The sequence below is a fragment of the Cetorhinus maximus genome, chromosome 13, assembly GCF_964194155.1.
Source record: "Cetorhinus maximus chromosome 13, sCetMax3.hap1.1, whole genome shotgun sequence".
Classification (NCBI taxonomy): Eukaryota; Metazoa; Chordata; class Chondrichthyes; order Lamniformes; family Cetorhinidae; genus Cetorhinus; species Cetorhinus maximus.
In genome coordinates, this window is record NC_135891.1 from 11,419,181 (window position 1) to 11,534,593 (window position 115,413).

The window sequence follows — 115,413 nt, forward strand, 5'->3', positions numbered from 1 at the left end:
TTCCCCCCAAGTGTTTATCCAGTTGTCTAATCCCCCCAAGTGTTTATCCAGTTGTCTTTTCCCCCAAGTGTTTATCCAGTTGTCTATTCCCCCCAAGTGTTTATCCAGTTGTCTATTCCCCCCAAGTGTTTATCCAGTTGTCTATTCCCCCAAGTGTTTATCCAGTTGTCTATTCCCCTCCCCAAGTGTTTATCCAGTTGTCTATCTCCCCCCCAAGTGTTTATCCAGTTCTCTGTCCCCCCACCCTCAGTGTTTATACAGTTCTCTGTCCCTCCCCCTCCCAAGCGTTGTCCCCCCCCACTCCAGTTGTCTATTCCACCCCCAAGTGTTTATCCAGTTCTCTATTCCCCCCAAATGTTTATCCAATTCCGAATCCCCTCCCAAGCGTTTTTCCAGTTCTCTATCTCCCCCACAAGCGTTTATTTAGTTCTCTATTCCCCCAAGTGTTTATCCAGTTGTCTATTCCCCCCCAAGTGTTTATCCAGTTGTCTATTCCCCCCCAAGTGTTTGTCCAGTTGTCTATTCCCCCCAAGTGTTTATCCAGTTGTCTATTCCCCCCAAGTGTTTATCCAGTTGTCTATTCCCCCCAAGTGTTTATCCAGTTGTCTATTCCCCCCAAGTGTTTATCCAGTTGTCTATTCCCCCCAAGTGTTTATCCAGTTGTCTATTCCCCCCAAGTGTTTATCCAGTTGTCTATTCCCCCCAAGTGTTTATCCAGTTGTCTATTCCCCCCAAGTGTTTATCCAGTTGTCTATTCCCCCCAAGTGTTTATCCAGTTGTCTATTCCCCCCCCAAGTGTTTATCCAGTTGTCTATTCCCCCCCAAGTGTTTATCCAGTTGTCTATTGCCCCCAAGTGTTTATCCAGTTGTCTATTGCCCCCAAGTGTTTATCCAGTTGTCTATTGCCCCCAAGTGTTTATCCAGTTGTCTGTTGCCCCCAAGTGTTTATCCAGTTGTCTGTTGCCCCCAAGTGTTAATGCAGTTGTCTATTGCCCCCAAGTGTTTATCCAGTTGTCTGTTGCCCCCAAGTGTTAATGCAGTTGTCTATTCCCCCCAAGTGTTTATCCAGTTCTCTGTCCCCCCACCCTCAGTGTTTATACAGTTCTCTGTCCCTCCCCCTCCCAAGCGTTGTCCCCCCCCACTCCAGTTGTCTATTCCACCCCCAAGTGTTTATCCAGTTCTCTATTCCCCCCAAATGTTTATCCAATTCCGAATCCCCTCCCAAGCGTTTTTCCAGTTCTCTATCTCCCCCACAAGCTTTTATTTAGTTCTCTATTCCCCCAAGTGTTTATCCAGTTGTCTATTCCCCCCCAAGTGTTTATCCAGTTGTCTATCCCCCCCCAAGTGTTTATCCAGTTGTCTATTCCCCCCAAGTGTTTTTCCAGTTGTTTATTCCCCTCAAGTGTTTATCCAGTTGTCTATTCCCCCCAAGTGTTTATCCAGTTGTCTATTCCCCCCAAGTGTTTATCCAGTTGTCTATTCCCCCCAAGTGTTTATCCAGTTGTCTATTCCCCCCAAGTGTTTATCCAGTTGTCTATTCCCCCCAAGTGTTTATCCAGTTGTCTATTCCCCCCAAGTGTTTATCCAGTTGTCTATTCCCCCCAAGTGTTTATCCAGTTGTCTATTCCCCCCAAGTGTTTATCCAGTTGTCTATTCCCCCCAAGTGTTTATCCAGTTGTCTATTCCCCCCAAGTGTTTATCCAGTTGTCTATTCCCCCCAAGTGTTTATCCAGTTGTCTATTCCCCCCAAGTGTTTATCCAGTTGTCTATTCCCCCCAAGTGTTTATCCAGTTGTCTATTCCCCCCCCAAGTGTTTATCCAGTTGTCTATTCCCCCCAAGTGTTTATCCAGTTGTCTATTCCCCCCCAAGTGTTTATCCAGTTGTCTATTCCCCCCAAGTGTTTATCCAGTTGTCTATTCCCCCCAAGTGTTTATCCAGTTGTCTATTCCCCTCCCCAAGTGTTTATCCAGTTGTCTATTGCCCCCAAATGTTTATCCAGTTGTCTATTGCCCCCAAGTGTTTATCCAGTTGTCTATTGCCCCCAAATGTTTATCCAGTTGTCTATTGCCCCCAAGTGTTTATCCAGTTGTCTATTGCCCCCAAGTGTTTATCCAGTTGTCTATTGCCCCCAAGTGTTTATCCAGTTGTCTATTGCCCCCAAGTGTTTATCCAGTTGTCTATTGCCCCCAAGTGTTTATCCAGTTGTCTATTGCCCCCAAGTGTTTATCCAGTTGTCTATTGCCCCCAAGTGTTTATCCAGTTGTCTATTGCCCCCAAGTGTTTATCCAGTTGTCTATTGCCCCCAAGTGTTTATCCAGTTGTCTATTGCCCCCAAGTGTTTATCCAGTTGTCTATTGCCCCCAAGTGTTTATCCAGTTGTCTATTGCCCCCAAGTGTTTATCCAGTTGTCTATTGCCCCCAAGTGTTTATCCAGTTGTCTATTGCCCCCAAGTGTTTATCCAGTTGTCTGTTGCCCCCAAGTGTTTATCCAGTTGTCTGTTGCCCCCAAGTGTTTATCCAGTTGTCTGTTGCCCCCAAGTGTTTATCCAGTTGTCTGTTGCCCCCAAGTGTTTATCCAGTTGTCTGTTGCCCCCAAGCGTTTGTCCAGTTGTCTGTTGCCCCCAAGCGTTTGTCCAGTTGTCTGTTGCCCCCAAGCGTTTATCCAGTTGTCTATTGCCCCCAAGCGTTTATCCAGTTGTCTATTGCCCCCAAGCGTTTATCCAGTTGTCTATTGCCCCCAAGCGTTTATCCAGTTGTCTATTGCCCCCAAGTGTTTATCCAGTTGTCTATTGCCCCCAAGTGTTTATCCAGTTGTCTATCTCCCCCTCAGTGTTTATACAGTTCTCTGTCCCTCCCCCTCCCAAGCGTTGTCCCCCCCACTCCAATTGTCTGTTCCTGCCCTCCCCGAAGTGTTTATCCCAGTTCTCTATTCCCCCCAAATGTTTATCCAATTCCCAATCCCCTCCCAAGCGTTTTTCCAGTTCTCTATCTCCCCCACAAGCTTTTATTTAGTTCTCTATTCCCCCAAGTATTTATCCAGTTGTCTATTCCCTCCCAAGTGTTTATCCAGTTGTCTATTCCCCCCCCAAGTGTTTATCCAGTTTGTCTATTCCCCCCAAGTGTTTATCCAGTTGTCTATTCCCCCCCACCAAGTGTTTTTCCAGTTGTCTATTCCCCCCAAGTGTTTTTCCAGTTGTTTATTCCCCTCAAGTGTTTATCCAGTTGTCTATTCCCCCCAAGTGTTTATCCAGTTGTCTATTCCCCCCAAGTGTTTATCCAGTTGTCTATTCCCCTCAAGTGTTTATCCAGTTGTCTATTCCCCCCAAGTGTTTATCCAGTTGTCTATTCCCCCCAAGTGTTTATCCAGTTGTCTATTCCCCCCCAAGTGTTTATCCAGTTGTCTATTCCCCCCAAGTGTTTTTCCAGTTGTTTATTCCCCTCAAGTGTTTATCCAGTTGTCTATTCCCCCCAAGTGTTTATCCAGTTGTCTATTCCCCCCAAGTGTTTATCCAGTTGTCTATTCCCCTCAAGTGTTTATCCAGTTGTCTATTCCCCCCAAGTGTTTATCCAGTTGTCTATTCCCCCCAAGTGTTTATCCAGTTGTCTATTCCCCCCAAGTGTTTATCCAGTTGTCTATTCCCCCCAAGTGTTTATCCAGTTGTCTATTCCCCCCAAGTGTTTATCCAGTTGTCTATTCCCCCCAAGTGTTTATCCAGTTGTCTATTCCCCCCAAGTGTTTATCCAGTTGTCTGTCTCCCCCCCAAGTGTTTATCCAGTTCTTTGTCCCCCCCACCCTCAGTGTTTATATAGTTCTCTGTCCCTCCCCCTCCCAAGCGTTGTCCCCCCCACTCCAATTGTCTATTCCTGCCCCCCCGAAGTGTTTATCCAGTTGTCTATTCCCGCCAAGTGCTTATCCAGTTGTCTATTCCCCCCAAGTGTTTATCCAGTTGTCTATTCCCCTCCCCAAGTGTTTATCCAGTTGTCTATTCCCCCCAAGTGTTTATCCAGTTGTCTATTCCCCCCAAGTGTTTATCCAGTTGTCTACTCCCCCCAAGTGTTTATCCAGTTGTCTATTCCCCCCCAAGTGTTTATCCAGTTGTCTATTCCTCCCCAAGTGTTTATCCAGTTGTCTATTCCCCCCAAGTGTTTATCCAGTTGTCTATTCCCCCCAAGTGTTTATCCAGTTGTCTATTCCCCCCAAGTGTTTATCCAGTTGTCTATTCCCCCCAAGTGTTTATCCAGTTGTCTATTCCCCCCAAGTGTTTATCCAGTTGTCTATTCCCCCCAAGTGTTTATCCAGTTGTCTATTCCCCCCAAGTGTTTATCCAGTTGTCTATCTCCCCCCCAAGTGTTTATCCATTTCTCTATTCCCCCCCAAATGTTTATCCAGTTGTCTATCTCCCCCCCAAGTGTCTATACAGTTCTCTGTTCCCCCCACCTCCCAAGTGTTGTACCCCTGACTCCAGTTGTCCATTCCCAACCCCCCCCCTCCCCAAGTTTTTATCCAGTTCACTGTTTCCCCCCCCCCCGCCCCAAGTGTTGTTCCCCCCCACTCCAGTTGTCTATTCCTGCCCCCCCAAGTGTATATCCAGTTGTCTAATCCCCCCCAAGTGTCTGTCCAGTTGTCTATTCCGCCCCCCCAAGTGTTTATCCAGTTTTCTTTTCCCAATCCCCCTCCCAAAGTGTTTATCCAGTTCTCTGTCCCCCCTGCAGTGTTTAGCCAGTTCCCTATTCTGCCCCACCCCCAGCCACTCTCTCTTTCCCTTTAACGCTCCAATTCTTTTTCCCTTCAAGTATTTATTTTCCTTTCAAGTATTTATCCAATTCCCTTTTGAATAATATGAGTCATTCAGCCTCCACCATCCTTTCAGGCAGTGTTATCGTCATCCATAACTCACTGTGTGTGTTTAAAGAGAAACCTTCCCTCAAGTCACTTCCTCTGGTTCTATTGCCTTATATCAGTGTCCTCTCGTTACTGACTCTTCTGCCACTGTTTCTCCTTGCTTTATCAAAACTATTCATGATTTTGAATATATCTATTAAAGCTGCAGCTAACCTTCCCTCCTCCTTGGACAACAACCTCCGCTTCTCCAGTTTCCAGTCTGTACAAGGCATTGGTGAGACTGCACCTGGAGTACTGTGCACAGTTTTGGTCCCCTTACTTGAGGAAGGATGTAGTTGCACTGGAGGTGGTTCAGAGGAGGTTCACTAGATTGATTCCAGAAATGCGGGGCTTGTCTTATGAGGAGAGATTGAGCAGTTTAGGCCTATACTCGCTAGAGTTCAGAAGGATGAGAGGAGATCTAATTGAGGTATATAAGATGCTAAAGGGGACAGACAAAGTAGACGTGGAGGGAATGCTTCTCCTTCTGGGGCATCCTAGATCGAGAGGCCATAGTTTTAGGCTAAGGGGTGGTAGATTTAAATCAGAGATGAGGAGGAATTACTTTTCTCAAAGGGTCGTGAATCTGTGGAATTCACTACCTCACAGTGCAGTGGATGCCGGGACGCTGAATAAATTTGAGGAGATAGATTTTTAATTAGTAACAGGTTGAAAGGTATGGGGAGAGGGCGGGAAATTGGAGTTGAGGCCAAAATGAGATCAGCCATGGTCGTATTGAATGGCGGGGCAGGCTCGAGGGGCTGAATTGCCTACTCCTGCCCCTAGTTCTTAGTTCTTATGTTCTTTCCCATAACTTTGATAGTATTCTCGTAAATCCCTACTGCACCCTCACCAGGGCCTTCGACATCTTTTCTCAAGTGTGTAAACAGTGTTCCTTATCATAAATGTGTTTCTTTTGGTTTTATTTACAGTGGGAACAAAATGTTTTCTCTCATGACTTTGAAAAGGGAATTGGATAAATAACTAAAAGGGAGATATTTGGAAGGGAGTGAAGCCAATTGGATAGTTCTCCGAAACAGCTGACACCGGCATAATGGACCGATCTGTGCTGTGTCGTTCTATGATTCTCTTCAAACAAACGTCTTCTGTCGACAGAAATGTCAGGTTTTGAGCAATCCCCTCCCCTCCTGTTTTAGACTGTATTCTGCTGTCTTTTGGATTGTGGAGTTTTTAAATATTTGTTCATGGGATGGGACCAGCATTTACTGCCCATCCCTAATTGCCCTTGTGCACATTTTTAAGAGTCAACCGCATTACTGTAGGTCTGGAGTGATGTGTAGGCCAGATTTCCTTTAGTGAATCAGAGTGGTTTCAGATTTTTATTGAATTGCCGTGGTGGGATTTGAACCCAGGTTCCCCAGAGCATTACCCTGGGCCTCTGGAATACTAGTCCAGTGACAATGCCACTATGCCACCGCCTTTCCCTATATTGGCAGACAGCTTCCTCCAGGGGCTCTATCCCTCTAACTGAAGGTAAGAGGTGTGAGAAAGCAGCCTTGAGTTAACTTGCTCTGTCCCCCCTCTTCAATGTATGGGATTCACTCCTGATTTTTTTTATTCCTTGCTGAGACATGAGCATTTCTGGCTAGGCCGACATTTGTTGCCCATCCCTAATTGCCCTTGTGAAGGTGGTGGTGATCTGCCTCCTTGAACCGCTGCAGTCCGTCTGGTGTCTTCTCCTCTTAGGCAGTCCTTGGGGACCGAGGATGACTTGCTTCCACTCCGGCTTGATGGGTTCTGAGACGGCTGATCAATCCAATGTGTGATCCGCAGACTCTGCCACTTGTGGGGCAAGTGGTACCTGGAGGATGGGGCAGATGAGGTGTTTGAACTCTGACGTTCGACTTCACCTTTGCATTGGCTCCCAGTGAAGTCTCTGGATGTGTCCTGTGCCTTCCCGAATAAATCTTCACCATTGTGGTCGGTTACAAGCCGGGGAGGATGTTGTGAGGGCTCCTTTGGCGGTACTTCTCCCGTGCTTTGAGGTGCCTGCTGTAGGTGGTCCAAATCGCTGACAATCTTGTTAATCCTGATTGGGGCCTTGAATTCTAATCCTACCACTCTCTATGTCAGTATGTCACCATAACCTGTTTTTAGAGAGTGTCACCGAATTTCTCAGGGTTAACAGTTGAGCTATGTTGTATAACCATCGTTTCCTCTCAGTTGCTAGGCTGGGAGTGAGCTAGTGCTGTTTGGACATGTGTTAAACAGGATGAACATGGAAGAGTAGTATGGCTGATTAAGTGTCCAGCTGCAGTCTTTACTTAGGCAGAGATCAGGAATCCACTCTAATACATTCCTTCAGGGAATATAGCCAGCCCAAAACAAACTTCTCCGTTTACTCTTTTCGGCTTTGAAGATGCCTCACGGTCCAAAGAGACCTCAAGAAGGCAGAATGCCGCCCAGGTGCTCAGTGGTAAAATACACCACATGGTACGATCTGGAGCCAGATTGCCTGTTCTCTGTGTAGCGCGAGCTGGAGAGCTATATTTCTTGGCCCAAGGCAACGATAATGAAAATCCACCAGGGTTCCTGTTCCCCAACCCCCTTGGTTGAATTGCATACATAGTGTATCAACTAATAGGTGAATAACAACCACTTCCAGACATACTAGAGGCAAGGGCCCCAGCAGGGAGCGTCAGCATACTGGTATATATGCTACACTGGGGACCGAGGCCATTTGGCCCTTTGTGCCTCTCTGGTAGAGCTATCCAATTAGTCCCACTCCCCTGCTCTTTTTCCGTAACCCTGTAAACCCTTTCAAGTATTTGCCAATTCCTTCTTCAGGAAAGGGAGTAAATTGGAGAGAGGACAGGAATTTCTGCCCTCTCAGAAGACGTTTGCTTGTATAACGTTGGTTTTATAGTATTGTAGCAACTGGATGTGATGATGCAGTGCGTGTAGTGGCTTAGTACTTGGTGTCATCCCTGTGGGCTAGTGCTTTGAGGCATTTTACAGGTGTGATAAGACATTATAAGGCTGAAGGTCATTTTCCTTTGTTTAAACCATGCCACCTGCGGCAAGCAGTTAGGAAGGCAAATGGTATGCTGGCCTTCATTGCGAAAGGACTTGAGTACAGGGGCAAGGATGTCTTATTGCAGCTGTACAGGGCCTTGGTGAGACCACGCCTGGAGTATTGTGTGCAGTTTTGGTGTCCTTACTTAAGGAAGGATATACTTGCCATAGAGGGAGTGCAGCGAAGGTTCACCAGACTGATTCCTGGGATGGCAGGATTGTCATATGAGGAGAGATTGGGCCAAATAGGCCTGCATTCACTGGAGTTTAGAAGAATGAGAGGAGATCTCATTGAAACATATAAAATTCTGACAGGGATGGACAGACTGGATGCAGGGATGGTATTTCCTCTGGCTGGAGGTCTGGAACAAGGGGCCACAGTCTCAGGATACGGAGCAGGCCATTTAGGACTGAGATGAGGAGAAACTTCTTCACTCAGAGGGTGGTGAACCTGTGGAATTCTCTACCAAAGAAGGCTGTGGAGGCCAAGTCACTGAATATATTTAAGAAGAAGCTAGATCAATTTCTGGACTCTATAGGCGTCAAGGAGTGTGAAGAGAGCGGGAGTATGACGTTGAGATAGAGGATCAGCCATGATCATATTGAATGGTGAAGCAGGCTCAAAGGGCCGAATAAACTACTACTCCTATTTTCTATGTTTCTATCTGATTCCACCCTAGTTGTGATGTCAGACCTGATCAGTGTGAAGTTTCTGTGTTGCCTGAAGGCATTTTGTTACACAGTTACATACGAATATGTGAACGTACGAATTAGGAGTAGGCCATGCGGCCCTTTGAGCCTGCTCTGCCATTCAATAAGATCCTGGCTGATCTGATTGTGGCCTCAACTCCACATTTCCATCCACCCCAATAACCTTTGACTCCCTTGTTAATGAAGAGTCTATCTACCTCTGCCTTAAAAATATTCAGTGACCCTGCCTCCACCATTCTCTGGAGAAGAGAGCTCCAGAGAATCAAGACGCTCTGAGAGCCAAAAAAATTCCCCTCATCCACATCTTAAATGGAAGACCCCTTATTTTCAAACTGTGTCCCCTAATTCCAGTCTCTCCCGCAAGGGGAAACATCCTTTCAGCATCCACCCTGTTGTCCCCTCAGGACCTTATATGTTTCAATAAGACTCTAAACTTCAATGGATACAGGTCCAGCCTTTGTTCAGAAGACAACCCCCCCATCCTAGGTATCAGTCGAGTGAAGCGTCTCTGAACTGCGAACGCATTTATATCCTTTCTTAAATAAGGAGACCAAAACTGTACACAGTTCTCCAGATGAGATCTCGCCAATGTCCTATACAATTGTAGCAAAACAGTCTTACTTCTATATTCCATTCCCCTTGCCTATCACTGCCAACGTTCCATTTGCCTTCCTAATCACTTGCTGTATCTGCATATTAACTTTTTGTGATTCGTGTATCAGGACACCTAGATCCCAAGTACCTCAAAGTTCTGCAATCTCTCTCCATGTAAATAGTATACTGATTTTCTATTCTTCCTGACAACGTGGACAAGTTCACGTTTTCCCACATTACACGCCATCTGCCAATTTTTTGCCCACTCACTTAACCTGGTTATATCCCTTTGTAGACTCTTTACCTCCTCTTGACAACTTACTTTCCTATCTATCTTGGTGTCATCGGCAAATTTAGCTACCATACATTTGGTCCTCTCAACCAAGTCATCGATATAGATTGTAAATTGTTGAGGCCGCGGCATTGATCCCTGTAACATTGCACTCGTCACATCTTGCCAACCCGAAAATGACCCATTTATCCCTACTGCCTGTTTCCTGTTAGCTAACCAATCCTCTGTCTATGCTAATATGTTACCCCCTGCACCATGAGCTCTTATTTTGTTGCAGTAACCTTTAATGTGGCACCTTATCAAATGCCTTCTGGAAATCTAAGTACCGTACACCCACAGGTTCCCCTTTATCCACATTGCTTGGTTACTTCCTCAAAGAACTCCAATAAATTAGTCAAACATGATTTCCCTTCCATAAAACCATGTTGGCTCTGCCCGATTGCATTGAGATTTTTTAAGTGCCCTGCTATCACCACCTTTACAATAGATTGCAACATTTTTCTAATGATATATGTTAAGCCAATTGGCCTGTAGTTTCCTGCTTTCTGTCTCCCTGCTTTTTTTTGAATAGAGGAGTTTCATTTGTTATTTTCCAATCTGATGGGACTGCTCCAGAATCTAGGGAATTTTGGAAGATCCAATGCGTCGAATATCTCAGCAGCCACTTCTCTTAAGATCCTGGGATGAAGCCCAACAGTTGATTCTGGAATGCCTAAAATTGCTCATTGGATCTCGGCTGTCTTGGATGGGCTTGCTTAGCAACAATAACTTGTGCTGTATAGCGCCTTTAACATAGTAAACGATCACATGGCACTTCACAGGAGCACTTCAGACAAAATATGACATTGAGTCAAAGAAGGAAATATTAGGAAATAACCTGGGTTAAAGAGGTAGGTTTTAAAGTTCTTACTGCAGGAGAGACGGAGAGGAGGGAATTCCAGAACTTGGGGCCTAGACATCCAAAGACATTTGGCGATGGAAGTGGGGGATGGACAAAAGACCAAAATTGGAGGGAGGCAGAGCCCTCGGGAGGTGGTTGGGAGGGCGGAGGAGATTGTAGAGATAGGGAGGGATGATGCAAAGGAACAATTTGAACACGAGGGTGAAAATCTTAGAATCAGTTGACTGGGAGTCGATGTAGGTCATTGAGCGCAGCGGTGATAAGTAAACGAGACTTGGCATGAGTTAGCTCACAGCGGAGCTTAGGATGAGCTCAAGTTTACAGAGGGCAGAAGACTGGAAGTCAGCCAGGAGACCACTGGAGGAGTAGAGTGTGGAAGTAACAAAAGAAGGGATGAGGGCATTTGATGTAAGTGTAACATTTCAGTGGACCATATTTCTAGTCCCTTGCTTTATTCCTCAGTGCTGAAATGTGCAATTGTGATCTGCATTTCTTAGTTCCCTAAGCAGTTGGCATGAACGTTGACAGCTCAGTGCATGGTCATTATCATTTTGCAGGCAAGCTGAATAGATAACCAGGAGTGAGTTTGCTTCTGAGGGGGCATGGCCTACAGGATTACTGAAGCGAGGAATATGGTTTATGAAATTGACACTTGTAGTTGTTTCCCGCAGAATGACTTGCGGATATGGGATAGAGATTCCAGGACACTTATCTAATCAAGGGAATCCAATGACATAAGCTGAGAGAGCAAACCTTGAACATTTGGTAACCGCCAGAGATTTGATTCTCTTCTGGTCTCCTCAGTAATAAAACAGAACCTGGATGTTAATACAGGCATAATGGTGCTCTTGTGAAATTTTTATACTTTGTCAGGGCCTTGAAATATATCCAGCAATCACACTCTTTAGTATGTCCTTCCAAGATGATGGTTGTCTACAGAGATTGTTTTGAGCTGTGTGAGACTAGATACAGGTGTGTCACCAGAACCAATTTGGAAAGGATTAAACTGTGTTGGCTTCAGAGGAATTAATACTGAGATTTGAGCTTTTGAGCCCATATCCTCTCCACCACCAGGACGCCTACTCCCTTTTCCTAACATCACTCCTCTCTGCCTCGACCCGTTTGCTGCTGAAGTCTTCATCCCTGCTTTTGTTACTTCCACACTACACTTGCCCAGTGCTCTGCTGGCTGGCATCCCATCTGTAAACTTGAGCTCATCCTAAACTCTGCTGCCCATGTCCTAATTCACACCAAGTCTCGCCCCTGTGCTCACTGATTTACATCGACTCCCAGTCTACTGATGTTAAAATTCTCAACCTTGTGTTCAAATTGCTCCATTGCATCAACCCTCTCTATCTCTGTAATCTCCTTGTCCCTCCTTACCGCCTCCTGAGTGCTCTGCATTCCTCCAATTCTGGCCTCTTGTGCATTCCCTACTTCTGTCGTCAAATGCCTTTGGGTGTCCTAGGCCCTAAGCTCTGGAATTCCCTCCTCTCCACCTCTCTACATCACTGCCTTGCCTCATTTAAGACTTTTGAATATCTACCTCTTTGACCCAGGTTGCATCTCCCTCCTTGGCTCCGTGTCAAACCTTGAAAGCGCTCCCGAAGCACCTTGCAACGTTTTACCATGTTAAAGGTGCCATATAGATGCAAGTTATTATTGCTCATGCTAAGGACTGAAAGGTCTACTCTAAGACATCTAGTTTTGGGTTTTTCAACCCTCATCTATCCTGGATATTGTAGTCACGTTCTGTTTTCATCTCAAACACACACTGCAGAATAATGTTGCTAACATTACTGCGTGCCTGATGAGAAGTAATATGCAGTTGACCACCAGTAAACTCTGTGGCTGCTGCTCTTATCCCTTATCTACGTCAGTAATGGTCCAGTTGGCCAAGTTTGAGTCTCGTGCAGTATTTCACAGGCTTGGTACATAGAATTTACAGCACAGAAACAGACCATTCAACCCAACTGGTCTATGCTAGTCTTTATGCTGTACATTACCCTCCTCCCACTCTACTACACCTAAAGCTAATGGCATTTGCACTATTTTCTCCTTCATGTACTTATCCAGCTTCCTCTTAAATGTATCTATACTATTCGCCTCCACTACTCCATGTGGTAGCAAGTTCCATTTTCTAACCACTCTTTCTGTAAAGAAGTTCCTTGCGAATTCTTTGTTACCTTTATTCGTGACTTCCTTCTATTGGTGAGCCCTACCCCTACTCCCACACCTTGGCCACAAGTGAGAAACACCTTCTACCTTACTGATTCCCTTTATAATTGTAAAGGCTGCTATTCGGTTGCTTCTTGGCTTTTCACTTTTATAGGAGCAAGAACCCCTGGCTAATCAGTTGTTTGTGAAAGTTACAACCTCTCTGTTCTAGCATCGTCCTTGTAAATCATCTCTGCACCTTCTTCAGTGCCTTTAATACCCTCTTTTGTACTCTGGAGACCAAAGCTGCGGACAGACTATGCACAATGCTCCCATTGGAATCAACTAAACAGCCGGCTGCACTGTAACATGCTGGGATCCATGTCGGAGACCTCTTCCCTCCCTTTATTTTCCATTTACGGTCAACCGTGTGCCTGCCTAACTTCAGTTGCGTAGGTAGATTGGAGAAGTTGGCACTGCTTTCCTTGGAGAAGAGAAGGTTGAGAGGAGATTTGATAGAGGTGTTCAAAATCACGAGGGGCCTGGACAGAGTAGATAGGGAGAAACTGCTCCCACTAGTGGAAGGATCGAGAATGAGAGGGCACAGTGAAGGCAATTGGCAAAAGAAGCAATGGTGACATGAGGCAAAAACTTTTTCACGCAGCGAGTGGTTAAGGTCTGGAGTGCGCTGCCCGAGATCATGGTGGAAGCAGATTCAATCAAGAGGAAATTGGACTATTATCTGAAAAGGAAGAATGTGCAGGGTTACAGGGAGAAGGTGGGGGGGTGGGATGAGTGGCACGAGATGCATTGCTCTTTCGGAGAGCCAGCGCAGACATGATGGGCCGAATGGCTGCCTCCTGTGCTGTAACAGTTCTGTGATTCCGAGTCACGCGCCCTCAGAAGAGGGGAGGTTAGATCAAGGATATACGATCGGAGCGAGGCATTTTTAGTCCGGAGTGGGTGGTGGTTGTTGATCGAGGATGACAAGTTTTTTTTTGATCTGTCAGTAATTTTTCACTGCAGGGCAATGTCAGTAGATTTCCTTCATTCCGTGCACTCTGATCAGAGCAGCATTGCTGTAGCTTGCTCGTGCTTTGGAGATTCGCTTCCGAGAATGCAGCTGATAAATCGTCCTGTTCAGTTGATAAGGGGAAAGTCTCTTAGGCTTTGGAGGGCAACAAACTGGCCATTAATGCATATCTTTTCAGTCTCGTACTTGGTGCCTGGCAAATTACTTGCCTGCTGACTGCTATTTGTCTGTCTCTTTCTGCACCTCCATTCGCTGTAACTGGCAGGACGGGTATACGACTCGCTGCTGGTTACCCACTCAAAAGTTACGGGAACGGTACGTGAAAGCTGGCCAGAGAGTGAGTTTGCGCACTTAGTTATTTATATTTAGTCAAATTTTCACATCGATTGGAAATTGCCTCTGTCCTCTGCATGGTTTCCTTCCGGTAGTGTGGTGCAGGGATGTCTGGAAACGGGCACCTGGATAAACTCCAATGCTACTTTGGTTGAATGCCTTTTTTCTAGAACGTGGACAAAGCTGTGCTGAAGAATGTTGCAGCGATGGGCGTCGATTTATAAAGTACCTTTGAGCGCTACAAGCTGCTGTATCCCACATTGTGGAATGCTTCAGCAGTGGGTGTTGATGGACTATTTGACTAGGGAGGACTTCATGAGCAAGTTCAATGCCCCCTTATATATCCATCCCTATTGTTCTGCAACTCCACTGAGACCAGCTAACTTAAAGCTGAAGGGCCCAAGATTGACCTTATGTGGCTTCGTTAAGAAAGACTGACAATATAGCGCCTTTCACATCCTCAGGATATCCCGAAATGCTCTGTCGTCAATGTTAAACTGTTGTTCCTCTTGATTTCCATCTGTTTATCTCTGCCATGTCATGTGCGCTCTGCCTGAAGGCAGGTCCTTGGCTCATTATCTGATGCTTCATCCTGAGCCACTTTCTAGGCAGCTTTGTCCATGGTGGTTTGCCATTGCCTTCGAATCTCAGGTGCAGGTCGCAAGTCTACCTCAGCCAGAGTGGGAATCGAACCCGCGCTGTTGGCATTATTCTGAGCCACGGGCTAGCCAACCAGCCTTCTGTCTAGCTCTGTAGTGTATATAGATTTGTTCTGTGGGTCGTGCACTTTGTATTTGGGCATCACCATTCTGTCATGGTGTATACAGCAACACTGCTGTTTGTGGTCAAAATGGAATGATTGGATAATTCCCCTGCCAGTCACACCCTGCATTGCTGTAAGTGGCTGGGATCAAGTTAATGCACATAATTTGCATTAACTATCCTTCATTCACTTCATTTTGCTGGTGAAATCCCCTTGCTTTTATTGAGAGGCTCTGCTGTGGTTTCGGCTGTGAGTTTAATTTGTAGAGACTCTTACTGCATGTAGTGACTACATATTCCCAGTGTGAATGTAGATGATTGGATAATTGGGAGATGCTGGCATAGTGATATTGTCACTGGACTAGTAACCCAGAGACCCTGGGGACCTGGGTTCTAATCCCACCACGGCAGATGGTGAAATTTGAATTCAATAAAAATCTGGTCTGGCCTCCATGTGACTCCAGACCCACAGCCTTCTGAAATGGCCAAGTTGTATAAAACCGCTTAAGAGTCTCAAAGGAATGAAACCGGAAATGACGACGGCAAAGTCCTCCTTACTAACATCGGGGGGGGGGCTAGGGCCAAAATTGGGAGAGCTGTCTCACAGACTGGTCAAGCACCAGCCTGACATAGTCATCCTCACGGAATCATATCTTACAGATAATGTCTCAAATACCACCATCACCACTGGCAGGACAGCAGAGATGGCGGCACAGCGGTGTACAATCAGGAGGGAGTTGCTCTGGGAGTCCTTAACATCGACTCCGGATACCACGGTGAAACATAGGCAAAGAAATGTCTTGTTGCTTACCATGTACTGGCCCCCCCTCAGCTGATGAATCAGTGCTCCTCCATGTTGAACATCACTTGGAAGAAGCACTGAGGGTGACAAGGGCGCAGAATGTACTCTGTTCAGACGTGCCTCCAGGGTTTCTACAAAATCTTTGCACATCCAACCACTAGGTGGTGAGCTTAAGCCCCAGAAGTTGCAGATGGCTTTCATCACTAATGCAAACATGAGGGAAATTCACTTTGCTCTGTCAGGAAGCCCAGGAGAGATTCACTCATAACCTTGAAATGACTCGTGGGTCGTGGTTCATATGTTAATACAGACTATTACGGAAGGTGTTTTTGATTTTCTCAGCACTTCACAAGTGTTAAGCTTCCGACTCTTTCTGTTTGCCCTGATAAGGAAGGGAGACAGAGCAAGAGTGAACCACTAATGGTTCTCCCCAATAACTAGGGAGCTCTGCTCCACCTCCCGCGTCCAAAAATTAAAGAGGTTTCACACGTGATGAGTACATGAAGCACAAGTGAACAAGCAAACTGTGCTGACCAGCTCGTTGAACCGCTGGTTGAATTACATTTAGCCTGTTGGTAATTGATTGTTGGTATGCAGGATTATAAGTTGCTTAGGGCGTTTTATTGAAAGAAGAGAGAGACTTGCATTTATATAGCGCCTTTCATGACCATAGGAGGTCCCAAAACGTTTTCCAGCCATTCCAGGGTTTTTTCCCAATGTGTAGTCACTGTTGTAATGTATGCAAGAGCACAACAAATAGGAGCAGGAGTAGACCATGAGGCCCATTGAGCCTGCTCCGCCTTTCAATACGATCATGGCTAATCTTGGACTCCAATCCATTTTCCCACCCGCTCCCCATTATCCTTTTAATTCCCTGAGAGGCCAAAAATCTCTCTATCTCAGCCTTAAATGTATTCAACCTTGGAGCATTCTTAGGCCTCTGGGGTAGAGAATTCCAGAGATTCACAACCCTTTGAGTGAAGTAATTTCTCCTCATCTCAGCCCTAAATGATTGGCCCCTTAACCTGAGACTGTGGCCCCCGTGTTTTAGACTCCCCAACCAGCAGAAACAATCTCTCAGCGTCTGCCTATCAAGCCCCTTCAGAATTTTGTAGGTTTCACTGAGATTGGGTTTATATTCAGTGAGAATATAAGCCCAATTTACTTAGCCTCTCAGCGTAAGACAACCCTCTCATCCCAGGGACCAGTCTAGTGAACATTTTAGGGTCCGTGCACAGCAAGCTCCCACGTACAGCAATGTGATAACCCGATAATTAGTGATGTTGGTTGAGGAATATAATTGGGCAGTACACCGGGGATAACTCTCCTGCTCTTCTTTGAAATAATTCCATGGGATCTTTTATGTCCAGCCGAGAGGGCAGTTGGAGCCTCACCTGACCGCCTATAGTGCAGCACTCCCTCAGTACTGCAGTAGAGTGTCAGCCTGCTTTTTTTTTTGTCCTCGGGTCTCTGGAGTGGGACTTGAACCTGCAGTCTTCTGACTCGGAGGTGAGAGTGCTACCCAGTGAGCCACAGTTAATGACGTGTTTATGATCCACACAAGCCTCCTCCCACCCCTCATAACCCTTCACCCTATTCCATTCTCCCTCCTGCTCCTAATTGAGTCTCCCTTTAAATATTCGCCGAACTGCTTCCTGTGGTATGTACGCTGGTGCATTCTGTTTTCCTGGGACACAGCATTCGATGCATTTTACTGCCTCTGTCGGGAATTTATGTAATCTTATTTCTACCATTCTGTGCACAGAGACTAAAGCCTGTTGAAGATGTCCAGGAGACCTCCGAGCAGACGCGGTATTACGTTCGAGGTGGGGGCTAGGCTTGAAGCACGTGACAGGCTGAAAAAGTGGTAAGTCCTGCAGAGTGCGACACCTGTCCTGCTGGTTTGTTTAAAACGTGACTAATTTCACAGAATGAAGGAGAGCAGGGAGGAGGCCACTCGGCCCATTGGGCTCTGCTGGCTTTTCCCTTTCCGTAATTTTTAAAACAATGAGAAAATGTAGTTGACGGGCCAAAGACCCAGGGTTGTGGGAGACAAAGAGCTGTAGGGATGGACCCAGCAGTAATGGAACAACATTGACTGAAATCCACAGGAGAATTCCAAACATTCACAAATGTCTGAGGAAATTTCTTCTTCAGACTCAGTCCCTAATGGTCAACCCCTTTTTTGAGACTGCGACCATTAGTTTGAGACTCTGTGGATCTGAGCAGCAGAAACCAGGAACGCACCTGGCTCCATTCTGTGGGCCTGTGTTGCCTGATAATTTTGCCCTCGATAGCAGAGGAGATGGAACAGGAAAGGGTGAGGGGTGGAATGGGACCCACTAGGAGCTGTGAGTGAGACTAACCCACTGGAAGGTGTACGTTTGTGTGTGTCTCACCCACTGGGAGGTGTATGTGTGTGTGTGTGTGTATCTGAGAGATTCAGCTGCTGGAGGTGTGTGTGTTTGTGAGACTTACCCACTGGGAGGTGTGTGGGTGTGTGTGTGTGTTTGCTGCGGCACTGGTTCTGGTTAGAAAGGTGCTCAGCTATGATGCTTTCTGGTGAACACTTGCTGTTCAGTCCACAAGTGAAAAATGGGGAAGAGAGGAGATGGGGATAAAAGGCCTGAGTGGAGAGGAGTTTTTTTTTTAAATGCTCAGTGAGTATAACATTGGGTAAAGCAACCTGACCTTGAGCCCAGTGCCAGTTTGGAGTATATTTACAGGATATAGAAGCTAAGGGTTCTCTTTTGAGAAGAGAAGGTTGAGGGGAGATTCATTAGAGGCGTTCAAAATTTCTAATGGTTTTGATAGAGTAAATATAAAGAAACTGTCCACTGGCAGAAGAGTCAGTAACCGAAGGGGACAAAAAAAAACAGGCAGGATGAGGAGGAATTATTTTACACAGCGAGTTATGGTCTGGACTGCACTGCCTGAAAGGGCAGTGGAAGCAGATTCAGTAATAACATTCAAAAGAGGATTTGGACAAATATGCAGGGCTTTGGGGAAAGGGTAGGGGAGTGATTGGATAGATCTTTGAAAGGGCTGGCACGAGCACAATGGGATGAATGGCCTATTCCTGTGCTGTAAGATTCTGTGGTCCTACATCTTAAGCCGAGATGAATTTTTCTCGTGACGTGTTTCGAATAATGTGCACCGGCTCTGTCCGCGTTTTCTCTTAAGAGTGTTGTTATTTTTAAGGGGAGGTGGTGGCATAGTGGTGTTATCACTCAACCAGTATTCCAGAGATCCGGGGATGCAGGTTCGAATCCCACCATGCCATATGGTGAAATTTGAATTCAATAAAAATCCGGAATTAAAAGTCTGAGGATGACCATGAAACCATTGCCGATTGTCGTAAAAACCCACGTGGTTCACTAATGCCCATTAATGGAAGGAAATCTGCCGTCCTTATCTGGTCTGACCTACGTGTGACTCCAGACCCACAGCAATGTGGCTGACTCTTAGATGCTCACTGAACAAGGGCAATTGGGGGTATGGGCAATAAATGCTGGCCACATTTTTTATTAAAAAGTGATCATCTTCAAATGACATATTTAAAAAAGTGATGTTCGTTATCTATTTGGCATTGTTTTGACTGGTGCTGAGTTATTTCGTTCCAGCTGATCACCTTCGCTGATTTAAAATTTTATTTGCTCTGTAATCAATTACAGACAAAATCTATATTCCAAGCCAGCTATTTGAAGAGGGAAGGACTATTTGAATTGGTCGTTCCTTTCGGTTTCTGATTTGATTTTTAATTTGACAAGACCCTGCCCTCTTATTGGTGTGGTTAGAAGTTAGAACGCACGGGGGTTTAGTTTGAAAGAGTCGGCGTGTCTTTCACAACCTCAGGGTGTCCCAAAACGCTTACAGCCGATAGGGTACATATTGAGGTGTAATCACCGTTGTGAAGCAGGGCACGCAGCAATTTGCGCCCAGTAACTTCCCACAAAAGGCACTGTGATAATGACCAGAATCTCTGGGTTTTTTAAAAAATTAAGTGATTTTAAGTGAGGGGTAAATATTGGCCAAGACGCTATGGAAAACTCCCCTGCTGCTCTTTGAAAGAGGGTGAAGCAGCCCGCTTGATTGGCACCCGATCCTCCATCATTCCCCCAACCACCGACGCACAGTAGCAGCAGGGTGTGTACCATCTACAGGATGCACTGCAGCAACTCACCAAGGCCCCTTTGACAGCTCCTTCCCAACCTGTAACCTCTGCCATCTAGAAGGACAAGGGGCAGAAGATGCATGGGGACACCACCACCTGGAAGTTCCCCTCCAAGCCACTCACCATCCTGACTTGGGAAATATATCGCCGTTCCTTCACTGTCGCTAGGTCAGAATCCTGGAACTCCCTCCCTAACAGCTCTGTGGGTGTACCTACACCACAGGGACTGCAGCGGTTCGAGAAGGCAGCTCACCACCACCTTCTCAAGGGCGGTTGGGAATGGGCAATAAATGCTGGCCCGGCCAGCGGACCCCACATTGCGTGAATGAATTTAAAAAAGGAGTGCCATGGGTCCACTGGGAGAATATGTATGTTGGCCTGAGTGGATCGTTCACGGTGCTCAGTCCAGCCCCACACCTGGTCTAGCTTTCTAGTTGTACCTTTTTACTGCCTGGTTTCTGACACTGATTTGAATTATGGAATGTTGCCCTGTCACAGTACTGAGAGAGAGAGAGAGAGAGGGCTGGCATTGAACTCGGGGCCCCTTAGCATGTCTGTGTTTCCTACAGGTACACGGCACACATAGAGAAGATCGATTATGAGGAGGGAAAGGTGCTGATTCATTTCAAACGCTGGAATCATCGATACGACGAATGGTTCAGCTGGGACAGCGTCTACTTACGGCCTTTAGAGAGGCCACTTCTGCGGAAGGAAGGGGCGAAGCTGGACGAGCCAACTGTGGTGAGGAGGTTACTCGGAGCACATTCAAACCTTCAAAACGTTTTAACGGGGAAGTCATGATTTTCGCCAAACGCGGAGGAAATTCTCAGCCTCCCTTTAGCTGGGCTACGGTTCCAGCGCAGGGCAGGAACTGAACGCACAATGGCTCAGCCCATAGGGAGGCCGTTCAGCCCCTCTTGCCTATGCTGGGTCTTTGACAGAGCTGTCCGTCTAATCCCACTCCCCTGCTCTCTTGCAATAGCTGTGCATTTTTTTTTTAACGTTAAGCACTTATTGAATTCCTTTTTGCGAGTTATTATTAAATCTGCTTCCGGTACACTTAGTCAGTGCATTTCAGATCATGGCAACTCACTGTGTTTTTTAAAAAAAAAAGGAATAGCTTTGCTGATTTTTCCCTGGACTTAGAGACACTGATTCATGTTTAATTAGTGATGGCAAGGCGCTGAATAATGTATTGTTCCTTTTTTTTAAAAAAAAAATAGTGTTTTCCCCAAACTTAAAATTAAAATTTATCGTTGAAGTATGGGAGGGCTGCTTGGTGGGTTTATTTTTAAGAGCCTTCAGCGAGACAGCTTATATAGAATAATTCAAATTGAAATATGAAAGCACAAATGGGCACAAAAGATGGTGTTTTGGGGGCTAGAATTCTGTTGCCTTTCTCTCTTGTACTATTGTAAGCACTTTGAAGATTTCCTTTCTTTCATGCGTGCAGAAATATGGAACATTTAATTTCTTTCTGTTGGAAGAGCTATAATTGATGAGGTTTCAAATTCCCAACATCTCAAGGTTAACCTTGTGTTTAAGTTGCCTCATAGCCCCATTTGTGCCTGTCTCTGCAGCCTCTGTCAGCCTCGGGACTCCCCCCCTCTCATCACGATCCCCGAAATGTCTGTTTCTCTGACCCTGCTCTTTTGTACAATACCCTAACCCCTCCCCACTGCCGCATCCCCCACACTCTCCCTCACCTGGCCGCTGATGACCGTGCCTCCAACCACCTGGACCCCACGCTCTGAAATCCTTGTCCTGCCCTTTCATCCTCAACTCCTGAAGCCCCCCCATCGGAGCCCATGTCTCTGAACAAGCTTTGGGGCACCCATGGGCTGCACATGACGGCTGCACCAGGCCCCCCCGCAACCCCCAGAAACAAAAGTCAGTGGGAAGCTAACTCACTCCACGCCAGCCCGCCCCGCAGCCATAGTGTGCTGTGGACAGACAAAATTGTCTGTCAGATGGGGACTGCTGCCCCCTCAGCTCCAGCAGTGCCAAGATCTCATTAGTGGGGCTCAGCCGGGACTGCAACCAGCCCCATGAAGAAGGCCCAATGGATCCCAGAGTGAGGTAAGTCTGGGGTATAGGGCGGGGGGAGGATTTGGCCAGTTTAGGTAAGGGTTGGGGGTGGTGGGTTTTGGTGAGCGCGGGCGGGGGGGGGGAGGAAGAAAGTGGGGCGGAACTGTCTTAGGGGGCTGCCCACGATGCCCAAATGGCATCCCCTGAAAATAGTACAACCACCCACCTCCAGCCCTTTTAAAAACTTGTTTAAAAATTTGGCTTGCCCACTCCTGCCCGATTGCCCACGCCAACCATGTTATGGCATGGGCAGTGTATTATCGGAGTCGATGGGCTTGTTAACAAGCTGAATTGACCCTTGATTATTTATATATTGGGGGGGGGCAGACTGCTGATTTCAGCGCCCGCCCACCTACCGTGTTATGGAGGGTGAGCTTGGGAGTGGGTGGAAAGGTGGTGGGGTGGGGACCTGCCCCATTTTACATGCCCACCCCCCCCCCCAACCTGCCGAAAACATGCCTAATAATCTACGCATTTGCCACAGTATCCCTTTTTCATGATTACGCCTCCAAATTTTTTGGGGGGCAGTTTTGCACCTTTTGAGTTATGTTGAACTCTAGGCACAGAAATGGTCCATTCAACCCATCTGGCCTTTGCGGGCAATCATGCTCCTCCACCAGTTTCCTCTCATTCTATCAGCACACCCCTGAACTTTTACTCCCTTTCTGAAAGACGCAGCACCTGGAGGAATACCTACCGCTTTAAAGAATTCTGAAACCAGCTGCGCAAAACCCATTTTGACACCTGTCACAGAAGCCCTTTCTTAGTGGTTTGACTGCTCAGCGAGTAACTGTTGACCAGTGTGGGTCAGAAGTTCCGAGGAGTGGTGATCACAGTCGGACTGCCTCCCCTCCCCTGTTTGCTCACTCTGGAATGCGGCTGCACCTTTTGCGCCCGATTCCGACTCGGGCCTCCTTGGGAAAAGCTCAGTCCAGCTGTTCAGGAATTCTCTCGGCGCAGCGTAGCAGAGTCGGGGGAAAGGAAGCCGCACCCCAGGTGGGTGTTGTGGGGAATGGGGGGGGCGGTGTCAGCACTATCGTTATCCAAGAGTTAGAAGCGGTTTTAGTTCTTCTGACTTTTCCTGGGTAACTATTCTGCTAAGAGAGTTGGAACCATCCAAAGTTTCCGATTTAAATTGGATGGTCCACCGTGCAGGGTAATTGCCTATCAGAAGTTTGAACTTCCCAGGCAATTCCTGTGCAGACGTTGCATGGGGACTTCTGGGGCGGGGGGGTCACCCAGTGCATCTTCTGGGGCAGCTCCTGGCTACGAACCCCTGGAGATTGGAAGATATGGGCCTATTTCACACTGTACAGTGGTGATCGACTTCTTTGCTGGCTCCCATTGAAGGGTAATGTAACATATATGAAATTCTTGCATTGGTTATGCTGCCAAATGTCATACAATCCCGTAGAAATAGATGGACAATGTTTTAATGGTCATTCCTGCTTTTATTTCTCTACAAGATGGAGGTGTTGGCTATATCAACAATACCGCAACTCTGGCTGTTCTTGCTTGTGCCATAGATGGCGCTATATCCTCTCTCAACCTTTCAGAACCAACACTGCTGTGCCAACCAATGAATTAGACCGGTGGTGGTTTAGGGGCGGGACCTATGGCAGGACTTGGTCTATTTTACAGCAAACAAAATCTATTGATCAACAAGCAGCTTCTATTTAAACAGTGCACTACAGCGACATCTGATTAAAAGCAGGATTATTTCTCCAGTAAAATGCAGTGAGTGGAGGATAGTTGCATGCAAATTGCGTGTGTGTAATATCAATCCCAGTCACTTATGGCAGTGCGGTCTGCAGTAGTGATTGGCAGGAGAATTAACCCAATCATTTTCATTCTGGCTGGAACTAGTAGTGTCATTGTATGTAACCAACAAACACAGGTCTCGCGGGCAAGCAGTGCCTTAGCAAAATTTCTATTTAAAAGCAGTGAACCAGTCAGGTGTGTATTAGTGTAGGACTATAGACATGAAAACCTGCATGAAAGTGCATCCCATATGCTAGTTTTTTTTTACATAGAATTTAGTACACAAGCTACTGATTGTACATTGCAGAAGAGAAACATTTTGTTGAAGCTTTTCATCTTTTGCACTCATCAGGACTATTGCAAGAATACCAATGTCAGGGGAATCAACAACTTTATACTGTATGAAAAGAAAGTGCTGATTGGTTGGCCCTGTTCTTTGCAGACAGAGAGAACATGTACACACGTTGCACCTGTTTCAGCTAAACAAAACAAGTGATAGCCATTCGTTGGTTCATTCCTCGGGGCAATGCCTTGATCAATCAGAGTCAAGCCGCCTGGTTGAAAATGCCAAACAATGCTTGGCCGTTAACTGTCAGTCACTATTAACTGGTGCATTCTCCATGGCACTGCCTCTACCAATCAGAGTCCACTTGCCAACCAGCCAGCACTCTCTTCTCATACCGTATAATGTTGTTGCTTCCCCTGACGTTGGTATTCTTGCGATTGTCCTGTGAGGGTGAGACAAAAAGCTTCAGCAGCACTGACGTTCTGTACTGCCAAACGGCTACTCATTGTAGGTACGTTGGCATCAAATGGAAACTCTTGATAACCTTTTCTTACACCTTGCTGCCTTTGATATTTAGGAGTTCCGTCCCGGTGAGCAAGTGTTGGCCTGCTGGTCTGACTGTCGCTTCTACCCAGCCAAGGTTATTTCGGTCAACAAGGATGGTAAGTGAGTTGAGTGTGGTCACTCAGTCGTGGGTTTGCAACTTACCAAGACCAGACTTGAGATTTTTTATATTTTTTTTTGGAGGTGTGCACTGCTTTGAAAATGCAATCTCTGCTTTTTGAAAGCAACCTGTCGGGGTGAGGAGGATAAGGGGTGAGAGAGAGGGGAGAATATAAAGTGAGGGGGAGGGAGAGAGAGTAGAGGAGGTAGAGAGTGGGAAAAGTGAGAGAGAAGGGAGGAAACATGAGAGACAGGGTGTACATGTGTATAAAATCATTAATTTTAACCCAGCATTCAGTCGCTGCAAATTGTGCTGTGCTTTTCGGACGAAGTGCAAAAATATTCATTAATAATTAAACCATGTTGGATCTCTATAGATCATTTTGAGCTTTGGATGCTATTCTCCTGTTTGGAGTAAACTTAGTATGGTATTTCCATGAAGCAGTAAGACGTTGGCCACAGAGAGATGTCCTGGACGTCAGGCAGGCGGCCTCTACTTACACTCAGCCTGAGAAAGTCCTCGGAGCTGAATGCTACACTGTAGGGTGAGCATTGCTGCATTCTGCACTGAGTTGCTGCACATATCAAACACACGGTGCAAGCTGTTCTACAGGAGAGAAAACTTTGTTAAGTCCAAGATGGGAGATAGTGGTAATATCACTGGACTAGTAACCTAGAGGCCCAGACTAAGGCTCTGGGCACACAGATTCAAATCCCACTGTAGCAGCTAGTTAATTAATAAAATCTGGAATTTGAAAACTAGCCTTAGTCATGGTGACCGGGATTGTTGTTAAAAACCCATCTGGTTCACTAATGGTCGGTGAGGGGAGGAAATCGGCCATCCTTACCTGGCCTGGCCTACATGTGACTCTAGACCAACAGCAATGTGGTTGACTCTTAAGTGCCCTCTGAAATGGCCTAGCAAGCCACTCAGTTCAAGGGCAATTACTTGCAAAGAGACTGATGCGCCATGATTGGCCAACAGCTCCATGCATCATGCAGTTACCAGGATGGCAAGAAGGTGAAAAATACAGACTACTGTTTTCTTCATCCAGCAATTCCTCTGTTCTCAAGCTGCACAATGGATTGCCCAAGATTGAGAAGTCAATGTGTTGAAGAATCCTAAGAATCAAGCTTGTACCTCCATAATACAGTGCAACGTGTCAATGCACCAACATGCTGTGTCTGCTTTTTTTCTTTCTTTCATGGGGTGTGGGCATCGCTGGCAAGGCCAGCAATTAGTCTCTTTTCAAGTAGCCGACAACTGGAGATGAGGAAGCACCAAAGTCACCTGCCTCCCAACTGCCAGCACAATACACTTACCACATCTTGTGTTTCCCAATTAGTCATGTACTGCATCCCACAAGCATTTTCTGAAGTTTGCCCAAATGCCAATGAAATCCCTAAGGAATTGGACTTGGGATCTTCCCATTCAGTTGCGCAGAGGGAGGTCCACTTTCCAACTAAGCCATTGGAAAGTCAACAAGTGAGCAGATGCAAAGAGCTTTACCAGAATAATCAGAAGGAAGACATTTGGGCTGTCCTTGTAACCGTCTTATAGTGCTGAGGTATTGGGCTTTTCACCCCCCCCCCCCCCCCCCCCCTCCCCCCATGACCTCAAGGCAGATGGCTTTTGGAGGGCAATTAGAGGTGGGCAACAAATCCTGGCCTTGCCAGCGATGCCCAAATCCCATGAAAGAATAAGGGAAGAAAGCAGACACAGAGTGGGAGCTGACTGGCTCAGCATGTTGGTGTATTGACACGCTGCACTGCGATATGGAGGCACAAGCACGTTCCTTAGGATTCCTCAACACGTTGACTTCTCAATCTCGGGCAGACGCAGAAACAAACCTGACGTGTGATATGCAGAGCCGGATCTCACCCATTCTTACTGCAGCGGCGATGCCTTTAGCAGGATAAAATCACAGCCTTCGACTCTCTGCCAACTCCTTACTAGTCTGCCTGACAGCCACCGCTCTTCACTTTGCTTTTTTTTCTCCTTTGCGATCTCAAATTTTCTCCCTTCCCCCTTGGTGAAGTTGCACCCCACCCACTCGCCCAAATTGCCCTTTTCCCACGGGAGCCTCGATGGTGCTCATCATCCTGCTGCCTAGTCATGGAACACATTCCAATGGAGGCAGAACCTGCTCTTGCCTGATGGACTTGACCCACGCACACGCTACTAGTATAGGGTTATTATGTAGTGAGTGGGGAATACTAGTTGCTTTTTGCTGTTGCCTTCCTTATCGCAGGAAGGCTGTGACCAGTTCTAGTATTCGTTATTCCTGTTTCCTTGGAGGGGAATCTGCTGACTTGGCAACAGAAGTCAGTGATTAAACTTGGGACTTTCTCGGCCCGTGTGGCCCAGATCGAGGGTTTACCTCGGAACCATTGGGTCAGGGTAGACTTCAACTTCTCACTGCTCACTGAACACTGGTGCCTGTTGGAACAACGCAGGCGAAAGGGTAACAAAGGTTATTGGTTCAACCGAAGTACATGGTATTGGAGGAGAAGACTTCAAACAACTCAGGGTGTGGTGTACATTTACACTGAGTTGCTAATAGAACAACAGGTTTATTATCTCCAGAAGATACATGCACTGTGCTATTCCCTTCACAGGGTGAAGAGATTCCTCCTCTCTTATCTATGGCTAAGCATTTTTATGTATGCAACCTGCTTCTAGTTTGCAAGTCTTTGGTTGTTTCCATTGAAATATTGAGGGTCCTAGATAAGCCATGCCTCTGATCTGCACCCCTATCTTTCAGGCTCTGTGGATTTGTAATTTTTTTCCAGCTGTGAGGATTTTTTAATCTCCTCAGCCTAGGTTAGTAAAGGGCAAAGGCTCCTTTCTCCCTCCTCCGCACCCCCTGTGTAAAGTACGTGTAATCTTTCATAGGATCTAGGTCAAATTATTGAAGCGTGTGGAACTTGTTCCCCATGTAAAGCTGATGGCTGCACGAGTAATTCTCCGTAGAGTTCAGTGAGCCTCTGTTTAATGAGACCAGACAGGGGAGGCGGTGGTATTGTCACTGGACTAGTAACCCAGAGACCCAGGGTTCGAATCCCACCAAGGCAGATGGTGAAATTTAAATTCAATTTTTAAAAAAAAATCTAGAATTAAAAGCCTAATGAAACCATTGTCGATTGTTATAAAAACCCATCTGGTTTAGGGAAGGAAATTTGTCATCTTTACCCGGTCTGGTCTATATGTGACTAAATGGCCAAGCAGGTCAGTCAGGGATGGACAATAAATGCTGGCCTAGCCCCCCATCCCATGAACGGATAAAAAACACATGCTCCATTAACATCAAGGAAGGAAACTCATGCAGTGAGTACCTCACATATCCCTCAATTGTTGAGGTGTGCAGCGTGCATGGTCATTATTCATTCACGACATGTGGGCAACCTTTGAGAAGATAGTGGTGAGGTACTTTCTTAAACCACTGCAGTCTGTCTGGTGCAGGTAGGCAGTTCGGCATTTTGGATCCAACGACAGTGAAGGATGCTTTGAATATTGAAATCCCTTCCTCCTCTGAAATTAGCTGCTAGTTTTTTATATATATATATATATATATTTTATATATATATATATATATATATATATATATAGTTATAAAAAAACAACACAGCCACACTCGGTCTGTAGTTTTAATGATAGTATTCCGTGGGCCTTCCTTTCCCTTTGCTCCCCACCCCGCAGCCTATCACCTCCCGCACAGCCACAGTCTGAAGCCAGTGTATGCTTTCAAATGATACCTCGTCATCACTGCAGAGGTATGATGGTGAATTGACCAGCAGTTTGAAGGCACGCGCTAACAGAACGTGAGTTCAAAACCTGCCCTGCTAGTGTAAGAATTTAAATTCAATTTTTTTAACCAAATCTGGAAATTTAAAAAAAAAAACTGGTGTCGATCAAAGGTGATTTTGAAGCTGTTGGATTGTTGTGGCTCACCATTTCCCCACAGGGAAGCAGACTTCCCAATCTTACCTGGTCTCTCCTGTATGTGACTCCAATCCCACACCAACCAAGCGGTTGACTCTTAGCTTCACTAAGCCACTTCAAAGGGTAGTTAAGTGGTAGCCATAGTGGTAATGTTACTGGACTAGTAATCCAGAAGCCCAGACCTTGAGTTTAAATCCCACCTTAGTAGACGGGGCAATTTAAATTAAATCAATTGATAAACCTGGAATAAAAAGCTAGTCTCAGCAATAACCATCATAAAACCAGATTGTTGTAAAAGCCCATCTCATCTGGTTCACTAATGCTCTTCAATGGAGGAAATCCTTACCCTGCCACCCTTCCCCTTTCTGGCCTAAATCTGATTCCTTACCCACAGCAATGTGGTTGACTCTCAATTGCCCTCTGAAATGGCCAAGCAAGTCACTCAGCAAGGGAAGTTATGGATGGGCAACAAATATTGACCTTGCCAGCAACACTCACATCCCAATTGTTTTGACACAGCAGTTGGTAAAGGCTGAGTTATTTAAAAATCCCAGAGAGAAACTTTAAACAACTGTCATAACCAATATTTTCATTTGGTTATGCTTGAGATGCAACTCTGATTTCAGGCATAAAACCTCCAGCTCTGGAGAGGTTCTTATATCAAATTACATGAGACATTTATTAATTTACACAAGTTAAACATATACACATGGCTACAAATTACTACTATCATAACTTTTAACAAATTCCCAAACTAATCTCTCCGAAGGCAACACCAACCTATAGAAGCAGACACCAGGCAAAGCATTTTCACCTTACAAATTCAAAATGAGGTTTCTTTCACTTTGGTCCCTGTGCAGACAGCTGTAGGCTTACAGCTGCTTTGATGCCTATGCTATGCACACACAAAGCTGCTGTCTGTTAGGCCCAGCACATCTCTTTGAATAAAAAAAAATGTATCAAATTCAGGGAAAATAGGGATGGACAGTAAATACTGGGTTTGCCAGTGACACCCACAACCTGAGAATGTTTGTTTTTTTTAAATTCTACGAAAATGAGTGAGATTTAGGCAGATGACACAGAGGGAATGGTCTTTGATGGTCGCCTTGAACGTTTTGAAGCCTTGTGACATTGCGATACTGAGACTGGCTGTGTGCCTTCTGTATTTTAGCTTCTTACACAGTGGAATTCTATGATGGAGTCGTTCAAACTGTGAAGAAAATCCACGTCAAATCTGTTCCAAAGAGCTCCAGGGAGAAGGTAAGACTCAAAATCTTCTGCCTACCTAAAAACAGTCACCACAGCCCAATAAAATTCACTGCGCGAATCACATTACAGAGGAACATAAGGAGCAGGAATAGGCCATTCAGTAAGGTCACAGCTGATCGACTGCATCAACTGCACACTCCCACACCATCCCGATATCCATCGATTCTCTTATTGCCAAGAATCTGTTGATGTCGGCCTTGAATATGCTCATCAGCTGAGCACCCACAGTCTTCTGGGGTCAAGAATTACAGATTCTCAAAACCTCAGTGAAGAAATTCCTCCTCAGCTCAGCCCTAAATGGCTGACACCGTGAGATTACGATCCCTAGTTTTAGACACTGCAACCAGGGGAAACAGCCTCTCAGCACCTACCTTAGCAAACCCTCTCAGGAGCTTGTGTTTCAATGAGATCACCTCTCATTCTTCTAAACTGCAGAGATTATAGGCCCATTCTACTCAAGTATCTCCTTGTAGGACGGCCCTTTTTACCCCAAGAATCAATTTAGTGAACCTTCATTGCACCCCCTCCAAGGCAAGTATATCCTTCCTTCGGTAAGGAGACCAAAACAGAACTTTGAGATATTCTGACAATATATAAACATAGCTGTGTTATTATTAACGAAACCCATCACAAACCCTTTGTGCAGTCTGTTTGGGGAATTAACTGGTGTGGTGCTGCACGTGGCCAAGGATACCTCAATTTTTCTGTCCTTTTGATGAGGAAGAAGCAATAGACCAGAGTTCTAATCATCATTGTCTAAATTGATTGATTAAAGGCTTCGGTGGGGGGTGGATAGAGGAAAACTATTTCCTCTGGTCGGAGAGTCCAGAGCTTAAAAGTAGAGTGAAATTGGGAAGCACTTCCTCACACAAAATGTAGTGAAAACCTGGGACTCTTTTTTCTCCCCGCTAATGACTGGATGTTGGGTGGATTGAAATTTTCCAGACTTGAGGCCGATGGTTTTTTTATTAGAAAGTATATGTGGGTGTGGAACATAGGAGGGTAAATGGAGTTGAGGAACAGATTAGCAATGATCTAATAGAATGGCGGAACAGGTTGGAGGACTGAATGGTTGTTCCTATATTCGTACAGATCCATGGCCATCAAATTTTCCCAACTGACTGTTCTCATTAATAAATGATGTACAAATACTTTGCCATTATGGCACTGACAGTATGACAACTAATAATTTTAGAAGGCTGTATATTTAGATAGCACATCAAAAAGTGATTGGCAGTCACAGTAATCAGTTCTTTAGAATTTTTTTGTGAAAAATCTGTATTTTGAAGTTGATCAGTGCAAGTTTTACCTGTGCGTAGGTGCTTTGAGGAATTATTTGATTTGTTTGTCGAACAGGGTAGTGCAAATGCTCGGACAGCATCATCAGGGAGAGGTGGTAAACTGACATCAGGCACACAGGAACTAGGAGCAGGAATAGGCCATTCGGCCCCTCGAGCCTACTCGGCCGTTCAATAAGATCATGGCCGACCTGATTGTGGCCTCAACTCCACTTGTCTGCCCCCTCGTAACCCCTAAGCCCCTTGTTGATCAAAGATCTATCTAACTCAGCCTTCAATATATTCAATGACCCAGCTTCCACTGGGGAAGAGAATTCCACAGACTAACAACCCTCTTGAGAGAATAAATTTATCCTTCTATTTGTCTTAAATGGAAGACCCCTAGTTTTTAAAATGTGCCCCCTAATCCTAGACCCTGCTACAAGGGGAAACATCCTCTGCATCCACCCTCTCAAGTCCCCTCAGGATCACCAATAAGATCACCTCTCCTTCTTCTAAACTCCAGTGGCTATAAGCCCAACCTGCTGAACCTTTCCTCATAAGATAACCCGTTCATCCCAGGAATCAGTTGAATGAAGCATCTCTAATCTGCTTCTAATGCCATTTAACTTTCCTAAGTAAGGAGACCGAGACTGTACACGGTATTCCTGATGTGGTCTCACTAAGACCCTGCACAGCTGCAGTGAAACTTCCTTACTATTATACTCAATTTCCCTTGCAATAAATACCAACATTCCATTTGCTTTCCTACTCACTTGTTGTACCTGCATACCAACTTTTTGTGATTCATGTACCAGATATTCGGGCATCTCCTTTGAGGAAGGGGCAACAATCAGAGAGTAGCACACTGTAGAAGGAAGCCATTTGACCCAGTGAGCCTGCGCTGGCACTTATGAGTGACAAACAAACCATTTAATCCCGCTCCCCTGCACTTTCCCCACATTCCTGCAATTTTTTTCTCCCAAGTAATTTATCCAGTTTCCTTTTGAAGGTTACGATTGAATCTGTGTCCACCGCCCTATCAGGCAGTGCATCCCAAATCCTAATCACTCATGCGCTAGAAAGTTCTTCCACGTGTCGTTTCTGATTCTTTTGCCAATCATCATCAATATTTGCCCCCTCGTCACCAACCCTCCAGCCACTGGCAACAGTTTCTCTTTACTTATTCTGTCTTAACCCTTCACGGTTTAAAACACCTCTGTTAAACATAGCAAATTGGCTGTGAAGCAGGTTGTCTACCTGTCTGACCTGATTCTTTTTTTTGACGGTGGTGGGGGGGTGGGAGGGCAAGGGTGAGTAAAATGGGAAAATAAAATCTACAGAAGAGGGAGCTATCAGATGATGTCTTCCAGCAGTCAAAGTGCCGGCATTTTAGCATCGTTAGTTTCAACCTGAATCTTATTATCCGGTGATGATATGTTCCAGTGCCCAAGCCACGGTTGTTCTGCTATTGACCATCTGTATTTAGGGCATCTGAGCCAAAGATTATTTCGTTTACAGAATGCGGCAAGCGGGAGGAATAAAGAAAACGGTTCCAGCAGCGCCAGACGAAGGGAGAGATTGCGCGAGAGGACCTCCACGTCCCTCATCGATGAGCAGGTTAGGGAGAACAAGATCGTGGAGAAGAAGGAGGAAGAGGCAAAGCCAGCGCAGCAGGAGGTGGAGCAAAAGACTTTGCACGAAGCCTCCCAGGAACAGGCCACGCAACTGAAGAGTTCGCCGGAGACTTCGCCGCAGAAGAGCTCGCCGTCTTCCAGTGAATTGGGCAAACCCGAGGAGAAGAGGAAACGTGGGCGACCCCCATCTGTAGGACTTGCAGGTGAGGTGCAGCGTGTACTGAGCTATTGGGAGTTTGAATTGGGCAGCCAATTTAAAGCCCAACTGAGAGGCAGGTGGAGCCTTAGTTTAACGTCTCATCCAAAAGGTGGCACCTCCAACAGCGCAGCAGTCCCTCGGCACTGCATGAGAGTGTCCGCCTACGTTTTGTGCTCAAGTCTCTGTAGCAGGATTTGAACCCGCAACCTCCTGACTTGGGTAAGAGGCAAGGCTGACAAATGGTGACAAATTAGCCAAGTGTTTCAATGGCAAAGCGCATTACAGAACAGCTCAACACGTGTTCATTTCCTCTGATTATCTACAAGGAGCATTACCACAGTAACTGCACTTTAAGAGTACTTCAGTGGCTGCACAGCACTTTGGGATGTGCTGAGGTCGTGAAGGATGATCTATAAGAAAATTCTTCACTTTCAAATCTCAGCTGCGTCATCAAGGAAAGGTGCAAAGTGAGGGTCAACACTATGCTGGCGCACTGCATTGGCAAGGAAACTTGGAGCTAGTTATCTGCCTTCCCTGCTTCTTATTTAGACATTTCTGGAAAGTCCAGCATTTATTACCCACCCCACATTACCCTTGAGAAGGTCATGCTGAGACACCCACCTTGAAACGCTACTGTCCAACACCGTGACTTTTATACAACTGAATAGCTTACTAAACCATTTCAGAGGGCATTTAAGAGTCAACCACATTGCTGTGGGTCTAGCTATAGATGGATGGCAAGTTTACTTTCCTGAAGGACATGAGTGAACTATTGGGATTTTTATGACAATTCAGTAGTTTCATTGTCACCATTACTGACATTAGCTTTTAATTCCAGATTTATTTAATAAACTGAATTTAAATTTATTTACTGCTGTGGTGGCATTTGAATTTGTGATTATTAGTCCAAGCCTCTACCATTGTTCCAGTAACATAACCATTATGGTATCCGTCTTAAACCAAGGAATGGAATGTGACATGGGAGGTCCAAAGAGGAGTAACACTTGGGGCTTAGGAGGCGGGAGAAAAGCAGACAAAACAAGGATACACACAGACAACTTGCATTTAAATTTTTTTATTTGTTCTTGGGACATAGGCATCATTGAGTAGGACATAATTTGTTGCCCGCCCCTAATTGCCCTTGAGAAGGTGCTTTCTTGAACTGCTGCAGTCCGTGTGGCCACAGTGCTGTTGGGGAGGGAGTTCCAGGATTTTGTCCCAGTGACAGTGAAGGAACAGGGATGTAGTTCCAAGTCAGGATGGTGTGTGACTTGGTGGGTGGGGAACCTCCAGGCGGTGGTGTTCCCATGCACCTGCTGCCCTTGTCCTTCTAGATGGTCGGGGTTGTGGGCTTGGAAGGTGCTGTTAAAGGATGAGTTGCTTTAACAGGAAAAACTGAACCCCAAGGCACTTCCTGGAGGTGAAAAGAAAATTCGATGCTAAGACAAAGAAGAGGTTATTAGGAGGTGTGATCAAAAGCTTGGCCAAGAAGATAGACTCTTAGGAGGGACCGAGAGGTGGAGAGGCAGGGATTATTGAGGGAATTGCAAAGTGGGGCCTGGGCAATGGAAAGGACAGCTGAAAATGGCGAGAGAAAAGCAGCAGGCAGAATAAGAGACTGACTCCAAATCATTTTTTTTTAAAAAAAGAGTTTCGTTTCCGCCCCCAGCCCCCAGACTTTTTGAATCTTGATTATTTTAAATCTGTGCCCTCTGGTTACCCACCCTTCTGTCAGTGGAAACAGTTTGTCCCTATCTACCCTACAAGGCATTGAACCAAGACCCTGCCTGCCCTCTTGGGTGGATGTAAAATACCCCATGGCATTATTATAGAGAAGTGTAGTTGAGGGCTCCCCAGTGTCCCGGCCAATAGTTATCCCTCAATCAACATATGGTCTGGTCGCTATCACATTTGCTGTTTGTGGGAGCTTGCTGTGCACAAATTGGCTATCGCATTTCCTGCATTACATCAGCGACTACACGTCAAAATGATACTTAATTAGCTGTAAAGTGCTTATGGGGCATCCGGAGGGCGTGAAAGACACTAGATAAATGCAAGCCTTTAGAACCATAGAACGCTACAGCACAGAAAACAGGCCATTCGGCCCTTCTAGTCTGTGCCGAAATATTATTCCGCTAGTCCCTTTCTTATTGCTTAAAAAGAAAATTAGCTTTGACGGTCTTGTTTCTCATCGATTTCACATTTGCAAGTTACTTTTCATCCACATATTTCTCCAGGTAGTCATTCGAAGGGGGCTGCTTGTCAGAAGGATCGCAGACTGCTTCCATCACGCCAAGGGGGTTCGGGATCCGGAAAGAGAAAGTCTGCCTCCGATGTCCCCTTCCAGCCGAAGCAAACGAGGCACAGCAAGGGCTCGGGTTAGTGTTCTGTCGAATAATTCTGAGAGAAACAGAATTCTATGCCACAGGTGTCAAAGGAGGAAAGTGTAATTGAGACGTACTTGACTAAAATTGCCATCTTTTATGTTTTCAGTAGCTTTTACTGTAGCTGGATGATAGGTGAAAAGGAGAAGGAAGAATAAGGCTTTTTTTTTCATTTTGAAGTACTTCATCGATTCATACATTCAATGCGCTCCTCCAGTTCTGGCTTCTTGGCATTCCACTTCACCATTGGCGCCCGTGCCTTCAGCTGTCTAGACCCTAATTATCTAAGATTCCCTCCCTAAATCACTCCACATCTCTACCTTTCTCTTTTTTGTGCCTTGGGACATTTTATTACATTAAGGGCACTGTATAAACATGTCGGTTGTTAAGACACTCCTCAGAACCTACCTCTTTTTGACCAAGACTTTGTGCCTCAGTATCAAATTTTGTTTGACAACATTCCTGTAAAGTGCCTTGAGGCTTTTAAACATGTTCAAGGTGCTATATAATTATGCAACTACAGCAACATTACACTTGCAACATTAAAGGTCTTCAGGTAGAGCCGGGGCAGAGGTTGTAGAGTTGAGATTCAGTTGGCTGGGGCTTAGGAATTTCTCAGTGGAATATGTCAAAAAAGGTGGAGATGCAAAGCGGGTGCCACAGCACCACTGCTGTTGAGAAGATGTAATTACACTGTGACAGGTTTACATAGGCAGTTCCCATTATAAAATGTGGAGGTAGGAATTTATAATGGTAAAAGTTGTCATGTTTCTGCATCAGTAGGAAGCGGGTGCAGATGTAAGATTTTCATTTCTGGGATGCATTATTAGCCTTGGAAATGTTTTTGTCAATGCTTAATAGCGAAGTCATTTTTGTTTTAAACCAGTGCAGAGACTCTTCAGCCAGGGCTCTGACCCTATCCCTGCCTCCCCAATCTGGTGAGATCATCAGAAGCATCTGCTGTGTCCTGCATGCCAAGAAATAAGCCAGAATCTGCAAGCTGCTGGTCCCCAGTCCTGTTTACCTGGAGTGTGGATTGTGTGGATTTCCCGGTTTTGACAATAGGGTTTACCAGAATTAAAAGCAAAAAAACTGCGGATGCTGGAAATCCAAAACAAAAACAAAAATACCTGGAAAAACTCAGCAGATCTGGCAGCATCTGCGGAGAGGAACACAGTTAACGTTTCGAGTCCGAATGACCCTTCAACAGAACTAAGTAAAAATAGAAGAGAGGTGAAATATAAGCTGGTTTGAGGGAGGGTGGGACAAGTAGAGCTGGATAGAGGGCCAGTGATAAGTGGAGATAACCAAAAGATGTCACAGACAAAGGGACAAAGAGGTGCTGAAGGTGGTGATATTATCTAAGGAATGTGCTAATTAAGGCTAGAAAGCAGGACAAGCAAGGTACAGTTAGCCCTAGTGGGGGTGGGGTGAAGGAATCGAAATAGGCTAAAAGGTAGAAATAAAACAATGGATGGAAATACATTTAAAAATAATGGAAATAGGTGGGAAAAGAAAAATCTATATAAATTATTGGAAAAAAAGTGGGGGGGGGAATCGGAAAGGGGGTGGGGATGGAGGAGAGAGTTCATGATCTAAAATTGTTGAACTCAATATTCAGTCTGGAAGACTGTAAAGTGCCTAGTCGGAAGATGAGGTGCTGTTCCTCCTGTTTGTGTTGAGCTTCACTGGAACAATGCAGCAGGCCAAGGACGGACATGTGGGCATGAGAGCAGAGTGGAGTGTTGAAATGGCAAGCGACAGGGAGGTCTGGGTAATGCTTGCGGACAGACCGAAGGTGTTCTGCAAAGCGGTCACCCAGTCTGGGTTTGGTCTTTCCAATGTAGAGGAAACCGCATTGGGAGCAACGAATGCAGTAGACTAAATTGAGGGAAGTGCAAGTGAAATGCTGCTTCACTTGAAAGGAGTGTTTGGGCGCCCTTGGATGGTGAGGAGAGGGGAAGTAAAGGGGCAGGTGTTGCACCTTCTGCGGTTGCATGGGAAGGTGCCGTGGGAGGGGTTTGAGGTGTAGGGGGTGATGGAGGAGTGGACCAGAGTGTCCTGGAGGGAACGATCCCTGCGGAATGCCGTTGGGGATGGTGAATGGAAGAAGCCTCAAGGCACTTTACAGGAATGTTGTCAAACAAAATTTGATACTGAGGCACAAAGTCTTGGCCAAAGAGGTAGGTTCTGAGGAGTGTCTTAACAACCGACGTGTTTATACAGTGCCCTTAATATAATACCAGAATTAGATGGCTTTGGAACATCCGTATCGGAATTGTGGTTCATGCTGTTCCAGTGTCTCCTATCTGCAACATAACTGGAGCAGCTTAGCTGGGAGCCAGGCTCCACTTGAGATGATCTCTTTCCTTGGACTCCTACAGGACAGAGGAGGCCATTTGGCCCATCCTGACTGTCCTCGCTCTCTGAAAGAGCTATCCCATTGATCCCACTGCCGTGCTCTTTCTGCACAGCTCCGAAAAATATTCCCCTTCGACTATTTATCCCATCCCCCTTTTCAAAGTTTGTTAACCTCTGGAATCCCCTCGAGGTGCTCCACTCCTGCCTCCTGAGTTCGGCCTCTGCTTTTGGTCACCTGAAGTCTCCTTGCGTGCCTCAGTGTTGAATTTTGTTGGCTAATGGCCTCTGTGAACCGCTGTGGTAAATATGCTATATTTATATGCAAGCAGTTGTTGTGAAAATGACAATGGGTTGATGTACTCTGCAGCTGAGCATTCTCATTTTCCTTCTCTCCGTCAGCTTGTGGGACAGAAGTAACTCAAGTCATCTCAGTAGCGATCGAGCCTTCTGATGCCATTGACTGTATTCGTGGAGGTGACATTATACTTTGATAATCTTCTGCCGCGGAGGAAGGGAGAGGAGAAAGCTAACTTGCGCAGCAGATGTAAAGCTTTGCTTTCCTTCTTTTTTTGTGTGATTTGTACAGGCCAGAAGCAGCCTGCGGGCGATCAGGGACAGAGCCAGCACAGAAGACGGTCTTTACGCCTGGCCTGCGGAGACAGCAACTCGTCGCTCAGTGGGTCGCTGACCAATGGAGCGGAAACCCAGAGCAGAACCAAGGACCAGGAAAAGGTTGAGGAAGGTGAAGTTCTCATTTTTTTTTCCCACCCCCCCCCCCACTTCCCGTGAAGACATCGTTTTCTTGCCGAGAAGGTTAAAGGGAGAGGAAAAAGCTCAAATGGTGACCTGTCCTGTCCTGCCTTTCCCCTGAGTTCTCCATCTGTATTGTGGTGGTGTCAGAAGATCCTAACTTGATGTTTATCCCATTTCCCCTCCCCTCAAGGAAGAAAAATTGGAAAGGCAGGGTACATAATGTGTTTCTGTTTAATCAAAAGTTGTTGGGCTTTTACTGTAACAAACCTCTTGAAGGATTACAGGAAGGACGTAATAGTTCTGGAGAGAGTGCAGAGGAGGTTTACAAGAATGTTGCCAGGGTTAGAAAAGTGTAGCTACGAGGAGAGATTGGAGAGGTTGGGGTTATTTTCCTTAGAACAAAGAAGGCTGAGAGGTGACTTGATTGAGGTGTACAAAATTATGAGGGGAATAGATAGAGTGGACAAGATGAAATTGTTTCCCTAGGTGGAGAATTCTAGAACCAGGGGACATAGATTCAAGATAAGTGGCAGAAGGTGCAGGGGGGACATGAGGAAGAACTTTTTTATGCAGAGGGTAGTGGGTGTCTGGAATTCGCTGCCCAAGTTGGTGGTAGAGGCAGAAACTCTAAACTCTTTCAAAAAGTACCTGGACCTGCACCTTAAGTGCTGTAAGCTGCAGGGCTATGGGCCGGGTGCAGGAAGGTAGGATCAGAAAGGGCACCTGGGTGTCCTCGGGCTGGCATGGACAAGATGGGCCGAATGGCCTCCTTCTGTGCTGTAACTTTTCTATGGTTCTATATCATGTGTGTTGCGATACGCTGCTCATTCTACTGAATTGCCCAAGTGCGGTGCCCAATCTGTACCTGGTTGTTTTGAGTAAACATAGTAAATCTAAGTGGTAAACTGCATAAAATGTAATCAGAATAATGGACTTTGGGCAGAGCATGTAGCTTGACAATTACTGGTGTTGGAGAGAAAAGCCAGACATTGCTTGTCTGAAAACTGGTCAAAGATGGAATGTTGATGGTAATCTTTGTGGAGTTTACCTCCTGCGCTCCCCCCATTAAAAGTTACAACGTTCCACCTGGAACCATGTCCAGGGACCTAATCTGTAAATAAATTGTTTACTCTTAATAAAACGTATTCTTCAGTAAACCACAGTAAACTCTAGCCCATCCCTCACTGTGCCACACCCCTTATCATACCAGCAGTCTGACAATGTGGCATAACTTGTTTAACACTGCCTCATTGATGTAGACACCGTATAAACCCCACCTTGTCCATACAACGCCCTTTGTTGTTGTTATTATAGAACCGTAGATAAATATAGCACAGAACCAGGCCATTCGGCCCATTGAGTCTGCACCACCTCTTTGCGAAGAGCAATCTAATCCCACTCCCCCATTCTTTCTCCATTTTCCTGCATTTGTTTTCACTCGTTCAAGTATTTATCCAGCTTTCTTTTTGAAGGCTTCTATTGAATTTGTATCCACCACCCTCTCATTCCGAACCCTAACCATTTGTTGCTTAAAAGCACATTTACTCGTGCCGCCCCTGATACTTTTACCAGTCAATGTAAATCTGTGTCTCCTGGTTATCGGTTGGTCCTTTGGCTATTGGAAACAGCTTCTCTTTATTTACTCTATGGAAAATCCTCATGGGGTTTTAAACATCCCTATCAGATCTCCTCTTAACCTTCTCTGCTTTGTTGTTCTGTGGTGGATGATGGATCATATTGCGCTCGTCATCACGCATGTAGCACCTATCTCAATATGCAAAGGCTAGCTTTTACATCTGTATGGGGAAAATAATTGAAGTCACTTGGCCCATCTTGTCTGCGCTGGCCCTTTAGAAAGTGTTCTCCGATTAGTCCCGCTCCCCTCAATTGAAGGGAGAAAATTTGCAGGGCTTTGGAGAAAAATACAGGAGAGTCGGACCATTTGGATAGCGTTTTCAAGCTAGCACAAGCATGATGGACTGAATGGTCTCTGGTGCTGTATGATTCATGATTCATAATGTTAGGATGCGTTGGCCCTTTGAAGTTTGAGTCTTCCTTCACAACTAACCTGTTGCTCATACTCTTGCCTCTGTCTCTCTGCAATTCTTTAAAAAGACCTTCAATCCCTACCTTCTGCTGAAACAGTCATGAGCTCAAGATTAAAGGAAGTGCAGGAGTAAAAGATGAACTAAAATTTTAGCTTCTATTTGATGAAAAGCTTAATAGATGGCAGCCCCAAGCTTGCCAGTGAATGAAAGTTGCCCAACAATGAACCTCATGCCCTGTATTTTACGAACTGTGCTGTGTTGCTTGTGAAGTGTTGATCCTGTTTCTTTCCCACAACAGCAAGCTCTGAACCCCCCGCCCAGGCACAGCCACCGCCCCCTGCCAAAGCCAAGTGTTCCTCAGACACCACGTCCAGCACTTCAGTGCCCAAGGGCATTGCCAGCCCCAAACACCAAGCCGATGAAGCAGTGAAGCTGGAGACCCCCGCGCCGATCTCGGAGCCAAAGGATCCTCCCAAAGAAGCTGGTAAGGTGGAGATGGGTGCGCCTGCTCTATAAGTGGTGTCCGTACTGGTAGAACGAGTGCTGGGTTGGAGCGATGTAAACACTGGGACGTTGCAATGCAGCACGTCCATGTTTTACCATGCAGAATCAGAGTTAGTAAAAGTTCCTTGCATCCCAAGGTAGTTTGAAGGCTGAATTCAGCAGAGTTTTGTTTCAGTAAAAAGCCTTGTGCTCATCAAGGTGCAAGGGAGTGGGCTACTTCTCTACTTGTTTCACCTCAGGCTTTTGTTATAATTCTGGGATGAATGCAGGTTAAAGCTTTCTACAGGCTGCCCTGATCACACCCCCGTTAATCTCCATCCCGAGAGCCCATCAGTGTCAACCTTTCTCTGTCCCCCCCGCAGCGGCATGTTTCACGGTACCTCTGCACGAGACCATCACTTAACACCAAAACCGTGGGCAGCGTTGTGCTGTGCCCCTTGTTCTCTTCCCCGCACCCCAGGGTTAAGGTTTTGCCCCTAACCTGGTTTCATTCAGAATCTTCGGAGACTCGAGCGGTAGGTGATTTAATTCCCACTCGCCTGGATTCAAACTCTGGCGCCACAAGTGGGAAAACTCTCAGTGACAACGTCTCTTTCTCCGCGATTAGTTTAAATATTTGCAGTGAGGCTCTTTTTTTTTGGAAATGGAAACAAAGGGTCTTGCTGATGGATCGCTCACTCCTGCAGGCCCTCTCTTTAGAAGGGGCATTGTTAAGGAGACCCTCCTTTTCTCACACAAACACCCCCCCCCACCCCAGCCCCAACTTTAGGAAGGTGACGTCTTGGCAGTGCAGAAGACCCATAAGTAATTCTGTTTTGTTTTCCTCTTCTCAGCTCCTGTTGTGAAGCGTGTGCCACGATCCCAGAACCCAAACAGATACAGTAGGGAACCCTGTATGTTTTCTTTCTAGTGAGGCCAACAAGGACTCGCTACTGCAGCCACCCTGTCCGTCTGCCCTGCCGCTTGTTTGTATGCGTGTGTGTGTGTGTGTGTGTGTGTGTGTGTGTGTGTGTGTGTGTTGTGGGGTGGGGTGTGTGGGAGGTGGGGGTTGTGAATATACGTGTGTATTTGTGTGCTTTTTGTCTGCTACAATGCTTGTAAATGGCTGTGTAAAACGAAGAATTTAGTCACGGATTAGATTTCATGCTTTCCAAAAGCACAAAACGTCACCTCAGATCACCGGGAGATGACGAGGTAGGAAATTCCTGTGACATTGGCTGAGCAAAAGGGCTTCACCTAATATGATGCTGTTGACTTAGCAAAAGGTGTTTGTGGTATATCAAATTGCGTACCGTCAGTGACAGTAATCCACTACGTGTTGCGTGGGATGGCTTTGCACTTGGCTAGGAGATCTCGCTTTTTGATTGATGTTACCCAAGCCAATGCCTTACCTCCTCACAGGTTGACTAACTTTACACTTCCTTCTCTCCTTCCCCACTTTTTCCCTGGGCGTTGTTCAACGTGCCCCAGACTGGTGGGAATGGAAGTGGTCAACCGACGCTGTTCTTGAGCTGACCAGTAGGTGATGCTCAGGAGTAGCCCGCGAGTTGGGGGTGGTTCTGCCCCTCTGTCTCCTTTTCTTTCAACACCCCAAAAGCAGTAAGCAGCAACGTAATGGGGTAGGGGGTGGGGAGTTGCCTGTGCAAGCTCTGGGGGTTTGTCGGGTGCCCACATGCCATGCCATATGTGCCCCTTTCCCCAGAGTTTCCTGTGCTTCACTGGTGAAGCCCCTGTCTCTCCCTTGGATCCGGATGGTGACAGCCTGCATCATGACAAACATCATTTCAAAATCTTATGAAGGGCGTAAAGTTTGAATTCTGAAGTGAAAGCATTCACATCGTTGATGGGGTTTGCACATCCCATCTTAGGGGACACGGGTAAGGAGGTAAGCTGACACACCCCTCCATGCATGGACTTTGATTCACTTGTGAGATCATGCTTGACATGTGAGCCTAGTATGAGTGTCAGTCTATTGGACCACATGGGCTGTCACTGCCAGACGCCTGTTTTCCCAACAGCTACATGAATAACAGGAGCAGGAACCAATGCTTCATTCTTTTCCGCCTCCCCCACCCGGCACCCCTTCTCAATTAGCTCACTAGTTTTGTTGCCTGATAATGATCTGACTGGGTAGAAATCGATTTCAGGACAGACCGTCCTGCAGCTTTAACTAGTGTGTGTGTGTCTGTGTGTCAGTGTGTGTGTCTGTGTGTCAGTGTGTGTGTCAGTGTGTGTGTGTGTGTGTCAGTGTGTGTGTGTGTGTGTCAGTGTGTGTGTGTGTGTGTGTCAGTGTGTGTGTGTGTGTGTGTGTCAGTGTGTGTGTCAGTGTGTGTGTCAGTGTGTGTGTCAGTGTGTGTGTCAGTGTCAGTGTGTGTGTCAGTGTCAGTGTGTGTGTGTGTCAGTGTCAGTGTGTGTGTGTGTGTGTGTGTGTGTGTGTGTGTTTCTTTTCGCCTGAGTTGCTGTTGGGTGAGGGGGCATTCCTCCAGCTCTCGTCTTCTCTCGCTCACCTCCAGTGACCTAGACACCTGTTTCTGTTGCTGCTCCAGCCTTTTGAGGCCCTGGCACTTGTACATACATATCATCAGGTGACAGTGACTGTCTCTGAGAATGTGTGGGTGGGGAAGAGGGAACAGCATTTTCTGATCCCTCTGACAAGATGACAGCCATAACCTTATTCCTAGATATGCGTTCTGAGCCTTGCTGCTGACCTAGCCAAGCGGGAGTATTGTCATGCTTATAACAGCCATCCACTAGCTTATCCTAACTCTTCTCTGAATTGCTGCTGTTTTTAATTTTTATACTGGGGATTGGGAGAAGAGGGAGTTTAGATACTTGTGGAAACTCACGGATATGTGTTTTGTTTTTTTCTCTCCCCTGGCCCTCTTACCCCTCATATTTCCCTCCCGCCCCTCTGTCCTGCAGTGACGAACAGCACTCAGAATCCCGAGAGCCACCTGCCACCCAAGGCATTGATCATCGAGCTGGACCACAACAAGTTTAAGTGCAAGATTCCCGAGTGCTCAAAAGCCTTCCGCAAAGCCAAGATGCTGCACTACCACATGAAGTATTACCACGGCATGGAAAAAGCGGAGCCGGAGCAGAGCTCCCCCAAGAGAAGCATGCAGACGCGAGGCTCCTGTGCCTCAGAGGCGGAATTCCTCCTGGACAGTCCCAAGAGACGCCGCACCACCTCAGGTTCTTCACGTGAGTATCTGACTGTAGAAGAAAATTGCACATTGCCGAAAAGAGAGAAATATTGTCAAAGCTTTGCACTCGTCAGAACAATCGCAAGAATGTCAAATTTCAAATGATCACAACAGTTTATACTACAGGAGAATAGGGTGTTGATTGGTTGGCAGGTTGACGCTGATTGGCCGAGTTGTTGCCAAGGAGAAAGCAACGGGGAACTATAGGCTCCCCGAACTCTCAGGTAATTCAAAAAAGACGCAAGGCTTGAACATATTTGATGTGCAGAGAACAGGTCCCAGTGTATTCTAGCTTCCAGCAAGTGTAAATGAGCAATGTTACGACTTCGAATGACAATCTTAAACTGGTTGTTCGTGTAGCTATTGTCGCACTCAGGATTGTTCAGCAAGTACTGCCCAATCGCAAAATCACATCTCCAACAGTAGACAATTTGTTCTAGGTTTGCAAACGGGGACTGGTTGAATACTGTCTGTACTCTGCCTGTTATGAATAACCAAAGGAACATATTCCCCCTCAGTCAAAGGGGGTAGAATTTGTAGGGCTATGGGGAAAAGAACGGGGTAGTGGGACTAATTGGATAGCTCTCTGAAAGAGCTGGCACAAGCACAATGGGCTGAATGGCCTCCTGTGCTGTACAATTCTAACTGCTATCCGTATGGATTCAGACTACAGCCTGGTCACTCATTGATGTGAGATGATAATCCTCCATTGAGACTAGCAGTTGTGAAGCATTTTGCTTGGGAAATTCTTCAGTGTTGTCACTGGTATTTAAGAATGGATGTGGTATTAAGTGTGTGAGGTCCTCTCTTGTCGCCTGTAGGTGTTTCTCTCTTTCACTTGGATCTCAATGAAACATAACAGTGGGCTTGTGAGGCTTTTTTACCCATCCCCCTTAAACATCTGGTGCTATTAGATTCTAGATTTTGTCTTTGCACACTGGGGTAGTGCGTGGAGAGAGTATTTTGAGCTGTAGAGTGAATAATTGAAACACTACCTGTTTTTTGTGGTCCTGATGGGATCGATCTGTGGAAATGAATTAAGGACGTCGGTAAGTGAGGTGTTTTCTTTCACCTCTATTTCAGGTAGGATGACACAGTTTTAGAAGGGTACAGAGGAGGCTTACCAACAGCAGCGACTTTAACACCCTAAGCCACTTAATAGGAGCATTATAAAGCCAGAATGTTACCACGGATGAGGGACTTCAGTTATGAGGAGAGGTTGGCAAAGTTAGGATTAGTCTCCTTGGAATGGAGAAGATTTAAAGAGGTTTGCGAGATAATGAAGGGGTTTTGGTGGAGAATTCCCTCCGCAGGGTTACGAGCAGAAGGCGAGGGAGTGGCGCTAGGTGAGTTGCTCATTCGGAGAGCCAGTGGAGGCACCATGGGCTGAATGACCTCCCTCTGCAACACAACAATTGTGATTCTGAATGGGTCAATAACCAGAGACCATAGATTTAAAACTAGAGGCAAAAGATCTAGAGGGGAGAGGAGTTATCGGAATTTGGAACGCTTCTAACTCTGAAGATCCCAAAAATGGGGGGGGCCGTGAGACTAAGCACAACTGCTCTTTCAAACAGCAGCAGGAGCACGATGGGCCAAATGGCCACCTTCTGTGCTACAAGCCTCTGATTCTTTTTTAGTCTAGTTGAATTAAAGTGTGGGAGAATCTGCATGTGTTTTAGTGTGTGCGCGATGGTTATATCCAGATTCGGGTGGATCACCAGTCAATCCTCTACTGCTCTTTTAATACTGCCATGGGATATAGAGTCATCGAGCTTTACGGCGCAGAAAGATTTTTACATACTCCTTAAACAGCTAGCTTTGAATTTACTCTTTCATCCGAAACACAGCACCTCCAACAATGTGGTGTTCCCTCAGAACTGTGCTGAAGTGTTAAGTCTAGATGATGGTGCTGGACCCCCGGTGACCTTTTGCATCAGTGTAAATTATGGGGACCTGACTCAGAGGTGAGAATTGCCACGTCTATTACAGACTTTATAAATACACCTTTGCGCTGAACAGAGCAAATACCGTTACCCGGAAAGTTGACGTGACTCCCCCTCACCCTCCTCGCCTGTTTTCCCCACTAGTGCTGCCCGGTCTCAGCTGCGGTGTTTGTGGTTCCCTTCCAGAGTGGTCCCAGAACGCGTCTCATCGGGACTCGCAGCACTCCAGCGCTGACCTCAAAGCTGCAAAGCTCAGTGATAAGCGGCGGATATCGGCTCCATCCTCTCTCGACATCGCCGCGCAGTCTAGGCTGTCCGTCCGTGATAAAAGCAAGGACAGCCAGACGGAGAGGTCTCACCGGAAGCTGCAAGACCGGGAAAGGGGCTTCACGGAAAGCGGTAAGGAGGTGCAGGATGTACCCTGAAAATCGCACCAGTGTTCAAGGACTGTCTTTGTTTATATTAAGTGGGCAGAGTTTGTGTGCACCAGGTACAGATCTCAAATAACATCCTTTGATGATCTGACCGTGCCATCTGTTAGCAACTGACCGTTGCCCTCACCAGAGTTAAGTAGTGGCTCAGCCCCAATTGTTCTGATGTTGCCCTGGCACGTTATTACATAAAAGAAGCCGGCTGCATGGCGTTCCGGTCGTGGGTACCACTGAGTGGACAGATGTAGGTTTCCTCCCATGCGAGGAGATGGTGGCTTTAATGGTATGTTGCTGGATTAATAAGAGGTGCAGGCTTATGCTTTGGGAACATGAGTTCAAATCCCACCACAGATTAAATTCCATTGGTAAACCTCGAATATAAAACTAGCATCAGTGATTGTGACCATGGCAACTATCAATTGTCGTAAAAACCCCATCTGGTTCACTAATGCCCTTTTTAAATTCTTCCATGGGATGTGGGCATCACTGGCAAGGCCAGCATTTGTTGTCCCATCCCTAATTGCCCTTGAACTGAGTGGCTTGCTCGGCCATTTCGGAGGGCAGTTAAGAGCCAACCGCGTTGCTGTGGGTCCAGTGCCACATGTAGGACAGACCAGGTGAGCACAGCAGATTTCCTCCCCTAAGGGCATTTAGTGAACCAGATGGGTTTGTTTTTTTTTTAACGACAATCAATGATAGTTAAAATCTGCCATCCTTAGCTGGTCTGGCCTATACGTGACTCCAGACCCAAAGCAACGTGATTGACTCTTAACTGTCCTCAAATGGCAATTAGGGATGGGCAACAAATGCTGGCCTTGTCAGCGATGCCCACATCCCATGAAAGAATAAAGAAAAAAAAAATCTCCCTTTATCTGCGGTTCTTTGTTGTGCCCTTCTTAACTGTCTGGCTGTGGATGTGGACGGCTGTATTAACCGACTCTCGCCGCCATCGTCCTCAGGTTTTTGGATGAGATCGGCACTGCTCCAGGTCCCGCAGGCTAACTGTGTGTCTATGCAGTGCTGTGCCAGGCTCTGCAGATTGTCTGCGTGTAGCCCTGCTCCAGGGTCCAGCTGGCAGCTTGTGTGTGTGTATTTGCCGTTCTGTGTCGGGGAAGCGCTGTGCCACGCGCACACCGGGCTACCGATGAGTTGCATAATTACCAAGTCAGTTTTTCTTCTTGGTCTGAAATGATTGAGTTGCACCCCTCCCGCCCCCATTTCCCAGGAACGCGAGAGAGGAACAAGGAGAAAAAGATTCGAGATTTCCTAAAGGTTAAGCTGAAGAAAAAGAAGAAGAAGAAAAAGAAGTTGAAATCCGGTGAGATGTTTCTGCAGTCTGTAGGAAATGTTCAAGTCTGTAAATGTGCACCACAATAGACAAGGGAATAACCAATCAGCAGTCAGTGCCTCGATGTTCTGCCCGTTTCTGAAAACTGAACCAACAAGGTTCTTGGTTCAGTCCACTAGGAACAGGAGGAGGCCGTTCGGCCCCTCAGACCTGTGCTGCCATTCAGTGAGATCATGGCTGAAATGTGACCTAACTCTATATGTCCCATATCCCTTAATACCGTTGGTTAACAAAAAACCTATCGATCTCGGTTTAAAAATGAGCAATTGATCTGGAATCTGTTGCCGTTTACGACAACGTTCTTCGTGTGTCTCGTGCGTTGCCCGGTAACTACCCGGCTCCACCCCGTGCTTGAGGGAATGGCCACTGGATGGGATACTGGAGGGCAGGCTGGCTGTGTCTTTGGAAGTGTACCAGTTAGTGCCTCAGGAGAGGAGTGGCTAAAACTGACCGTAGGGTGGGACGGTTAAAGAGACAACTAATGAGGTGGGTGAACGGGCTAAAAAGCGGCAGCTGAAATCCAATTTTACTAAGCGCGAGGTGATGCACTTTGTTTTTTTTTAAAAAAAACGGCATTAAGTATACCATTAATGGAAGCAGCCTCAGTGAAAGAGCAGAGGGACTTGGCAGGGGGTTGGTGGAGGTGTAAAGTTCATGGGACATTACAGGCAGCGCCTCACGTTGATAAAGCTCTAAAAAAAGGCCAATGATTTCTCGATTTCAGAACAAATGATATATAATATAAAATCCAAGAGGTAACAATAAACCTATATCAAACTTTAATAAGACTTCAGTGTACGGTATAAGGCTCTACACTATAGGTACTGAGGCAGTACAATGGTTACATTATAGATTACCTGACTGAATAAGGCAATATAAATACAAAACGATACAATTGATTTTTTTCATTCAAGCAGTATAGATTATGTGGCGATACATTAGAAGTATTTAAAGTTCTGACTGGGATTATCTAGGTAGAAGCTGACTCTTTCCAGTAACTGAGGGCGGTCACAGATACAGGATTAAACGCAAGAGGTTTAAAGCAGAAGTCTGGAGAAACTCCTTCACACGAGAGGGTTGTGAGGCTGTGGAATTCTCAAGTCAGTGATTGAGGCATATTGTACTGGGAGGGGGGTGCGGTAGAAAGGATGTGGGAAGAGCGCGGGGTCAGTGTGATTAGAACTGTTTTCTGGCATGGAAGGTGAGTCCTGACACGGCCTGAATGTTGTAAGTTCCTACACGTAGAATAATCTTTTACCGTCCCCTTTTGGTGCGAGGGATTTTAAAAATTGGATTCTGCTTCTAATTGTCCCCTTAGGCTTTGGTACATATTTAGATTTCTTTTTTTTGTTGTTCCATTACTCTGACATCAGGTGGTGGTGGTGTGATTTTGACGTGTTGTGTGTGGGTGTGCGCGTGTGCTGCCGCCTAACGCTGTGCTCAATGGTCACATCATAATCCCTCTTCTGAATGAATTAATGTTCTGCTTCTCCACTCCCCCCTTCCCCCGGGTTTATGTCATAAGACACCTTTCCCAGCTTCATCTGGTCTCACAAACTCAAGGTGGAGACATGGCGTAATGGTAATGTCGCCGTGTTAGTAATCCAGGGACAACGCTCTGTGGAGGCATGGGTTCCAACTGGTGGAATTTAAATCCATGAACAAATGTGGAATTGGAAGCTAGTCCCAGGGATGGTGACCGACTATCGTCGATTGTTCACACCGATGTGGAGGAACTCTGTCATCCTTACCTGGGTCTGGCCCACACATGACTCTAGACCAAAGTGGTTGACTCTCGACTGCCCCCTGAAATGGCCTCGCAAACCCGCTCAGTCCCAGCGCATTGAGGGACGGGCAAACAAATGCTGGCCTTGTCAGTGACGCGCACATCCCACAAAAGAACAAACAAAAAGAACGATTCTAGTTTCTGTTTCCCTGCAGTTGAATATTGCAATTCATCTCCTGGAGACGATTGAATTGTTTCCAAAATGTAGATGCCTAGGTGGCGTGGTAGGTAACGCGCCGCCCTTTTCAGCCCTGGGAGTTCTCCGAGACAGAGGGGATGAGCTGCCCCCTCTCTGCTGGCTGTAACAACTGCCCCCTCAAGTCTGCAATAAAAGCATTTTGTTTGTGCAGCTTCACCCTAGCTTTGGATCCCGACACTGGGTGACGAGGAGTGATTGCTCCCGCCTCGCTAAGGAGAAACACTAGGCAGAAAGCGGTCGATGAGATGTTATCTAAGGTCGCTCTGAAACGTCGTTCTGACCAAAGGGGTGCCCGAGTTAAATTATTTATAGTTCGCTGCCTCACTTCGTTACAGGTTTGTGATGGGTGGGGAAGAGTTAAATGTGTAGGTCATTTTATGTAAAGTGGGTGTGGTACTGGATGACCAGTGGGGTGTGGAGGGTGTGGTGGGGAAGATGAATCTGGGTGTTGGTGGAAAGTGGGGGACAGCTTTAACATGACAAAATTTGAAATAAATGCTGCGGAAGATCTTTGATCAGGGGCTCCACAGGGCGCCAGTTTTCCCTTAACTAAATGTGTGTCTCCGGTCGGGGACCTGCGACCTTTTTTGTTCCCTGCCACACAGCCGATAGAGCAGACGACCCGTGGTGTCTCCGGGGCCTGCTGGGGTAGGAGGATGTGAGGATTCACTCACTCCTATCATCCTCCTTTCGTGTTTACTCAGTGCCCAGCCTCTGCTCGGTGCCTCGCCCAAAGCAGCGTTCCTCACCGGCGGGGTTTAAACCCGCATCCTGTCAACCTACCACGGCCCCCCCTCCCTCAGGCTGGGAAGCAAAGTGTCGTTGCCCTGTTTGACAGACAGAGAGCTCCCCCACCCCATCCCCTCAGTTATCTTGATGCCTGTCTCTTTTTTTTTGCTTCAGTCCAATTTGTGCAGTGTTGTTGGGCAGATTGTGCTGACATCTTTTTGAATTCTTTGATCGCAGAGTTTTCTGGCAGTGAAGAGAACATAGATGTCTCCAGAGATTTCCCACCTAAAAAATCCGCATTCCCTTCAACCAGATCTTCCTCCTCTTACAAATTTCCCTTCTCCCATAAATACACATCTTTACGCAGTTCTGACACTGGATACTACATGGAAGGACTGAAATTTGACGGTTGGTGACCTGATTATATTTATCTTTTTCCATGTTCTCTCCGGAATAGAGTAATGCTGCTGTCCGATATTGTGTTAAAAATACACTGGGATAGAAAGAACTTGCACTTGTTTGTATAGCGCCTTTCACAGCCTCAGGACATTCCAATTATTTCCATGAAGTGCAGTCACTGTTAAAAGAGAAGATTGGAAGTGACTTGATAGAAAGTCTTTTCGATTATGGAAAGGGTAGATGTAGAGAAAATATTTCCACTTGCAGGGGAAATTAAAACTGGGGGCCATAAATGTAAGACAGCCACTAATAAAATTAATAGGAAATTCAGGGGAAACTTCTTTACCCGGCGAACGATTCGAATGTGGAACTTGCTGCCACAGGATGTAGTTGAGGGGAATAGCATAGGTGTTTTTTATGGGAAGTTATGCGGGAGAATAGGGTTAGATGAAGATAGATTGTGAGGAGGTTTGCGTGCGGAATTAACTCTGGCATGGACCAATTGGACTGTCGTTCGATGTAATGTCAGGAGTACATTGAGCTGCGTGATTATTATGGGATTTCTCTCAGATAGACAGGAATCAATGCGTAAGCACGCGTGATTGCAACCTTTATAATCTAGTTGAAGGTTTAAGATTTATGTGTGTAACATGCACCATAATGGATAGCAGGAAGTGTGACTTAGTCAGTCTGCAAGTTAATGGGGAAGTAATCTGAAGCCAGTTACTAGGAAATTTCAGAGTAATTCAAAGAGGAGTCACACCCCTGCATGCGTAAGTGCAGTTGTTTTGTGCAAACTTCTTAAAAATTGGATGGTATCATCTGGATGCCGTACATTACAGCTCCCTGCTGCATTCTGCAGAGATACCAGACAGATAGAAACACCAGCTTCTGCATAAGCAGAAATCTCTGTCCTCATAGTAATTCCCTGAACTCTGGCTGGAACGTAGCACACGAGTCAATCCAGAAATATTCAGAGGCCATGCTGTGCTAACCTGGGGCCAGCTGTTCCCTTTTAGCCTTTGTGTTGCATGTAAAAAAAACAAAAAGGCTTGCGTCTAAATAGCGCCTTTTGCAACCACAGGATGTCTCTGAGCTTTATAGCCACAGCCGCAATGTAGGAAAGTTACTGTGCAGTGGTCATTAAAACCTTTTTTTTTTGGTTTTTGAAAAGAAATTTGCCAGCAACACACTGGGTTTCCAAAGCTTAGAAAAATCAGCGTGCAGGCAGATTGTATGTTCAGTTGGAATTTTGGGGACAAGCAAGGGAAGGAATTACAACACAGTTTAAAACAAAAAGCAGCACTAGTGTCACTTGAGGCAATATGACTGAAGTTCAGGATCAGCAGAAATCTAAGTTTGTGGGAAAATGTGAATCTTTAAGAATCATAAACAGCCTTTTCAGTTCAAAGTTAAGTCTAGATCAATAAATAAAGTCTAGTTTTAACTTAAGGATGACAAAATGCCAGAAAAAGGTTTTAAAAAAAAATGGGAGTGCCAGTGACAAAAGCAATGTGACTTATTCAGTGAAACTTGATTTTTATCAAAACTGAATAAACTTTGGAGGTCCCACAGCTCAACAACCAACAACTTGCATATACGTAGGGACAGTGTAGATGGAAGAATGGGCCACTGGGACTGAGGAGAGGTTTGCACAGGGTGGCTAAAAGGTTGGTAAAAGTTCTCCGGAAGGTTCTGAAGGAGGAGAGGGAGAGGTAGGTGGAGGAGCATAGAGAGGGGATTCCAGAGAGTGGGAGCTGGGTGGGGAAAGACAAGTTGCTGAAGGTGGGATGTAGATGGGGACGGGGAACGGTGTGTAAGAGTCCAGAGTCAAGAGGAGCCGAGAGTAGAGAGGGAGTTGTGGAGATGAATGAATTGTGTTTACCCAGTTATGCCAGGCATGCGCATGAAATGAACTAAGATGCACAAGTCCTGCAATAGTACACATGTTTCTTTAGAGACTGGTGAGCTGTACATCCAATTCTATCTATATATATGATATATATATATGTGAGATGTTTTTCTTGTCAGGTGCAGTGTACCACTGATCTGTTTCCATTTATACACAAAAGGCTCAGACACTTGCAGTCATTGACACCAAGCCGCGCACACTCTGTCTCACACACACACACGCGCACACACACACACACACACACACACACACACACAGACAGACACACACACGCGCACACACACACACACACACAGACAGACAGACAGACACACACACACACACACACACACACAGCCCTCCTACATTTTGAACAGGCGCGAATGGACCAGTGCTTTACTGATATTTGTTTCCATCAATGTGGATAGTGTGATAGTTTAATCTGACAGCCGTACTAATGTGTCAGATATTTCAGATGATGACCCAACAAGTGACTCTTCGACAGACAGTCTCCTCTGGAGTGAAGACGAGTACAATCAGGACGTGGATGTGACCACCAACCCCGATGAGACAGGGGATGGGGACGACAGTCAATCAGAGATTGTGCGCTGCGTCTGTGAGGTGGAGGAAGAAAATGAGTTCATGATTCAGGTATTGGTAAAACGTTAGAAAACAAGGAAACACAATGATTGCAATAAAAAATTTAACCATAATAATTCATGGTCGATGACCAGAGGACAACTGACTTGAGCAAGTTACTTCAAAACAAAAACAATCCAAGGTGGGATGTGGTGGTGGGAATGAGGAGACTCTATTTTTACTCAGTGAGTTGTTCCAATCTGGAAGGGAATTGGAAACAGATTGAGTACTAAGGTCTAAAGGGAAATGGACAAATATTGGAAAAAGAGAAATTTGTAGGGCTTTGGGGAAAGAGCAGGGCAGAGGGACTGATTGGATAACTCTTTTAAAGAGCTGGCACATAACCTGATGGGCCAAATGGTGGTCTCCTTTTACTGTCTGATGATATAAGCATTCAACTATTTGGTGTGCTCAGAAGGTAGAAAGCTTGACAGGCTTAAGAAGAGTTCATTTTATTTTTATTATGCTCAATGCCATCAAGCTCCCATGGTAATCCTATATCCCTTTGGGGGGGTGGGGTGGGGTAGGGTGGTGGTAAACAGAATCTGCCCTGACCTGTCACTGAAGAACACTTTATTTTTACTCTCCTCTTCGGCAGTGTGAGGATTGTTTGTGCTGGCAGCACGGTGTCTGCATGGGCTTACTGGAGGATAGCGTGCCAGAAACCTATACTTGCTACATCTGTCGTGATCCACCAGGTGAGTGCTGGCCAGATAAGAACGCCAAAGCAGCGTGATTTGTATATCGCATCGCTCAAAGCGGCGCAAATGCATGGCATGCAGTGAATGACTTTAATGGGGCGGGGGGGGGAATGGTAAGGTTGTGGTAATCTGGACCAGTAATCCCGAGGCTCCGACTCGCTCTCTGGACAGGAGTTTAAAAAAAAACCCCATCACGGCAACTGGAGGAATTTAAATTCAATTCAATTAATACATTCAATTAATCGATAAACCTGGAATAAAAAGCTAGCCTCGTTAGTAAAGATCATGAAACCACGGGATTGCCATAAAAACCCATCGGGTTCACTAATGTCCTTCAGAAGAGGGAATCTGCCGTCCTTACCTGACCTGGCCGCCGTGTGACTCCAGACCCGCAGCAACGTGGTTGGCTCTTGCTCGGCCACCTCACAGGGTCAGTTGAGTCACTCAGTTGTATCGAACCGCTACAGAAAATTCAAGTAGCACGTTGGATGCACCCATACAATAAGAACTGCAGTGCTGCAAGAAGGTGGCTCACCCCCCCCTGCCTTCTCAAGAGAAATTAAGGACGGGCAGTAAATGTAGCACTCTTCACTACTTCACTTTACGGCCAGTAAAGCATTTTCGAAGTGCGGGCACTGTTGTAATGTATGAAACATGGCAGCTGGTTTGTGCACAGCAAGCTCCCACAGCAGCAGTGTGATAGCGACCAGAAGTTTTTTGTTTCAGTAATGTTCGTTGAGGGATAAGTATTGGCCAGGACAGGGGGATTTCACCCTCTGCTCTTGCAAGGGTGCAGTGGGTTCTTGCGTATCCACCTGAGAGGGCACATGGGACCTTGGTTTTACATCTTAAACTGAAAGAAGGCACCACCAACAGTGCAGCACTCCCTCAGTACTGCACTGGAGTGTCAGCCTTGAATTTTTGTGCTGAGGCCTTTGGAGTGGGACTTGAGCCCACAACCTTCCCAATCAAGCTAGGATTGTGACCTATTGAGCCATGGCCAATACAGATGAAGGTTTGACTCTTAAAGTAACACAAATGGGGTTGACCGGAAACTGTGCACCCAACCCCTCTGGTGCTGCGAAGAGCGTGGGAAATGGTCAGTTCTCAGTCTTTAACCCTCGTTGTTTGACCAGTGCCAGCTGATTAACCTGTTGTGTTTTTTTTTTGCTGCAGATCAACGTTTGAGTTCCAGGTACTGGTACGACAAGGAGTGGCTAAGCAATGGCCACATGCATGGCCTCACCTTTCTGAAAGAGAATTATTCCCACCAGAACAGTGGGAAGATAGTTTCGACGCATCAGCTACTGGGAGATGTGCACAAGGTGATTGAGGTACTGCATGGGCTGCAGTTGAAGATATACATCCTACAGTAAGTAAGAGCGTTGGTAGTTTTAACATTCAGCCCAAAAGGCCATCACCTCAGTGGGCCCCAGCGTGTCACATCAGCCAGGGACCGATTGCCCAAGTATTTGACCAAGGTGCTTTCCTGATGCCAGCTGAGCAGTCAAGATGGGAGAGGTGCTGGATGATGTGCTCGGTCACTGAGTGGGAATGGGGGAAAAGGCTCTGCATTGTTCTAGCTTCATGCTCGAGAGTAACTTCCAAGAAGCTTGGACTGGTAATTGATGTTCTGACTGGAGGGTAGCCTGGTGATGAGGGGACTCCATTTTAAAGCTTCTTGTATGAAGCAGTTTTATTGTCAAGGGGAAGGGCGGTGTGTGTAACAATATATATATTGCCATTCATTCGTGGTCAAATTAGTATTTTTATTATGACAGTACTTCTTCTATAACAGGATTTCTAGTTATTCTTTTACCAAAGGCTTGTCAAGAGTCTGGCCTTGTAACCTATTTGTAGTCATAGAAAATGAAAGTTTAATTGCGAATTGTTTCCTTCTGAGTTGAAAAGGCAGTTTTACATCTCACGGGCTCAATATTATTCAATGATTAAGCACACTGGGCAGAATCTTCTGGAGGCGACAGGGTTCTCAGCCCCTGCCTGGAGAGACGGCATAAGACATAGGAGCAGAAATTAGGCCATTCGGCCCATCGAGTCTGCTCCGCCATTCAATCATGGCTGATAAGTTTCTCAACCCCATTCTCCCGCCTTCTCCCTGTAACCTTTGATCCCCTTACCAATCAAGAACCTATCTATCTCGGTCTTAAATACACTCAATGACCTGGCCTCCACAGCCTTCTGTGGCAATGAATTCCATAGATTCACCACTCTCTGGCTAAAGAAGTTTCTCCTCATCTCTGTTCTAAAAGGTCTTCCCTTTACTCTGAGGCTGTGCCCTCGGGTCCTAGTCTCTCCTACTAATGGAAACATCTTCCCCACGTCCACTCTATCCGGGCTTTTCAGTATTCTGTAAGTTTCAATCAGATCCCCCCTCATCCTTCTAAACTCCATCGAGTATAGACCCAGAGTCCGCCCCGTGCCCTCTACTCCTCCCCCCAACTTGCCTCTTATCGAGAAGACCTGCTGCATCTTGTGGTGAGCCTTCCCCTGGCGTCAGGACCCCTCGGGGGTGGAAGTCCTGCCCCTGAGAGCTGCAGGCCAGTCGGGGCAAGAGGCACTTCTAGACTCAGCAGCGCCACCGGGGAGGTGGCGGCGGCTGCCGGTACTACACCCGCCGGAGGCCTCGGATTGCAGAGGGATCCAGGCGCAGGTGGGTGATGGCGGGAAGGGGGCTGTAGGGTGGGTGGTCACGGGGGAGTTCAGCAGCAAGGGTGGGGGGTGGGACATGGCTCTCAGCGGGCCCACCTTCTCATTGAGGCCTTTGAACAAGGGGCCCCCTGGGAGCCCAGAAGCAAATATACCTGCAAAGCGAACCACCCACCGCCCCCCACCACCCCACCACTGGGCGGTTAATACCAACAGCGACAGGATGAGTAATTAATGCCCACTTCAGAGCCCCAATGGGTGGGAAAGCCTTCTACATGCCTCCCTGCTACTGACTGAGTCAGGGTGGAGGTGGGAAGGAGGTGGGGTGTCCCCCCCCCCACCGATTAAATGCGCCCCCCCACCGCCACCACCAAACTCGGCATGGGGGTGGGGGGTGGGGGGGGGGGGGGGGGTGCAAGATTCCGCCCTCTATTTCCTTGAAATCTGCCTGTTATAATGTCAACATTTATCATTGAAGAAATAGCTTCCTAACTACCAATCTTGTTCCATGTCTTGGTTCTTATTTAAGATTCAGGTTTTGTAGCTACAATATTAGCTGCTCCTTCACTGAGTCTAGTTTGAGTGGTGGCAGGCCCATTGGAGTTAGACTGTGTAGAAACTCTGGAGGGTATAGTCTGTTATCATCATCTTCATCTATAGAATCAACACTGATGTATTCTATTAATTCACCTGACAGCTTTTCTAAAACCTTTTCATTCAATTCAAGTGAATTTTCATTTTTAGTACAAGGATAAGCGTTTGAATAATAAGCTGTATCCAGTAATTGTCCCGACCATTTTGCCACATTTAACCAATTCCGTCATCTCATCTACCCCTCCCATGCCATTCCATTCTTCCAATGCCATTCCATTCTTCCAATGCCATTTCTATCCCGTTCCTTTCTGCTATCCCATGGCACCCCCATCCTTCCCTTCTATTCCATCCCGTGACTCGCGGGAACAATCTCCCTAGCCAGGGATAAGTTTATCATTGGGCTCCCCTTACAGTCGCTGTTTTTTTGTTCTCTACCAGCACCCCACCCCACCCCGTCCATACCAACCATTGGCATCACCACGCACTCCAGTCCTCCAAGTGCGCCAGGCACTGCCCACAAAATAAACCTGCCAACAGACACCCCCCCCCCCCCCCTTAAACTGATCAATCAAAACATTACCAACAAAAACTATTATTATGCACTATATGTATACACTCCGCAACGTTCCCCCCCGCCACCCCGAGACAAAAAATTCAAATGTACATGTCACTGAAATTGCTCAGGTTAAATGCCCTACTCCAGCTGGGAAGGTAAATGCACCTCCCTCCCTCCTCTGCATGGCTATATTTTGTATGATATAGCGCACCTTTTGGGAAAACCATACAATCGCCTTTCATAAGTTGTGCTTATGCGAACAGAAAGGCCAATGGATCAGGGACTGGCCCTTTGTTCTCTGGGTATCAGCCGGGACTGCCACTGGCCCTCTTGGCGATCTAACCCAGAGGTCGGGGTTGCTATGGGAAGCGGAAACGGGTTGCTACACGAATGCAGCCTTGCGTTGTTGAGGCTGAGGCAGACTGTTTGAGCCATCAGCTCCAATCCCCCCCCCCCCCGCCACCCCGGCTATCAAGAACAGCCCTCGTTCCTGACGATCGCAAAACAAATTATACGGCTCGCTTATTTTCCCACCTCTGGGGTTGGTGACCTGCTGTGCGTTCTGTCCCCAGGAATAAAGACCAGCCAGACCTGAAGCTCTGGTGTAAGCCCTGGAGAGTTTCTTCAGCTGCCATTGAAAAGCTGCGGGAGAGGCAGAGTGCGCCCAGCGAAGACAGCAACAGCGGGGTGAGTGCCAGCGCCAGCGTGCAGTGCAGGGCGCAGAACGGCACGGCTGAACGGCAGAGCAGAGCCCCGCTGATAGAGGAGTCCTACATCACCAACGAACACTGTTACCAAAAGCCTCGTGCCTACTACCCAGCTGCAGAGCAGCGGCTTGTGGTGGAGACCAGGAACTCCACCTTGGACGAAGGGATCGGGAGGATGCGGGAGAACGGGGACGAAACGCTGGCTGAGAGATTCGGGCGAAATATCGACGATGACTCAGGAAAGTCAGACCTTGACCTTCACCGAGAGCTAGCCGGTCACTGCAAGGTCAGTATTTTAACCGTGCAACCGTCGTATCTGGAGGCAGACACGTCCTCTGCCAGTGATCGGGTTTCCAGCATCTGCAGTGTTTTTTGCCTTTATATCTTAGGCAATAATTGTCACGTCTGTTCGCGGAATGGATTTTTTTTGAGCAGAGGGAGCCGGGAGCACAAGTTCAGAAATCGCCGAAGGTGGCAGAGCAAGTGGATAAGTAAAGCAGTCGAGAAAGCGGAAGGGGGTACTTGACGTTCTAAATAAAGGGTGAGGCCACGGAGGGATTTGAAAACTAGGCTGAGATTGAGTGGGGCTAATGACCTACCAAGGAGTGGGTGCAGGCACGATGGGCCAAATGGCCACCTTCAGTATGATTCTACCCATGGAGGTTAGATGAAGTAGGGCGGGAGGAGGCTCATGTAGAATGTAAACACGGACATTGATCTGCTGGGCTGAATGGCCTGTTCCTGTGCTGTACGTTCTACCCAGGTGAGTGAAGGACTGCGGGAAGCCCAGTGGGGGGGTTAGGGGGGCCTGTGGAACTGCACATCACAATGAATCAGCAGCTTCAGAAACAGGAGGAAGCATAATGCCTCCCTTTCTCTCCCCCACGCCCCAAAGTAGCTCCATAACAGGGGTTCCCAAACTGTGGTAGTGACCTCCCAGAGGGGTGGCAGGACCAGCATTTGGGGTGGCGAGTTCCGAAGCTGTGGAGCGGAGACTGTTCTGGCATCGGCTGCAAGGCCCCTGTAAATGTACGCAATTATTTTTTGTGTGTGTTTGTGCGAACAGCCTCTGTTGAACTGAGCTCTGAGGCCCGATCACTGCCACCAGCTGGGCCTGCAAAATGGTAGGTATCCAAGTTCTCTTTTGTGCCTGCACCCCTGCCATTTGAACTCTTTCCCCAAACACCACCCCCACCCCCCACCACCAGTCAGCTTAACCACCACCAACTACAACGCCCCCCCCACCCACCCCTGATTTCCACTCTGGGATTGCACCAAGTGCGAAGCATTAAACTGGAGTCGCAGTGAGATGAAGTATGGGAAGTGCTGCTCCAGACAGTAGCTGAGACATGTATCCATTCTCGTTCCGTCTTTATTTCCCTCCTCCAAGTCTGCAGATTCCCACTTCGGGAACTTTTAACCGATTACTCTGCCTCCTGTCAGGTCCACGGCAGCAGCGGTGACACGTCTCCCGAGGCAGAGCAGGAGGAGGAAAGCGGTGGTTTGAAGGAAGGCGAGGAAGAGGGCGCCAGCGACCCCCAGCTGCAGTGGCAGGACAACTTGCTGACGCATGTCGAGTCGTTGCAGGATGAGGTCTGTCATCGGATGGACTTCATTGAGAAAGAGCTGGATGGTAAATGGCGGGGATATGTCTGCCCTGAGGTTTCAGCTGGGGGTGGGGCTTCCTTGCTGTAGCAGAGAGGCTCCCCTTGTACATAAACGTTGCAGATCAATGTTCCCATTGGTACAAGGACTTTGGCGGGGGGGAACACTGATTTAAGGTTTTGGGCAACAGATACAGGGGGAATGTAGGGAAGAACTTTTTTTATGCATTGAGTGGTAATGGCCTGGCCTCGCTGCTTGCAGGAGCGGTGGAAGCAGAGATGATGAATAATTCCAAAAGGAAGCAGGATGCACACTTGAGGGAAGTTAACTTGCAGGGCCAAGGGTTTAGAGCAGGGGAATGGGACTGACTGGATTGCTCTGCAAAGAGGCGGCATGGACTGGAAAGGGCTGAATGGCCTTTTGTGCCGTAATGACTCTGAAACAAACAAGCAGGTAGGTGGGCGGGTGGAATTACAGTGAAAGCATTCACAAGGCCCTCTATTCCAATAGTGCCAGTTGACGTGAAACATACACAAATCTTTGTTGCCCATCTGTAATTGCCCTTGAACCAGCTTGCTAGGCCATTTCAGTGGGAAGTTAAGAGTCAACCACATTGTTGGGGATAAATTGATAAAGGTGATTTTTTTTTTAAAAAGGGATCCTTGAGTTTATAAGTAGAGGCACAGAGTACAAAAGATAGGAAGCTTTGTTGTAACCAATTCTGGGTTTTGGATGGAAGGTGAAGGCATTAGAGGGATTGCACAGGAGAATGTAAAATGTCTGTGACAAAGGCAAACTATCCCCTTCCCTCCCCGTCTTTCTTGACCTGCTTGCAGCCTTTGACATGGGTGACCACACCGTCCTTCTCCAACACCTTTTCACTGCCGTCCAGCTGGGTGGGACTGCACTCACCTGGATCCATTCTCACCTGTCTAGTTGTAATCTGAGAATCGCCTGCAATGGCTTCACTTCCCACTCCCGCGCTGTTACCTCTGGGGCCCCCTCCCAATGATCTATCCTTGACCCCCCCCCCCCCCCAACCTCCTGTTTCTCACCTACACGCTGCCCCTCAGCAATATCATCTGGAAACTGTCCATTTCCACACCTGTTCTGATGACACCCACCTCTGCCTCACCACCACCTCTCATGGTCCCTCCACCATCTCTAAACGCTCAGACTGCTTGTCCAGCATCCAGTACTGGATAAGCAGAAATTTCCAACAATTAAGTATTGGGAACACCAAAGCTATTGCGAGTTTACAACTGCCAAGGCCCTAAACTCTGGAATTCTCTCCTAAACCTCTCCACTTCTCTTTCCTCCTCGAAAACATTCCTTAAAGCCTATCTCTTTGACCAAGCTTTTGGTCATTTGCCCTAATACCTCCACAAAATTTGACACTGAGTTACGTATGAAGATTTGGAACATTTTACTATGTCAGAGGCTCTAGACGAATGCAAGCTAATGATGGCGATGATATTTGGCGTCAGGAATGACGGTGTTTCAGCTGTCTGGAGAGAGTAGAGCATCTGAGGTTGATTTCCTTGGAGCAGGGAAGGTTAAGGGGGAAGGTAGTTTGCTCTTGTCACAGTCATTTAGAATCTTCTCTGCGACCTCTCCAATGCCTTCACCTTCCATCTAAAACACAGAACTGGACACAACTTTCTGACTGAAGCCAACCAACCAGTAGCCCACAATAGTTTCCAAAACCTACCCACCTTTCGTACTCTTTGCCTCTATAAGTGTTGAGGATAGTTTAGAAGTATTGGTAGAGTAGGTAGAGAGGGAGGCTGGTAATCAGAGGCAATTGGTTAAAAAAAAAACAAAGCTAGGGGTGAGGGCTAGTAATTTATTTTTATCCAGGGAGTTAGTACAATCTGTAATGCGCTGCCTGTAAGGGTATAACTTTCAAAAGTGAGTTAGATCTTGATTTAAAAGTAGACGGGGCTGTAGGGAAAGAAGGGGGGTATGAGTGGACTAATTGGGTAATACTTTGTGAGCCTGCACAGACACGATGGGCTGAACGGTCTCCTTTGTTGTACAACTTTGTGAAACACTCCAGCCAATCAATAACACCGGTCATCCTCTCTTAGATGTTGACCTATCAGCTGCTTCTCTTTCAATGCCAGATCCCCAGCCTTGTTTGTTTTATTTTCACGCATGTTGTTAATGCACTGGGTGCAGGTGCAAGGGCTGGCAGCTTCAGGGCAGAGCAGGTACAGCTCGTTCTAAAGCTACTCGAACATCTTGCCCATCCAGACAGGCTTGCCTCCCCAACACTCCCAAGATTAATTCAGTGAAAAGTTTTGTTGCAGATTACAGTTTCTGGTTGGGGGTGGGGGGTGGAGGAGAATAAGTTAAGAAATTGAAAACTTTGTTGAAAGAGCTGAGGTTACAAGCTTAGCTCCTGGAGTGGGGTTTGACAAAAAGCTTTGAAATGCTGATGTTCAGAGGGACTTGTGTGTACTCATACAAGGAACACAGAAAGTTAGCATGCAGATACAGCAAGCAATGAGGAAGGCAAATGACATGTTGGCCTTTAGTGCAAGGGGATTGGAGTAGCAAAGTACATTAGTCTTGCTACAGTTGCATAGGGCTATGGTGCGAACACATCTGGAATAGTGTGTGCAGTTTTGGTCTCCATATTAAGAAAGAATGTACTTAGATTGGAGGCGGTACACCAAAGGTTCACTGAATTAGTCCCTGGGATGAGAGGGTTGTCTTATGATGAGAGGCTGAGAAAGTTGGGTGTATGCTCTCTAGAGTTTAGAAGAATGAGAGGCGATCTCATTGAAACAAGCAAGATTCTGAAGGGGCTTGACAGCAGATAGCGAGGCTGTCACCCCTGGCTGCGCAATGTAGAACATGGGGGCGTAGTCTCAGGATAAGAAGCTGATGATTAGGACTGAGAAAAGGAGAAATTTCTTCACTGTGGGTTGTGAATCTTTGGAATTCTCCACCCCATAGGTTTGTGGATGCTCCATCATGAGACAGATTTTGGGAAATGAGGGATATGGGAAGTGGATGGGAAAATGGAGTTTGAAGCCAAAGATCAGCCATGATTGTATTGAATGGCGGGGCAGGCTTGACAGGCCATCTGGTTTATTCCTGCTCCTATTTTTCACATTGAACCCACAACCTTCTGAGTTGGGTTGGGAGTGTGAGCAGCTGTGCCAGATTGACACTTGTGCATCATAAACACCGGAATGGATCCGATGGGCTGAATGGCCTCTTGCTGTACTGCAAATACTCGGCAATGCTTTATTAGTCAGCTTCTTTGTCTTTGGTTCTTAAAGGTATCTCTTACTTACTTGTATGCAGCTAATATTCAGAATATTTTCAGTGTTTTGAGCTGTAACCTCACATATGGTGGCCATTGGTTCCAAGCAAATGATGACAGATTTGTTAATTTTTGGGTGACTTTAACCATGCGGTGAAGATATTCCCACAGTCCTGCTAGGTAGCGATAATGAAGAAGTGGGCGGTATAGTTTAAGTCAGGGCAGTGTGTGTGTGTGTGTTTGTGAGGTACTGTTGAAGGAGCCTCTGTGGGACCATACAGGGAAATGTAGGAGAAAAGCTGCGAGTGGCCGCAAGGATTTGTCATAAGTAATTCGGTTTTCTTCACTTTCTATCTGGCTTCTAGTTCTGGAGAGTTGGCTGGACTACTCTGGTGAGCTGGAGCCGCCCGACCCACTGACCCGATTGCCTCAGCTCAAGCACCGGATGAAGCAGCTCCTTACAGACCTGGGCAAGGTGCAGCAGATTGCTTCCTGCTGTCCTGTGTGAGATGCATCAGACACCCAGAGGACCTTTGACCGCAGGATGTTGAGGCAAGGAGGCGACCGCTCATTCTAACAGCAGAAGTAGCGTGGACGAAATACCGGATGAGGGTGACTGGGCCTCGTACGCTACTGCAATGAGTCTGGACTCGAGTTTCTGTTCGTTCTTTCTTCATAACTTTTTTTTGTCCGTTCTTGGGCTTTTTTGGGAGCCTCCTGCTTGGCCTTAGGAGAGGAGGTCGCTCAGCCCTGACAGTGATCCTTCTCTGTCACAGTGGAGGGAAAGGACATGCCAAGTTCTTCAACTGTCTACACATCTCCTGCTTGCTTTGGGTCGATTGGAACGCTGCAGCGTTTGAACGTTTTAAGAGCACGAGTCACCATCCAGACATTTTAGAGGGAGAGAGAGAGAAAAACACAGCATTGCAAAGAATTATTAGCGTATTTAAAATTCCCACGTTGACTCATCTTTGTCTTGTTCCTTTTTTTGTTGAAGGGAAAGCATTGTATTTTTTTGTTCGACCAGTTCAGGGTGGGTTTCTGAGCACAGACAGGAGAACTAACTGGGAGGATTCACTGAGCCAGTGCCAGGGAGCTAACGTACGGAATGATGGGACGGACGGACTGACTGACTTACCTCAACGCTTTGTGGATTTGTTGATGCAATCTGTAATTCGTTAATTCAGTCCTCACGAGGGCACAGAATCTCAACTCCCTCAAGCGGCCTCTCCCCGTTGCACCATTTCCTTCATTGCCTTGAGGACGGAGGTTGAGGGTGGATTTTAACACTGTGTAAATGAATGAGTTTTGAGTGAGTTAATGTCTCGTCTTTGTGTCGGGGAGGGGTGAGGGTGGAGACTCTGTGTGTCGGGGGGGGGGTGAGCGTGGAGACTCTGTGTGTCGGGGTGGGGGGGTGAGGGTGGAGACTCTATGTGTCGGGGGGGTGAGGGTGGAGACTCTGTGTCGGTGGTGGGGGGGTGAGGGTGGAGACTCTGTGTGTCGGGGGGGGTGAGGGTGGAGACTCTGTGTGTCGGGAGGGTGAGGGTGGAGACTCTGTGTGTCGGGGTGGGTGAGGGTGGAGTCTATATGTCGGGGGGGGTGAGGGTGGAGTCTCTGTGTGTCGGGGGGGGTGAGGGTGGAGTCTCTGTGTGTCGGGGGGGTAAGGGTAGAGTCTCTGTGTGTCGGGGGGGTGGAGTCTATGTGTCGGAGGGGTGGGGGGTTGGTGAGGGTGGAGTCTATGTGTCGGGGGGGGTGAGGGTGGAGACTCTGTGTCGGGGGGTGGGTGAGGGTGGAGTCTCTGTGTCGGGGGTGGGGGGGGGTGGGGGTGAGGGTGAAGTCGCTGCTCCAGCCCGCCGTCTTGCTTAATGCTGATGACGTTTCTTGTTGACCCTCTCAGTTGCTGTGCCGAAACCAGGCTGGTGTTTTCCTTTGGAGGGGGACAGTGTAAGGTTGCCCCAGGAGTAACTCGGTTACAGGCGAGAGCAGAAAACGCTGCGAGTTTACGGCAGGTCAGGTCAGGTCAGCACAGAGGAACCCGGAAGCGGGGGGAGACCATTTGGCTCCTCGAGCCTGTTCCATGCCATTCAGTGTTTGATCTGCCTCTTAACCCCGCCTGCCCACCTCAGTTCCGTAACCCTTAACACCCTTTGCCTAAGAAACATCTATCAACAAAAAAAAGTGAAACACTGCAGGTGATGGAAATCTGAAATAAAAACTTTTTAAAAAAATGCTGGAAATACTCAGGTCAGGTAACGCCTGTGGAGAGGAACAATATTGTCGGATCTTTCAGTTCGATGACTTTTCATCAGAACTGAGCCCGCCGAAAATCTTACCAATCTTCAGTTTTAATACATTCGGCCTGTAAGCAGAACAGAGGGTAAAGTTTCCTGGAACGGTGATGCATGTTAATGTGTCCTTTCTGCTTTGTGGACGGTGACTGAGCGACACTTTGTCCACGTTTATGTTACTTTTCAATTCTTTCAGGTTTCCAGCATCTTAACGAAGAGCACCACAGTCTGAACTGGCCAGACTGACGGCTCCCGTGCCTAGGAAACTATTGCCAATGTGGGGGCACTGCAGGGCAGCCTACAGCATGGGGTACAGGACAGGAGGGTTAGCCCCCCTCGGATAAAATAAGAATAACGTCTGCCCATTCCCCCCCCATTCTCCATTCCATTCAGTTGAACTGTTCCTTTTCTGCTGCCCCCGCCCCCCCGGCAGTGAGGAGAGCTGACCAGGAACGATACCTTCTGTGGGGAATAGATGAAACTTCGAATAAGATTTTCTCGATTTTATCTTTTCCTTAAGTTAGCAGAATTGGGGAGAGGTCGGACGTTAAGTTTTCACCTGACCCCCAGACTTCCCGTCTCCTCTAATTACATCGAATTCATCTTTTTAGAAACATGTTCGTTGCAGAGTTCCAGAAACTGAGCTTGTGTAAACCCTGTGCCATTAACTTGCCCCAGTCAGTGTTTCCTTAGATCTGGGGGGGTTTCGAATTTCGTCTCCTCGATTTCAACAGAAAGCTTAAATATTCCCAAACTTCTATATAAGCAGTGCCTCTGCCACCTGAATGCTTTTTGGGCTTCAATTTGGAGCTAGGGAAGGGAGGAAAGCTTATCTCTTTCCCTCTCTTGCGTGCTCTCCCCACCCCCCCATCCCCCTCTGTCTCTCTCTCCCCCGCTCTGTCTCTCTCTCCCCCGCTCTGTCTCCCCTGCTCTGTCTCTCTCTCTCTCTCTCTCTCTCTCCCTCCCCCGCTCTGTCTGTCTCTCTCTCTCCCTCCCCCGCTCTGTCTCTCTCTCTCTCCCTCCCCCGCTCTGTCTCCCTCTCTCTCTCCCTCCCCCATTCTGTCTCCCTCTCTCTCTCTCTCTCTCTCTCCCCCGCTCTGTCTCCTCTCTCTATCTCTCCCCCGCTCTGTCCCCTTCTCTCTCTCTCTCTCCCTCCCCCGCTCTGTCCCCTTCTCTCTCTCTCTCCCTCCCCCGCTCCGTCCCCTTCTCTCTCTCTCCCTCCCTCCCCCGCTCTGTCTCCCTCTCCCTCTCTCTCTCTCTCCCCCGCTGTCTCCCTCTCCCTCTCTCTCTCTCTCTCCCCCGTTCTGTCTCCCTCTCTCTCCCACGCTCTGTCTCCCTCTCTCTCTCTCCCCCGTTCTGTCTCCCTCTCTCTCCCACGCTCTGTCTCCCTCCCTCTCTCCCGCGCTCTGTCTCCCTCCCTCTCTCCCGCGCTCTGTCTCCCTCCCTCTCTCCCGCGCTCTGTCTCCCTCCCTCTCTCCCGCGCTCTGTCTCCCTCCCTCTCTCCCGCGCTCTGTCTCCCTCCCTCTCTCCCGCGCTCTGTCTCCCTCCCTCTCTCCCGCGCTCTGTCTCCCTCCCTCTCTCCCGCGCTCTGTCTCCCTCCCTCTCTCCCGCGCTCTGTCTCCCTCCCTCTCTCCCGCGCTCTGTCTCCCTCCCTCTCTCCCGCGCTCTGTCTCCCTCCCTCTCTCCCGCGCTCTGTCTCCCTCCCTCTCTCCCGCGCTCTGTCTCCCTCCCTCTCTCCCGCGCTCTGTCTCCCTCCCTCTCTCCCGCGCTCTGTCTCCCTCCCTCTCTCCCGCGCTCTGTCTCCCTCCCTCTCTCCCGCGCTCTGTCTCCCTCCCTCTCTCCCGCGCTCTGTCTCCCTCCCTCTCTCCCGCGCTCTGTCTCCCTCCCTCTCTCCCGCGCTCTGTCTCCCTCCCTCTCTCCCGCGCTCTGTCTCCCTCCCTCTCTCCCGCGCTCTGTCTCCCTCCCTCTCTCCCGCGCTCTGTCTCCCTCCCTCTCTCCCGCGCTCTGTCTCCCTCCCTCTCTCCCGCGCTCTGTCTCCCTCCCTCTCTCCCGCGCTCTGTCTCCCTCCCTCTCTCCCGCGCTCTGTCTCCCTCCCTCTCTCCCGCGCTCTGTCTCCCTCCCTCTCTCCCGCGCTCTGTCTGTCTCTCTCTCTCCCCCATGCTCTGTCTTCCTCTCTCTCTCTCCCACGCTCTGTCTCCCACCTCTCTTCCCTCCTGCCCATGTCTCTCTCTCTCCCCTCTGTCTGTCTTCTCTGCCCCCATCCCTTCCCGCTCTCTCTCTCTGCTTTCTCTCCAGCACCCATATTAGGTTTGTATCTGTGGTATCCTCTTATGGTAACATTACATGAACTTTCTGACGCGCCTTAACAGTACAATTAAATGTTAACCAGGAACCCCACAAGATGGGGGAACTCTGCTGAAGTGGAGTCAATTCCGACTGTGTGACTGTCCGAAAATGGTACAAGTCATGTTAACACCATCACTGATTAATGAAATCAAACCAATACCTTGACCATTTTCAAAGAGATCCTTTTTTCAATATTTAATGATCACCTCTCCAATTGTGCATTTAGCCTTCAGGTGACCTTTTTAGTAAAAGTTAACTTATTTGTATATAGAAAGTGAAGTGAGACTTTGTGCTCTGCCGTGTAAAAAAAAAATGTGGCTCTTCAAATACAAACCAAGATTTTACACCTTTTTGGTTTATTCTTAACTCTGTAGGAATTTGCCCTTAAAAGCTAATTTCTTGGCCACATTTTTATGAAATCCTTGTCTATGGTTAATGTATGCGATTGTATATGTTACACGGCCAGTTTTTCATGGTACCAAGAACCCATGGAAAGATGATCTGGACTTGGTTTTGCGCTGTGAAACTTGAGGGCCACATGGCTGCTTCTGTTGCAGTCAAACCCGTAACTTTGTCACATTGAGCGGTGCCACACGAGCTATCTAGAGAGATCAGAGTTCAACTTCTGCAGGAACCTAGCCCAATAGCAGCATACTGCAGGCCCTGGGAATTTGAAATAAAAACAGAAAATGCTGGAAATACACAACGGGTCAGCCACCGCGCAGAGAGCGAAACAGAGTTGGTGCTTCGGGTCGTAACGATCCTTCGTCAGAACTAAGGGTCATCGCGACCCAAAGTGTTTCTCTCTCCACCGATGCTGTCTGACCTACGGTGTATTTCCAGCATCTTCTGTTTTCATTTCAGAATCTTAACAGTGCAGAAAACACTGCCCACGAAGGAAAAAGAGTGGATGCCACTCGTGGCTAAGATAGAGGCTCTTGGGTTTTGCAGGTAGGAGTTTTCCCGATTGCTCTCTACTTCCCTTCATCCCCTATTAGTATAGATTCATGGAAAGGCAGATTGGGGAGCTCTCTGTAAAAACATGCCGAACGTACAGGAGTTGTTCTTGGGATGTGGGGCAGAGCTGCATTCATGGCCCACCCTAACTGATACGGGACTGGGACCAGGTGTAGAACGTGCAGTAAACTCGGGTTTGTGGGGCCATTTGTTCCTGATGCCAGCCCACAACTTGTCAGATTGGTTGCATTAGCCTCACAACTTGTCCTGACGCCACACTCGTCCTGCGTGTTGCAACCTCTGTGATTTGCTAAGGGATGGTATCACCATCGGTTAAGCATTTAGGCAGGAGGCTTAACGCCATCTGTATTACAGGGCCTAACAGGTGACTTAGTCAAGAATGGATCATTTCCCCTCATCCGACACCAGAATATATAAAGTATTTTTCTGCAATGCACATTTTAACCAACAAAGTACGCACTGTGTATGTACAGTAATTACCACAGGACAAGCCAGCTGCAGAATCACTACATGGTGATTTGCATAAATGGATGTTCGGACTGGGCTATTCCAGGAAGCTAAACCTACTCCCAAAAGTGCCACATCATCGCATTCAGTGGAAGTAATGAGAGTTATGTCGTGATCAGTTATGAATATTAATTGTTATGCAGCGGGTAAATTTTAACCTTGTTTAAAACCATCTCAAGCTATGCTTGTAGGAATTCAAATTGTGAGTAACGTTTGACATATTTTAAATCACATTTCTTTCCAAGTAGCTTCAGTATAATCTTGTCTGTATCCTTGATGATACAGAGTTCGGGGGTGGGGGGGGTCAGTGGTGCAGGTTTGTCATTTTCACCCTTAACCTGTTCAGAGATCAGTCTCCCTTTTGAACCTAGCACACTAACATTTTTAGGGGTCTTTTTTTTTAAAGAATTTGTTGAAAGTAGCTAATTGGAATGGTTCCTGTAATCACAGACTTTGAGAAAAAGGTTTTCTCAGTGTTATCCAGAGCTACTTTCTGTTGCACTTTTTATTGAGTCTGTTCAAGTGCTGTTGAAGAAGAGATGGATGAAGGCCGAACAATTCCACTGGAGATCTGCTTCCTTTCTAGGTGAGTCAGGACCTGCAAGAAAATACTGTATGAGCCACCTGGGCCTCTGGAGTTGAGTTTTTTTCCATTAGGCTTGGTTGGTCTCTGTTTTATCCCTGGAGCAAAAGGAGCTGTGCTTCCAAACCCTGCCGGCTGTAAACTCAGACCCTAATTCTAGTCATCATTGCTGCCTTGATGTTTCAATGAGTTTTGTCTACCTGTTTTTTTCTTTAATTTCTATAGAGCTTTGGAGCCTGGGTCAATAGCTAACCTACCCCAAAAATGCTTTTGCCTCCTGGTTATACTGGCTCGTTACCCTTCCCCCCCCCCCCCCCCCCCCCCACTTCCCCTTGCAGCCTTTAAAATGAAAAAGAAGCTCTCAATGTTCTGTCTTGATTGAATGTATGTAGATAAAATGGAAATAGTGTAATGCTGGTGTCCTGCCAGCGAAAGGAGCTCTGTTTGCATGACTTATGAAGAGCCTCCATTCTGGTAGCACAGTGTTGACAACAGTTTTAACCTGGGGATGGAGATGGGTCTATGAGAATAGGTACTCAGTACACTTGGGACAGAATGCAATGATATACTTCCTATTTTAAAGACGTAAAATGTGTATTGGAGATTTGCCAACAGGTCTGGGACGTTTTTGTCTCTTGCATCAAGCAATGTTTTAAAAAAGATCCAAAAGCTTTTACTTGTGTTTGTAGGGCCTTAAGTTCTTCAACACTGAATTGATTGGACCTGTATAATGATTGAGAATTTGAAATTTATTAACTAGATATGTCAGTTCTACCAATGGAAACATTACTGATCTGTAAAAGTGTTGTCTCTCATTAGACTTAAATATTATAGAAATGCATATAGAAATGCATATAGTATCATAACGCCCACGCAGTACTGTTTTCCGGATCAGTTCAAATCTTATCACCTCTTGTTCCTGTGTTTACTCTTTAAAGCTGCTGGTCAAACGTTCTGTCTTGTACCCCAGTACGGCATTGTGCATGTGGGTGATGAGACAACAGAGCGCAAAACTGTTGAGTCAAGCTATCTCAGCCCGGCCAGCAATGGAGGTATTACGATTAGCATCAGTGTTTCTGGGCCTGCAGGAGGGGGAAGGTTGGAAACGTGCAGCTAAAGTTATCCAGTGGCCAGTGACAGAAAATGTGCATGATCCAGCTTGGCTTTGGTGATAGCTCCCAAAGTGAAGAGCATGTTATTATTCACGGTGTTAGGCTCTCTGACACATGGGAAACCACTACTTTGGGCAAGGTTCTTGAAGTGTTTCGAAAGAGGCTCACGGGGGATGAATAGCCTACTCCTGTTCCTTTCGGGGCTGCTGTTGCTTATTTAGCTCGGGAGAAGCCACCGTTCCCCACCCCACCCCTCCAAGTCCCTACCATTGATCTGACTCCGAGGAGGAGACCTGACCACCTACCATTCTTCCAAGCTGACCAACGCCTGTGGTGGGGGGAAAAAAAAAACGAGGGAGAACTGAGACACCATATCACGAGGAGGTAAAAAACCCCCCCCCCCCCCACTTCATTAACCTTCAGCACCGTGTGGCAATTCAGGTAAAAACACAATGGTTGTCTCCATTTCTATTGTGATTCTACATTTCCTTACCCCTTGTGTTGGATGTACCCCAGTCTTTTGGGAACGTGGATCGTTTGTTTTTTTTGTTTGCACAGCGTATTTTTTATCCCCCGTAGAAACTGTTTAGATTGTATTTTGTGCACATTTTTGTTGTTGGAATTGTTCAGTGTGAAGAAACTGTTGGAACTCAAAAGACAAATTGTTGAATTTCCAAAAGCCACAGCCAAGGAAAAAGAAAGAAACTAAAGCACATTGCATCATGGGCACAGAATGACTTATGTTTACATGGACTATGCACTAAACAGGGGGCGGCTGAGTTTGAATGTGCTCTTGTACGTAGCGCAATACCTTTGTAGTCAATGATGTTTATCAGCAGTTCCAAGTTCCTATTTCTTAGTGTTTGAATAATAAAAGAGAATATGTTTTTCTTTGTTCTTAACGCAAGTCATTTTCAGTTCAGACTTTCACCTCGACAGCACTTTCATTTCCTGGATTTTTGTGCTTAACAATGTTGTACCTTTGTTCTGGGGTTGGAGCTCTTCGATCTTGGGCTCCTGTTGGCAGCCTCAGCAGTCCAAAGTAAGGTTAGAGGAGGCTGTTTGACGTGACATATTATGTTGGGGGGGGAGGGGGGGGGTTGGTTACCAGGCCTCAACAAGCTATCAGGGTATACAAGGCACAGCCTTCAGAAGGAGACAAAGATCCTGTAGGTGGAAGGGATGCAAACATTTTTCTGCAATTGAATCTGACCTCATTGATCCAAAGTTTGCTCTGGTAGGGTTGCAAGTTTGTATAGTTTTGGCCTGGGAGTTATTAATTAGGGAATGCATTTTACAAGGAAGAATGAGGAGAGGGAATATGCACCATTCGTTTAATGTTAAAGGAGTGCGGGAGCAGAGAGATCTGGGCTTCACACATAAAAATCTATGAAGGTGACAGGACAAGTTGATGGAGCACGTGACTTTTTAAATAGAAGAACATCAGCAGTGAAGTGACTCTAAACCTTTTATAAATCACTGGTTCGGCTATAGCTGGAGTACAGTGTCCTATTCTGGGCACCCTTCAGGGAGAATGTCAAGACCTTAGAGATGCGGCAGAGGCGATTTACTAGAATGGAACCAAAGATGAGGGATTTCAGTTAGGTGGAGAGATGGAGAAGCTCGGATTGATTTTAGTGTAGAGAAGGTTAAGGGCAGGATTGATAGGACTGTTCCGAATTATGAAGAATTTTGATAGAAAGAAACCATTTTCACTGGCAGGAAGGTTGGTAACAGAAGATATAAACATACGAATTAGGAGCAGGAGCCGGCCCCCCGAGCCTGCTCTGCCATTCGTTCGATAAGATCATGGCCGATCTGATTGTAACCTCAACTCTACATTCCCGCCTACACCCGATAGCCTTTCAGCCCCTTGCTTATCAAGAGTCTATCTACCTCTGCCTTAAAAATATTCATAGAGCCTGTTTCCCCACTGCCTTTTGAGGAAGAGTTCCAAAGACCCAGGACCTTCTGGGAGAAATAAAAATTCTCCTCATCTCCGACTTAAATGGGTGACACCTTATTTTTAAGTAGAGACCAGATAATAGTTATTGGTAATTGATAACATAACTAAAGGGGAGATAAGATTTTTTTTTAAATGCAGTGCGTAACCAAAATCTGAAAGGGTGATGGAAATTGATGCAATCATAATATTCTAAAGGAAATTGGATAAACGCTTGGAAAGGAAAAAGTTGCAGATCTACAGAGAAAGAGCATGATTGATCAGATAGCTCTTTCAAAGAACCAGCACAGCTCAATGAGCTGAGTAGCCCCCTTCTGAGCTTTACAGTTCTAGTATTGTTTACTACAATATCAAAAGGTACTACTGAGGCACCAATACAAAGTGGCCCTGGACTATGCACTAAACAGGGGGTGGCTGAGTTTGAATGTGCTCTTGTACGCAGAGATTTGGGGACCATAAGATCATAAGACATAGGAGCAGAAATTAGGCCATTCGGCCCATCGAGTCTGCTCCTCCATTCAATCATGGCTGATACGTTCCTCAACCCCATTCTCCCGCCTTCTCCCTGTAACCTTTGATCCCCTTACCAATCAAGAACCTATCTATCTCGGTCTTAAATACACTGGAGTGAGTTTGCAAAGGAAAACCCCTGAGAAAACCACTTTTTTCTGGGATTTCCGAGGCTTTTGCTCCAAAATGGTGGTGGATAAGGGGCAGAAACCCCATGGAATTCGCCTCCAGTTGTGTCTGGATACCCATTTTCTCTCCACACTTGATTCTGACACCCAGTGGCAAGGGGAGGTTTGATTTTTGGCAGGAAGGTGTGGAGGAGGGGCCCATTGGGGCAAAGGAAGGAAAATAACTCTTTACAAGAGAGCAGGATCTCGCCATACAAAAATAATCCTCCTTTGAACTTGCCTGACAAGAATCCCCTCAGTTCCGTTTTGTTCTGGCTGTTAAGAGATTGATGAAATGAGATAGCTTGCTGTGTGATTTCCTCTTCCACGCCTGTGGAGAAATGTGTGATCTACACACTCATCTTGCAAGTGAGTTGCAAATATAGGCAATGTAGTGTGTTATGAGATGGCAGATAATATATGGATCCACGAGGGGAAACTTGATCACGCGGTCACAATAATTTTGCAATTTTTATTTTATTTCAAGGTGTGTGCCCTGAATTAAGTAGTAATAGGTCCATCCAGACTTAGAGATTTTTTTACAGAACTAAATTAAACATTTCTTAACAAAAGAAAAGATTTCAAGCACATACGCAAGTCTAGAAATTACCACTACAATAACTCCCAAGACCCCTAATTAACCTGGCTCCCAGTTAAACTGTTAAGGCAACAGTAAAAACAAATAGATTTAAACAGACCCAGGGAAACAACACGATACCCTGGATAGTCCCATTCAAAATGAGTTTTCTCAGCTGTGCTTCCTGTAGACAGCCACTTGATGCACAGAGGCTGGAGCCTTTTCACACTTGTATATATTTTTCACACTTGTGTTAGATCTTATAATGCCTTCTGTCACAGGAGGGGACATGTCTTCAAATTTTTTCTTTATTTAGATTTTCAAAACTTAAACTAATCTCCTTGAGACACAACACCCCTCTCCCAAAAACGAGGGGGATTCCCCACCCCCCCCACCCCATCTCATATGCTTTTGCAATTTTACTTTTCTCATAATATAAATCTTTCATAGTACTAATTTTATCAGGAACCTTTGGGGAAAATAAAAACCCTATTTGGCTTATTTTAACTAGGTGTAGCATCTTACCACCCCTTTGAAATTCAGATTAACCTAATTTATCTATAAATGCTAATTTTCCTTACACCTCACATTCTAAAACTTGCCTGATGACTCAGAAACCCCCCAGACCAGTTGTATCCAATTCAATTACATCCCACACGCACACAAGCTAATCCAATTCCCACTTTTAACCTACTTTTACAATAAATCACAATAATATTATGAAAATTATTACATTTTCATGCCCCCCCCCACTCTTTACAAGGAAATGAACCGTCATAATTTAAAAAGACGGCTTCATTTTCTTAACCCGTCTTATTCTATCTCTATACTCTCACTATTACATTACCAGATGCTTGTATTAACGTAACAGTATACATACAAACTGGAAACTGGAGGAACAGCACCTCATCTTCCGACTAGGCACTTTACAGCCTTCTGGGCTGAATATTGAATTGAACAATTTATTTTCCAGCATCCACAGTAGTTTTTTGTTTTTATTAGTATACTTACAAATCCTTGGTACCAACAGAAATCATTCCAGTCCAGTCTCCAGGTTTTTAAATGTCCAGTTTTCCCTTTGAGCTTCAAACTCTTGACAATGCATCTGCAATTAGATTCTCTCGTCCAGCCACATGTATAATCTGTAGACTAAATTGTTGCAGTAATAAACTCCATCTGAACAGCCTTGCACTTCTGTCTCAAAATTTTTCAAGAAACTTTAAAGGATCGTGGTCTGTATAAACAATTGTTTCTGATGAATTATTTGCAACGTAAAATCTCAAAATGCTGCAATGCTAACACCTGACCCAGAATCTCTTTTTCGATCATTGAATATCCTTGTTGTACATTCAACTTCCATGAAAAATACCCTATCGGTTTCTCAATTCCAGTTTCATCTTGTATAATAAGGCCCCAGTACCTATTTCGCTTGCATCAACGGCCAACTTAAATTGCTTGGCATTATTGGGTACGGCCAAAACTGGTGTCGTAGTCAATACAGTTTTCAAACTGTCAAATGACTTCTGACACACTGTCCATTGAAACTTCTTGTTTGTTTATAATAGTTCAGTCAGTGGAGCAACCACACTGCTAAAATGTGGTACAAATTTCCAATAAAACCCACTCATGCCCAGAAATCTCAAAACTTGTCGTTTTTTTTGTAGGCACAGGGAAATCCATGAAAGCTTTGACTTTCACATCTCTGAGAGCCACTTTACCATGTCCAATGGCATGGCCTAGATATTTAACTTGTGCTTTTGCAAATTCACTTTTAGCCAGGTTCATCACCAAATTAGCCCCTTGTAATTGATTAAATAATTCCTCCACATATTATAAATGCCCCTCCCACGTTTGAAAACTATCAAGTCGCCAATATAAACAGCACAATTGCTCAGTCCTGCAATTACTTTGTTTGTCAGTCTTTGAATTGTTGCAGGTGCGTTATTCATACCAAACGGCATGACTTTAAAATTAATTATAGTCCATATGGCGTCACAAAAGCTAATATCTCTTTTGCTCTCTCCGATAATGGTACTTGCCATTACCCTCTCAGCAAGTCAATCTTTGTGATAAACTTTAATTATCCCACTTTCTCAATGCAATCTTCCAACCATGGTATAGGATATGAATCTGCTTTTGTCACCGCATTCACATTTCGATAGTCCACACACAGTCTTTGTGTTCCATCCGGTTTCAGTACAATCCGAATAGGCAAACTCCAGTTACTGCAACGAGACTCAATGTTGTTTTGAAGCATGAATTAAATTTCTTTCTGTACTTGCAATAACTTTGCCGGATTTAAAGTATAAGGATGTTGCCTTATTGAAGATGAAATATCTACACACACATCATGTATAGATGAATTTGTCCACCCCCCCTGCCCAGCTTATTCCCACAAATAGCTTTGTGTGACTGCAATGGCATCCCCAAATCACTTTGACACTTGTCTGGAAGGTAACTCAATATTACATTTAAATTATCAAGTACCCTGTCATTATCCAATTTGATTAGAGGAAAATCAATTTCAGAATCCTTCATTTCTATGTCTTTCTCTTTATTTACCACCACTTAAACCTCTTTTTGGTCCTCTTCCCTGCCAAAGTACCTTTTTAAGCATATTTACATGACACACCCTCTGCTTCTTTCTTCTATGTGGAGTATTTATTAAATAATTTACTTCACTCAGTTTCTTTTCCACCCTGTAAGGCCCACTTACCTTTAACGAGTCACCCAGTACTGGTAACAAAACTATGAGCTGTAGCTTTCCTGTTTCTGAATTTTGACCCATCAATTTCAATGGTCCCCTTATCTCATGACCATAGATTAGTTCGAAAGGACTAAAACCAGTCGATGCATTAGGAGCATCCCTAATAGCAAATAACAAGAATGGAATTCGCCCATCCCAACCCTGTGGATAACCCAGACTATATGCCCTTATCGTAGTTTTTAAAGTTTGATGCCATCTTTCCAAAGCCCCTTGTGACTTAGGATGATAAATTGCTGACTTAAACTGTTTTATCCCCAAACTGTTCTTTACTTCCTGGTCTGACTGTATTTCCTTAGGTAAACCATATCTTATAAAAATTTTAGTCAACTCTTCCACAAAAGGTATTGCTTCAGGAAACATTGTAGACATGCCCATTTTTGTCAGTAAGTACTGATTTCCACTTTTAGTCTTAGGAAGGGGTCCTACACAATCAATCATGACCCTAGTGAAAGGTTCTTCCCATGCTGGAATTGCAATTAAAGGTGCTGGGTTAATCACTGCTGTGGTTTCCCCATCACCTGAAGTGTGACATGTTCTACAGAATTTGACTACTTCTCTATACAATCCAGGCCAATAAAAATGTTTTTGTATTTTTGCCTATCTTTCTAATTCCTAAATTTCCCCCATTGGAATTTCATGAGCTATTCTCAGGATCTCAATTCTTTTTCCAAATGGTATGACAATCTGGCACACGTCCCTCCAGCTTTCATCTGCTGAAACATGATACAGCCACCACTTTCTCATTAAAACAGTACCCTTAAAGTAATAATGTTCTGGAATACATTCTGCCTCTGTTTCTGAGAAAGCTGTTTGATATAACTGTCTTATTTGTGTATCCTTTTTCTGTAACTACCAATTGCCTTGAGCTAAATACCTCGGATGTATTCTTCCTGAACGATCTTATCAAAAACACTATCAGCTAATTGGACTTTCACACCTTCTTGCCTTTTAACTTCCTGTTCTTCCTGTTTCAACCTGTGAGCCTGTGATCTAGTTATCACACAATCTGGAAACAATCCAGGATGCTCCTTCTGCATGACTTCTGTTGAAAACACCTCTACAGGCTTCTCACCTACCATAGGCATCACCCACATCTGTGACCCAGCTATATCATTACCCAGAATAAATTGAACTCCTGCAATGGGCAATTTTTCCACTACTCCAACAAGCACCTCACCTGTTTTCCACTTACTCCTTAAATTTATCTTCCACAATGGAATATGTTTAGCATCTCCATGAACCCCACTTATTATCACCTGTTCCTGCAATACTCCCTCTGAACAACAAATATCACTACCTCATTAAGAATTGACTAGCCCCTATGTCTTTTAAAATTAACATCTTTACCTACTCCACCCTGTACAAATGGACTTTCCCTCCACATACAAAATCTTTAAACATTGCTACAACCTGCTACTCAGAACTCCCTTGGGTAAATTGTGAACACGTTCCCACTTTATTATCTATCACTGCTTCTTCCTGTTTTACCTGTACACAAACCACTGGTTTTCCTGTGCCTGAACATCAGAACCCACAGTACTTTTACTTCCAGAACTTTTCTGCATCCCAATAATCCCAACAGATTTTCCCGTAACTTCCAACACACTGACTTTGTGTGCCCAACTTTATTACAATGAGAATACCTCAATTTTCGAATGTCATTTCTATCCTCAGCACCTTTTTTAGTCTGAGAAGAAACTTACTGGGAATTTCCACCTACTCCTCTTCCCTGACTACCCACCTTCCTTTCATCTTCCCACTTTCTATCCATCATGGATTTAAAAGGGTGATGAGAAAAAGGTTTAGATCTATGAAGTAACTCATAATCATCAGCTATCTCTGCTGCTTGTCTTACTGTTTTGACCCTCTGTTCCTCCCCATGAGTTCTCACTACTGAAGGAATTGAATCTTTAAATTCTTCCAAAAGAATTACTTCTCTAAGAGCTGCATATGTTGTCTCTATCTTTAATGGCCATATCCACCGGTCAAAGTTACTTTGTTTTACTCTCTCAAACTCAATATAAATTTGACTAGGCTGTTTTCTCATATTCCTAAATTTCTGCCTGCATGCCTCAGGAACCAACTCATATGCACTCAAAATAGCCTTTTTTACCACATCATAATTCACCGACATTTCTTCTGATAGTGAAGCATAAACCTTGTGCTCTACCCACCAACCTAGATTGTAACAACAATGTCCAGTTTTCCTGTAGCTATTTCATCTGTTTAGCTACCTTCTGAAATGAAATAAAGAATGCCTCTACATCTCTGTCCTCAAACTTCGGAAGAGCTTGTACAAATTTAAACATCTCCCCACCAGGTTCTGATCTGGAAATAAGTCCTTCCTCTGCTTCTGGTGTCTCTTTTTTAACTGCCAGCATTTTAGGCTGGAATTCTCTGTATCTCTCTTCTCTTTCCTCCTTTTGTAACCTCACCATTTCTAATTCCCTTTCCTGTTTTCTTTCTCTGCCCTGCCTTTCTTTTTCTGCTGCCTCCAGTTCCAGTCTATTTTCCTTTTCATTTGCCTCCAATTCAAGTTTTCTTAGTTCTTTTGCTTGTTCAAATTCAAGCCTCTTCATTTCTAACTGAAGTCACACTACCTCTAGCTGTGACTCACTAGTGGCAGGTATCCCTTCCAACTTTACATGCTGTGCTACCACTTCAACTACATCTGCTTTCTTTGCCCCTACAGGTAACCTCAACTGCAACTTTTCTGCCAACTCTGCCAACTTACCCTTAGATACTTTTTGTAACCCAATCAGAGTTATATCTTCTACTCCCAAAAAAAGGTTTTAGCCATGGATACAGCCATTTTGCAGTCTCACCACTTTACAAATACCTCACACCAACTCCTGAATTCAAAATGCCTCTCGTACTCATAACCTTAAGATTCACCAATTCCAAACCAAACCAAGGAATTTCAAATATATCCCGCAAAGAGCCCCCAATTTGTTATGATGTGTGCCAGGTAGATCAAATCCATGAGGGAAACTTGATCACACTTGCACAATGGTTTTACAATTTGTATTTTATTTCGAGATGCGTGCCTTGAATTCAGTAGTAATAAGTTCACCCAGACTTAGAGATTTTTTTACAAAACTAAATTAAATGTTTATTAACAAAAGAAAAGATTTCGAGCATATACATAAATCTACAGGTTACTACTACAATAACTCCCAAAACCCCAAATTAATCTGGCTCCCAATTACACCTCGGTTAAGGAACAGTTAAAACAAATAGATTTAAACAGACCAAAGAAAGGCAACACAATACCCTGGACAGATGCATTCGAAATGAGTTTTCTCAGCTTCACTTCCTGTAGACAGCAGCTTGATGCAAAAGAGGCTGGAGTCTTTTCACACTTGTGTTAGATCTTAGAATACTTTCTCCTTGCACATTACTTCATCTCCTTTATTACATGTTTCTCCCTTTTAATGCAAATTGCATTGTTCCCATATGTTTTTGCAACTTTACTTTTCTCATAATATTAATCTTTTATAGTACTAGTTTTACAAGTAATCTTTGGGAAAAATAAACACACTGTTTAGCCTAGCTTCTTTTAACTATGTGTCACATCTTACCACCTCTTTGAAATTCAGACTAACCTAATTTATCTATAAATGCAAATTTTCCTCACACCTCACATTCTAAAGCTTCAGCCATGTTCACATATTTCAAACCTAGCTTCTTGTTTGATAACTTCAAAACCTCCAGACCAGCTGACTCTAGTTCAATGAAATCCCACACATAAACACAGAGAAACAAATCCAAATCCCACTGTTAACCCACTTTTACAATAAATTTCAATAATATTATGAAAATTATATTTTCATGACAAGTATCATGCAGGTTATGCAGGAGAAACAACCTAGCACTGTACATTCCATCATGTGAGAGAAGCTGTGGTGTGGTGGTATTGTCACTGGGCTAGTAATCCAGAGTCCCAGAGTAATGCTGTGGGGACCTGGGTTCGAATCCCACCAAGGCAAATGGTGAATCAATAAACATCTGGAATTAAAAGCCTAATGATAACCAATTGGCATATAAAACATCTGGCTCGCTAATGTCCATTAGAAAAGGAATCTGCTGCCCTTTCCTGGTCCGGCCTGTATGTAACTTCAGATCCACAGCAATGAGGTTGACTTTTAAATGGCCTGGCAAGCCACTCAGTTGTATCAAACTGCTAGAAAATCAAGGAATGAAACTGGATGAACCACCTGGCGTTAAGCTAGGCACTGTCAACTCTGCAAAGTCCTCCTTACTAACACCTGGGGCCTTGCGCCAAAATTGGGTGAATTGTCTCACAAACTAGTCAAGCAACAGCCTGACATAGTCATACTCATAGAATCATACCATACAGATAATGTCCCAGACATCACCATCCCTGTCCTGTTGGTGGGACAGGATGGACCCAGCAGAGGTGGCAGCACAGTGGTATACTGTCGGGAGGGAGTTGCCCTGGGAGTCCTCAACATTGATTCCGTAGGCAAGGAAACCTCCTGCTGATGACCATATACCGCCCTCCCTCAGCTGATGAATCAGTGCTCCTCCATGTTGAACACCACTTGGAGGAAGCACTGAGCGTGGCAAGGGCGCAGTATGTACTCTGGGTGGGAGACTTCAACGTCCATCACCAAGAGTGGCTCGGTAGCATCACTACAGACTGAGCTGGCTGAGTCCTAAAGGACATAGCTGCTGGACTGGTTCTACGGTAGGTAGTGAAGGAACCAACAAGAGGGAAAAACATACTTGACCTCATCCTCACCAACCTGCCTGCTGCAGATGCATCTGTCCATGACAGTATCAGTAGGAGTAACCACCACACAGTCCTTATGGAAACAAAGTCCCGTCTTCACATTGAGGATACCCTTCATCTTGTTGAGTGGCACTACCACCATGCTAAATGGGATAGATTTCGAACAGATCAAGCAACTCAAGACTAGGAAACTATGAGGTGCTATGGACCATCAGCAGCAGTGGAATTGTACTCAACCACAATCTATAACCACTTGGCCCAACATATCCCCCACTCTACCATTCCCACCAAGCCAGGGGACCAACCCTGGTTCAATGAAGAGTGCAGGAGGGCATGCCAGGAGCAGCACCAGGCACACCTAAAAATGAGGTGTCAACTTGGTGAAGCTACAACACAAGACTACTTGCGTGCCAAACAAGAGAAGCAGCAAGCGATAGACAGAGCTAAGCAGTCCCACAACCAACGGAACAGATCAAAGCTCTGCCACATCCAGTGATGATGGACAATTAAACACTCACTGGAGGAGGAGGCTCCACAAATATCTCCATCCTCAATGATGGGGAAGCCCAGCACATCAGTGCAAAGAAATGGAAGGCTGAAGCTCAAGCCTGAAGCATTTGCAACCATCTTCAGTCAGTCAGAAGTGCCAAGTGGATGATCCATCTCAGCCTCCCACTGAGGTCCCCAGCATCTCAGATGCCAGTCTTAAGTCAATTCAATTCACTCCATTTGATATCAAGAAATGGCTGAAGGCACTGGATACTGCAAAGGCTATGGGCCCTGACAACATTCAGGCAATAGTACTGAAGACCTATGCTCCAGAACTAGCTGCACCCTTAGCCAAGCTACAACACTGGCATCTATCTGGCAAAGTGCAAAATTGCTGAGGTATGCCCTGCCCACAAAAAGCAGGACAAATCCAAACAGCACAGTCCCATCAGTCTACTCTTGATCATCAGCAAAATGATGGAAGGTGTCGATGACAGTGCTATCAAGCAGCATTTACTCAGCAATAACCTGCTCACTGACGCTCAGTTTGGGTTCCACTGAGGCCGTTCAGATCCTGACCTCATTACAGCCTTGGTTCAAACATGGACTAAAGAACTAAACTCAATAGTTGAGACTGACTGCCTTTTCTATCAAGGCAGCATTTGACCGAGTGTGACATCAAGGAGCCGTAGAAAAACTGGAGTCAATGGAAACGGAGGGAAAAATTCTCTGCTGGTTGGAGTCATGCCAGCACAAAGGAAGATGTGGTTGTTGGAGGTCAATCATCTCAATCCCTGGACACCACTGCAGGAGTTCCTCAGGGTAGTGTCCTAGGCCCAACTATCTTCAGCCACTTCATCAATGACCCTCCCTCCATTGTAAGGTCAGAAGTGAGGATGTGCGCTGATGATTGCACAATGTTCAGTACCATTTGCGACTCCTCAGATACTGAAGCAGTCCATGCCCATATGCAGCAAGACCTGGAGGGACGCTGATTCATCGGCTGAATGGGAGGGTGGGGTGCAATAGGTGATAACCAGCAGGAGGTTTCTTTGTCCATGTTTGGCCTGATGCCATGAGACTTCATGGGGTCCAGAGCCGATGTTGAGAACTCCCAGGCAACTCCCCCTCGACTGTATACCACTTTGTCGCCACCTCTGAATAGTTGGCATTTTTTCATTTTTTTTATTCAATGCCTGAGAACATAAAGTTGGAAAATCATTTTCTAGACTTTCAATTGAACTGTGAATCAGGCAGAAGTGTTATCAGCTGGTGTACATAGTGGTTTTATTTTTCCAGTGTTACACATAAGTAGGGCACAGGTGGCTGATTATAATTTGCAAGTTATTCTCAAGTTCTGTGAGAAACTGACCTGAAGCAGGATGTTACATTTCTAGATTCAGAGTGAGAATTGCTAAGAATTTTGTCATTATATCAAGTGGGAGGCAAAGTGTGGCCATGTAAGTTACATAGCCTGAAAGTGGGTAACCCTCTGTTACTTTGATAAGCGTGTGGTGTTTAAAGCTCTGCTACATACTGGAACGAGCATGCGGCTTTATATGCTTTTCTTGAAATCATAGAATGGTTACAGCAGAGGAGGAGGCCATTCAGCCCGTCATGTCCCAGGCTGGCTCTTTGCAGTAGCAACTCATCTAATCCCAATTCTCCACCCTTTTCCCCATAGCCCTGCAAATATTTTCAGATAATTATCCAATTCCCTTTTGAAAGTTGCAACCAAATCTGTCGCCACCACACTCTCAGGCAGTGCATTCTGGATCCTAACCATTCGCTGCATTTTTAAAAAAGTCTTTCCTCATGTTGCTTTTGCTTTTCTTACCAATCACCTTAAATCGGTGTCCTCTAGCTCTTGACTGTTCCATCAATGGGAACAGCCTCTCTCTATCCACTCTGCCTGGAACGCCCCATGAAGACCTCTATCAAATCTCCTCCTGATCTTCTCTTCTACAAGGAGAACAGCCCACCCTCTCCAATCCACCCATTCAACCAATGCTTAATCCAGTCCTTCAAATTGACTTTCTAACCTCATCTGGTAAACTGCACGAAGCGACATTAGTGATGTGTAAACAAGTTAAGTAGACACATGACTATCAAATGACCAATCCATGTTTTCTGTTTGGAAGTTCAGAATACACTGAGAATTCAGGTGAGAGAAGACAAGCAAGTTTCTTTCTGAATGGAACAGTTTTTTGTTTTGCAGTTTTAGAACAGATCCTGGCATTGAAGCAGGGCTCCGAGAATAGAGCAGAGGCTGTGTCACTGTGTGTTTTATACAGTTGGAAAGGACTGAACACTGAAGACAGGAAGGGCAAGGGATTGTGGATTGGTCAAGAACCCATTGTTGTCATTCCATTGTTATCAGAACCACCGGACCATTTAAAGAGATGGAAAAGGGAGTCTCTGGGGATTCTGTGCCATCAGGACTGTTTTGACCTGAGTGAGAAAGAGTTCATAGACTTGTGCCTTATTAGTTAACCATGTCTGGGGGCTTAGGATGGAATACAGTTGGTGAATGCTGGTGAATGACACTTAAGGCTGAAATGATGCAACGGGAAGTGAGAGATTCTACATAGCGGAGGACGAGTTGGAAAGACTGAGATTGCATGGTAGTCCCACGTTTGTGCTAGAAGTAATACAAGTGCCACATGAGGCCTATCTTTGTCGTATTGACTACTTAAAGTGAAATCTACCTTTTTATTTGAAATATCCTTCACCTGTTAATTACTGTTTGAGTTTATGTTCACAGAATCACAGTGCAGAAGAGGCCCTTCAGCCCATCGAGTCTGCACCAACACTAATGATTGTTGATTTTAGTTGATTCCTTACAGTAAAAGTTTTAAAAAGAGAAATCTTGTCCAGCGGTTTTCTTTCCATTGGCGTTGTGGGGATTCCTTTTTAAAAAGTTAGCGGTCCTTGTGGGAATCATAACAAAACGCAAGTTCTTTCCATGGATCTAGAGTCTTTAACTCTTCGATGCAGCAATAGTTTGGATGAGTGATGGAAATCTGGTTTAAATATCCCATGTTCTCCAGCACTTTTTTTTTATTCATTGTTGGGATGTGGGCATCTCTGGGAAGACCAGCAGTTATTGTCCATCCGTAGTTGCTATTGAGATGCTGTTGATCGGTCTTAATTGTGTGCTGAAGGTTCTCACATCTAGGTTTGATAGTGATTTTGACCCAGCGAGACTAAAGGAATGGAGCTGTAAATCTAGGTCAAGAAGGGGTATGACTTAGAGTTGATGGTGTTCCCATGTATCTGCTGCCCTTGTCTTTCTAGGTGATGGAGATTGTGGCTTTGTCAGGAGCTTCTGAGGAGGCCTTACCAAATTGATGCAGTGCATCGAGTATAAAGTACACATTGCAGCCATGGTATGTCAGGGATGGATGTTTAGGCTAATGGCTCAAACGCCAGTCAAGCAGACGGCTTTGTCCTGAATGGCTTTGAGCTTCTATGAGTTGGAGCTGCATCTATCCAGCACGTGCAGAATATTCCATCACACTCCTGAGTTGTACCTTGATGATGGTGGAAAGACTTTGAGGAGTCAGTAGTTGAGCCACTTGCTGAAGAGTACCCCGCTTTTGACCTGCTCTTGTAGCCAAGCATTTTACATGGTTTATCTAACTGAGTTTTTGGTCAATGGTGATTCCCAACATGTTGATAGTGGGGGACTTGGCAATGCTAATGAAACTGAACGTCAAGGGGGGGAATGGCTAAGCTCTCATTTGTTATAGATGGTGATTGCCTGGCCCTTTTGTGGCACGAAATGTTACTTGCTAAATATCATTCCAAGCCTGGACATTGCCCAAGTCCTGCTGCATATAGATGTGGGCTGCTTCACTATCTAAGAAATTGCAAATGGAGTGGAACACTGCAATCATCAGCGAAGATCCTACTTCTAAATTTATGATAGAGGAAAGGTCATTGAAACAGTTAAATATGGTTGGTATCAAAACACTGCTCTGAGGTATTCCTGCAGTGGTGTCCTGAGACTGAGGTTATTGGCCTCCAACAAACCCAGCCATCTTCCTTTGTGCCAGGTATGGTTTTCTTTTCTCCCCATTCCTCCCTAATGATTTCCGTTTCTCCACGGCTCCTTGCTGCTACGCCTGGTCAAATTTGTTGTCAAGGATAGTCGCTCTCATCTCTCCTTATCTGAATATAAAGAATAATGTTCCTTCAGATGGATTTTTCTAGTGTAGTATTCACCTTGATTTGTGGTGAGATAGGTGATTTGGCACCCGCCCCCTCACCAGCCCACCAAGACCTCGTGTAGTCTCCTGTTCTGCCTCAGCTGAAATTTGTGCAATCAGGAGGTCCAACAGAAGTCTTCAGCTCTGTATCACTTGGTACCACACTTTGCAGAACATTTATGAACTCAGTCTTGAAGTAGGGTGTCCGTGTACTCACCTTTTAATGCTTTTCAGCAGGACTTGGTTTGGAAAGAACCTGAGAACTAGACCCAAAAGCTAAATGCACTCAACTGGAGTATGCCATCAAACCGCATTTCATTTCTGCTCGATACTGCATTAACTCCTCTCATTCCTAGTCTGTAATTCGGATGTTGCAGCTGGCTTTTGTAGCACAGTCACAACTTATACTTCCGATTGCCAGCCAGGGACATACAGGTGGATGAGCGTCAGGTGAGGCCAGGCTGAAATGTGATTAGAGGAACTTGCATTTATATTGCACCCTTCATCTTGGGATGTTCCAAAGTACTTCATAGTAGCTGAGCTGTTTTCTGGCTGAATAAATTATATTCAGTCGAGGCTCTCCTGCAAAGAGTTGTTGCTGGGGTAAAATGAGGATGGGGAGATCTAGTGAGGCCGCTGCTACCATGTCAGATCTGTGCCTGTAGGAGATAAGGGAAGAAGGGATAAGGGCAGATGAGAAACTGTGCATGGAACAGAAAGGGATGTCAGGAAAGAGTTAGCTCATGAAGAAATGATGCATCTGGCTATGTTAGGGATCATGTAGAGCAAGCTGACATTGTATAGATTCAGACAGAAAGAAATAATTTGCATTTTTATCATGTTTTTCACAGCCCTAGGATGTTATAAAGTACACTACAGTCAATGAAGTACTTTTGAAGCATATTCATTGTTGTAGGAAACATAGCAGTCGATTAGAACACAGTAAGGTTCCACAAGTACCAATGTCATGTTGACCAAGTTATCTGTTTTTTTAGTGATCTTGGCTGAGGGATAAATTATTGGCCAGGACACTGGGGAAAATTCTCTTGCTATTCTCCAAAATAGGTGCCCCAACCAAAAAAAAAACACAGCAACGTAAGCGGTGCAGCTTTCCCTCAGTGCTGTACTGGAGTCTAAATGCTAGTGCTGAAGCCTCTGCTCTGGGACTTGAATGTACAGCCTTCTGACTCAGGCAAGAGTGCTTCCAACTGATGGTGCATTGATTCCATCTTCAACATGACCTCAAAACAAAACAGGAAAGAATATTTATCTTGTTGTGCCTTTAAGTAGTGGTCACTTCCTGTCGTGGTCATCTTCCTTCACCTACAACTATTAATAACTCTGTGGTTGGTGATTGCTAAACAGTATCTTCAAAAACTAAAACCAATATGTTAAAGTGATGCAAACAAAGTTTACGTATGTGGTAAATTATAATTTTCCACTTAATCATGGCTAATGAAAATTGTACATGACAGCAAATATAATCGCCATTGGTTTGAAGCCGGGTAAGATAGTTTAGTGCTGATAACACTCCAGGGCTGCCTTAGAGCCTTTAGAAGTTAGGGACCAATCTTCAGGACGCTGCTGAGAGCAACTCTGGAGTTAGTCATAGAGCATTAAAAATTGTGGAATTTGCAAATGAAGTTCAGCACTGATAAATGTGAGGTAGCACATTTTGGTAGGAAGAATAGGAGGGTCACTTATTACTTGGAAGGTGCAAGTCTAGGTGGAGTACAGTAGCCAAGGGATCTCGAAGCACAAATACATCAATCACTAAAAGTTGGATCACAGGGTAGCAAAGACATGGAAAAGGCAAACCAAGCACTGAGCATTATTTCTAGAGGGATAGAATTGAAAAGCAGGGAAGTTAGGCTAAACCTGTATCAGACCTCAGTACTACTGCATGCAATTCTGGTTGCCATATTGTAAAATAATAAAAAGGTGCTGGAGAGGGTGCAGAGAAGATTTACAAGGATGATACTAGAAATGCATGGGTATATAGCTGTGTCCATAGGACATGAAAGAGATCATAAACTATGTAAATCAAACCTTACTTTCTGTTCATTTAAAAATGGACTTTGCTGGACCAAAAATATGGCTGCTACAGGCCACATGATTTGCAAGTTGGCTACAATTCTGGAAACTTCCAACAGTAATTACAGGACAAAGCTCAACCCTCATCTTTGTGGAATCTCACACCTATCATTGTGTGGACCCAGTACAATCCACGAGACAAGGAAGCAGCAAATAGTCTGTCTCCCCAGCCTGGACTTATAACATTGAAACTCATTATACCTGCAGAGGTGATAATAACCACCATCTATCAACTAAGGTGAACAATGGATTTTGACCAGAGACATAGAAACTGATTGTTAACCTGAAACGACTCATCAATGGGCAAGACCACAAGACCTAAGACCTTTGGCCTTTGGAAAGTTTTAATGTTATATTCCTGGACTCCCAGGGCAGTCTGCTGTTAACATCCATTAACACCGAAGCAGGACTCTAGGCTGACAAGAAAGCCTGTCTCAAGTCTAAACCTCAAAGCCTGGTTCTCTGGAAGATTTCTGCCATTGCCTGTAGAGCGGAACAAGTCTCTGTACACCAAGCTCATCTTGTTGCGTCATCACCAACTTTGAAGGAATTAAGCAATTCCTGCTCTTAGCTAGTTGAACGCACCTGAACTTTAACTTCTACGTGAAGGAACCCTCACTGGTCTCTGACATTCTGGACTCTGACATTCACATGAACTAATATCCATATCTTTGGTACTTTTTTGTTTCAAGTTATTCCCAGTTGTAAAACTCTTTTCTTTCCTATCTCCTTATTGTGTGCTTGAGTGTGTGTATGTAGTTGTGACAACCATCCCTGGGTTGAATATATGAATAAACAATACTTCTGACTTAACCCTAAGGAGAGTCGCTGCGAGTCACTCTAAAATTGACTTCACAAACAGAGGGTTTGGGGAAACACGCCACAGCCTATTTCAAAAATTGAAACACCCGTGCTTATGGACAGGTGGCGAGAAAAATAAAGGAGTTCAGTTTGCCTCTCTCCCTGGTCCGTAGCAATATCAGGAAAGGATTACCAGGCTGGGTCTCTTTTCTCTTGAAAAAAGAAGGTTGAGGGATTTGAGGGTTTAAAATTATGAAAGCTCTAAATAGAGTGGATACAGAGAGAATGTTTCCTCTTGTGGGGAAGAGCATAACTAGAGGCCATCAATATAAGATACTCACCAAGAAATCCAATAGGGAATTCAGAAGGAACTTCTTTACCCAAAGAATGTGGAACTCGCTACCAAATTGAGTGGTTGATGCAAATAGTATAGATTCATTGAAAAGGAATCTAGACAAGCACACGAGGAAGAAGGGAATAGAGGGTTCAATGATAGATTTATGTGAGGAAAAACGAAGAGGCTTGAGTGGGGCATAAATGCCAGCATGGACTGGTTGGGCAGAATGGCCTGTGCCTGTACCATATATCCTATGTAATTTTTACATTTTCTTTCACCTTTTTTGTCTACTGGCTATAAACATTTTAGATAAGGAGGGGGAAGGCCTGCTTGAGTGAACATCAAAGCTGGGATTTTCTGGCCCTGCCAGCAGCAGGCATCGTCACGGGTGGGACGGGAAAGTTTGGAGAGCGGCCAAAAGTCAAAAAATTTCCCACCCCACCCACGACATTGACCGCCGCTGGTGGGACTGGAAAATCCCACTGCAAGAGTCATCCAATTGGCTAACTAAGAGGAGACATGTTTTCCAATTGCCACAAAAGGCGGGACATCGTGAAGCGCATGTTGGACTACCAGTGGCAGGGATGGGGCCACAGGGTGATTGGAGGCTGGAACCCATCTGACGACACCTCCAGGTTTGCTTCCAAACAGGTTTGGCATCAGCAATGCAAGTGGTCGGTATCGGTTTTCTCCATTCAAGGGTAACGTTCGAATAAACCGTCCAGCAATTTTGGAGAAGTAAAATTCCCTCCTGATACAAAGTCACATCTAAGACTAGGAAACTACCAGGTTTGAGTTAACTGATCCCAGCTTGGGTAAGGATAGGTGCACTACAGTTTATTACACTGCATTTGGCTTGGCTGAGGGCCCCCATTCCTGACTCCAGTGCAGGGATTTCTGCTACCTCAGGATTGGGTTTGGTTGTCATTCTCTTGCGTGCATTTACTGTAGAGACTTTCACATAGTCTCGGAGATACTGGAGAGTGATTTTTGTTGTAGGTCTCTCTACCCAGCGAGGCAGTCAAAATCAGAAGGAGAGGGGAGGAAAATTTGGAAATGGGCAGTAGAACGTTAGGTGCCTTGCCATGCACGTTGTATATGTAGTGATTCAATTGTGTTTGTGTACAGTAATGTGCTCTTTGAATCCCTCCGTGGCCTTGCCCCTTCCTTCAGCCTTACAGGAACCATGTTCCTTCAACTCTGGCATGGGTGGTGCCCATTTAGATCCTCAGCTCTGGAATTCTCTCCTTAAACCACTCCACCATTCTCTGGGCGGAATTCTGAGTCCTCGTCGCGGCAGGGGGCGGGGCCATAACATGCGGCAAACCATTCCGAACTCCATTGACTTCGGCGGGAGGGAAAATCCCGCCGGCAGAAGGGGGGCATGATTCCCTTGAAGTGCCTTGGGATAATTTTCTGTGTTAAAAGCTCTAAAAAAATGGAAGTTTCTGTTGTTTGAAGTTCTAAATACCAAATTAAGAGAGATTTTGTTAAGGTAACCAAGAAAAACGTAACTCCAGTGGGTCAGTAATTAAAGGCATAAATTTAAGGTCATCACCAAAAGCAGGAAAGGAGAAGTTTGGCAAATCCCTTGAACACTGGGTTGTTAGTACGGTATACGGAAAGCCCCGTCAAACAGAGCTGCAAGCAACTTCCACAACCACTTTTAAAAAGGAGAGTTGGATAAATGCTTGAAAAAGAACATTTTAAAAGAATGCAGAGAAGGGTGGGGTAACGGGACTAAGGGAATGGCTCTTTTAGATCTACGTTGGACTGAATGCACTCCTCTGCTTCCATCTGGGCTGTAACATGTTATGATTCTATCTGTGTTGAGAATGTAGCATTAAAAATAAAATTTAAAAAAAACAGATCAGGGCACTGGTGTAACATCCGGCAGCTATGCAGCCAGCCACCAGTGGAAATGGGCAGCTCCCACCCTGGTCCTTTCTCATACTGAAAGACTCCCACATATAATTTTTCACAATTCACAGTCAGTAGAAAACAAGAGGTGCCAGCCATTCGTTACACATATACTTGCCCATAGACTTCCTTTGCCCTTTGTACTGGAACTTGTTGATATTAATCAAAACTGCTCAGCGTCCTCCACAGGGCATCCTGGGCCTGTGTGAACAGACCAGACAACTATGTTTCTGGTCCGTCAATCAAATTGAAGAATTCTTAATGAGCAGTGCAGAGTCTAAACCAGGGAGTGTAAGATGGAATATGTAATGACGTATAGAAAGTGAAATAAAGAGAAGGTAAGAAAGATGGGATTAAGAGAGTTAAGAGACAGAAAAAGCTTTCAAATTCTATTCAATTATTTAAAAGTCCCAACAGCACTTGAAATTTGATGGAATGATACTCCACAATTGTAGACGTTAGTTTTCAGTGCCAGAGGAATTATTTGGCAATAATTAGACCTTACAATGTGACGATGTGGTTAAAAAGCACTTTCACTAAATGGACAAGCCTTAACTTTTTCTTGTGGGTTTAGTGGATAAGTACTGCAATATTATGCCCTTCCGTGTGTTTTGCTGCCGAGTTCTCTTGGTGATACTGGGCTGAATTTTATGCCCCCACCCCGCCCCCACTCCCCCACCGTCACCGTGCATGTTTGAGGCAGTGGGGCAAGTAAAATGCCTCAATAGCCCAATGCCTTCCTGTGCCCCATAATGTGGTGTGCGGGTAAGGCATATGCCAGCCTGCCTGCCCTTGGGTCTATTGAGGCTCTTAACTAGTCAATTAAGGGCCAGTTAAAGGCCTAACTCCACTTCTTCTGCCATAATATGGTGGGCAGTGGAAGACTGAGAGTGGGAAGGCCGTTTTTTCACTAATTCTGGTGAAAAGGCTGGGAGGAATGGGGAGTACCTCCTTTGGGGAATTCCATGGGCTCATTGGAAGTAACCCCCAAGATGTTGCCCCCCCCCCCCACTTTGTGCCTTCCCCCCTTGGCCTCCAAACCCCAGCCCCCAAACCCCTCCCTCCCACCTCCCTAGGGTCCCTGATCCCCCCCACCACCCCCCTCCCAAAAACCTTGGACTTAACTGAGCCCAGCAAACCTCCTCCCAGGAACTGAGTGTAGTCACAGCAGTGGCCACTACTAGTTTTGGTGTTGCTGGGCCTACTCAGCTGCCAGTCAATGAAATTGGCTAGCATCTCTTGAGGATGGGACTTCCTGTCCCTGGGGTGGGGGGGACCTTTTTAAAATTTGGTCGGCTTGCAACCAACTTTTCCACTGAGGCTGCAAGCAATACGCACCCCCCCCAAAAAATTCAGCCCCCTGTTGCAGAGAATCTGCTAGAGGAGCAGGACAAGTGTGGCCACTGGAAGTTGCAGTTTGATTTACCCCTCAATGATGACGTGTGCTGACAGTCTCATTTTGTTATTTACCCTGCAAAATCTGGGGCATATATCTTTCCGAAAATGCACCAAGAAAAAGAAACCTGGAACTACCACATTTCATATTTGAAATAAAATTCAAATCCCCCCTCAGGAGAGTCGCTTTGAAAATTCACAGTGCACCAAGAAGACAGTGGCTGAGTTGTGTCTGGGTTTTCTGACTCAGTATGTCCTTGAGCTGAGAGCCTGAGTGAAGCTGCTTGTAAGAAAATAAGAACAGGAAAAGGCCACTCACCTGTTACTGTACGTTCCACCATTCAACTAGGTCATGGGTGATCTGTATCCTACACACCTTTGTTCCATGACCCTAATATCCATGCATATCAACAACAATTTGCATTTTGTAGTAAAACATCCCAAGGCTCTCCACAGGAGCACTTCTCAAACCAAATTTGACACGGAGCCACATATAGATATTAGGACATGTGACAAAATGTTGGTCAAAGAGGTAGGTTTTAAGCACCATCTTAAACGAGGAGAGAGGCAGAGAGATTTGGGGGGAGAATTCCAGAGCTAGGGGCATAGGAAGCTGAAGACACGTTTCTGAAACCATGCAGAAATTTTCATGTGGTCTAGCCTCTCAACAGTGGTTGGCATTACAGCAATGTAGAAAACACCAACTGGGATAAATGAGTAACACTACCTTCAGACTGCTACCACCACCACCCTCTAACCATGCTTCCAAACACCCTGTTAAAAAGGAGGGACTAGCAGTAAGCACTCAAAGTAAGGAAGTGCAAAGGACCATTCTATTTGAAACCAATTTAATATATTTTGCAGTGGACCACCGATTAGCGAGAAGATGTCACACTGAGTAGAGGGAGGCCTCTTACTAAGAGGTTTCCCTTGCAATGTCAAATTAAACACGCACACTTCTGTCCCATTGCAGTGTGTATCCTGCACATGCCCCTGTCCCTCCACTCGTGTCAGTGCTGCTTCAGTGTACAGTTGGATGAGTTTCTGTCTGGCGCTCTAGCCTGTGACAAAGGACCAAACCACAGCACCTGAATTTGTGTTGCAAGAGCTTTCCATGGTCTGACAGTTAGACCACACTTGATGTCATGGGGTTAGGATTCAGCTGCCAAGCAGATTGGGTTTCAGGTTCTGGAGAATGTAGCAATTGCATCACAGCTGTTGGCATTGGCCTAGTTTTCACAGACAGATGTGTAGGGGGACACTGAGATGTATAGTATTCTGAGTTGCCCATGGCTATTCACACTGAGTAGAAAATACACTTTAAAACAAACACTTCTGTGTATCATTAATTAGGGATTTAAATTATAGCTGCATTCTGAGCATGCTAACCCCATTCAGCTGTTAATATGTAAGTCCAGGCTTGGGCTCCTCTCCTATCAGCTCATCCATAATGAGAGTGGCCCGTCGATTTGACCTGAGGTATCATTGATTCACATCAAGCACTGTATATCTCAGCAGGTCAATGTGTGATAACTATATGCCAGGTAAAAGGTACCAATTTGCTTCTATACAATATATGGTACATCCTTCAAGTTGGAGATGACCATGTTCACCATCTGAAGTATTTGCTAGAGTTCCATTGGGTAAGTGGGTGACTGCTGAGGCCAAAACATTCTGCTGCAACTAGGGCAGAATACCATGGACGATTGAATTTTGGATGAGATGCTGGCTCGGGTATTTCCTCTCCTTGTGCTTTCTCCCTGCCTCTGATATACACTTGCTTTCGAAGGAGGCCACACTGTTTTCAGTTTGGGTGTACCAGGTGCAGCCCATCCTGTGTGAGCTTCTCCCAGGACACGAAGTCAATATCAGAACTCCTAAGAGTGTCCTTGTAGAGCATCCTTCGACCGCCACGAGAGTGCACCCCAGACTCAAGCTCTCCATAGAAGATTCGCTTTGGTAAGCGAGTGTCAGGCATTCTGGCTCCATGACCAGCCCAACTCAGTTGTGACTGTCTCAATACAGTGTGAATGCTTGGCACGTCAGCTCGGGTGAGCACCTCCGTGTCTGGCATTTTGACTTGCCTTCAAAGCACCCGAAGGCAGCTCAAGTGAAAGTGGTTGAGTTTCTTGTCATGACACTGGTACACAGATCCCTGAGGTGAAACAGGCAAGGCTTAGGACACCATTTCTTGCCCCCTTCCTCATTACTAAGGAGCTGAGCAGTGTGGCCCTGAAAAGAGCTGCTCAGCCATTCAGGGGGCTGCTGAGTTCCACCTGCTTCCTTCCAGTGACTGATGGGCCCTATGACCTGAGCACCCTCTATGTAGGTTCGTGGCTGAAGTTCCCAGTGAATCCACAACTGCTGTTACCTCACTCATTCGCCACCACAGCATATGTGACTGGTAGATGATGGATGACAGATGATAGAAAGATGATGAAAATGATTTGCATTGTAATGTGTATTAGATTATAATGAGACAGAGTTGTTCATCATCAGCCTCACTCTCTCATCCTGATCTAACTTGGTCCAGTGGCAATATGGCTGGAGGTATTTGTACAATTTACACATTGGGACAAGAAAGAATGTGTGTGTTATTACATAACTATAGTTTAGTAAAGGTACATCAAAGTAAGAAGGAACAATTAATGCCCTAAATTAAATTCCTGGTGCTTAGCTGAGGAATACCAAATAACATTAGTCCCTCAATCAGCTTCCTCTCCACATTTGATGTTTATCAGAGGATGCTTACCTTCACTTTAAGGTTGACTGCACTCTTATTACCAAAACTCATCCACAGCTTTATTAACTGGAGATTTGATTTCATTAATATTCTTCCCGCTTGAACAACTCACCCAAAACACATCCAAAACTGGTTCTCACCCAAGGGCTCTGCACCCACTTGATCCCTACCACCCCAGCTCCCCGGCTCCCCACCGATATGCAGTGAACGTTGTGTTATCCGCCACTCTACCAACCGTAATTCTCTACTAGCCAGAATTTCTGATGTCCCTCTAATACAAATCATCACCTTACCAACCAGACGCAATTACGAAGTTATCTGGAACCCACAGCTGTATACTTTTTATTCTTTCATGGGATGTGGATGTCGTTGGCAAGGCCAGCATTTGCTGTCCATTCCCAATTGGCTTTGAACTGAGCCGCTCGTCACATTGTTTCAGAGGGCAGTTAAGAGTCAACCAGATTGCTGTGGACCTGGAGTCACATGTAGGCCAGACCAGGCAGGTTTCCTTTCCTAAAGGACATTAGTGAACCAGATGGGTTTTTAATGACAATCGACAATGGCTTCATGGTCACCATTACTAGTTTTTCAATTCCAGATTATTCGTTGAGTTTAAATTCCACCAGCTGCCATGGTGGGATTTGAACCCTTGCCCCCAGAGCATTAGCCTGGGCCTCTGGATTACTAGTCCACCATGCTGCCATCTCCCCTTAAATTTATGTTTTGATGGACTGTTGAAGATTAGAAGTAAAAAGAATATTATTCGCTTCACTTGCCATAAGAATGTTGCTGTATTCCAGCAGTGAATGGATGAATTGGCACCACCCATTCCCCACGTATGCCAGATAATAAAGATTTTACTGTGTGTCCAAGTCAGGGTAGTTTGTAACTTGGAGGTGATCATTTTCCCATTCATTCTGTGCTTCTCAGATTCCAGCTTAACCCTTGTTGTCTTTAAACCCCATCCTGTCACCTGTGGACACCTTCTCAAACACAGTGGCCTGAATTTTTCCCGTGTCGGGCGGGCTATGTGGGGGTGGAGGTCACGAAGCCGACCACCACCTGCGATCAACTCCGCACCACCATTTTAGGCGGGCGGGCCAATTAAGGCCTGCCCAGCGTAATACGCGAGCGGTAGCGCTGAGCGGTGGGGGGGGGGAGGAGGGAGAATCGGGTCCAGCGGAGCTGCCTCGGGGAGATTGAAGCGCTTTTTGAAGAAATAAATAAATGCAATAAAATTCAATGAAACATGTCCCCTCACGTGACTGTGTCACACGAGTTGGGACATGTTTTAATTTTTCAGAAAAAGTTTTTATTTAATTCGTAGAAGCTTTAGGAAACCTCACCCTGCTCGTGGATGAGGTTTCCTAAAAAATGTAAAGGCCGCTTGGCCTTTTTGCCTGCTATGTCTGCTGCCAGACCTGCTGATTTTTACTGGCAAGGCCAAACCTGTGCTGTTTGGCTCCCATCAGAAACTTTTGTTTTTTTTCCTAATTTCACTCTATCTTTCATGGTCTCTCTGGCCCCTATGTTGTTTCTTCTTCTTAACTTGTGTCAATTAGATTTTACTCAGCATTTTCCAGGTGCTACTTAAAAATCAATTTGGAGTGAAACACTCAACATACCAGACAAAATCATTCATTGTGTGCTGAGAGACCTCTCAAAATGACGCACATGATTCTGGACAGAGTAAAGAGAAAGAGGGGTTTGGGAGGTAATAACATAGTGTGAAGGGAAGTGTGAAGAGAGCATTGTATAAGGCCATAGGCCAGGATTTTCCATTTGGGGTGCGGAGGCGAGCCTGACACGCTGGAACATAAAATGATGACGTCGGGCGTGGATCCCGACATCATCGCGCTGTCTCACAATATTTCATTCAGCAGGCACACGGCAGGGTTGGCTGTGCGCCCGCTGATAATTGATGGGCCTATTAAGGCCATTAACCAGGTAATTAACCTGAATTTCACACTGCCCGTCCAGCCTTACGGTTATCACCCCACTTATCACCCCACCAGCCTCCGCATTCAAAGGATCATCCGCCGCCATTTCCGCCAACTCCAGCATGATGCCACCACCAAACACATCTTCCCTTCACCCCCCCGGTGGCATTCCATAGGGATCGTTCCCTCCGTGACACTCTGGTCCACTCCTCCGTCACCCCCTACTCCTCAACCCCCACGCACGGCACCTCCCCATGCCCACGCAGAAGATGCAACACCTGCCCCTTCACTTCCTCTCTCCTCACTGTCCAAGGGCCCAAACACTCTTTTCAAGTGAAGCAGCATTTCACTTGCATTTCCCCCAACTTAGTCTACTGCATTTGTTGCTCCCAATGCGGTTTCCTCTACATTGGAGAGACCAAACGCAGACTGGGTGACCGCTTTGCAGAACACCTTCGGTCTGTCCGCAAGCATTAGCCAGACCTCCCTGTCGCTTGCCATTTTAACACTCCAACCTGCTCTCTTGCCCACATGTCTGTCCTTGGCTTGCTGCATAGTTCCAGTGAAGCTCAACGCAAACTGAAGGAACAGCACCTCATCTTCCGACTAGGCACTTTACAGCCTTCCGGACTGAATATTCAGTTCAACAACTTTAGATCTTGAACTCCCTCCTCCATCCCCACCCCCTTTCCGTTTCTTCCCCCTCCCTTTTGTTTTTTCCAATAATTTATATAGGTTTTTCTTTTCCCACCTATTTCCATTATTTTTAAATGTATTCCACCCATCATTTATTTCACCCCACCCCCACTAGAGCTACCTTGCTTGTCCTGCTCTCCACTCTTAATTAGCACATTCTTTTAGATAATATCACCACCTTCAACACCTCTTTGTTCTTTTGTCTGTGACATCTTTTGGTTATCTCCTCCTATCACTGCTTACTTGTCCCAACAACCACCCCACCCCACTTCTCCGTCCCACCCCCCTTAATCCAGTTTATATTTCACCCCTTTCCTATTTCTACTTAGTTCTGTTGAAGGGTCATGAGGACTCGAAACGTCAACTTTGCTCTTCTCTGCTGATGCTGCCAGACCTGCTGAGTTTTTCCAGGTATTTCTGTTTTTGTTTTGGATTTCCAGCATCCGCAGATTTTTGTTTTTATTATTTTGTCCTTGCCAGTGTTAAGGTTCACAAATGTGGTTCTAGAATTGATAACTAGGGAGACATTAATAAGGAGGAAGGCATGAAAGTTAAAGGGTCAGATTTTACTGACGTCCAGGATAACTCATCAGGGATGAAGCCCTGAATGAAGAGAAGAGAAGGAGAGTTGACAGAGGGAGTCACCTTTGATCTGAAGTCTGCCCATCAGGCATTTATTTACCTAATTGAATAATTGATGTGCCTGTCTTCTAGTTAAAAGAATTATTTGGGTTGCTGCTCCCTCTACCCCAGACCACCAATGTAGCAGTCAGTGAATAACATTTTCACAGTGCACTGTCTAAGAACTGAACCTGACCAAAAGAAGAAGAAGGATATTAATTCTCCTGTAGGAAGATAAAAGTTCCCAAAACTAATTTCATTCTTGACATTTTTAGTTCTATTGTCTCATGTGCCTTTTTTTGGGATAGTTCAATTTTCATTCTTTATTAAAAACTGTTACTTAAAAAAAAAGGGCAGGATTAGGCCATTCGGCCCCTTGACATGCTTCACCATTCATAAAGATCATGGCTGACTTTCTACATCAACTCCATCTTCCCACCCTATCCCCATATCCCTTTGTTCCCTTAGTCATCAAAAATCTATCGCTTTCTAACGTCAATATACTCAACAACTGTGCATCAGCAGCTCTCTGGGATAGAGAATTCCAAAGGATTCACAATCTTTTGAGTGAAGGAATTTCTCTTCATCTCAGTCCTAAATGGCTGACCCCTTATTCTAAGACTGTAATACCTAGTTCTAGGCTCCCCAGCCAGAGGAAACATCCTCCCAGCATCTATATTATCAAGCCCCTTAAGACACTTACATGTTTCAATGGGATCACTTCTCATCCTTCTAAATTCTAGGGAATGTAGGCCTAGTCTAGTCAGTCTGTCCTCATAGGGCAATCCCCTCATCCCAGGAATCAGCTAGTGAACCTTCATTGCACTCCCTGTAAGGCAAATATACCCTTCCTTAGGTAAAGAGATCAAAACTGTACATAGTACTCTAGATGTGGTCTCACCAGGGCGCTAAATGATGGCTGTGGAGAAGTGGTGATGATGGACAATGTTACAGTCCACATGGATATGGCTTTGAAGTGTGGCAAACATGTTTCTAAACCATGTTCACTGGAGGGAAGGGGACGGGGATGATTATGAGGAGTCATTCAGAGGAGTGAAATGTTGCTCTTATTAGTGATTGGGTGAGCAGAGTGACTCACCTCAGTGTCAGAGCATTTTTTAAGAAGAAAAAGATGACATTTCTTTGATGTGAGTTTCTTCTTTCCTTTATCCCTTTTCTTTCACTATGTGTGTGTGTGTGTGTGTGGGAGTACTTAAACGTACTTGTTCAACATCTAGTTTTTCCTCAGACCCAAACTCCACTCGCTGCTGAGAGACAACATGTTTACTCTACCTAGCAGGCCCGGGTCTGGGACTTGAGGTGGGTGTTCAAAGGCACAGTTTAACATCCAGTTAAAGATTTCCAATCCCCAATCTATGACAGGGCTCAGAGCTTCTGTTAAAATAAAATCGAAGAAAATGTCAAGGATGATTAATTTTGAAAGTTCATTTTTAAATCAGTTTTATGTAAATTTTTAAGCACTGTGCGTTTTTTAATTGGAAGAAGGACAGTCAAGATTCCTGGTCCCGATCATTATCCAGCGGCCATCCACCCGATTGGTTGCAGTCATGATTGTGATACCCCTACAGCTGGAATAGCCTGTTGGGGAATACTCATTGTCCAGCATCAAGCATGAAACAAAGACATTTCAGAGGAAGCAATCTGGAATTGTGGCCCAGCAATCATTCATTTAGGAGAAGTAATGGGAAACAGGAGAACTGGCAACATATTACAATACAAGGTTGGCCTGCATGAGATCCTTCTGGAAGTGTCTTGTAGGCTAGTCTTGGAAATCTTTCTAATACAGAGGCATGTATTATTTTTCATAACAAAAGGGAGAGGTTACAGACCGGTGGGGGAATGCCTGACATCAAGGTCCTCACAGACTTTGGAAACAGAGCCATCCAGCTGGGCCGTTCCTGTGCTGACAGTGAGGTCAGCGGTGCTCTAGCAAGTGAGGGTCCAGCATTGCAACATCCATCAGACAACCATGCTGTGAGTCAGTTCCCTTGTTCTACAGTCCCCTGCCGTGCACTAATTATCTCTCCTCGCTTTCACAGGCACATCTGGGAAGCAGCCGAGGGGGTCCACAAGCCAGGCCCTCAACTCAAGCCCTGAAGACACCTCGGAAGAAGAATCTGATGACACCCTAATTGAAGTCCTGTCACAGCGCTGACCCACACCCTCCACCAGCGCAGAGACACACACCTCGGTGGGACCTAGCTCTAGAGTAGCCTCAGGGTCACAGTCTGGTGAACACACCGCACTATCTGACCCACAGCAGGAACTTCCTAGGTCCCGGGCACTCAGAGGACTGCTGGAGGCTAGAAATTTACTGAGTCCGAATCAGATGATGAGTCTCTGGACTCGGCCATACCTCAGTTGCTGGAGCTGCAAAGGCAAGCTCGGGAACATCAGGAAGGGATGTCCGCTGCACTCCTCAAGATTGCAAGGCATGATGGAGGAGTTTTTCTGCTTTCAGCCTGAGGTGATAGTGCCTGCATGCCAACACACCGAGATCAACACTGGTAGGATGGAGGCTGCCACAGAGATCTTGGTCCAGGACATTGGTCCTGCACTGCTGCACAGGCTGAACTCCATCGCTGACGCCATAGTTGGCCTCCAGCGGTGTCAATGCAAGAGGGGTGCAGGGCAGCTCTATCTCACTCTATCTTCCCCTTCTCTTCAAGGAGTCAGCCACAGGCCCTTGGGAACCCATAGGGAGGAGGATCAACAGGTGCACATCCCGGGGCCATCCACCCAGGTGACTCCAGGAGTGTCCGGTCCATCCGAATCCCCACTTCCTGTGACCCCCAACAGCTCCAGCCCCACAGGCCGAGGAGGGTGCCACTGCCACACAGCAGGACCCCGAAAGCAGGCCGGGGCCCTCCAGGTCTTGGCCCTCCAGAGGACGCCTGCCAAGGTCATCACAGACAGGGTGTAGCAGTCAGCAGCTGCCTCCACCTCCACTGTGGAAGTCCAGGGAGCACCAAGACATAGTGGCAGAGTTAGGAAGGTAAAGAAGATGTCGTTGCACAGCCTGCGCACGGGTGTTAATCACTTCTACATACTGTTCACTATCGTAAATAAACTCCCAAGAATGTCTTCTTACCTATGGCTCCTTGTCCTGATGAGCAGTGTTTGTGTCACTCAGATCTGAAACCTTGGTTCCTGCACTCCCCCATTGCATCTCCACGATGTGACCCTGATCACAAAGCGCAAGTGAGCTGCCATCAGCCAGACAGGAGTCAGACATTCACATAAACTATATGAGGATCTATGGAGTGTCCCCACTGCATGTCGTCATTGTCCTCCTGACTGTAGGGACTATGGCATCCACTGCGTCTCCATGACAGGAGCCTTATCACAGAGGGTATGTTCAATGCCATCAGCCAGACTGGAGTCAAGCACAAAGATAAAAACAAAAAGCTAAAAGCTACTGCGGATGCTGGAAATCCAAAACAAAAACAGAATTACCTGGAAAAACTCAGCAAGTCTGGCAGCATCGGCGGAGAAGAAATCAGTTAACGTTTCGAGCCTTCATGGCCCTTCGGCAGAACTGGAGCATAGTTAGAAGAAAGGAGAAATATAAATTGGTTTAAGGTTGGGGGGAGGGGGGGTGGGGAAGAGACACATTGAGGGTGTGATGATTGTGGAGATGAGCAGATAATCAAAAGATGTCACAGACAAAAGGGTCAAAGAGGTGTTGAAGGTGGTGGTCTTTGTCTGAGAAAAGTGCTAATTAAGAATGGAAGACAGGATATTCAAAGTACAGCTCTAGTGGGGGTGGGGTGGAAAGACTAAAGGTTTTAGTTTTAGATTTAAAAATAATGGAAATAGGTGGGGAAAGAAGAAGCTATATAAATTATTGAAAAAAAAGCGGGGAGGGGGTGGGAAAAGAAACGGGGTGGGGATGGGGGGAGGGGGAGTTTAAGATCTAAAGTTGTTGAATTCAATATTCAGCCCAGAGGGCTGTAAAGTGCCTAGTCGGAAGATGAGGTGCTGTTCCTCCAGTTTGCGTTGGGCTTCACTGGAACAATGCAGCAAGCCAAGGACAGACATGTTGGCAAGAGAACAGGGTGGAGTGTTAAAATGGCAAGCGACAGGGAAGTTTGGGTCTTTCTTGCGGACAGACCGCAGGTGTTCCGCAAAACGGTCGCCCAGTTTGCGTTTGGTCTCTCCAATGTAGAGGAGACCGCATTGGGAGCAACGAATGCAGTAGACTAAGTTAGGGGAAATGCAAGTGAAATGCTGCTTCACTTGAAAAGAGTGTTTGGGCCCTTGGACAGTGAGGAGAGAGGAAGTGAAGGGGCAGGTGTTGCATCTTCTGCGTGGGCATGGGGAGGTGCCATAAGTGGGGGTTGAGGAGTAGGGGGTGATGGAGGAGTGGACCAGGGTGTCCCAGAGGGAACGATCCCTACGGAATGCCGTCAAGGGGGGTGAAGGGAAGATGTGTTTGGTGGTGGCATCATGCTGGAGTTGGCGGAAATGGCGGAGGATGATCCTTTGAATGCGGAGGCTGGTGGGGTGATAAGTGAGGACAAGGGGGACCCTATCATGTTTCTGGGAAGGAGGAGAAGGCGTGAGGGAGGATGCGCGGCATATGGGCCGGACACAGTTGAGGGCCCTGTCAACGACCGTGGATGGAAAAGGAGTCAAGCGTTCAAAGATGCAATGTGAAGATCCATGTAGTCTCCTCACTGCATGTCGTCATCATCCTCCATGAATCTAGCAGCGATGAGGGCCTCCCGAGCGTGCCTGCCTTGCCTGGACAACACGATGGCCTCATCCCCATTATCCTTGCCTTTGAGGACCTCCTCTCCCTTTACCCCGTCGGCAGCCTCCTCATCAGAGGAGTTGTGCAGCACCTCCATCTCCTCCTCAGCCAACTCCACCCACCGTTGCAGTGCCAGGTTGTAAAGGGCACAACAAGTAACGATGATGCGTGACACCCTCTGTGGACTGCATTGCAGGATTTCACCAGACCAGTCCAGCCACCGGAACCTCATCTTCAGCATCCCAATGCTGCGAGTTGCAGCATGAGCCTCATTGTACCTTCTCTCTGCTGCAGCCTGAGGCTGCTGCATGGGCGTCATCAGCTGCATCCTCTGCGGGTAGCCCTTGCCCCCCGAGGAGCCAACCCTACAGTCTCTGTGGACCCTGGAAGGCGTCAGGGATCTGAGACCTACTAAGAATGTAGGAGTCGTGGACACTCCCTGGGAATTGTGCGCAGACCTGCAGGATGTGTTTGTGATAGTCGCACACCAGCAGAACATTTAGTGAGTGGAAGCCCTTGCAGTTGACGTAGTTGACCACTAATTGCCACGGAGATCTGAGCACCATGTGAGTGCAGTCGATGGCACCCTGCACCTGTGGGAAACCTGAGATCTGCCTAAATCCTGGTGGCCTTGCTTCCTGGCTTTCATGATCCTGGGCGAAATGCTCAAAGTTGTGTGCCATCATGAATATAGTGTTCCTGACCTCCTGGATGCATTTGTGTATGGAGACTTGCGAGATCCCACAGAGGTCATCCGTGAAAGGAGCCACTGGGGTAAAAATTGAGCGCTGTGGTCACTTTCACAGCCACTGGCATTGGATGGCTTCCATGCCCCCATAGAGACAAATTCTACAGCAGGTAGCACGTGTGACCAGCCAGTTCCCTGGACATGCGCTGTCTTCGGTGACACTGGTTCTCGGTCATCTGCATGAATGACAAGTGCTGTCTGTAGGTCCTGGGTCTAGCGAGGCGCCAACCAGCTAGAATGTGGCTCTTCAGCGGCATGGGCAGGAGCCCCAACCGCCCCTTCTTCCTGAGGGTGCTGCTCCTCCCTCTGCCCATCCAGGCACCTCCGTTGCTCTCTGCTCCCTGTTAAGCCATGAGGCATACAGCTAAGTCATGTGGCCTCATTCTCCTGATGCACTCCCGCTGCAGGATAAAAGAGAGAGAGATGCGTGGGTTAGCTTGGGTGTTCTAAGAACCAGTCTTGGTTAACTCTGAGGGCCCCTTAACGCATCCCGGAGAGTGCTGGCCACCACTTGGATGGCCAGAGTTTAGTGCGCTGCATGGCTGCCCGAAACCCCACCTACCTCCGCCCCACTCCACCTGACAGATTGGCGGCGGCTTTGTCCATTGGACTGCATGCTGTGCTGTCAGCTCAGGCGCAGGCATTCTCCTAACCCGCACTGCATGGCTGCACTGTTAATTTGAACCATGGGGGAGACTGGTCCAAACCTGAATGAAGGCATTGCAAGGGTTTGTGAGAGCCTCCACCAGTGACTGCTCCATGCCCAGTTGTCCAATTGTTCTGCAGTCCACCAAAATGCTCATTAGTTTGCAGCCTGTGCCTGAGAGATGAAAAGTTCAGGAGCGCTTGGTGGCACTTTCAGGCCTCGGCGTTGCTTGAGTGGACAGATAAGCTAGAGACCAGACTCCAATCTTGTCAATGTGGCTGCGCCTGAACTGTCTCAGCTGCAGAGGAACGGTCACTTTATACAAGGTTTCCCTATTGCTGCTTCCTTCCCCTCACCCGACATGTGCTTGTGCACTCCCATCAGGCCGTGCTGCCTTGCCCCCCTACCTCACCGCCCCCCCCACCCACCCCCCGATTGCCCCAACCACAGTGCAGCTCTTGCCCCGGGCACCGCACTGTCAGCCAGCCGGGAAAAAGCAACTTGCCTGTGCCCTTGCCGGAGTGCGCAGCACCTCTTCCTTGAAGTCGAGCAGGCGACCCTGGTGAGCGTTGCACAACGTTAGTGTTCACTCACCTCGGTGTCCCCTCGAAGTTCAGCTGGCCTTTTAAATGCTGTTGTGAAGCACGTCAGCGTGCAATCGCACCGACATGCCCGGGTGATCCAACGTGGGGAGTTGATCCTGGCGAGCAGGCCTTATAATTATACACGGATGTATTAAAATGACGTTCCTGACAAGCGGCGGTGAGAAATGCAGCCCGCCATTGACAGGCGGAGTGGACGATCGCAAACCGGTTTCATGACGGCATGAAGCCAATTTTTGCTCTTCCCGCCATATTGTCCGCTCACATCAACGGGGACGGAAAATTCCAGCCCATGGCCCAGATTTTTGCTCCCAGGTTGGGTGCGCAGAGACAGGAGAGTTCCCGTCAAGTCTTTGATATAGAAACACAGGGGAGAATTTTCTCCCCGTCGGGAGGGCTGAGCGGGTGTGGGTACGGGTGCTCAGCCGATCGCCGCCGCCTTAATTGGCCCGCCCAGCATGACGGGCACCCGGAAGCGCTGAGCGCTCCCTGTGCGGGCTGGGGGGGGAGTAGGCTGAGTCGGGGGCCTGCGCTCTTTCGCGCGTGCACGGGGAAGAGAGCAGAAATCTCCCTGAGGCACAGAGCTGCCTCAGGGAGTTTCATTACATTTTCCAAAAATTTAGATAAATAAAGAAAACAACATTTCAGACATGTCCCCTCATGTGACAGTGTCACCTGAGCTGGGACATGCCAATGAATTTTAATAAAGAAATTTATTTGAATTATAAATCCTTCTCGAAGCCTCATCCCGCCCGTGGATGAGGTTTCATGATAAATACGAAAGGTCGCCTGGGCTCTTCGCCTGCCCCCCCTGCCTACCTTAAGGTTGGACAGGCAGCTCTGTTAATTATTTCGATTAGCGTTTAAATGGCTTAATAGGCCTTTGACACTTCAGCAGGCACACAGCCGACTCCAGTGCGCACCTGCGGAACTGAAGATCTGAACGCGTGCCCGACGTCACCGTGTGTCATTTTACACGTCAGCGCGCAGGGCCAGCCCTTACACGCCAACCTGAAGATTCTGGCCATAGAAAGTAGGAGCAGGAGTAGGCCATTCGGCCCTTCAAGCCTGCTCCGCCATTCAATATGCTCATGGCTAATCCTCTATCTCAACGTCATATTCCGGCTTTCCCTCCATACCCCTTGATGCCCCTAACATCCAAAAAATTATCAATTTCTTTCTTGGATATACCCAGTGACCCGGCCTCTACAGTTTTCTGTGCTAGAGAATTCCATAGGTTGACCACCCTCAGTCCTAAATGGCCTGCCCCGTATCCTGAGACTGTGGCCCCTGGTTCTAGACTCCCCAACCAGGGGAAACACCCTCCTGGCATCTAGTCTATCTAGTCCTGTTAGAATTTTATACGTTTCAATCAGATCTCCTCTCATTGTTCAAAACTCTAGTGAACACAGGCCCAGTCGAACCAATCTCTCCTCATATAACAGCCCTACCATCCCAGTATCAGCCTAGTGAACCTTTGCTGAACTCCCTTTATGGCAAGTATATCCTTTCTTAGGTAGGGAGACCAAAACTGCATGCAATACTCCAGGTGTAGTCTCACCAAGGCCTTGTATAACTGCAGAAAGACATCCCTACTTCTGAACTCAAATCCTCCTGTAATTAATGCCAACGTACCATTTGCCTTCCTAATTGCTCGCTGCACCTGCCTGTTTACTTTTATTGACTGGTGTACAAGGACATCCAGATCCCTTTGTACATCCACATTTCCCAATATATCACCATTTAAGAAATACTCTGCCTTTCTGTTTTTCACACCAAAGCGTATAACTTCACATTTATCCATGTGATACTGCACCTGCCAAGTGTTTGCCCACATGCAACTTGTCTAAGTCGCCCTGAAGCCTCCTCCTCACAACTCACAACCCCGCCCAGTTTTGGGCCATCAGTGAACTTGGAAATGTTGCATTTGGTTTCCTCAACCAAGTCATTTATATATATCATGATAGCTGGGGCCCAAGCACTGATCCCTGCGGTACACCACTAGTCACCGCTTGCCACCCGGAAAAAGACCCATTTATCCCCACTCTCTGTTTCTGGTCTGTCAACCAATTCTCACTCCATGCCAGCATATTACCCCCAATCCCATGTGCTTTAATTTTGCCCACTAGCCACTTATGTGGGACCTTATCAAAAGCCTTCTTGAAATCTAAATGCACCACATCCACTGGTTCTCCCTTATCTATTCCTCTAGTTACATCCTCAAAAAACTCCAGTAGATTAGTTAAGCATGATTTCTCTTTCATAAACCCATGCTGAGTTTGTCTAATCCTGTTAATGTTTTCCAAACGTTTTGTTACCACATCTTTTATAATAGACTTTAGCATTTTTCCCACTACCGATGTTAGGCTGACTGGTCTGTAATTCTCTGTTTTTTCTCTCCCTCCTTTTTCAAATAGTGGGGTTACATTTGCCACCCTCCAATATGTAGGTACTGCTCCAGAGTCCATTGAATTTTGGAAGATGACCACCAATGCATCCAATAGTTCCAGGGCCACTTCCTTTAGTACTCTGGGATGTAGATTATCAGGCCCTGGGGATTTTTCAGCCTTTAATCCCACTAATTTTTCTAGCACCATTTTTTTTTTACTAATACTGATTTTCTTCAATTCCTCCCTCTCACTAGACCCTTGGTTCCCTAAGATTTCTGGGAAATTATTTGTGCCCTCTTTTGTGAGGACAGAACCAAAATATGTGTTCAATTCTTCAATTCTGACAGCTGGGCAGTTCTTTGACAGTTCCGTGACAGCTGGACAGTTCTTTGACAGTTCCGTGACGGCTGGACAGTTCTTTGACAGTTCTGTGACAGCTGGACAGTTCTTTGACAGTTCCGTGACGGCTGGACAGTTCTTTGACAGTTCCGTGACGGCTGGACAGTTCTTTGACAGTTCCGTGACAGCTGGACAGTTCTTTGACAGTTCCGTGACGGCTGGACAGTTCTTTGACAGTTCCGTGACAGCTCCTATGAGCTTGTGTGTAAAAAGTACATAATCCTGTTCACTTTCAATAATCCCAAAGGATGCCTTACTTCTCCCAAAGGTATCCCGGGACCATATCCAAAGGGGTATCCTGGCTATCCAAATGAACCCACTAAGTTCAGACCTCCTCTTGTGTACACATTCCAGATTTCACACCCCTGGCCTTCCAACTCACATCTCTGTGGAGGCAGCTGGCGATTTAAATGGCTAGCTGCCTCCGCGAATCACGCTTGCGCGAGCCCCCGGCCCGACTTCAACCCTACCCCTCCAAAAATGGAACATGCCGTGTTCGAGGACGGGACTTAGAATTTTCGGCCATTTCCGAGATTTCACGCCGTCGTGGCAAAAATCTGACTTCAAAACCCGCCAAGGTAATTTGAGAATTTAACTTCAATTTAAAAAGATCTGGAAATTTAAAAAAAAAACAGTTTTTAGTAAAAGTGGCCTTTTGGATTGTTTAAAAAAAAAAACCCCAGCTCATTCACTAATGTCCTTTAAGAAAGGAAACGAGCTGTCCTTACTTGGTCCGGGTCTATATTTCATCCTGGTTCCACGTCAACAGCGTTGACTCTTAACTTCCCTCTGAATTGTCCCAGCAAGCCACCCTGCTGTATTAGAGGGGCAACTAGGGATGTTCAATAAATTGCTGGCCTTGCTCCAAGAGCTTGTTATTAAAATAAACGCAAAATGGAAATGTATGCTTCACATGATTGTCTATTTTTCATGTATGACTTGACATCAAGGTCACCAAGCTATTTCCATTATGCTGGGTGGAATAGCATGGAGACCACCTCCAAAAAGTCCAACGTCGACGGACAGTCCATGTCTCCTGCATGGACAATTACAGAATCCCCAATGACCTTCAATGAGGAACTGTCTCAGGGCAAGCAATATCACGTTGGTCAGTGCAAGCAATACAAGGTTGCCTTAAAAAAGAGCCTTACAAACTTCTGCACTGCAGACCATCTCTCTTGAGAAATCACTCCGGCCCATGTGGAGGTGAGCACTGAAACCTGGTTCAGTATGCTTCAAGGACCATCTACACAAACTCGCAACATTCACTGTGCCCAGAGGAAGACTAGACGTGGCGCAACTGCAGAAGTCGGTGGCTGAGACTGAAACTCATTTAAGAGGTACCTGGATCTGCATTTGAAGTGGTATAACCTGCCACTATGGACCAGGTGCTGGAAAATAGGATTAAAATGAGCAGCTAGTTTCTTTTTCCTCTTTTTGGCCAGTGCAGAGGCAACGGGCTGAATGGCCTTTTTCTACACCCTAACTTTTATATCGTTCTAAGTTCCCCCAAGCCCCAACAGTTACAACATGAACTGCCAGTTCTGTGGACGTCCACGCCGATCTCACATGGACTCTTCAGTCATGAGAGGACCCACAATGAAGTCACTTACACTTGGACATACTCAAACACCAAGGAGCCTACCATCAAAACCAAACCATTTGAAACTGGAGAGTGGCTCCATCTCCCCCAATCTTGCCCTCACCACCTCCCCGCCCCATCTGTACATGTACACTTTCTAATTTTGTTTGTATGATTGCTCTCAGATGCAGGAATCCTGCTTGATGTCCCCCCTCCATGTCCAAGGGTCATCGGTACCAATTCTAGCTGAAATCAGCTGACTCAGTACAGAGTAGATATTGAACCTGTTATTTTCCCTGCTCTGTACTGTTCAGTTCCACCTTGACCAAGGCATTTACTCAGTCACAAAATTTGTTTGTGAATTTGTACAGAAAAAGATTGAATTTAGGCTTTCTATAAAACCCACAGTATCAGTGGGAATGTGGAGCGTCTTCTGGGGAATTCAAAACTAACTCACTCCATGGCCTGTGTATTGCACATCATCACTCCTTCGAGACATTCGCACATGGACCAATGGGTCCTGAACCAAGGCAAACTGTTTGCAAAACATTGAGCTTTACAATGAAACAGAAAACCTGCTGCAACACAACAACCAATCTTCAAACCAAAACCCTAAACTAATTACAGGATGAGATTATCAAAAGTGACAGTCCGAGAGAAACATTTCATAATAAATTACATTGGCATAAGTTTGAGATGAAGAGAACTGCAAAGTGTATTGTTATAAAGCCTTGTGTTGTTTTCCTTCAGAGCAAAGCGAATACAGGGAATAGTAGAGAGAGCCACAGATACAGGGACAGAGAGAACCACAGATACAGGGACAGAGAGAACCACAGATACAGGGACAGAGAGAACCACAGATACAGGGACAGAGAGAACCACAAATATACAGAGAGACAGAGAGAGACAACACCAAAAGGTGCAGGATGTTTTTGATTATTTGCCATCAAGGATGGATAAGTCACCCGAGCAACCCATGTGGAAAGGCAGATTTGCAAAATATAAAAATGAATTGATTTCACTTCAGTGTTTATGGATTTTGTTGCAACAACATTAGAAATACTGAATTTCAGCTCCCCAGCAAGTCACCAAGAAGAGCTCTTATTATATCTTATTGTTGCAGCTCTGGTGTACAGTTACACTGACACAGAAGGACAATTTACCCACCGTGGGGAATCATATCACAGAATGATGACAGCAGCAATGTATTCATTACAACCCTCCCTCCCGCTCCATGGGAACGCCACAAACGTTATTCCCTGTGGATCTCAGTCCAGTTAAAGAAGAGGAAACACGTTCACGGTGAAGCTGGATGATAACTAGAAACAGAAGAATGTAGAGGTTGTGAATAATAGTGGCTTCTTCGACAGTACCTCCCAAACCTGCAACCTTCGCTATCTATAAGGATAAGGGCATCACTTCCTAGTTTCCCTCCAAGTCACACAGCATTCCGGCTTGGACATGTATTGGCCATTTCTTCATCTTCACTGGGTCAAAATTCTGGGAATCCTTCCCTAACACCACTGTGGGCATACCCACACCACACAGGCTACAGCTAGGGTTGCCAACTCTCCAGGATTGGCCTGGAGTTTCCAGGAATTGAAGATCAATCTCCAGGACACAGCTCTGTGCAACCTGGAGAAAAATCATAGTGACATTAAAAAATGTTGGGTTTTTAATCATTTTTTTAAAATGTTTCTTTACTGGATGTAAAAATATTGAAAATAGGGAAACAAAGACTGTTTGGCTAACAGTCAAGCATCATCCAATTGGGAAATAAGCCTTTTTGCTTTCCAATTGGCGTAGGAGAGCCGTACATCACAAGGATGGATGTGTTGGCCGACTAATGGCAAGAGCACGGGGCAAGTTGTGATGAAACCTTCAGGAAAACATTTAATCACAGTTGGCAACCCTAACTACAGCAGTTCAAGAAAGTGGCTCACCACTGCTTTCTCAAGGGCAACTTCAGATAGGCAATAAAAACCAGTCTAGGCAGTGACACCCATATCCTGGGAATGAATATATATATAAAAATATGATGTGTCTTACTTGCACAACTTCAGTAAAGAACATTTGCTTCATAATTTTGAACTTCAATTAATTCTTTTATTATTATTTTACATTTTTATCCTCTCATCACCATTTTCCTAGCCACTGGAAACAATCTAGTCAACGTGTCAATGTTTACAAGCTGGTGAAAGGGTGTAACCAGATCTCACCTATTTACTGTTCTGCTTGTCAGAGAGAGGGATGTACAATAGAACACTTCTACATTCCCAACACACTCTCAACAGCAAAGGTACACAGGACAGCTTTAGCACAGGTCACATGAGGATAGCACAAACAAAATGGCGCATGGATCAGCTAAGGGTTAACCCTAATTATTGGTGCAGTGTAAAAGGGAGCTTTTTAAAAATTAATTCTCGGTATGTGGGAATCGCTGACAAGACCAGAATTTATTACTTACCTCGAGTGGCCCAAAGAAGGAGATGGTGGGCGACCTTCTTAAACCACCGGTCTTGATACAACTGGACCACTTCCAAGGGCAGTTGGGGATGAACCCTGTTAGTGGAGGACTATATCAGACTGTGTAAAGACGGCATGTTTCCTTCCCCAATGGACATGAGCGAACCAGTTGTTTTTTGTAACAGCCCAACAGTATTGTGAGCTGCAGTGTCAGCTGTAACTCAGTTGGTAGTACTTGTGCCTCTGAGTCAGTAGGTTGTAGGTTCAAATCCCACACCAGGACTTAAGCACAAAAATTGATGCTGACACACTTGTGCTGCATTATTAGAGTTGTTGCCTTTCAGGTAAGATTCAAAAGTAAAATTCTGTCTGCCCTCCCAGGTAGACATAAAATATGTGATGGCACTATCTTGAAGAAGAACAGGGGAGTTCTCCCTGAATTCTTGCTTAAAACTTATCCCTCAACCAACATCACCAAAAAAAGATTATCTGGCCATTGCCTTGGAGGTGGTACAGTGAAGTTTCACTAGATTGGTGCCTGGAATGAGAGAGTTGTCCAATGTTGATAAATTGGGCCTTTACTCTTTGGAGTTTAGCAGAATGACACACGATCTCATTAGAACACAAAAAAGTTTGAAGAGGCTTTAAAGGGTAGGCACTGAGAGGTTCGATCCCCTGGCTAGGGAATCCAGAACACAGCCTCAGGATAAGGGGTTGATTATTCAGGGCTGACATGAGAAGAAATTTCTTCACTGAGTGGGTTATGAATCTTTGCAATCCTCTACCCCAGAGAGCTAGGGATGCATCATCATTGAGTATATTCAAGGCTGAGAAAGACAGATTTTTGACCCCTCAGGAAATCAAGAGTAATGGAGGGCAGGATGGAACATAGAGTTAATAGCAGGAGATCCGCCATGGTCATATCAAATGGTGAAGCAGGTTTGACGGCCATTTGGTATATTCCTGCTTTTATTCCTTATGGCCTTATTATTCTGCTGTTTGTGGGAGCTTGCTGTACACAAATTGGCTGCTGCATTTTTACAACACTCACTACCATTAATACATTTTGAAAATTCTTATCAAGGGACATGGGCATCGCTGGCTAGGCCAGTATTTTTATTGCCCTTCCCTAATTGCCCTTCAGAAGGTGGTGGGGAGCTGCATTCTTGAACCGCTGCAGTCCTCGGTGCAGGTGCCACCCACAGTGCTGTTAGGGAGGGAGTTCCAGGATTGCTTTGAGATGTCCTGTCAACAATTAAAGACTCCGTATAAATGCAAGTCTTTTCTTTTCGTGGCCACTTTAGCTAATTGGGACTTCAGTATTGCTGAATAAAGAGACACTTTTTTTGTCAAAGCTTTTCGTCTTGCACTCAGCAACACTCAGGATCTGTGGTACCGGTTTGAACTTTTCTACGCCCAGGTTTATCTTTAACCTGAATTCGAATTCTCAGACTTCCATGTTAGGGTTACTAACCCAGGTCTCTGGATTACTGGCTCAGTAACATGGGCCTGAATGTTTCCCTTGGCGGGCACATGTGACCGGCGGGAGCGGTCAGGAAACAGGTCCCCCTGACCGCGATCGGCCCCCGACTGCGACTTCTCGCTGGATGGCCAATTAACAGCCAGTCAGCATGAAGCACGCGCTGAAAAGCTCAGCGCTGCTGGAGTGGGGGGGGGGGGGGGGGGGGCGGGAAGCGGGCGGGCGCTGATTTCACCGCGGGCGTGGGGTGAGCGCTGCGAGGGAGCTGTCTGAAGGCCGACAGTTGCCTCAGGGAGCCGTAGGCCTGCAAATAATAAACTAAAGCACTAAAAAGCTCCAAAAAAAAAAAATGTCCAGGCAGCACAAATCAAGCAGCCAAAACCAGACCTCATTAAAATGCTGCCCCCAGATATTTCTTTTTATCTCGTTTCCTAACGGAGATTTCATCCCGCCCTTTGGATGAGGTTTCATGAAAAATGTAAAGGCCGCCTGGCTGATTGGTCTGTCCGCCAACTGTAAGGTTGGACGGGCCACGAAAAATCGCAGACAATTGCGCCGTTAATGGGCTTAATTGCCCGCTTAATTGTTGGCGGGCAGGCTTCTGACTACCGCACGCGTCCTCCCCAACGAAATATCACACGAGGGAGCAATGATGCCAGGGTGCTCGCCCCACTTCATCTTGCGCTATTTTATGCCCCAGTGGGTCGGGCGCATGCCTGCCCGCGGAATGTAAAATTCTGCATTGCACGAGTTCCACGTAATTTGAAGTGTCTAGTCCTTTGGTCTGACCTAATAGATTTTAATGTTGATGCAGTGTGTTCAAAGGGCAGAAGTATTTAATTCATTATCAATGTTATCCTTCACACGGTCGAGTGGAACATTCAATGCGATATTCTCCTTTAAGTGCTGATTAATCATCTATTTTTGTCGCGTTTCACAAATTTCCACCCACAAGCTCTGCTTGTGGCTGTAACCTTTCAGCATCCAGTC

The 115,413-nt window shown here is 46.1% G+C and overlaps 1 protein-coding gene across 7 annotated transcripts; it reads left to right on the forward strand.

Moving 5' to 3' along the window:
• The first annotated feature begins 17,009 nt into the window (after positions 1-17,009).
• On the forward strand, positions 17,010-64,449 carry LOC144688418 (PHD finger protein 20-like). 7 transcript variants are annotated; one of them, XM_078554918.1, is made up of 20 exons: positions 17,268-17,371; positions 20,248-20,419; positions 24,391-24,475; positions 29,591-29,679; positions 32,487-32,805; positions 35,039-35,179; positions 37,946-38,020; positions 38,133-38,288; positions 40,646-40,831; positions 41,685-41,744; positions 43,774-44,055; positions 46,190-46,402; positions 47,660-47,752; positions 50,734-50,904; positions 53,253-53,437; positions 54,024-54,123; positions 55,303-55,498; positions 58,516-58,936; positions 60,094-60,283; positions 63,898-64,449. In XM_078554918.1, the coding sequence occupies exons 1-20, from the start codon at positions 17,289-17,291 to the stop codon at positions 64,038-64,040; spliced, it is 3,360 nt and encodes a 1,119-aa protein (XP_078411044.1). In that variant the 5' UTR covers positions 17,268-17,288; the 3' UTR covers positions 64,041-64,449. The 7 variants fall into 7 exon arrangements, with proteins under 7 accessions (XP_078411050.1, XP_078411047.1, XP_078411048.1 ...); XM_078554919.1 differs by having other exon boundaries at positions 53,262-53,437; XM_078554920.1 differs by having other exon boundaries at positions 41,685-41,732.
• Positions 64,450-115,413: the final 50,964 nt, after the last annotated feature.

Bases quoted from the DNA above. Each gene is read 5' to 3' on its own strand.
- LOC144688418 (XM_078554918.1), top strand. From the start codon at position 17,289: ATGTCCAGGAGACCTCCGAGCAGACGCGGTATTACGTTCGAGGTGGGG. The intron at 32,806-35,038 runs GTGAGGTGCAGC...ATATTTCTCCAG, and splicing joins CCCATCTGTAGGACTTGCAG to GTAGTCATTCGAAGGGGGCT. The intron at 55,499-58,515 runs GTAAGTAAGAGC...TTCTGTCCCCAG, and splicing joins TTGAAGATATACATCCTACA to GAATAAAGACCAGCCAGACC.